Source organism: Amblyomma mixtum, chromosome 10, assembly GCF_055824585.1.
Source record: "Amblyomma mixtum isolate Tamu chromosome 10, ASM5582458v1, whole genome shotgun sequence".
NCBI classification, from domain to species: Eukaryota; Metazoa; Arthropoda; class Arachnida; order Ixodida; family Ixodidae; genus Amblyomma; species Amblyomma mixtum.
Genome location: NC_143021.1, coordinates 132,382,302 through 132,525,852, shown reverse-complemented (window position 1 = coordinate 132,525,852; position 143,551 = coordinate 132,382,302). Strand labels below are relative to the sequence as shown.

The following is a 143,551-nucleotide window of genomic DNA, read 5'->3' as shown; positions in this document are numbered from 1 at the left end:
CGTCGCTGCAGTGCGTGGTGAACATCCAAATCGTTTTGAAAGCAGGACGGAAAAATTTTTGTTTAGGTATCTCGCATTGATCACAATATGGTGATGCCTAAGCTGGTGGACATCAGGGAGGAGCTCCGGAAAAATGAACTCTTCCAAATATTGGGAAATCTTAGCTTAAGCTATGTGTTTGTGGGCAGGCCGATTTTCTTGTCTCGTCATTTGCAAACATTGGGAGAAAGTGGCCGAATTCCTTTTCTATTTCAATCGCCTTCTTGCCGATGCATCACTGCGACAGGTGGCTCCATTATACAAATCGCAAAGGCTTCGGGGGCAGTACTAGGCGACCGCTAAAGCGCTATCGACAGACATTGCTCCGGTCAGTTCACAGTCGACGACTAAATAGAGCAGTTTGTTAATTAATTAATTTATTTATTACGTATACATTCAAGACACGTAGGCACTACAGAATGGAGTGGTAAGTTTGTAACATTAGTTGCCGAACAACAACAGCAAAAGAACTTTAAGGCACCTTCAACCGCGACCTTGAAGTGAATGGCATCACAAATGGAGACTGGAGGCGAGAACGCGCTTCGACTCACTAGCTGTTCTTGGCCAAAATGCAGAATGGTTCGAATTAGCACGGCAAGCTGGCTCTCCAACTTTGTGTTGATGATCGATGCGAGATGAGGTGTAGCTGGGTGCGGGGAAAAGATTATCTTTCAGGAATAGAATAAAGTGGCACATTTTATAAAAAAGACAGGCGCAAGTTCTTGAGACACACATAAAGGTCAGGCAGAATAAGTGTATGTTTCGTGGAAGTGACACTGGAATGATTTCACTGGGTGTACTGGTTAAGCGATGCGGCACTGCCCTTCGGTGGCAGGTTTGGCAACGGTGGAATTTGAGAGACTTAGGCTGCTCTTCCCGAGCACCCCTCAGGAGCATTCATTAACTGAGCTGCCACCCGCCATGGTGGGCACTGCGTATAGGACAGTCCAAGCGTGCTTGACAGCATACAAAGTCCCACAAGGGGGCCAGTGGAGAAGCATTTCTGGCGATGCTGAGTGTCAGTCATGGTTCAGGGGGAGATCTGGCGGCTGTGTTCGGCATCTTGCGCGAGTTCAGAAATAGGAGTATATTTCGGAGACACCGGGTTGGTAAGGGAGAATGGTCGCTACAGTAGCAGGCAGATAAATGTCGTAAAGTAGCAAGCAACGAAGGCAGGTCAAGCACAGAAACATGCTGCGATGGCAGTGCCGCTCAAGCGCAGGTTCACCATCTTTTATCCCGCAAATCTGCGTATTCTTTTTACAATATATACCAGGTGTTTAGGGACTACTTAAAATTTTCTAAAAAAATTTTTTGGTGTAAACATACACCCTTTGTGGCATACTATTGCCAGTTTAACACCACTTGCTGGGTGTGCTGGAAAATCATGCTTACAACTACACGGCGCAAATTCAAACACGGACAAGTACGGAAACACCGGAAAGCGCTGACTTCACCAAAACTTTATTGCGGCGCGCAACGTATACGCATACCTTATCGCGCGCATGCGCAGAAACGAAAGGAAAAAAGGGAAGATGTCACGCTTTATCTGGCACCGGCATCGCATTGTAACAGGACCCACTCTCCAATTAACAAGCAAGCAAAATGCGGGCTAAAAAACTATCACGCACGAACCCAGGAGGGCCAGAATTATATCCCCACATTCGTGACTCACGGCAGGTTACATTCCTAACACAATTGGCGCTCTTCTTCGAAAGAACCCCCTATAGTTCACAAATACGTGAAAAAAGTGGCGAGTGAGATAGTGGGAGCTTCTGAAATTGCTGAGAGTGTGGACGATTGTGTCCGCACTCCGCATGTGTTCTTGAATGAGAAAGAGCGCCAATTTCGCTGCGCTTTCAAAACCATGCATGAAAAGCAACACCTCCAGTGCAGGTAAAAAAGCCAAATTTTCTCGAGCCGTAGCGACAAGGGTAACCGCGTTTTGGAAATTCTAAACTATGATAGGCCTAATACCAAAGACCGTCTAGAAAAAGACCGGCTACAGTTTCGACCAGGTGCCCAATTTTACTACTTGAAAAGTTTATTATTATTAATTAGTTAACCATCTCACTAGTTCAGATTATTGACCGGTTTTCTGGAGTCCGCCAACTCTCATCATACTATGCCTCAAAAGCCATATTTTCACCCAAAAAGAGTTATTTTGAAAATATATTAAGCTGTTCTCTGAAACACCCCCTATATGCACGCCTGGCGGGTGGCCCACAACTCGGAGGGAGGGTTGGCAGCCTGAGACCAAGAAGTTAGATACCCCGGCGCTGCTGCTCACTGGTTTTTTGTTATTTTTTATGTTTCTTATGTTATTGTTATGTGTTTTGTTATTTCACTAGCAGTACTATTAAAAGCACAGCGATCGAGAGACACGACGCCAGTTTTCAAGAAACATGCGCGGTTATTCAGCCATTCGGGCTCTGCATGCAAGAACCGGAAACGCAATTCTTTATTAGCCGCCATTCACATCCATTCTTTTATTGTTGCAGAGCCGGACAGGTAGGTTATTGATCACAATGTGATTGGGCTGGCGCTTTATGAGAACTGTAATCGGGACTGGTACATAGTAAGGTTGCTTCATGGTTAGGATGCGAAACTAAAAAAGGAAGCGTTATTTCTGAAAACATCCGCAGCACAATGTCACCAATATATCGTTCACATAATTTTATAAAGTCGCCTAAAATTTAGCCCCTATCACTTGCGTTCGCTATGAAGGATGTCATGAGACAGTTTTAGCTGACCGGTTTTACGGTCCCCTTCGATTACGCTGGCCCGCCCAACATAAGCATAGCGTGCGGCGAGCAAGTTTATAAAAGCAAATTGTTCCGCTGGTAAGGCTAAGCAGAGTGGTTTGGCTTGTGACGCCATCTAGCGGTGATAGACAAAATCGAAACTTGTGCTTCTAGTTCATATCCACGCCGTGGATTCCAAGAGAAGGCAAACGTAAAAACGAGAAGGCAAACGTAGAAAGTTAGGTGGGCGGATCAGATAAAGAGGTTTGCGGGGATACGGTGGCCGCAACTGGAAAAGGACAGGGTTAATTGGAGAGACATGGGAGAGGCCTATGCCCTGCAATAGGAGTAGTCAGAGTGGTGAAGATGATCAGTTCATATCTCTTTGTTTTTGTTTGCCTGGAACTTAACAAGTGTTCAGTGAACAAGCGTACTTAAAGGGCACCTGATCGGGCAGCTCAGTGAAAGAAAACGCGACTTGCATTGGTAGTTTGATCCACACCGACCAATGCCACACTTTTCATGCGAGGCGCCGCTGTGAACCGCTATATTAGTGTTTTTCCTTTTTTCTACGCTGCGCACAACAAGAATTCAGACTGCGGCAGTGCATGTTCCCTTTGGCGCTACTAAACTGGAGGTAAATAGACGATCACTTCATTTGGAAACGTTTTCAGTTTGTCGGGGTGAACACTTCTGGATATGACTGCACGAACGTCTACTCATTATCAAAATAAATTGAGACGTGCGTGAAGGGGGCGACTTTCCCATATTTGCTCTTCATTTTGCTGGTGTAGCCCGTACGGAGGTCCACGCCGTTTTTCGAGGCTCGCAACGTCCAATCGCGCTGGGTTCCGACTGCGGCATTTTCAGACACCCGCTTACACATGCGCTCACAGTCGCTCGAAAGGATTGACACTGACTACGCCGCAGTGCAAAGAGCGATCTTTGTCAATTTTGAAGCGCTTTAAACGAGTGTAGTGCAGAAAATGAGCCCTTGAGAAGTGAAACTGGGAAGCGCTTTAAGACACGACCGTCGAGGCAAAGGGAGACATCTTGAACTAACCGGAAAACTAGAGGCATTTCCATACGATACGACGCTGCACTAAGCCGGCGCGCCTGCAGAACGGAGGCGCCGCTCCGCTGACCCGCTAGCGGTTGAGCGTACTGCGCATGGGCACTTGACCGTCCGCCCCGCTCAGCTGGGTAGCGGGCCGCAAAACCTGTCAGCTCAGCTAAAGGTGTCCAATAAAGAATCTGAAGAGGGGTTTATTGGCAAGTTCGAAGGACTGGCAGCGAAACGATGGCACAGGCTGTTCGAGTAGCGGCGGCACCAGAACAGAACCAAGAGCGAGCTCGAGCTCTCCACGCGCGCGGCCGCCGGAATCGGAGGACGCACAAATCGCTTCGTCGTCGTTGGTGCAGGCGCTCTGCCTTCTTCACTGCAACTGCCCCGGCGAAAACAGGGAGCCATCCTGGCGACTCAGGGCGAGCAGATGACGACAGGGTCGTAGTACGGTTTTAGCCGGCTCACGTGAACAATTTCGCGGCCGCGACGGCGGTGGTCCGAGGAAGGCGTGACCGGTTCGACTATGTAGTTCACAGGTGAAGTGCGCTGCACGACACGGTAGGGACCGAGGTACTTAGCCGCAAACTTGGATGCAGCCGGCACAGACAGCCAGACGAGCGAGTCAGTTGGAAAGTCATGGGTGGGCTTGCCTTGGTCAGTCTCATATTTGCGGAGGCTTTGAGTGGCGGATGTCAACGAACGAGCCAGCTGGCGGCACTGCTCGGCATGTCGGGCAGCGTCGGAGAAAAAGGTGCATTCAGAACTGTCGGGGTTGTAAGGCAGGATAGTATCCAGGAGACAGGAAGGTTCACGGCCGTATAAAATAAAGTAAGGGGAAAATCCGGTGGTGGCCTGGGAAGCAGTATTGTATGCATAAGTTACGAATGGTAGGACTTGATCCCAATTAGTGGCGTCAGAGGAAATATACATGGCGAGCATGTCACCAAGAGTCCGGTTGAATCTTTCAGTGAGGCCGTTCGTTTGGGGATGATAGGCGGTGGTCGTGCGATGAACGGTGTGGCACGCATCCAGAACCTCGTGAACGACTTCGGATAAGAAAAAGCGGCCGCGATCGCTGAGTAGTTCCCGAGGGGCCCCGTGGTGTAGGACGAAGTGATGAAGGAAAAAGGATGCGACGTCGCGAGCAGTAGCCGAGGGCAGAGCGGCCGTCTCCGCGTATCTTGTGAGGTGGTCCACGGCTACGATAATCCAGCGATTCCCGGCAGGCGTGCACGGGAGCGGACCATACAGGTCGATGCCCACGCGATCGAAGGGACGAGCTGGGCAAGGCAATGGCTGTAACGGGTCGGCGGAAAGACGAGGTGGTGACTTCCGCTTCTGACAGGCAGTGCACGAGCGTATATAGCGGCGGACAAAAGTGTACATTCCGCGCCAGTAGTATCGCTGACGCAGACGCTCGTAGGTTTTCAGCAATCCAGCATGTGCACATTGTGGGTCGGCATGGTGATGCATACAAACATCAGAGCGAAGGTGGCGAGGGATGACCAAGAGCCATTTGCGGCCATCCGGGCGATAGTTGCGGCGATACAGTAGAGAGTCTCGAATTGTGAAATGGAAAGCTTGACGACGAAGTGACCGAGGGAACGATGCCGTAGACGGTGCGCTGAGGAGGTCTAGGAGCGAAGAAATCCATGGGTCTCGTCGTTGTTCGAAAGGGAGATCCGTGGCGGTGAGAGCGGCCAGCGTCGAGTCGGATATGGGCGAAACGGGCGCAGGAGATGGCAAAGGTGAGCGCGACAAGGCGTCAGCGTCGGAAAGTTTGCGTCCCGACCGATACACAACGTTAATGTCATATTCCTGCAGACGAAGGGCCCAGCGGCCGAGGCGTCCAGAAGGGTCTTTCAGTGTAGCAAACCAGCAGAGGGCATGGTGATCAGTAACAACGTCCAGGGGGCGGCCGTATAAGTAGGGACGAAATTTTGTTAACGCCCACACTATGGCGAGGCACTCCTTTTCTGTAACAGAGTAATTGGCTTCCGCTTTGGTGAGTGCACGGCTGGCGTAAGCAACAACGTATTCGGAAAAGCCCGGTTTACGCTGCACAAGGACTGCCCCGAGGCCGATGCCGCTGGCGTCGGTGTGGAGCTCAGTAGGCGCGCTGGGGTCGTAATGGCGAAGAATCGGTGGTGAAGTCAGAAGACGACGGAGCGTATTGAAAGCATCGTCGCAGGTTGAGTTCCAAGCAGATAGCTTGGTGCGGGACCATTCAAAAGCTTTGTAAGCGGCGCGATGATAGAGGCGAAGTTGCGCACAAAACGGCGGAAATGCGAGCACAGGCCCACGAAGCTTGGCAGCTCTAACAGAAGTCGGCTTGGGAAAATGCGTGGCAGCACGTAGCTTCTCTGGATCGGGCAGGACGCCATCCTTGGAGACAACGTGGCCGAGCATGATCAGCTGGCGGGCGCCAAATCGGCATTTCTTTAGGTTCAGTTGGAGACCGGCGCCGGTGAGACAGGTCAGTACCTTGTGCAACCGCGTGAGATGAGTCGGAAAATCGGGCGAAAAAACGACAACATCGTCTAGGTAGCATAGGCAAATATTCCACTTTAGTCCACGCAAGATATTGTCCATCATTCTCTCAAACGTAGCGGGAGCGTTGCAGAGTCCGAATGGCATGACGGTAAACTCATAAAGGCCGTCAGGTGTGACGAAACCGGTTTTAGGGCGGTCTGACTCAGCCATGGGCACTTGCCAATAGCCGGATCGGAGATCCAAGGAAGAGAAGAACTCGGCTCCTTGCAAACAGTCGAGGGCGTCGTCAATACGTGGTAGCGGGTAGACGTCCTTGCGCGTAATTTTGTTCAGGCGGCGGTAGTCAACGCAAAATCGAACCGAACAATCCTTCTTTTTGACCAGCACGACGGGAGACGACCACGGACTAGAAGAGGGCTGAATAACGCCGCGCTGCAGCATGTCGTCAACCTGCTCAGCGATGACGCGGCGCTCCGGAGGCGACACACGATAGGGCCGCTGGCGTAGAGGGGCATGAGTTCCGGTGTCGATGTGGTGGACGATAGTGGTCGCGCGGCCCAGGGAAGTTGTCTGGTGGTCGAATGATGAGCGGAACTTGTTAAGCAGGGCGAGGAGCTGCTCGCGGTGAGGTGGGTCGAGGTCGCTGGCAACTGAGCGGTGAAAAATCACCGAGGACAGCGGGTCGCAGGTAGCGTTAGGCAGCGTGAGGGCGGCGATTGGTGTACTTTCGGAAAGAGCATCATCGTCGAAGGGTGCGATCAGGTCAACGGGTTCAGCATGTCCAAGGCACTCTCCACGGAGCAACCTCAACCCAGAGGGAGAGGGATTCGAGACGACGATCTCGGCGGCACCTTGGCGCATGTCGACTACGGCAAACGGAAGAGGAAGGTGTCGGCGAGAAGCAAAGATAGGCGAAGGGGCGAAGAGTACAGGCTCGCAGGAACCAGAAATTGAGGAAAGGGGAACGAGCACGGCACTGCCGGGGGGAACATCGGTTTCGGCGGCGACAACGCATTTGGCACCAGAGCAAGGCGGCTGTTCGTCGACGGGCGCATCGCAGAGCATGGAAAAGGAGACGTGAACACGGGCACAGTCTATGACGGCATGGTGATGGGATAGAAAATCCCAGCCAAGGATGAGGTCATGGGAGCAAGAGCTGAGCAGTAAAAATTCGACGACATATAAAACGTCCGCGATGACGACACGTGCCGTGCAAGAGGCCGAAGGATGAATGGGCTCGGCGCTAGCGGTGCAAAGAGAGAGTCCAGAAGTAGAAGTGGTGACTTTACGAAGTGAACGGCAGAAGTTTCGGCTATCACGGAAACGGCAGCACCCGTTTCCACAAGCGCAAGTGCTCGAATGCCGTCAACTAACACGTCTAAAAAGTTCGGTGGTGAAAGGCGAGGTCTTGAGCAGGTCGAAGTGTGCGCAGTTCGTGCCCCCAGAACTGCGGCTCCTAGTTTTCCGGGTTGTCAGTCATGTTGCGACGCCGCATAGGTGACAAAGACCGACGACGAGGGGAAGGTGACCGATCAGAAGGGACGTGGGGCCGGCGTGGCAAGTGGTCAGCAAAAGCCTCCCCAGGTAGCCCTGAAGGTGTGCGAGCGGCGCGAGACGGGTAGTAGTTCGGCACAGCGGGCACAGGCGCAGCCAGAACCTAACGACAGTGGCGGGCGACGTGGCCTGGGAGACCGCACGTGTAACAAATCGGCCGGTTGTCAGCAGTGCGCCAAGAACTGTAGGAAGTAGGCGCCGGTCGGAGCCGGGGAGCACGAGGTGTAGGCGGCGTTGTCCGGACGTATGGAAAGGCCAGCGGTTGCGGTGGTAGGGCGACGGCTTCGGCATACGTGAGAGGCGCACGCATAGGGGCAGGCGGCGTAGCAATAGGAGTGCCGCATCTCAAAGGCGCAGCGACGGGGACGGTCTGCATCGAGAGGAGGTTGACTTCAGGAGCCAGTGGAGCCGGAGCCGGCTGCCGACGAACGGGAAGCGCATCGGCTACCTCCTGTGCTGTATCTGCCGTATCTGCCGTATCTCAGGGGTCAGGGTATGGGGCGTAGAGTGCGCGCCAGAGAGGAGCGAAAGCTGCCGGGCCACCTCATGACGCACGAAGTCTTTGATGTGATCCAAAAGGTCACTATTGATGGCCAGGCCGGAGATGGACTCAGCAGGTGCGGGCGGGCGACGAGCGTTAAGTCGCTGCTTGCGCAACTCGTCGAAGCTCTGACACAGATTGTACACGGAGGCGACGGTTGTGGGACTTTTGGCCACCAGCATATGGAAAGCGTCGTCGTCGATGACCTTCATAATATGGTTGATCTTGTCGGCCTCAAGCATAGACGGGTCGACACGCTTGCATAGATCGACCACATCTTCGATGTAGGCGGTGAAACTTTCACCCGCACACTGAGCACGAGCGCGAAAGCATTGCTCAGCGCGAAGTTTACGCACGGCGGGACGGCCAAAAACTTCGGCAAACGTTGTCTTGAAAGTAGCCCATGTTGGAATATCAGCCTCGTGATTGCGAAACCAGAGATTCGCGACGTCGCTCAGGTAAAATATTACGTTGTTTAGTTTCATGCGGTCATCCCAGTTGTTGTGACGGCTCACCCGCTCATACGAAGCCAGCCAGTCCTCGACATCCTGGTCGCAGTGTCCGTTGAAAACGACGGGGTCTCTCTGCCGGACGGCACCGGAGCAAATGGCGGGCTGCAAAGGGACTGCTGGCTGCTGGCTTTCGTTTGTCGTCGCCATCGGAATTGTGCGGCTGCGGAGCTCCACGTTGGTAGTGTACTAGGCGAACCCGCACGCTCCACCAAATGTAGAGCGGTTTAATGGCAAGTTCGAAGGACTGGCAGCGAAACGATGGCAGAGGCTGTTCGAGTAGCGGCGGCACCAGAACAGAACCAAGAGCGAGCTCGAGCTCTCCACGCGCGCGGCCGCCGGAATCGGAGGACGCACAAATCGCTTCGTCGTCGTTGGTGCTGGCGCTCTGCCTTCTTCATTGCAAATCAACTGGGAAGCATTAACGACGTGGGCCGTAGCTTTCAGAAAGTTTTCGGTCACGAACAGGCTGGAAAAATCGCTGAAGCGCCTTTGTGATAGCTCTTGCGGTTTTCGTTCTTTTTCTCGGCGGCAGCAACTTTACTGTATGCAGTTTCTTCGTGCAACGTTAATACACTTGCGCATTATGAAATAATCAAAATATTCTAATATATGACAAACATAGTCACCCTTTAAATCATCGCTGCCGCACGCGCTGCGGAAACCGGCCACCATATCGCTGTTTCAGGAAAGGCCACGTGAGGTCGGCAGAATCGCTGGAACGATCGCGCCGCGTTTCTCAGAGCACTAGCTGCCCGTCAAGATGTGGACGATGCGACTGAGTGGTGTTCCAGAGCAAGGCAACCAACGTGCCGTTTCCATCAACGGCAAGGTATACTCGTTCGGCTCTTTTCACAAGGACAGGCCTCACCCCTTAAGGAACCTCGTCGACGTGTCCATCTTCGACTTTGGAACGTCGCGGTGGGATATCGTGGAAACACATTCACCGTCCAATGGCCAGCCGAATAACATTTTCCGTCGCACCGTTGTCGCCTACGGTCACTGCGCATACCTTTGGGGCTTACGGAACGGCTGGGAGTCGGACAGCGTCCTTTACCGTTTCGACACCAACACCATGTCATGGAGCTGCCCTCAAGTGAACGGTGAAGCGCCGACACCGCATTACGGCGCCTCAGCTTGCATGGTCGGTCGTCGCATGTATATTTTTGGTGACCCACATGATTCCCAAGACGTCAGCGCGCTTGACCTGGATACCATGGAGTGGCATCGCGTCCCCACCAGTGGAGAGGTCCCTCCTCCGCGATCCTTCCACACGGCCTCTGCAATCGGGACCCGCATGTATGTGTGGGGTGGCGGCTTAGCTGCCACTTTTCTCGCAGGTCGCTTTGAGAACGTCAACTCATTGTTCCACCTAGAAACAACCACCTCGACTTGGGTGCGCCCACAAGTACAGGGCGTTCCCCCCGTGGGTCGACACGGGCATTCAGCCTTTGTATACAGAAGACAGCTGTACATCTTTGGAGGGTACAACGAACTTCGGGACACTTACTGTGCAGACATGCACAAGTACGACCCCGAGACATCGTGCTGGAGTGAGGTGAGGCCGCGGGGCTTAGGCCCGTCTGCCAGGTGGTTTCCAGGCTGCTGCATTACTGGCGAAAGAGTGTTTGTGTTTGGCGGTTATGGCCCGGTACAGGACCCGGAGGAAGGAGAGGAGGAGGAGGAAGCGGCTCTGACCGATCTTCACGTGTTGCACTTGGAACTGACACTAGAGAACTTGTGCCTGCTTGCGGTCATCGATGCACGACTGGATGTAAGCGAGATCCCACTCATTAGAAATCATATCAACGCTATCCTGTCACCATGGTGGAATTCACAGGCAGATGATGCACCTGAAGCAAATGGAGTGCCTGCGACGAAACTGTATCTCTAGTGGACGATAAATGAGTTTTGTGCATGTATAAACACTTCTATTTTAAGAGTACTTTTGGACTCAGCCTCATTTCTGTTACACACAGTAGTTTATAATGATATAGCAGTTAAGCAGTACTTTTTGTAAACAGGGCGAATATTTTTCCGAAGCAATATTTACTCCTGTATATCGATTTCACTCCATCCTGGCTGGTTCTTCTATTGATTCAGGATAATATTATCTCGCGCTTCAGTGTCGTGCTCGTCTCTAGCTGCATATAGAACATACAAGACATCTTTTTCAAGGCAGGCGGCAGCGTGACTTCCCCGATTAGACGGTAATCCTGCATTTGAGCTGGGCGCAAGGGTGGATTCGTCTACATCTGCAATGCATCGGAAAGCGACGCAGTTTTTGCCTGTTCCTGCATTGCTGTCCACAAGTTGATCCCATAGAATATAGTGGGTCGCAATGCTGACGACTATATATTTTTGGCTCGTATCTATGGATTCCTAATAGCATTTCTCAAAGCACCGACGGCTATGCATGTCTTAACGTTTCCCCGTAGTACTCGTGATAGTTTGTACATTAGATTGTACTGGAGGTAGCCAACAGCATGTTGGCCTGACCAAGAAATTTCCTTTGTGATCTAGGGCGCCGTATCTATACGGATGTGGCGATGGCACAGGCGCACATGGTATATCAGTTAGATTCGCAATGAACCATCACACTATCCCGATAAAATTGGCGCTGCACTTAACGAGTAACGTCATGTGGTTGTCTTCTAGGCCTTGCACACTTCAGGAAATGTAGACGGCAGAGAACCACGCTAGAGGACGCTGCGGACGGCATTGAACAGCGCCTTCTCTGAGCTACTCTACACATTTTATCGGGAAGGACGACTAACTTTCGTGCTAGTCGTAAAAATCTTGCTTTGTGTGCTCTACTTCTTTAGAGAAAGTGCACGTCGTGTTTGCGGCTTCCATAAAACTGCGCAAAAGCGTGCTATTTTTGCCATGCCCATTTTTTTTTGTCGAGAGGGAATTACCACGTGGTATGGGAAACAAAAACTTAAATTCAAAGCTGTTTTCAAACGAAACTGCAGCACAAATTTGCTTCAAGTTTTCTTCGTGCCTACGTATCGCATTCTCTCAGCACGCTTTGATGCTTTTTCTATTTTCCATTTCCGCGGCGTTTCAGTGGATTTAGGGTCAAGGTTCTGCCTCCAGAGTCGCGGGTCGAATCTTGCCCCATTTATATTGAGGGAAATTACGAAATCCGTTTCGCACTGTCAGAGTGCGCTAATGGATCGCAGGTGGATAAAAAATATGGGTTAGCACGGGCGTAGGGTTGGTGTTTTTAATACGATAACACAGCCTTGCATTGCCGTGCATACTCAGGCGCTACTCCAGTACAGTCATAGTTAACGCCGATATCGTATTTATTATGGCCAAGATATTTAATCACGCTTAACCGAGAGCTCTCCAATACCGTACTGTCCACACCCTACGTACAGCCTCGGGGTGCTAAACACGCAAAACCCTACCAGTCCAGAGCTTCAGTGCGCTTCAGTGGAGCACGTACCGCTATTGTGCAGCCGTGCCTGAGTCTAGAAAGTCCACGGTCTATAATGTGCTGATTGACTGCAAGTGCGTCAGTACGACGCAAGGCTCGTTCATACGTAGAATTGCGTCAGCCCTAGTCGACTTCACAGTTGTCATCATTATCATCATCAGCCTGGCTACGCACATTGCAGGGCAAAGACTTCTCCTATATTTCTCCAATCAAGACAACCCGGAGCCATGTCTCCGCAAAATTTTTAATCTTATCCGCCCATCTAATTTTATGGCGCCCACCGCTACGCCTACCTTGAACAAAACCGATTCGCAGTTGTGCTAGCTCGCAATTTACAGGTCCTAAGCTTAGTAAGCACAGGCATATTGAAGGCTCTCCGGGCGCTTTCTCTCCTGTTGTGGCAGGTTTTGAACCACTCCTATTAACTTTTATTCGATACCGCAGCGCTTTGCATTACTGCACTGACATTTCACCTGGTGTAAACGATTGCGGCCACCTGCGTAGATTCTGGTGATAACACAGATAAACTAAGCGCAAGTGTCATTTGTTGAACGCCCAAGAAGTCAGTCGCTTCGTCGTGTTTAGGGAGCCGTAGCGCCGAGTCAGTCATCACTAAACTGACCACCGTTTAAAATCACTGGCTCTTCATACAGCCGTATCTTCACGAATTCTCGCACCCGCGAAGACACGGACTCAAGATGCGCCAGCAGCATGCGAACATAGAAAGTGCGTGCAGCGAACGGACATGGTCAGTCATAGCGCCGCGGAGTCATCGTGCCCGATTGTAGCCTCAGAATGCTAGTCGAAGGAATGGCGACCGGCCGTGGCACAGCTATCAGTGTTTCTAGGCGCAATGAAATTCCTGCTCGAGTTCCTTAATGCGGAGGCCTGATATTAGTGTTATTTCTGCAAGCATCTACATTGGGTGGACGATTAGAATTTACTTTCTTCTCAGCCTTCTCGAATATCCTCAAGCAGTTATTTGCCTTCTTAAAAATTCCTGAGGCTGTTCTAAAGTTTTCTTCCTTGCGAATACAGGCACGAGTCTAATATAACAGCCGTGTGCTCTGAGAGCAAGTAAATGTAGACGGTACACATTAGTCAACGGCGAAGCGTGTATTTTTCTTGGCGCGCATAAGAAAATAAACCATACCTTGTGCAACACCGCAAGTTCGTCACCGTAACATCAGAAGGCCCAGAAGGAATACGTTGCAACTTCGGCACATCAAACTGCTCTTTTGCTTTGGCCTCGATGCACGTGCTTGTTAAGAATTTTCGAATCTTGCGTCTTGTGTGTAAGCAGAGAAGAAAAGGGAAATCAGGGGCGTGTTATGTAAAGCATTGCAACCGGGGGGGGGTAAAATGTCCTATATCCCCAAGCGGCCCGAATTACTGACGCTACACCAATCCCTCTTTCACTTGCGTTCATAGCCGTTGGAGGCTGATCTCTGGCCACAGACGCCCAAAACACGTGGGCGTGGGGGAGTTGCTGGCAAGGCATCTGCTTCAGGCACGGAGTAGTAAAAATCGGGCCTTCTATGGGAGGTCGGCGCATGTATAGTTGTCCGCTTGCTCTGGGCGAGGCCGTGCGCCGCGCTTTACATGCCTTTTTCTGCATCGTTTCTTTGCTGTTGTGGCATGGTAAAATTGGATGCACTGCTAGTCGAACTGCCAGGCTATTCTTCGAACTGCCTTCGAAGTGTCTTGGGTATTCTGGCGACACGAACGACGGTGAAAAACCGCCGCCCACTTCTGACACCATGTAACACGCAAGCATGTGGGAACAAGGAATGATTGTTTATTAAGAAGTGCTCCGGTATTTATACCGGCAGCTGCTCAGCTCAGACATGCGCAGTGCTCGTCTTGTGCGACGCGTGCCGATGACGATGCACTCTGCCATAGTAACCGGGGCTCTGGCCTAATGTACGAAGAGCATAGAACACATTCCTCCATTGTTTTATTGAAACATATATCCTTGTCGGTACAATCAGTCTGAAAGAGATATTTCTCAAAATACACTGCGTCTCGGTTACAGCACTCCACACAAGACAGATATTGCGTGTCGAAAGACCAGCTGTGTTAAGTTTATCGCAAACGGCGGACCTGACATTCTAAGGACATCAGCTTGGGCATCACTCATGCAGTAGATCTGCAGTCATTTCGCGCATACTGTTCACTCAATTGAGGAGGATCATTCTGTGCACAGTGAGTTCACGCAATTTAGTGCATGCTAGATGTACCTTTCAATCTTGGAAAATTGCAAAAAAAATTGTTTAGTACTTACGTAAACATGTGAAAGCAAAACCACTATTATGCTAAAGCCTTGAGTGTCCATGCTAATGTATGTGTCATTGTCACAAAATTCGGCGCATTTATGAAAAAAAAACCAACGCCGAGCGAAGGCGATCTCGACAGCCCGCGCAGCTAGAACAGCGGAGAAGAAAACCTCTGAGAACGCCTAGCCTTGTGTGTGTTGCTGCCCTCTACACCATCGCCCGCCAGCGCGACGCCATGGAATTTCGTCAGCGCATATCGTTGATTCTTTCTGATTGCCGGAGTAGTTTGTACTCAATGCTGACGGAGAGGGCGCAGCATTGAGTGTGCGAAACGATGTCCTATCTCGCTTCACTGGCGCCCCGATGGCGGCGGCACACAAGAATGATCCCGAAGCATGTCGAAGCCAGTTTTCGAGCCTGAACCTTAGGGACGCGCGCCCGGCGCGAGAGTGGATGGAAATTGTACAGATGATTCTGTGTGTATCTGCGCGCCTCACTTGGAGCGAAGAACGAACAGACGCGGAGCTTACCTATCTATGAAGGGCATTGATCGCTGTCAGCCAGCCCGGGCCACTGTTTAATAAATCTCATCTCCATGGACACATCCGCGGCGCACGAGCGCAGCGTCTACGCGCCCAGCGCCGCGCCGCGACAAGCGTAGGAAAACATAGGCAACTCGATGGCCTGGCACCTCCTGTCGCAGGTACTCGCACTCAGCTTAGCTAAGAAAGCGGTGCGAAGGGCCGTACCGGATGCCGAGAGAGAATGCGCTCTTTGATTGGTTACACCGAACGCAAACCAGCGAGCCACTTCCGGCGTCGGCGCGAGCGAGACGCAAATGTGTGACATGGACAGACATGTGCCAAGCGCCAGTGCCAGCTCGCGTCTGCGCCTGGCCCATGCGCAGACCAGCTACGGCTGTGCTCGCGCTCTTGCGCCTGTAATGGGCCCAAGGAAATGCGTCTTTAAAGCTTCAGAGAAGCGCGCCCGCTCGACTCCAGGGACAACACCACTCGCCCAGCCATGGTCCAACAAGGCAGCGCGCGGCAGTCTGCGGGACGCACCGTCGTGAACCTCTGTTCGTCGGACTGTCGCAGTGCTGGTGAACAAATTTTGTTTGTTTGTCTGCCTCTCTCTTATGCTCATGCACTCTAGGTGCAATAATTCAATTTTGTAATCTCTCTCGAGTGTAACTTTGCACGAGTGGCATTGTTTTGTCATTTACTTTGTATGTGCTCGTACGAGTCCTTGTGAAACCCTCTGTATCATCTCTTTGCTGTATAAATTATGTTTTGTTTGTCAACCTTTGGCTGCGACCCATTCTCTGTCTTGCGGCCGACGAAAGCTGGGCACCAAACGACCAAACCCCTCGTGATTTGGTAGCTGTTCTCTTGCTGAGACGTGGTGATCCGTTTTGGGACCGAGGCCTCTACCCCCACACGCTCTCAGGGTGTCTGGGAACGCACGCTAAAGTGCTCGAAGTGCTGACAGATGTGAGTAGAATTATATTTACATACAGGCGCATAAGCGGTTCCCACAAATTGCCAACCCTTCTGCGGAACAAGCACAATGATTGTTTCGTCAACAGTAGTAATAAGGTATAGCCGCTAGGTCCAATTACTTCTTGAGTTAAGATCACAGCGGCTGGAGGCAGACTTAATGCTTAAGCTAATGTTTGTCCAATTAGCCGAGGCGGAAGTTCCTCGCGCTTTCCTCCCCTGTATGAATTGTTTCAGGGTTAGGTTACGCGCAACCTATACGCATACATCTGAAAGTGAAATATTGCAAAAAGAAATTTGAGAGGCATGGGTTCGCATCCCAGCGCAAGCATAAGGTTCGTTGTCGTTTGCGTTCCAATCAATTACCTTTTGGTGATAGAATAATATTATATTTAATTCCTATTCATCAACACAATAGAATGTAAAGAATTTGAAAGGTCCACTATGTTTCGTCGTTTTCGGTAACTGTTTGCTTCCTTCAGGCATGTTCATAACGAGCCCCTCTTTTCCCTTCCCTTGTGGGCTGAATAGCTTAACGTAGGCCTCGGTTCTGGCAGTCTTGATGCCGTATGTACCATAAGGGCCTCTGTCGATGCAGAGGCAGCGTCTGTCGGGCAACATATTCCTTAAACTACTTTCGTTCCACGTCACCGCTGGCGGCAATAAATGCGGTCATGGAAGACAGTTGGGCTAGTTGGTGTGTATTCGTTAGTGACTGCGACATTGCAAATAGCGTGGAAAGCACAAGGACAGCTACAAAGGAACCGACGGGACAGCACGCTAGACTTCAACTGACGTTTTAATTCACACATAACAGATTTTTACCGTTGTATCCGGCGCATGCTCAGGAGACTGTACCCCCGCCCCCTTCTCTTTATCACGAAGCAGGTTGTCATAACAAACAGTAAACATTTAAACCAAATTGGCGCGCAAGTTTTTTGACAAATAAATTATCTCTTTTTTTGTGAGGGCTACTGAGGGTGTGCTCACGCACTTGTCCCCTGCCTTATCAATGCAAAATGCTTCAAATATCTCCCTATCACCCTGCCTATGAAGCGTGTGGCTAAAGAGTGGAACACATTTTTCTTCATTACCTCCTGTTGTTTTTACTTTGCATTTGCGGCAACGTGCGGCCAAATTTGCGGCACATTGCCGCAAATGCAAAGTAAAAACAACAGGCGGTAATGAAGAAAAACGCGTTCCACTCTTTAGCCACACGAGAGTGCTGAGGCGGCTTCATAGGCAGGGTGATAGGGAGATATTTGAAGCATTTTGCATTGATAAGGCAGGGGACAAGTGCGTGAGCATACCCTCAGTAGCCCTCACGAAAAAAGAAATAATCTATCTGTCAGAAAACTTGCGCGTCACTTTGGTTTAATGTTTACTCTTTGTTATGACAACCTGCTTCGTGATAAAGAGAAGGGGGCGGGGGTACAGTCTCCTGAGCATGCGCCGAATACTAGGGTAAAAATGAGTTATGTGTGAATTAAAACTTCAGTTGAAGTCTGGCGTGCTGTCCCGTCGGTTCCTTTGTCTCTGTCCTTGTGCTTTCCACGCTAGTTGCAATGTCGCAGTCACTAACAATAAGTGCGGGTACTAGTGTTACTCACGCTCACATGCAGGATGCCCTGCCATCAAGTCATTGCAGGATGCTTTGATGACAACCATTTCAAGGCGTTAGGCGCTATTCTTTTAAGCTAATTTGGCGGGGTACCCGTGAGGAGCCAGGCTCGGGCTAAGTGGACTGGAGGAGCATATGACTGCGTTTCAAGGCATTTTTGTGGTGTCTTTTTTGGACAGCAAGCCCCACTTGACAACCGCGAAGTTAGCCCGAGTCGTGGGACCGGCAACGCACGGGCTTCACTGAGGCACCAGCAAGGAAGGGATCCGGTAAATAGTTCACTAAGTAAAAATCATCAAAGCTAGTGCCCTTCTCACGCCATTATTCTCTACATGAACATCGCTGAAGGGTTGGGGCCTTTAATTTGCGAGCTTTCACTACGGCAATGCTTCTATAAGCATTAAAGTTTGGATTTTTAGTAAATTAAAGTTTTATGGTGTGTCTCAAAATAAATCTCAACCAAACGGTCCTTCCAGCATCTTTACTGCAGAATACTTATCCCCAAATTACCCGTTTTTTCGTTTCAGTCTCTATAAAGTATCAGCAGGGATGGATGCATAGTGTTCCAGAAGTGAACACAAGCCTGCATTGCAATGCAATTGCAATGTATCAGTGTCAGCATTGCAGTGACGTTGTGTCAGCAGTAGCAGCGATCCTCCTTCCCAGCTATCCTTTGAAGGTGCACACTTTGGATTGGCCGACACTGTGGACGTTGACATGTGTTTATTGCTTGAACGGCTGGTGGAATTTGAGGAATTTTTTGACGATTTGTCAACCGCGACGGAGGGGTTTTGAGGACGGGATTAGCCTGTAAGGCCGTAGGGTAGCTACTGTGTCCGCAGTATCTCAGGTTGGAATAGTGATTGTTAAACGTCAGAAGTTGACAGAGGGCGATTTTAAGCGCACTATCTCTTAATCATCACGTTTCGAGATTTCGTGGGGACTGCTACCAACCTGAGACTACAGCACCATCTGTGGCAGCAACTAGAAAACAGCACATCTCGCGTTGAGACTTGTGGCGCCGTCTACAATAGCATTGTAGAAATAACCAGCTGCCGCATGCCAATGATGACGTCACGGGCATACAAGATACCGTCGCCGTCGTATCCAAGTGTGTTTCCACGAAAGGAAGTTTGCCCGCGTTACTCGTGGCTGATCTGAATCGCAAAGTTTTACGCAAGGATGGAAGACTCATTTAGGCTGAAACCAGAATAAAACGGTAACGAACCGACCACCCAGAGGGGAACTGCGTTGGACTTCGTTTTCTCTGACTTCGTTGGAAGGGGGGCAGAATTCGTCGTGGACGTAATGTGTTCAGTAGCTAACTAGTTCTTAGATCATACGATTGTGTTTGTGCTAATTAAGAAGAGCCCAGAAGAAGAATGTGAATCCATGGGTGACTACGAAAGTGTTATGGAAGAAGTCAGTTCATCTAACCAGTTAAATGAAGAATTTGATGAAGGTGTCAGTGAAGACGTTAAGCAGTAATTGCTGTGATAGTTGGTTGGAATGTGTACAAGTGAAATGTTTTTGAGTGTGTTTATCACATAGGGAAATAAATGTACAAATTCATATTTGCATTGCTGTACCTCCCTTTAATCTCGTTCATATAAATTCTAGTAAAAAAGCAGCTAACACTTGTTACTTCAATATCTTCCAGATGGTGGCGGCCTTTTTTATGCCAGGTTCCTAGAAGTTTGCAAAGAGGTATCAAAAACGAACATCTTAGTCGACACCAATCTGACTGCCTTGTTAGCAAGCGATCTATTCAGGGTCACAATTTATCTCGAATCATAGACTATCTAAAAAACTTCAAGTTGTAGCTCAATGCGCTCTAATTATTCCCCTCAACTGTTGCGCAGGTTAAACAAAGCCAGTCAGAGCTAATGAAGGTTTTTATTAGAAAATTTCATTTCTGTAGAGATCAGTTTCGTTTTATTTCCTTAAAGGCCCTTTTTGGCCTTTTTTGCGTTTCTGGCTTTCTTCTGGCTTTTTATTTCCTTAAAGGCCCTTTCTGGCCTTTTCTGGCTTTTGTGGCTTTTTTCCCTTGACCCTATTCATGTGCACATGCGAAGTAAAGAAATTGAATTGTATTGAAAACTGAATTTCTTTGCGTACAATTTTTTCAAGGACCGAAGCTGCAGTTTAATTTCTTCACTTATCTTGATTCCAGACTAAATTCGGAATTGCAGTGACAGAAGTTGTATCCTTAAAAATACAAGCGAAAAGGGATGCAAATGACAGGTACGCCAGATTAAGTTCGGACAAAGAAGAATAATTCAGTTATAGTCCACAATTAAAATGCGCAAAGAGAGAATTGATGTAAGTACTAAGCAAAATTTATTTCGCAGAACAGAAAAGCTGGGAATAACAAATTTTTAAGGAAATAACCAGCAATTATGCTATGTCCGGAATTCTCTGCCTTTCAGTAAAACCGCATCTCATTAGCGAAATATCACTGTATTTCGTCATTCGTTAGAAATGTTGGAAGTGGCGAAATCAGACTGTCCTACTGACGAATACTGTGCACAGAAAAAAAAGCGGCTGCCGATTTAGCACCTACAAGCACGAAATACTGTACGGAAGCACTGTTTGTTGGAGAGAGACACCACCTACGCGTACCTGAAATCGCGATTGAGAACCACAGGACGAGGAAGCCAGCTATGCGCGTCTTAAACTTTTCATCGTCAGTGCCATTGTACAGGGGCGATCATCATCATCAGCATCATCAAAACGTTTATTTCCACCGAAATGAGACTCCTTTTTGGACCCCCCGGCACGCAGGCCTAAGGGAGCCCTACTTAGGAGCCTCGCAAACTAAGGTCTGGTGAAGACACATTGTCTCTTCACGGCCTCAGCCGCCAGGCGGATGGCTTGTTGCTGCTTAGCGGGGTCCTCGCTCCGCAGCAAGGTCTCCCAGGCTTCTCTATCTTCTATATATTGCTCAGCGCCCGGGCTTCCAGCACATTCCCATGTGACATGGTCGAGAGTGCCCCTCTTCCTGCACGTTATACAATATTGGTCTTTCTCCTCTTTGGAGATTGTTATGTATACCCAGAAGGGGCTTATATGCTTCCCCCCTTGCAATCTTCTCCACGCAATTGCCTCCTCTTTTGCGAGGGAACGGTCGGGCGGCGGATAGACCCTCCTGCTCAGCTTATAATGTTCCGTGATCTCGTGGTATGAAATTAGGCTATCTTTCATGTCTATGCGGGAGGGCTGCTCTGCGGCCGCCCGGTGATAGAGAGCTCGGGCAAGCTCGTGTGCAGCCTCATTTCCTGCAATAGACTCATGCGCTGGGATCCATATTATCTCTATGTTATGTTCTATCGGCCTCGCCTCGAGGACGTGTTTGGCCTCTTCCGAGATTCTTCCCTTCGCGAAGTTTCTTACTGCAGTTTTGCTGTCACTTAAAATCGTCGTGGCCTTGGTACCGACGCAAGCGAGCACTATCGCCAACTCTTCCGCCGCATTGGCATCTCTCGTGCGGCTCGAAGCCGCTACCGTTGGTACTCCTGCCCCGTCGACCACAGCGGATACAGCCGCCCCGTGCTGTCCGCACGCCCCGTCTACGTACGCCACCTGGTCTGCCGGTCGCTCCTTCATCTTCCTCTCGTAGGCCTTAGCCCTATGTTCTCGCCTTTCCTTGTTATACACGGGGTGCATGTTCCGCGGCATAGGTGGGACGCATATCTTGGCCCTGATTCCGGCCGGGATGTTTACCATCTTGTGCGTGCTACTTTCTGGCCGGATTCCTACCCATTCGAGTATTGTCTTGCCCGTTTCAGACTGGCCGAGCCGTTCTAATTGGGATATTCTCACCCCCTCTGCCAGCTCAACCCATCTGTTGTGTGCCCCCATTTTTTCAGGCCGCTCCGTCGACGTAGATATCGGAAGTCCCAGAGCTCGCTTGGCGCATTTCCTCAATATTCTCTCTACCTTCTCTATAAAGATTAGGACAATGACGTCACCGCAGCGAGCAAAATCTCGCCGTGCGGCTGGCACAACGCTGAACTTCGCGAACAAGCCTGGTACTTTTGTTATCGGCGTGTTCCTATTCGCAGCGCCGAGCGTTTGCATGTGCCGCTGCCTTGGCACGTCACAGTGCTCACCTTTTTTTTCGTCGCAACTATGGTCCACTACCGCGTCTCTGCAGCAGTGTTGTCGACGCCAACAAATATTAAGGCGAAAGCCTTTAATGCGTCATCATTGTCGACAGAAGGTTGCCAGCAGAAGGATGTCAGCAGAAGTGTCAGGCTTTTATAGTCAAACCAGGAAAAAAAATGACTTTTCTCTGAAGGGGTTGCCTCCGAAGAAAATCTCTGCCTCTCCCGTAACCGAGAGTAGAGTAAGCATGAAATGTTTACGGGCCTAATGTTATCTCGGTGGACACCCGAACCGCACGTCAAGGAAGGGAGGAACGCCACCACCCGTTCAGCGCGATGCCTTGCCATTTGAACGCAAGGTTTTTTGAGGAAAGGAAATGGCGCAGTAATTCTCTGCCATCTCGGTGGACACCCGAACTACACCGTAATGGAAGGGAGGAACGCCACCACCAGTTCGGCGCGATGCCTTGGCCTTTGAACGCAGCGCGTCTCCCCCGGGCCCGTGTGCGGCTTTGCTTCGATGCGCGAAGCCCCTAAGAGATCACGTATGACAACGAAGTGTATCGTGGCATTTATGTGCTTTTTGCACGGGTTATTAGAAATCGGAAGTTATAATTCCGTGCATTATCAAACGCACAGCTACTGATATCTTGCTGAACATTGAGAAGGCACTGGCAGCAGTTATTTTTTGTGACTCCTTTGGAGACCAACCGGCGCTTGCATGCCGGTCGCGTAGGAGGGCTTAGAGAGTCTCGTTAAATCTCGTTAAGTCTCGTGCGGTGCCCGGATGTTCTCGTTTCTGAGCCCGGATGACCGGAATTCAGTGCCCGGATGACTGGAATTCAGTGCCCGGATGACTGGAATTCAGTGCCCGGATGAGTGGATTTCAGTGCCCGGATGAGTGGATTTTAGTGCCCGGATAAGTGGATTTCAGTGCCCGGATGATGGCTCGCGGTCTCGGCGTGACGTCACCACACTGCCGACAACGGGGGCTAAAAGCATTTCATGCTTAACCCTTTGTGGGTTCACCTATAATTTCCGTAACATAGAGAAAAAAACTACACATTTTTCGGGTCTATGCATCTTCAGAAATGATATGGAAGAAATTTCAGAACAATAGCAGCAATAGTTTAATGAAAAAAAGTGGGACGCATGTGTCCCATTGGCACATGTTGTCCTTTTGAAAAAGTGGGACAACACTGTCCCATTGACTCACGCGAGCACCAAGCTGTGGTTAGTTCTGTCATTGTTGGTGGAAGGGGCCGAAGCAGGTTGCACACAGGGGTACATTACACACACCACACACAAACTTCGTGCGCGTTTCACTCCCGGAGGTGGAACACCACCTACATCTACGCCTGTTTGGCACTTTCCGTGGGTTGTGACCAGTACCTGCAAACCTTACTTCGTCTGCAATTCCGACCATTTTTTGGCCGCTCCTAGTGCCACCTTTGTTCTTGCGGAACGGCCCAACAGACCTGTAGTGTCGGAACGTTTGCCCGTTGATCAGCTGCCGTCCCAGAACGAGCCGAAACCACATGTAGCTCACGTCGCTGTTGCCACTATGCTGAATGAAGCTGTTTACAACTGCTGAGTCAAAAAGAAAATAAAATATGCGATACCACGACTTTTTCGATCGCCTGTCAGCCGCATAGGAGTTTCTTTTCTGGTCGAACTTGTCTACGGCTCCCATCCAACGGTTGTAGTCAGCGACCGCTTTGGGGCAGACCACACCCACTGATGAACCATTAGAAAGTTTTCTCTGGACTTCTTCAGTTTCGTTCGGGTCGTGAAAATTAGATAGGACATGAACGTTCTTTGAATCATGCCATTGGTATGCTGAGACATTGCCTTTGCTGCGCCACAGGTACTCTCCCTTCTGAAGCTTGTTGTTTTTCTTTAGATCGTCAGGAAGGTCCTTCCTGTTGACACGGACGGTACCCGCGGCCAAGATACCCTTCTGGGCAAGCGTTTGCATGAGCGGTGTAGACGTGAAATAGTTATCGAAGTAGAGCTGTGTGCCAGGCTCTACGCTTTCAGAAAGGGAAAGGACGACATACTCGCCTAAGCTTTGGCCTGAGGGCCGCTGCTCATTTCTTCCCTCGTATACCTGGAACTGGAGCAGGTAACCAGTCTGTGCGTCTGCCCTGCACCACACTTTGTACCCACGTTTGATCGGTTTCAACGGAAGGTACTGCTTCATGCTTGACCTTCCTTTGAAAGCGATCATGCTTTCATCAATTGATTGATGACAGGAAGGAGTGTATTCTTCTTGAAACTTTTGGTTCAGCTTTGTAATAAGAGGGCGCACCTTGGCCAGACGGTCATATCCCTCTTCTCCTCTCTTTTTTTCTTTCGTTGTGTCATTCACACGAAGCGAGTTCATAATTTGCTGAAATCGTTTGAAGGACATCAGCTTTGAAATTTCTTCACAATGAAAGAGAGGGTCACGGCTCCAATACTGATACAGGTGGTGCCTTGGGCACACGCTCATCAACAGCAGTACGCCAAAATACGCTCGTAACTCTTCCTTTGTCAAAATTTGCCACTTCCTTGGGTACTTCTTTGCACCGAAGAGGTTGGTCTGCTCAACTATGAATTCAATCATCTCATCATCAAAATAGAGCGCGAATGCATCAACTGCGCGTGCTGGCGCCTTTTGGGAGGTTTGAGAATCCCATGTCTTTGGGCTTTGAACTGTACTTAGCGGTTCATTTGTAGTCCATGCACTGCCGACCTCCTCCTCTTCTGGCGCACTCTCTCCACCTTGATCCAGCAGGAGCGCATTCCGTTTCCTCCTGAAACCTTTTTTTGAAGGAGTAGACCGCCGTTGGCGCTTGCTCTTTGATGGACCAGCTTCGATTTCGTCGTCTTCAAAGCTCAAATCCGACGGCGCTAGCTCAGGGACAAAGTCGTCCTCGCTGCTTTGGGCCTCGTCTTCACTAGTCTCAGACTCGTCAGGCAAACTGAAGTAGAGCGCCAGCGCTTCATCCCGCGTAAGCGAGCCCCCTGCAAATTCGTAAACGAAACTAAACTTAGAATTATCAACATCGACAGCTTACTTTGTTAGTCGTAGCATACTTTCAGCATACTGTGTGCAAAAATTATGCCCCCTGGAGCGCGCCCTTGACGTTCGCTTAGTGTTTTCGATCGCGTCAATCCGGCTCTGGCGCTCATAGAGACCTCTTTTTCGGGCACTCTGCGATTCTGACTACCTAATAAATCGTTTAGGGCATGCACCAAGTATTTCCCTTGAAGGACAGAAAAGGAAAAACTTACCATTCATCTCGAAATCTTTTTGGGCGCGAACAAGCGGGAGCAATTTTTCCGGCACGAATCTTCGCAAAGGAAAAAGTTCAGCTGTGAATGCTGGTGGTGCCATCTACAGGAAATCCTAAAACTTAGTCGCACAAGCATTGTCAAAGACTCAAGATAGATGGCGCGACAAGACTGTTGCCCAGAAATTCACCCGCTGCCGCGTACGGAGGTTTTTCGTGAGAGTAAAAAGCGGGACCCATGTGTCCCGTTATCCCATAAAGGGTTAAAAGAAACTGCCTCTCCCGTAACCGAGAGTAGAGTAAGCATGAAATGTTTACGGGCCTAATGTCATCTCGGTGGACACCCGAACCGCACCGTACAGGAAGGGAGGAACGCCACCACCCGTTCAGCGCGATGCATTGCCATTTGAACGCAAGGTTTTTTGAGGAAAGGAAATGGCGCAGTAATTCTCTGCCATCTCGATGGACACCCGAACCACACCGTAATGGAAGGGAGGAACGCCACCACCCGTTCGGCGCGATGCCTTGCCCTTTGAACGCAGCGCTTCTCCCCCGGGCCCCTGTGCGCCTGCGCGGCTTTGCTTCGATGCGCGAAACACCTAAGAGATCACGTATGACAACGAAGTGTATCGTGGCATTTATGTGCTTTTTGCACGCGTTATTAGAAATCGGAAATTATAATTCCGTGCATTATCAAACGCACAGCGACTGATATCTTGATAAACATTGAGAAGGCACTGGCAGCAGTTATTCTTTGTGACTCCTTTGGAGACCAACCAGCGCTTGCATGCCGGTCGCGTAGGAGGGCTTACAGAGTCTCGTTAAATCTCGCTAAGTCTCGTACGGTGCCCGGATGTTCTCGTTTCAGAACCCGGATGACTGGAATTCACTGCCCGGATGAGTGGAATTCAGTGCCCGGATGACTGGATTTCAGTGCCCGGATGACTGGATTTCAGTGCCCGGATGAGTGAATTTCAGTGCCCGGATGAGTGGATTTCAGTGCCCGGATGAGTGGATTTCAGTGCCCGGATGATGGCTCTCGGTCTCGGCGTGACGTCACCACACTGCCGACAACGGGGGCTAAAAGCATTTCATGCTTAAAATCTCTTCGTAAGATGGGATTCGAACCCCCACACATCCGTTCCGCAGACGGTTCAGACGGATGCCTCCCAAACGCCCTCCAGTGTCTCCAGCATTTAAAATTCACAAACAATTGTTTGCTTAATTAACATCTTAACCACACACCAGTGACATAAGCAGCAACACCGCGCTAAAAGCTTTCGCCTCACCGCACTTTAGGTCAACAAAATGCCCCCCGGAATTTTTGCTGAAGTGCCGGGTTTCTGCCACAGCGCTTCCCGCCAACGCATGCAGCGGACATCTGTCTGTCGCTACCACCACAGAACTCAAACCGTGATAACTAGTTTCATAGTAGTATTAGTTAATGACAAATCTTTGTGCAGCGTGAGTGTGTGATTCAGTTTAACCTCAGGCGAATTCTGTTGCGACGATAACGTGGTGCTCTCGCACAGTGACCAGCGAAGTTTATCTCTGGTCGCCGCCGCGGGTTCTAAACCCAGTCGTGGATATTTATTTCATTTCTTTTAGTGCGAAAGCAATATTTTGACTGGTTAATCCTGAGCATGACCTCGCGATGTTTTGGGTTTGCGCCAATTGAAACAGAGAGTAAAAAAATCTCTGCCTCTCCCGTAACCGAGAGTAGAGTAAGCATGAAATGTTTACGGGCCTAATGTCATCTCGGTGGACACCCGAACCGCACCGTACAGGAAGGGAGGAACGCCACCACCCGTTCAGCGCGATGCCTTGCCATTTGGTTTTTTGAGGAAAGGAAATGGCGCAGTAATTCTCTGCCATCTCGGTGGACACCCGAACCGCACCGTAAAGAAAGGGAGGAACGCCACCACCCGTTCGGCGCGATGCCTTGCCCTTTGAACGCAGCGCTTCTCCCCCGGGCCCCTGTGCACCTGCGCAGCTTTGCTTCGATGCGCGAAGCCCCTAAGAGATCACGTACGACAACGAAGTGTACGTGGCATTTATGTGCTTTTTGCAGGCGTTATTAGAAATCGGAAATTATAATTCCGTGCATTATCAAACGCACAGCGCGACTGATATCTTGATAAACATTGAGAAGGCACTGGCAGCAGTTATTTTTTGTGACTCGTTTGGAGACCAACCGTTGCTTGCATGCCGGTCGCGTAGGAGGGCTTAGAGAGTCTCGTTAAATCTCGTTAAGTCTCGTACGGTGCCCGGATGTTCTCGTTTCAGAGCCCGGATGACTGGAATTCAGTGCCCGGATGACTCGATTTCAGTGCCCGGATGACTCGATTTCAGTGCCCGGATGACTCGATTTCAGTGCCCGGATGACTCCATTTCAGTGCCCGGATGACTCGATTTCAGTGCCCGGATGACTCCATTTCAGTGCCCGGATGACTCGATTTCAGTGCCCGGATGAGTGGATTTCAGTGCCCGGATGAGTGGATTTCAATGCCCGGATGAGTGGATCTCGGTCTCGGCGTGACGTCACCACACTGCCGACAACGGGGGCTAAAAGCATTTCATGCTTAATAAAAATGGAGTATCCGTTAATAAGAATCGAACCCGCGACGGCATGATCAGATCTGCTTTGCTGGCCAACGCTTGAGAGCGCCAGGCTACCGCCGAAGCCGAACACGCCACTTGTCAATCTGCGTGAGACGCTCGTGCGGTGTATTGCACATGTTATTCTGCGTCAGCTAACAACTGTACCAAACTAATAAGCACGCTTTGAGGTATGTGGTGGCAGTCACCGTGAGGTATGTGCTGCATGTGTAGCAAGGGGCAACGATGCGTCAGAAACGTGTCGTTATTAAATAAAAGAATAGCGCATAAAACAACTGCACATACACAGAAGGAGACTGGACGAGCGCTAAACATTAGCTGAGGATTCACTGCGACAAACGGGTACATAAAAGCACTTCGGTGGCACATGCGCACACTGAGTCAGAACAAGCACAAACTGATAAAAATGTGGCAAACTGCTCCTGAAATACATTTCTTCCTTCTTGAACAGGGCAATTGATGTGGGCAAGGATGATGTGGGCAAGTGGGGAAGGAAGAAATGTATCTCAGAGCAGTTTACCCCATTTATTAGTTTGTGCTCCTTCTGATTCAGTGTGCGCATGTGCCACCGAAGTGCTTTTATGTACCCGTTTGCCGCAGTAAGTCCTCAGTTTAGCGCTCGTCTGCGTCTATGTCTGTGTCCTTGTTTTATGCGCTAGTTTTTTAATGAATGATGACACACCAACTAGCCCTGCTTTCCGCCTTGATTGCATTGAGAAACATGTCACAATGGCAAAACGCGTTCGCGTTGACAACATTGCTGGAGAAACGCGGCACTCGAGCATAGGCCGCCGTCGTAAATTAGGCACGGTGAAATTGAGGCTGAAAAAGTTGAAGACACGCATACTGTCTATCTGGGTCAGTGGATCACTCATTTGAGCTTTCAAGTACGTGGCGGTTGTGTACACCTGCCAAAATTGTGCTTCCGCAGAATTTTTCGTGCCTGGCAATGCTGAACCGCGCGCCATTTATTACTTATTTACTTATTTCACTTGGCACAAATGGAGAAACAGCGCGAACCCACACACAGCGAAAAAAATGGTGAGAGAGAGAAAAAAAGTGAAGGAGTTCGGGGTACTTCCGTTAGTCCCTGCACGACGGCACTCCACTCAAGTGTTTATGTTTTTAAGGTCCATAACACTGGCAGCCCGGCCGGTGGCGATAGTCTGCACGGACGGGTTCTCCGAGCGCAGTAGGGTCTCCCAGTCCTCCCAGGTCTTATATCGTAAGACGCCGTAGCATGCAAGACCTCAAGGCTTATACTTTGCAATAATGCTTTCGCAGTATATAATAGCTCCACCAAAAAAATTCCGTCCTCCTTCATTATTCGCGCACTTGGTGTGGCTCGCAAGTTAGCTTTCATAAGGAATTTTGTCCGTGCCTCTGACTCCACCACCAATATAAAATCGAAGAAATGATTTTGAATAAGCTGGCATAGAAGAATTTTTATTCGAATGTGTTTTTTAATGAATAAAATGCACTAATCAGATAATTGTGAACGGTGCCCTGTTTTGGCAGCAACAGGTGACATCATTAATAAGTAGATCCGCTTCAGAGAGAAAACCATTCTCAGAGATTTCTTTACAAATATCGTTAAAAAAGATTGTTCTACTAATTCTTCTGACAAAAGGGAGATGTTTGCTATCTAACACTTAAAAAGAATAAATAAAAAGTGATAAACACCCTTATTTTTCAGGTACAAAATTTTGACTGGTCGCGTCCGAAAAGAAGCTGCTCACTTTTTTTCTAATTTCAGTATATTTCTATTTTTAGAGTGCATAGCGTATGGACGCACACATGAATAAAAGCTTTCCTGATTTTGACCTACGACATGAGGGCCGGATTTCGATTGGGTTGAATGCGAAAAGTGCTGTGCGCTGAATGTTTGCGGTTCTTCGTGTACGCTATAGGGTCGAAGTCATTCAGGAGCTCGCTACCAAGGCATTCTTGAAGCACCTTAGTCCTTCTTTGAATTAAAATAACCAATTCTTCCGGTACTGGAGGTAGTGCGATAGGAGGCAACACCAGCGGAAGTGCACTGCACACATTTCCACATTCGCATTGTTTTTATTTTTGCGCACCTACAGTTTTTGTCAGTAAATTACCACACCGTCAGTCATGGAATAAATCAAGCCAATTACCATTTTGTAAGCGACGGCGGTACCATGCCACTGCAGAAACAGCAAAGCTAGATTGTTTTGTTTCTTACTGGTCGCCTAGCAACAAGTTCGTGCGGGGCAATACTTGGGCCAATGGCTTCCCTGTTGAACTCTCTCCTTTGCTGAGGTTTATTGCGCATATCCTGCCTCCCATGAAGTTCAACGGGTAACTCGCGTCTAGGCTCTGCTGTCGATGAAATCAGTTATACATTGGCGTAAATTGGCTGCGAGAGCAGAACTGATCTCTTTTTAAGGAGTGAACTGATTACGACCGAAGTCTCTGGTTCCAATGTTGTATATCTGCACTTGAATTCTCCGCCCAGTTTGCATCACTCCCGAGTGGACGTAATGCAGCTACAAACGTTTGGCCTTCCAGACGCGCGCGCAGGTCGCCACGTTGTCACAGCAAGACGTACTCCACGCGAGATACTTTTTCTACTATTTGATATAAGCTTAGTCTATAGTTTGACGTCTTGTATAAAATATATTGATGTGCACATAGCACGTGAGTTAGGTGCAGAATTCCTTTAAAGTGGTTGCTGTATACGCTAGGCATTCCTGCGGAAGGTTCGGAAAGACATGACTAATTATTGTCGGAAGAAAGTTCTGTGCATTTACGTATTTATTCCCCACTCCCTCCTGTTTGACTGCACCTCTTCTGAGCTATCCCCTCCCATGATTCATATCATAGAAGCTCCGCGTGGATTCCCGGTGAGACCAGTCCTCCTTTATTTCTCGTCAGACACAGAAAGGCTTTACCAAACAGCGAAGCAGCTTCCCGTTGCAGTTAAGTTTGTGAAAGCTACAACCTCACAGGTATATTTTGAATTTATAGATCAGTACGAAGGGATTCGTAGCAGGTGTGGTCATTTCTCAAAAACGCGTCCACTGCTTAGAATTCAGGAAAGGGTAATCTTTATACCGTTTTTCAGCAGTACACCAGATATGACTAAAAAAATCTCTGCCTCTCCCGTAAACGAGAGTAGAGTAAGCATGAAATGTTTACGGGCCTAATGTCATCTCGGTGGACACCCGAACCGCACCGTAGAGGAAGGGGGAACGCCACCACCCGTTCAGCGCGATGCCTTGCCATTTGAACGCAAGGTTTTTTGAGGAAAGGAAATGGCGCAGTAATTCTCTGCCATCTCGGTGGACACCCGAACCGCACCGTAAAGGAAGGGAGGAACGCCACCACCCGTTCGGCGCGATGCCTTGCCCTTTGAACGCAGCGCTTCTCCCCCGGATCACGTATGACAACGAAGTGTAACATGGCATTTATGTGCTTTTTGCACGCGTTATTAGAAATCGGAAATTATAATTCCGTGCATTATCAAACCCACAGCTCCACTGATATCTTGATAAACATTGAGAAGGCACTGGCAGCAGTTATTTTTTGTCTCGTTTGGAGACCAACCGGCGCTTGCATGCCGGTCGCGTAGGAGGGCTTAGAGAGTCTCGTTAAATCTCGTTAAGTCTCGTACGGTGCCCGGATGTTCTCGTTTTAGAGCCCGGATGACTGGAATTCAGTGCCCGGATGAGTGGATTTCAGTGCCCGGATGACTGGAATTCAGTGCCCGGATGAGTGGATTTCAGTGCCCGGATGAGTGGATTTCAGTGTCCGGATGATGGCTCTCGGTCTCGGCGTGACGTCACCACACTGCCGACAACGGGAGCTAAAAGCATTTCATGCTTAATAGACTTTTATGGCCTAATATTCACGGAGGTGAGACATCGGTGGGTGATCGACACTGACCTCAACAGTGAGCTATATGAATATTTAAATTCTCTCCTTTGCGAAGTTATCAGCGTTAGTGAAAGCGACATTAACGTTACTGAAGACCGCTGCCAACGGTGTAAGATTTACCGGAGAGTGAGTGCGTCGGAGGTCTTTTATCGCGATTCGGCAAGCATACCCAGGTTCCCAAGACGAGAGACGATCCGCGCTGTAAAGGCAATTTATGGCAAGGTGCATGGAGACAAGAAAATATCTGAAGCTTTGGCTTTGACTGAAGGATACGGAAGCCTGAACAATACCTTGCACATAGAGAAAATGGGGCTTTGGAGAGATTTCAAATACAAGGTTATTGATTTAGTCCTCCTTCCTACTGGTAGCAGCATTTTATCAAGTGGAGACGTTTACCCATACGCGCAATATTCCCCTGTTCCGCTGTGCTTCTTCAGCCGGCGTAGGGTAAGAAACAGAATCACCTTTATGGATACTTGGACATCATGCGCCTACTTATGCTTCGCTTTAGTTGGAGCCGCGTGTACAATAGGCGTCTTTTCATTTACCCGCTGTCACCTGCTTTTTGGACCGCAACGAACGTTCCACGCGGGAAGCTATTTGTTGCTGCTTTCATGCGCACTTCTGGGAAGGAGTCCTCCGATGTCTGCGGCTGACCGTTTAATACATCGACACCTGGCAGCTGCTTTCTGGGCCCAGGCATGCTCGTTCTCAACAATTACATACAGTCCAGCATTACATCCCCCCGAAGCATTCCGATTGTTTCAGGCAGTGTGAAATCCTTCCGGGATATTCAGTCTCGAATTGAGGCAGGCTACACTTGGCCTTGCTTGAGCATGGACTGGATTGGGTTCAATAAAGGGGAAATAGAAGATAATAATCTGAAGGATTTCTTTCAAGTCATTTCTAAGGCTATATATAGACCGGTGCATTAGCAGTTGCACCTATGAAACCGAGATGTCCGTGTGCTACAAAAAGGTATGGGAGAGTTCATGTGTTGCATTTTCGACGTGTAACGAGGAGGAAGTGCGTGCGGCTGCACAGTGGAATTTGGCTCCGGGCGATAATTTCACCACAGGGCATCAAGTACCAGCTATGCATGTTTTGAACCCATTGTGGTAAGTACTTCTCCTTGTCTAGTTGTGCCCTCATATCTGCTGCTCGAGCAAGCGGCAGGGTTTACTGTCAGTGGAGCATGTCAATCTATTTTTCCAAATTCATTTAGCACCCTACGAAGGGGCCGACGCCGCCATACAAAAGAAGTCACCTGTTTCTCCCTATGACTGGCAATTCCTAACGGGACGAGGGGCTTCACACTGCAGGCAATAAATTCGTAAAGTTCTGCCTAATTTAGAGGCAACAAATGAAGCCGTTCTGAATGCAGCATAGGAATTCAAACGCAAGAACTGTGTGAATCATTCGTGACCAGACTTTCTATTACTGCGAATTGAAATGGTTTCTCTATACTTTGCTCCTATCAATATTTATCGTCATTTTCCTTATAGGGAGCAACACCGCCACCTACTGCTTGCTATCGCTGAACATGGACTGGCTGTTCCTCATCGTATCACGTCCATGCCGAGGGAAGCAGGCAACAACGATGAGCATGAACTGTTTGTCTTCTACTTTGTATTGTACCTGCTCGGCTGCGCATTATCAGCTGCAGCTCTGGCTGGAGAACGCCTATCGAGATCTTCATGCCGAGAATCGTTGCATAGCCTCTACACCGAAACAGAGAAGTAAAGAATAATCAGTTTATTCTGCCCTCCCGTACTTAATTTGTTTTTTCACGGGAACCACGCGCCATATTTACGCACCATTGTTTATCAATTTGACATAAAAACATTTACCGTTCCCATATTAGAGAACCGTATTTCCTCTTAGGATACTGTCCATCACACATGTTGCGCAGCGCCTCCTTTTCAACTATTTTCCAGCTACGCCAAGCCTGCACTTGCTGTGACCCTGCGTTGAAAAGTGCACCGGAGTTCACGTCGTAGGTGTAGTAACCTGCAATTATGTCACGAACGCGTATTATACTGCTTGAAATAACCACACTGTACAGGAGATACCAGCTGCGTGTTGTGTCCTCCGTCATTGAGTTTCGATTTAGGTAAGAAACTGCTGCCACCTGAAAATTTTTTCTGAATTCCATCTTCTGGCTGTTCATGATAAAAATAATCAGCAATAAAAGCATCCCAAACAGAGGACCTTTGGCTTTTTTTCAAAAGAGTTTGTCCTGAAAATAAAGAAACTTTTGGAACTGTAAACTCCTACCCGTGCGTCTCAAGGGTGCGTCTAAAGGGGACCTGAGTATATTGCGAGATCAAAACTTTACACAGCCGCGCTCAAACTTTGCTTTATTTATTATCGTAATCGTGTTAAAAATGTTTAGTTTGCTTTACTTAATGCAGGCATTTACTTGAACAATCAGCTTTTCACTGTGCCAGCGCATGGTTTTTTTAAATTTTACAGGTGCAAACTAATTTTTAAACTAATAATCGTTCCTTTTCAAAGCTAGACCATACAAAGGGGGCACTATGACACAGGATAAAGAAAAAATACCTTGCAAACGTTGGCACGCAACTAAGGGCTTAAACTGAGGGTTTGAGTGCTCTCAATCTGCGACCAACAGCCTGCGACGCTGCAGTCTGCGACGATTCAAATATTTTTCAGTGACAGCTGGCAGTATTCGCATGAAAAAAAAAATTCGAGGCGCAGAAGTTTCCTCACTTTCGGCGGATGCCTCAGCGCAGGGTTTCGATAAATAAGCAGCAGCTAGGAAAAATAATGTGAGAGACAAGCGCTCTTGTTGCAGAGTAAGGCTCCTGCGACCACCTAGCTTTTATTACATCCTGGCAGTGGAATTTGCAAAAACATTGCAGCACAAGTTTATATGGATGGTCATAGTTGTTCGCTGCTGACCAAGTAGTAATGAAAATAATCATAGAATTAGACACGAAAAAGCGTAGAACTACGTGTTGTTATTAACGTTTAGAATCAACACACCTTGCCCTTTCTAAAGTATTTTAAGGTGCGTATGCGTCTGCGTTGTTAGTTTCAAATCATAAGTGGAATTCGCACGGCAGAGGAATTCGCTCCCGCTACTGTGCCTTTCGTAACACTCCACTCCCAGACGGCACCCAAAGCAAAACCACGTCCGATATCTGCAGGATCTACGCAAGTCACTTCTCGAACCTGTTCTCTACAGGCAGTTTGCTATATCTTCAAGATGGTTATGGTGGGCTTGTACAAAGGTTTTGTGAAACTTGCCACGAGTAGAAGAGCTGCATGAAAACCTTTGCGCACCAGCCACAAGCCAAGAGCTGCACGCCATCTTGCGGAGTATGAATGCACCTCTGCCCGCTGTCCAGACGGCATTCCAACAAGTTTTTATTCAACGTTTTTTTACCAGATCCAAGGAGCACTGCTGAAGATGGTCAACGGCTTTCTCGCGGATGGGTTACGTCCAAACTCTTTCCGCGAATGTCGCATCATACTCATTCCGAAAGCGGGCGGTGACACCTCCGACCCGCAAGAATGGCGGCCCATAAGCCTCTTAAACGCAGACTACAAAATCGTCGCATCTTTACTAAACAAAAGAATGCGGACGATTCTGCCTCACCTAATCCACCGGGCTCAAACCAGCAGCGTCCCTGACCGCTCTGTGCTTGATGCACTGACACTCACAAGAGACCTGTTCACATTTGCCAGCAGGACGGGCTTCAGCGGGTGCTTTGTTTCGCTTGATCAGGCGAAAGCATTCGATCGGGTGGAACACTCGTATTTGTTCGGAGTCCTCGAAGCCTTCGGATTCCCTCCGCAAATTGTTAGCAGGCTGCGCTTACTATACGCAGACCTGAATGCTCGTCTCTCCGTAAACGGCCACCAGAGCGCTCCCTTCTCAGTCACCCGGGGCATAAGGCAAGGATGCCCTCTCTCCCCAACGTTCTTCGTGTTATGCCTGGATCCACTCATCCGGCGCATTAACAACAGCCCTTCCATACGCGGCTTCCCTCTGCCTGGCCAGGGTCAAATCAAGGTTTCAGCCTACGCCGACGACGTGTCGCTTTTCCTCAAGGACGAGGATAGCTACACTGCTTTTTCGCGGCTGTTTCTCGAGTACAGCGAGATATCGGGGGCCCTATTGAACAGGTGAAATGCAAGGCACTAAGGTTTGGCACCTTCACACCGAACCTTGCGGGCGAGGTGGAGTGGGTGCAGGGAGTGAAAGTCCTGGGAGAAGTATTCCTCGCCAGCGCAGAAGTAGCCCGCGAAACCTGGACTAACCTCCGCACGAAGGCTGAGAAACGCCTCTCTGTGGCGTCAACTTTCCGCCTTTCAATGGCAGAGCGCTGCTATATAGTTAAGTCTACAATCCTAGCCGCATGTTTTTTTGTCGCCCGCGTCGCAAACCCACCGCGCACGTTTGCTCGCAGGCTTACCTCGGCCTGTGGCTCTTTCGTTTGGGCGGGCAAAACCGAACTTGTGTCACGAATGTTCATGCGCCTTCCATCGTACATGGGTGGGTTCGGTATACCTTGTATCCGCACCATGTGCAATGTGCTCGCCTTGCGAGGAGTACGAGATCTTGTACGCAACCCAGACTATCCCGGGAGAACACTCCTCACATATTTTCTGGGTACAGCGCGTAACGTGTTTTTTTACACAACACGTGGTTGGCCCTACAGCCGAGCAGCCGCCGGAATTTTCGTTAACGTGCGTCGCACACTGGCGTCGTTGACTGCCAGCGTGCCCGATCTGGATGTTGATGAAACCCCGCCCTCCAGGATGTGTGAAGCACTAACGGTCGCTGAGCTGACCCGCGAACAACTCCAGAAAACGAGACGGGCACGCTGGCGCCAACTGACCTCAGCTGCGCTTCCTGCGGATGTCAGGGACTTCGGCTGGCTGCGAGGCTGGCGGGTCCTGCCCACAAGAGACCGCCTTGCGGCGTGGGGCGTGGCGCCCTCCGCCCGATGCCCGCAATGCGGTCTTTTAGAAACGTTGCGGCACGCTATTTTCGACTGTGTAGTGGCGCGCACCTTTTGGGTACTAGTGTCACGGATGTTTTTAAGCCGCCTCGAAGCGCGCACTAGTTCACGCGAACTGTTTACAAATATGCTGTTGTGTGTCGGCATGTTAGTTTTGTGGCGGCAGCGTGGAGCGGCTTCCTTAAATGGGCGTCCGCAAAGAGCAATGTTTCCAATGTTGCAGCGCCTCCGCACGCGCCTCTTTGAGCAAGCATGCGTGGACGCACTGTCAATGAGTGAGGCTGAGTTCTTGCGCAAATCGTCGACATATTTCATCCTCCTGCGCGGCGGTCGAGTGTCGGCTTTCTTACTGCCTTACTGACGTGCTCAGTGCTGCGTCACTGCGCATGTGGTTGACTAATCAGAGCATTGAGTTCAGCAGTTTTGCTTTGTATTTTTGTTGGCATTAGAAAAAAAATAAACTTCTCTTTCTACGCAGCACATTCGACCGGCTGAAACCAGGCACTTTTACTACATTCGGCTGGCTCTTTCCATGCGCTCGCCTCTGCTGAGGGCGCCTCGAGGCGTTCCGAATTGCTTCGCATAGCGTTTGAATACCTTGTAAAATTCAGCCCAACAAAGGGATGAGTACAAAGGAAGAAGGCACAGACGAGCCGAACTCACCCAGCTCAGCACAATCGGGGAAAGCGGCAGCGCGAACCAACAAGAACGAAAGAGAGACAGAAGAACGCAGGACCACGGCTGAACTAGAAAAGAATCTTCATTTTCAAACGGGCCATATATACAATCCAATGCACCAAGAGCCCAGTGGCATGAACAACCATGAAAGTGCAAGCAGCGCCGACGCAACACTCAACTTTATCTGCAGCCAAACGCTGAAGGGAGTAACGAAGTTAATAAGTACAGAATGCGTCTTTAATTCACAACAAAATTAGAGTCAACACGGCGAAGCGAAAGCAGAGTCAAAGGAAAACGCTCAACGAGAACAAAACGAAATACAGGTAACAACAACAACCTGTGCCTGTGTCCAAAATGACATCAAATCCAGGAGGTCACGGGAAATCAGAAGGCGGATGCACAAGCGTTGTCGGCCGCTACAGTCGGTCCCTGCGCTTGCCTTGGCCCTCAGCAGCTGTAGTAGCAGGCTGAAGCCGACGACAAATCCAGAGGACCTGCCACAGGCTCTCATCGCATCTGCGCAATAGTTCCACAAGAATCAGCGAGAGGCGTTCCGCGTTATGGCGGCGGCATGAAGTCATGTTCGGGCTGGATGTGGACGATTGTGTACATTTCTGAATGTTTTTTTTTGAATTCCAGATCAACATGTTCTAAAGTGTCCCTAAAGAGTTCTTTAATAATTAATATTAAAATAATATAACTATTATATTCAACCGCAATGTATATTTTCTGAACATTATTAACATTATTTTATAGCTGAAAGGTTCTTGAGAAGGAAAAATCTAAATTATGTCGTACACTTGCCTTCTTCAATTTACGAGGTGAAAGAACTTCCAGCGCACGCATCCGCCGTAGAATTACATGTTGCATGGAATCACAGGTGGAGGTCTGCCATATCGCACAGGGCAAGACAGCCGTCGCGGTAGACGTTGTCAATGTTGTCGTTATTCACGCATACCAGCAACCGTGGATCGTATCCCAGCGCTGCGCGCAGAGCTGTCAGCAATCGCTGGCGAATGGTGACCCGCCGGTAGTCGGCGGCCAGCAAAGGCTGCCCCGGCCACAGAGCTACATACACTTCGCAGTACGTCTCTGTCGGGCAGTCTGGCTCTTTGGTCAGCAAGCAGGCGGTGAACACAGCACTGTGCACTGTCCAGTCGATAGCTGCTTCGCGTTCGTCAACTGCCATGGCAGCCGCAATGCGCCTCAGCAGAGCGGGACACTCATCAAAAGTAGGCGCAGTCCTAAGACGGAAGACCCGCCACACAACTAATCGCTGGCGCTGCGCCATCCAGCCGCGCAGGCATGCTATCCGCTGGAGACGTAATTCGTCGCTCTCAGCAGCTTCGACAGCTTCGCATAACGCACCGTGAACATCGGAGGGCGGCAGTTCCCGAAGTCGCGGCAACCACGGCCAGTTCTCTTCGTCCAAGCGCAACAGTTGCTCTGCACGGAATCCACGCAGCAGCAATTGCAGGTTTGACATCTGGATATCCGCCATTGAGGAGCCGAGTTGTGGTACTGATGCGGCGATGGTTAGCCGGCGTTCTTCGGCGTAAGGAAGTGCACACTCCTTTCGATAAGTTAACAAACGCAATCACTTCCCCGGCGCAGCTGTTTCCATTGCTCACAAGAAGATGTGCAGATTAAAATTGCACTTCTGAGTGCTGCTGCTGATACATCTCATTCTATTAAGGCCATATTTAGGGGTGGTTTCATCTAGTGACTGGCGTCAAGCCCTCTGACGGGCGCAATGTATGTACTCAAGGCGTCCCTCAGAGGCACTCTATCATTCTATGCTTTTTCATCCGGCATAGATTTTATGAATGATGCGGAAGTATTTATCTCAGAAGAAGCACGGTCAAGCGCTCCCAAAATGAAAAAAATATGCGTACAAAAATATATCAGATAATATGAAATCAGGTGCCGCATTTTTCAGAAGCATATGCGTTAAGGTCTTACCAGCGCCTCTATAACAAGTTACTGGCTGGTTGTCCTCATAACTCTTCGTTCTTTAATGCTCGCTGGCTAAGTACCCGCCCTTTCACGGGATTATTCTTTTGCCGGGGGGGGGGGGGGCGCAAAAATAATCTTATCGAGTGGTCCAGCTAAGAGGAACAAACGGCACATGTTCACGACGGCAGCTGGAGGACAATGCCATTCTTCAAAACGGGTGCCTTACTGGCTTTATCGATCGACTCACACGTCTCAGTCTCTTAAGCAAGTCATTCTGGTAGCTGTTTTCGGGGAAGGTGAGATAAAGGTATAGAGAATCCGCGTGGCACATGCGGCACTGCAGTTGTTTTATTTGGCGACTAATAACTGGCTATCTCAGCAGCTTGCTCGAGTACAAACGCGCGAGCACACTCTAAACGATTTGAAGCCCGCGTTCGGCAGATAGCATTTATTGCCTAGCTTCTCTCGGCGCAGCTCAGATACCTCACCGAGTGCAACTAAATCTGCTTGCTGCTCTCGCTGGCTGTTTCTTACGGCGCTGCAATCGACGCGTCTCACTTCAGCGCGGGTTCCCCAGGTATATACTGGTAGCGTGCATTTTATGGAAGCCCTTAGGCTCGAAACATGCAAGCTTGAGGGTGGAAGACAGAGCAATCTATGGCACGAGTGCAAAAGCGTGGTCATCAATATTGTGACGAAGAAGCAGAATGGCGGCCGTAGAGGTAGACGGAAACCTTTGAGCGGCCGAGTTCCTTCCCAGAAACCTAGCCCAGCCCAACCGCTTCTAATGCGACTGTGTCCTCTTAGACGTCGTCTTGAATCAGCGCCAAGGTAGAGCTGGTGAGGCGAATGGCGGTAGTCGCTCCTCCGTAGAACGAAAGCATCGTGTTGATGAGGAGCAAAGTATATACAAACAAAGAGAAAAGCAAAAAAACAACAAATGTCGACAGGAAAACCACGGAGGAAGGTTGAAAAATACCGTCGATAAGGACGGGAAACCCCACAAAAGTTAAGAATAGCATGCAGAGAACGAGAGCGCCGTTAATTATACGGAGTGAAGAGCACTGCAATCAGGAGAGAGCTGCGAATTTAAACCACCCGAAGGAACAATATCAGTTCGTAGTCGCCGACGGGTGCACTTCCATCAGGAACGACTTTATAATTCACGTTGCCGACGCGGCGGAAGACTTTATACGGTCCTTAATAGCGGAGAAACTGTATTTCGGACAACCACTTTTGGCTTGCAGGGGCCCACACCCACACGCCATCTCCTGTTTATAGGGCACTTCCCTAGGGCGGAGGTTTTAATTTCGGGAGCCCGTGTTTTCCTGTGTTTTGATACGCAAGCAAGCCAGCTGACGGGCTTAATGGCTTTTTCGGCGAAGCTGCCCGCTTGTGGTGTGATGTCACCAGTGCGCAGAAGCATCGGATAAAGCGGGCTGTAAAAGCGGGCGGATAAGTAAAAATACGGAACGGGATAAAGCGGGCTGTTCTCTGAATCACTTTGTTATAAGCAAAGGTAACGTAAGGCAGCATCTGGTGCAGCCATGCCCATGGCGAGAGATGCTGCAACTCGCTGGCAAAAATTTCAACGAGCACACTGCCACAACTGTCTTGTAGTTGGACGAGCTAGCGAGCGACGGCTACTCCCTTCTCGAGCAGCAGGGGTACGTTGGTGGCAGCGCTGCCCTCGTAGTCGTGGAAACAATCATTCCTCACGAGAACGAGCACACTGGACCGGGGTGGCACAATTGCATCGTCGTCAACAAGTCGCAGAGCATTATCATCAGCCTTACTACTCCCACTGTTGGGCACAGACCTCTCCCCAGACTCTCCAATTAAACCTGTCCTTCCCCAGCTGCGGCCACCGTATCCCCGCAAACTTCATCTCATCCGTCCACCTAATTTTCTGCCGCCCCCTGCTACGTTTGCCATTCTCTTGAAATCCACGCCGTTACTCTTAAGGACCAGCAGTTATCTTGCCTTCGCATTACATGCCCCGCCCAAGCCCATTTCTTCCTATTGATTTCAATTAGGATGTCATTAACCGGCGTTTGTTCCCTCACCAACTCCGCCCGCTTCCGATCTTTTAACGTTACACCTATCATTTTTCTTTCCACAGCTGGCTTCGTTGTACCTAACTTAAGCTGAACCCTCTTTGTTAGCCTCCATGTTTCTACCCCGTAGCTGAGTACCGGTAAGATACAGCTGTTGTATACTTTTCTCTTGAGGGATATTGGTAAACTGCAATTCATGAGCGGAGAGAACCTGTCCTATGGGTTCCACCCCAGTCTTATTCTTCTGATTACTTCCCTGTCATGCTCGCGACCAGCGGTCACTACCTGCCCTAAGTAGACACATTCTCTTACTACCACCAGCGCCTCCCTACCAAATGCGAACTGCTGTTCTCTTGCTAGACTGTTGAACATTACTTTGGTTTCCTGCATGTTAATTTTTAGCTGCACTGTTCTGCGCTGCCTGCCTAACTCATTTATCACGCTTTTCTATTCATGTCCTGGGTGACTTAGCAAGGCAATGCTATATACAGATCGCAAATTACTTAGGAGTTCTCCATTAACTCTTATCCGCAACTGTTCCCGTTTCTGGCCCCGAAATAACTGATGTAAAAAGGCGGTGAATAGCATTGGCGAGATCATGTCTCCCTACGCGATACCTTTCTTATTGGGATTTTATTGCTGACTTTATGGAGGACTACAGTTATAAACATCTGCAATCGTTTTTTTTTTCCAATATTTTGAGGTAACACTCTTCTACACCCTGATTCCGCAATGCCTTGATGACAACTGAGGTTTCCACTGAGTGAAACGCTTTTTGGTAATCAATAAAGGCTATATATAGGGGTTGGCTATATCCTGCACATTTCTCTATCGCCTGATTGATAGCGGGAATATTGTCTAATGTCGAGTATAATTTACGAAAGCCTGCCTGATAATTTTGTTGATTGGAGTCTAAGGTTGTCCTGACTCTATTAAGCCATTAGCTTAGTGAATACCTTGCAAGCAGCGGACAGTAAGCTGATCGGTCTGTAATTCTTGAAGTCTTTGACGTCTCCTTTGTTATGAATTAAGAAAATGTTGGCGTTTTTTCAAGCTCGTAGTACGCTTGAGGTCACAATGCATTGCGTATACAGCGGGCTAGTTTTTCTCGCACAATCCCTCCTCTGTCTTTCAACAAACCTGCTTTCACCTGATCCTCAGCAGCTGCTTTCCCCCTTTGCATTGCTCCTAAGGCTTTCTTTACTTCACCCTTCGTTACCGGCGTGATGTCCCATTGCTGTGCTTGGCTGCCTCTCTCAGTTACTTTCTGATTATATTCGCTACTGTATAGATTTTTGTATAGATCTGTGATAACTCTTCGACTACTTTAACCATCTCATCCATGCTGCAAATGACGTTGTCCATTGCCCTCTTTGTCTCTTAGCGGATACATATGGTTTTTATCTATGCCTATTTTTGTCTTCACTGCTTTTAAGCTACCTCCGTTCTTGAGAGCATGCTCGATTTTATACGCGTTAAACTTCCTTATGTCAGCAAGCAGTTCGCTTATTTATTAAATTATTGGGCTTTTTTAAACAGATCTTTAGTTTCCTGCGGTATCTTGCAGGTATCCTGTCGAATCATCCTACAACCTTCTTCTGCGGCGCACTCCGTAACGATACCACTGAAGCATGAACTATCTGTGTAAGTGAGCGCCACGGCCCGTTTCTTCGAGAGCATTATCCGCCTTTCGTGCAGGTCAATGACAGCGCAGTTCGTCTGCTGAAAGTCGCGACCGTGGATGCAGTCCCTGGAACATACACGGGGGACTACAAATTCGCCGGCGTACTAAAAAACAAGGATTTCGACACGAGTTGTGCACCTGCCGGCGGGGATTGTCAGGTGACCCCGAGCAGTGCGAATGCTAGGCCCCGACCACTGCGTCAAAAATTTCTTCAGTTCCAGGAAAAGGGCAAAGCACATGACGCAATAATCGGCACCTGTATCCATCAAAGCGGTCCCGTCGACTCCATCAATTGTAACACACAAATCGGAGGTAGCTCGTTGGATGCTCTCGCTACTCGCTGCCTGAGAAACATCGTCGCATGGTACTGGCGTAGGAGGATCTTCACAAGTCCTCGAATCCAGAGGCCGCTGGAATCAGTTTTCCTGGCATGGACTGGGAGAACGGCGTCCGGAGTAGCTTGCAGCTTGACAGGGACTAGGGGAGTTGTTGCACCTAAGCGACGGGGATCGAGCCCCTCGGTTGTCTGAAGTGATGTGGTTCTGGCGCGACGAGACATGAGATGCTATCTCATGTGGTCGTTCCCCGTCCTGTGGGCACTGGTCGTCCGGCGCGAAACTACGCAGGCCCAAGCGGCGGTATGGGCATGCCCTGTATAGGTGGCCCGCCTCGCCACAGTGATAGCAGTGGGGCCGACGATCCAGGGCGCACCACACATCACTCTCTCGCGGTTGCTGCTAGGCTAAGATATCATGGCCGCGAGAGAAGCTGGGTGGGAGCACTACTGGAGTCGCGGAAGTGGCGTCCTACCCTGAGGCCTCACGTAGCATGTACGCATACGTGGGTCTTATATCAAGCCGGCGACGAAGCTCAGAAATTTTAGGCTGTTGGGCTGCCAGGCGTAGTTCGTCCCGAATGACTCCAAACAGTGGTGTGAAAGATGGCGTATCGGACTGCATCCGGAAGGCCTGCATTCCCTCTCTGACGACAGATTGGACCGGCTCGCATAGAAAAGTCTCATGGCTACCGAGAGGCATAGAGAAGGGGTCATGCCGAAAGGTGCTAACGTTGCGATTGTATTGGCGGGCTCACTGTCCCAGCGCGTTCTCCATAGTTGCCTCTTCGGTGAGGAATTCTTCCACAGTGCGTGGTGGGCAGCACACGAGGCCTGCGAGAAGCCCTTGTTTGACACCCCGTATGAGGTGGTGAAGCTTCTTGTCTTCCGTCTAGTTATGATCGGCGCGATCAAAAATACGGGCCACCTCTTTGTAATACATGCGTAGACTCTCGTTGTGGCGCTGGTTGCGCGAGTGTAACGCAGTTTCTGCTCGCTCTCGACGGTCTGCATTCTGGTAAGTGACTGCCAGATTGCAACAGAAGGCCTCCCAGGATGTAAACGAAGCTTCATGGTTTTCGAACCATGTCCTAGTCGACTCCTCAAGCGCAAAATACACATTGTGGAGCTTACGGTCGTCCCTCCAGCCGTTGTAGCGGGCAACACGCTCGAATATCTCGAGGCAGTCCTCGGCGTCCTCGGCGACGTCGCTATGAAACGACGGGAGTGTTCGCGGCTGGTGACCGAGGAATTGCGCCGAAAGCCTGGTCTCAGTTGCCATGGCAGCTGCCGCCTCCGAAGACGGAGGTTGCGTCGCCCTTTTGTAGCCGGAAGGAGTTCAAATCCAGGGGATGCTCTAAGGTGGCGACGGCCGCGGTGCTTGTGGCCTAGGCTGAGTTCCGTATTGGTCGGTAGCATAAGCGTATCTGGAAGCGTACCCCGCAGTTGCGCCAGATTTGCCATGAATGTTGCGCCATAGAGAAACATAAGTATTTTTCAATATAATTACGGGCCACACAATCGGGGACAGAACTGCTCCAGGCTCTCGAGTGGCGCTAATGATGATGATGATGATGTCCTCAGGCTGAATGGCACATACCCACGGCGGGGGATTGGCCAAGGTTTATAGTCGATACAAACGCACCCATGTACAGGGAATAGAGTATATTTAATATTTTGGGACGCAGAGCTAGTATTTGTACAAAACAAAAAAATACGGAGAAGGAAAAGATGTGAATCCACATTCGAGCAGACGAATCTACCAGATGAAATTATATAATCGTGAATAGAATCGCACACTGGTTTCAGGGCATATCCCTTGTCGCTTGCCCCGAAAGATATAAATATTAATTACAGTAAACCCTTCTCCACTTTCAAAAATGAACGTAAAGGAGCTCTTCTCTGTAGCGATGTCAACTATAGGAATCGCAAAAACTTCTAATTGAAGCATGTTGTAGTTCTGTGCGATGTCAGTGCACGTTGAAGAACCCCAGGTGGTCGAAATTTCCGGAGCCCTCCACTACGGCGTCTCTCATAGCCTTAGTCGCTTTGGGACGTTAAACCCCATAAACCAAACCAAACCAAACCATTTTTTTTCCTTCACAGTTACTGATTCTGTGTTCGCATCTCTGCACTATTGTTCGTGCTTATATGTCCATAATGTCTTGTTTTTCAGTAGGCTAGAATAAGTCTTAAGTAGAACTTTGTTATTTTTTTTTTATTCGTGAAGTCTGCCGTGAGGCATAAGTTGAGAAAAGGGGGAGGAGAATGTAGGTTGCAGAAAGTTAAAAGAAGGAGTGTAGACCAGTTTCGGCGAGGTACTCGCATAGGCTGCTGGTGAAGTGATTGTCCATAGTCCACTTCACATAGTCCCCGTCGCGGTTCCACCACAGGCCGACCTCCCTGAGGAGCCGTTTTCTAATAGGGGCCGTCGCTGGGCAAGTCCACAACAGGTGCCGCACATCACAAATGTCCGGTGCAGCGTCGCAGTGAGGGCACCTGTCAGTTGCTGGCAGATATTTATCACCCCACCGATAACGGACAGATGGGGTCAGGGCCGCCCCTGCCCGAATCCGGCGCACTGATACCTCCTCCTGCCGAGTTAGACTACGGGGGAGAGGGTGCGAACACGGAGGAATTAGAGCGCGTGTTCGCTGGCGCAGAGCTTGTGAATCGGAGACATGGGACAGGAACGGATCTGGGGGAAGAGGGGAAGGTGGCGGGTCGTCTGATGTGTCAATGTGAGTCATAGCATCTGCTTGAATGTTATGTGGATCGTGAGCATGACCGCGAATCCAGTGTATGCGTACAGGACATGGGTATTTTGCGCAGAGTAGGTGAATTGATTGTGTAATCTGGAATGTGCGTCGAACAGCCTTGAGCTGTTTAAGGGCGGCGAGGGAGTCTGTATAAATATGAACTGCATTGAATGTGGGAACGAGCGGAAGGGAAGCAATGGCATTGTAAATGGCTTGAAGTTCCAATGCCAGTGGGGTACATGTATCTGCGGTGTACGTCGCACGAGAGTTGAGATGCGGATGGGAGGGGCTATATACAGCAGTAACTCCCCGCTCTGCAGTATGTGATGCATCGGTGTACAATATGCACCCTTCAGGCAGATGCGCGGCTGATACCGACGGGGAAACAGTGGGGCGATTGTCTGTGAGCTGACAATACGACCACGGAGGGAGCGTCTTTAAACGATGAAGTTGTAGAGACTGTTTGCGAGCTCTGTTTGCCACCCGCTGGTCGATGAGTTCACTGAGAGTATTAATTTGGGCGAACTCCTGAAGCACGGGTATGGGTGTCAAACGAGGCAAAAATGTTATTGCGCGCATAGCCTCACGATTGATAGCTTCAAGGGAGTCCCACTGTCTGCGGGTGAGACGTTGAAATTGTGCCTGATATATTATCCGTGGCTGAAGGATAGAGCGCACAAGCTGGCGGGCCGTATGAGCACGTGCGCCACCAGATCGCATAGCTATGCGACGAATCAGACCTATAGTAGCGTGAGCTGATTTACGTGTGGCTGTCAGCCAAGGGGTGCCAGTCCCAGAGGTATGAAGGAGGAGGCCAAGAATACGAACAGTTTCTACCTGAGGAATCGGAGAACTATCTACTGTAAAGTTTAACGGGACTGCTTTCCGTAAGCCGGCTTTGTTTCCAATGCGAATGAAACATGACTTAGTAGGCGAGAGGGTTAGACCCAGAGGTGGGAGGCGAGATGTCAAGACATCTAGCGCATGTTGGAGGGCCGACTGATGGATAGACGCATCTGGGTGACAGCACCACAAGGTTATGTCATCGGCGTACGCAAGCACACGGATAGAAGGGATGGTTTCTAGGGCTCTAACAAGAGGAATAAAAGCCACATTGAATAATGTGGGGGCGAGAACGGAGCCCTGGGGCACTCCTCTATTGGAAGTGAAGTTACCAAAGGGCTTTCCATGGACCCGTACACTGAAGGTTCGATTTGTTAAAAAGGCGTGAATGGATAGGAGAAACCGGTGAGGGAGACCAAGAGTTTGAAGGGAGGCAAGAATAGCAGAGTGAAGGATGTTATCATATGCCTTTGTTATGTATGTCGCGATCACCGTTCGAACGAGGTGACTCTGCGGAGAGTGGTGAAGCACGTCAGTAGCCAAAGTAGCAAGACCATCCTCCGTTCCAATCTGGGGACGGAAACCTATTTGGGATTCTGGGTAACAATCGTGCGATTCTAGCCACCACGACAAGCGTGCAGCGAGAATGCTTTCGTAAAGCTTGCAGATGGTAGGCGTGAGAGAAATTGGACGAAGGGCCGAAAGAGATACTGGAGGCTGACCTGACTTGGGTATTGTGACCACAATAGAATGCTTCCACTCTCCAGGGATGACACCAGAACGCCACACTTGGTTGAAAGTATCCAGTAGGGTTTGCAAAGCAGACCCATCCAAGTTAGGGAATAAAGAGTTTGGTATGCCGTCGTGCCCGGGAGAAGTGGTAGTCTTGAGGCGTTCAATGGAGGCTAGCAATTCTGCCATAGTTAGATCAGAAGTAACCTCATCGGAAGGCTCTGTAACCGATAAGACTGGAGGAGATATAGGGGTGCAGTCATGGTGTGGAAAAAACTGACGGGCCGCTTGTTGTGCAAATGAATCTTCGTCCACATTCAGCGCGAGGCGAATGCTTTCAGTGTAATCTGCAACCTGAGAAGGGCGCTCCATGGCGTGAAACACTCTCCAAAGATGTCGATTGCCCTGCGTAGAGGACAGGCGGGCACACCATGCAGCCCAGCTTTATTATTTGATGTAGTGTTTCATGTATGTCTTGGTCTTTGTTTATTATTTATTTACGCATTGTGCATTAATGATGCAAATTTTTTTCAAGCGCTTTTGTCTTTTTTTTGCTGAGTGTGTACGTATTTTCCTGTGTATGTATTTTCTTCTGTATGTATTTTTCTCTGTATAACACTTACGTTTGTGCCTACTTTTCTTTGATTTTTTTTTCTTCTTCCTTATCAACAATACTATTTTGTACCGCCCGCCGGACTTTTGTAATTTGTATCTTTGTTTGTCTTGTAGTAGGGGGCTGAGGCTCGGTCAGGCAACATTGTGCCTTCAGCCTCAGCCCCTTCTTAGGCAAAAGTCTAAGCAACAAATAAAAAGAAAGAAAGAAAGGAAGAAAGGAAGAAAGAGAGAAAGAAAGAAAGAAAGAGAGAAACAAAGAAAGAAAGAAAGAAAGAGAGAAAGAAAGAAAGGAAGAAAGAGAGAAAGAAAGAAAGAAAGAGAGAAAGAAAGAGAGAAAGAAAGAAAGGATGAAAGAAAGAGAGAGAAAGGAAGAAAGAAAGAAAGAAAGAAAGAAAGAAAGAAAGAAAGAAAGAAAGGAAGAAAGAAAGAAAGAATAAGAGAATTGGAATAGATAGAGGTAGCCCAAGCCGAGCGAGGATGATCTCCAATTAAATTCTACGGAGAGCAGCGAGCCGCCGGCAGGAGAGGAAAAAATGTTCTATAGACTCAATTTCGCCACAAGACTCACAAAGGTTGGATATCGAAAGCTCCGATGGGCATAAATAAAGATTTAGCCGCGGTATCCTGTAGCGCAAAAGGGTCATGGACGCCTCACATTGCCTCGAACTGCACATCCGCACACTCCAAGGAAATTCCAGGTGTTGAAAATTCGCTGCAGCGAGGAGAGGCTCATGGCTCAAGGTGTGGAAACGCTGGAATCGCTGAAAGCGTGCTAGAGTCAAGTAAACAGTATTTGGGACGAAAGGGATAATAGGTCCATCAAGGGCAGACTTTGCTAAAAAAATCAGCCCTCTCATTATAAACAATGCCAAAGTGCCCAGGAACCCAGTGAAAGCGTACTTCTGTAAAATGTGGAGGAACAAAAAATTGAAGGGAACGATTCATAGGAGTATCTCTCGAGGTTTCGAGCGCTGCGAAAACAGAAAGGTTGTCTGAGAGTACAATAACCCGAGTGATACTGCAGGGAATCCTTATTAAGGCCAACTCAATGGCCAGAATCTCAGCTACAAAAATAGGGGTCAGGGGCCCGAAATGAGTAGCTCCAATCAAGAGCCCTTGAGTAAATGCTAATAGCAGCCTTTTCATTTTGCTGGGAGGCATCTCTACACGTGGCAATATAGTAGTAGTATTAAAAGACTTTTAATCTTCCATAATTTACAGGCCGAGCATTTCGACCGCATGGGTGACCAGAAGCCGCTGTTGTTCTTCCCCTTCAGCGCCAAGCCAGTCGAGCCAGGTGGTGATGGATAGAGAGGGTGGGGGGAAGGAACCCGACTGCTGAGCAGCCTGGCAATAGAAGAGGCAATGGGCCAGGTCCGCATAGATACAGGGGCAGTTGGGACAGGAAGGGTCCGATCGATAGCGATAGAGGAAGAGGCGGGACGGGGTGATAACTGCATTCATCTGAATGTGCCGAAGAAGGCGAGACTCCGGCACCGTGAGTGATGGATGAGGGGGAGGGTAAAGGCATTTGTCGAGGCGGAGCTCAAGGTAGACCTCTTTTATGGTGCGGCGAAGGGTGAGTCTCCCACCGTCCTCCGAGGGCTTGGGCCAGGGGATCAACGGTGCCCGGAAAAGTGTGTCGCGGGCGAGCTGATGGGCCAGCTCATTGCCGTCAATCCCTGAATGCCCAGGGACCCAGCGGAGGAAAACGATGGAAGGCTGCAGTGCGGAGACCGCTCGTTCGACCTCCTGTTGGAGATAAGGGGTCAGGGTGCGTTTCTGTATGTGGTGTATAGCGGCTTGTGAGTCCGAATAGACTGTGTACTCTTGGAGAGAGGGAAGGAGGGAAAATGACTGGAGGGCATGCGCAATGGCGAGGACCTCGAGGGACAAAGCGTCTGGAGGGTGTAGATACGGCCCGCTGGTGTGGGTTTCAGGAGCAGGGAGGTGTGGATGGTACAGGGCGTAGCCGCAGGAACCTCGAGGAGCCACGAAGGAGGCATCCGTGTAAGCTACACCCTGGGTATCAAAGAGAGGGGAATGGGGCTGTGCGGCCGCATGACGACGTCCGGCGTGCAGGACGGGGGACATGTTGGTCGGAAGGGGAAGGATACGAAGATTGGGGACGGGGGTGGGAATAGGAGAGGTAAACGGGGAGATTGGAATGGGCGAGATACCCGCTTGAGTCAATAACCACATACCCTGACGGGTAAGGGAAAGCCGGGCAAGCTGCGAGTCACGATGGAGACTGAGAAGAGAACGAAGAGGATGGAAGAGGCCTGTGGCAAAGAGCTTAGTGGTAGAGGTAGTGACAGGGCGGTTGAGAGCTGCCTTGTAGAGGCCCACAAGGGCAGTCTCAAGAGCGTTAAGTTGAGTCTGAGTGAAGGAAGCGTAGGGTGCAAAGTACAAGACCTTGTTGAGGGCCAGTGCGTGGGCAACTCGGCACGCGTGAGCCTCGTGGAGGCCTGAGCGTCGAGTGACCACGCGCCGCAGGAGGTGAGTTACAGAGTGGCAGGTGGTGACAGCGCGGTGAAGGGATTGCACATTCTTAGCCGCATGCAAATGGAAGCCAAGAACTTTGCACTGTGTGATGACAGGATTGGGGAGCCAGAAAGGTGGAGAGAGACGAAGTGGTTGTGTGAGCGCCAAGGAGGATATATAAAACTTGCTGGAGTGGAAGCCGCCTATACGCGCCTATACGGGAGAGTGAAGCCTTGGCGGCCATCTTGCCAGTGGCAAAAAGCAGCAGTGCGCAACCGCGCTCGTGCTTCTTCGCGCTGCCTATGAAGTTGCTCGCGTTTACAAAACAATGAAAGCAAGCGGTTGGGGTTGTAAACGTTTATTTTTCATCCATCAGCAGCCAACTGGCATGTAGAAAGCAGTTAACCTGAACAAATATTAAGGAAAAAAAGCTTAATAATCAGACGCACAGTAAAAATAATGGTGAGAGGCAACCTATTGGGGATTGAAGATAATCACCCTTGACAGAACTGGTCTGACTTTATTCTTGATCAATTGCCGATTTCGTTCCTTTGTCATGTGGTGTATCCTCACTTTCACGTACTCTTCAGCGATTTTTTTGCACAAATTGTAGATATGATTGTCAAGCGGATCGAAGTCAAGGATGTGCTCCTCCAGTTTCTGGAACCACTTTTTCTCTGAGCACACACCCAGGACTTCCAAGATAAGGTGTTTTGCCCTTGCCAGCACCGTTGTAATGGCATCACATTCAGCCTGCAGCCGTCGCAGCCCCTTCTCAACTGCTTCACACAGGCCAATGACGTCTTGCGATGGCGAAACAAGTCCACCCCGGCTCTTCTGCTTAATTAAAGGCGCAAGCGCATCAGAGTGCAGGGCTGTGATGCACTGATCGCATGTTGTCGTTGCACTAACTTTTCGCACAATGAAGCCTGCTATATATGGCACCACGGCACCGACAAAAGCAGAAAGACTTTCGGGCCAGTCAATGCGATGTGTGTAGTCGTGGTCATCGGGCTGCAGGACTGATGACCTGCGCATGTCAGTGACCGTGCTTTTTGCATCTACCATGGCTACAGTAGTGGTTGAATTCAAGATGGAGACGATGTCTTGGGAGCAGTTTCCAGAATTGCAAGACGTCACTTCCGTCTGAACCAACAGACGCTTGTATGCAGCCATGAACTGCGCAGCTGTTGGATTGTTGTTATGTCCCCCTCGTCCACGTATGGACCCGAAGAAGTTCTCGGCGTGATCTTGACTGAGTTTGTGGGTCAGCAAGTATTTCAGCTGATCCTGGCCGACAAGCTCGTCGAACATTCTTTCGGTGCTTGCCATGCATATCAAAAAGCCAACAAATCCAGTTTTTTTTAGTCCTTCTGTAACTGGACGTCCTGCCGGATCTCTCAGCCCGTTTATGTACGCCCTGGTCTCCAAAAAGAATTGCTTCCAGCAGGATTCACTCTGCTTACGAAGAGGTGCCTTATAAGACCTTGCTAATGGGTTCCTGGAGTTCATGATGTCGAACAAGTGATCGAAAATTGTAATAAACTTTGATGTTGGGCTGGCACCCTTGAATTGTGGCAGCTTGAGCACTTGCTCGCAGAAGTCCAAGGCATCGGCAACTGAGGCACTGAGTGCTTGTACAGCATATCGGACCTTCATTTTTTGCTTTTCCCACTGAACGTGGACCTTAGTGAGCTTGTTGCCAAGACGCAAACCCTCTCCACGTTGCAAAGCCTCCAATGCTACTACATAAGCCCACTTCACATGCTTTCCTTCAGCGTCGATGAGGTGGCTTACGGTTGCCAATGAGTTGTGGATGAGCTTAATCATATGGCAGGCATCTAAAATAACGTGAACATTTTTAGTGCAATCAGCTGGGTTGACAAAGCTTGTAATAAACCCATCAGAGTCCGGTCGAAGCTGAGCACCTAAGCACTTAGCCATAGTGAAGTTCGATGAGGCACCGTCAAATGTAAGAGAGACAACTTCAGCCTGAACTGATGCAAGCTTCTCAATACATTGTTTGGTCAGCTCCGCCCTCTCCGCTCCAGTTAGTGTGTCAATTAAAAAGTATACGACTGGCATCTTGAGTCTGATGTTTATACCAACAATCATGAAGACACACACATTTCTGGCTTCGGGGAGACTATCATCATCTAACCCCGTTCCAAAGTCTACGTACCCGACAACTTTGTCTCCAACGAGTTCTACGTGTTTCCTTATGGCCATGTCATCTACGACCAGAGCGCAGTAGAACGGTTCACTTCGTGCTTGTGCAAACTTTTCGAGGAAACAAAATGCCTCACTCGTGAACCCAGGAGCTCCGTGGATTGATCGATACCAATCCCGAAGTGTTCGCTGTGACGGAAGGGCACCATTGAATTTGGATCGGACGTACTCGTATGCGGCTGGAGAATAAAAATGTAATGTCAGCGCGAACGCACGGAGCTCAGGTGGGTACTTGCCCTTTTGTTCGTTGCTTGCCCTGTACAGAAGTTGTTGAATGTCACTTGAAAAGGCAGATGCAAACACGTGCGAGCCTTCCTCGGACAGGAGTTTTCGTTCTCTGATTTCTTTTATGATTTCTTGTGCTGTCTCAATTCTCTTCGCAAGCCTTCGCTTCGTTTGCTGCAGCATCTTAATTTCCTTCTTCAACTGTGTTATCTCTTCTTCAGAGGCACTGACTTTGTCCTTGTACCATTGTTTGCTCGGCGAAAACGCAGTTGATGGCTCTCCAACTTCAGGCATTTCGCAGTCTTGATGCTTGCGCGCTGAACGCTTCCTTTTTACCTGAAATGGACACCACATATTTTTGTTCAGTTGTCACAAAATTCGGCGCATTTTAGGAACAAACAAAGAAAAAAACCGCCGCGCGCACGGCGTCTCGCCGCCGCGAGCCCGACGGGGGAGAGGGAAAGCCCCCGCCGAGCCAAGCGCGTGCCTCTCTCTCCACCGCCGCGGCGTGCGCCGAGGAAATGAGTCATCCCCGCCGATTATTCTCGAACATGCGAGTCGGTTCTACAGCTGACAGGGGGAAGAGGGGGAAGCCTTGCGTGCGCTAAGACACGTCCCCCTCGCCCGTCGGCTTCGGCGCCGCTCAAGAACACGCTCGAAACTTCGAGATGCGACCCCCGACCTCTGACCAATGGGGACGCGCGGCCGGTGAGAAGAGGAAAGGGAGACAGCACTGCCAATGCTGCGTGTATGTGCGCGCCTACTCGGGCGCGAACAAACAGACGGAAGAGCGAGCCTATAAAGAAGGACGTTGACCGCTATCAGTCAGTCCGGACCGCCGCTTAAGCTTCATCGAAGCGCGCCCGTTCGACTCCCGGGGAAACACCACTCGGCCAGCATCGGACCAACGAGGCAACGGTCGCCAGTCTGCGGGACGGCATCGTCATGGAACTCTGGTCGTCGGACTGCCGCAGTGCCCGGTGAACAAATTGTGTTTTGTTTGTTTACCTCTCTTTCGAGTGTTAGTGCACTTTAGGTGCAATATTGCCTCTGTATTGCATTCTCTCTCGAGTTCAACATTGCATGCGTTGCATTGTTTGGTTAATCACTCTGTATGTGTTTGTACTAGTGATTGTGAAACCCTCTGTATCGTCTCTTTTGTTGCATAAACCTTGTTTTGTTTTGTAAACCTTTGGCTCCGACCCATTCTCTGGCTTGCGACCAGCGAAAGCTGGGCACCGAACGCCCAAAAACCTCTTGTCACTTGGTAGCTGGTCTCCGCTGAGTTTGCCACGCTGAGTCGAGGGCATCTCCTTCGAGTCCGAGACCGCTACCCCCACACGCTCTAAGGGTGTCTGGGAGCTTCCCACTTAAAAGTGCGCGAAGTCTGGGTGACAATATATTCTGGCGTCCGCGACAGGACGTTTGGTGTTGCAAGCACAGAGAACGGAGAAAGAGTCAGAAGGAGTTTACGAATCGTAAGCGAGTGTTAGCAGCAGAGCGATATTGTGAGGTGCCGCGCCGAAGCGGTTAGTGATGTTCACCGTTTAGAGGTATCCATTGCCTTGAATGTAGAGTTCGGTCTCCAAAGATGAGCCTCAAGGAGCTAAAGGAGATAGTAGAGGTCGGTCTCCAGATGGGGATGACCGGAGCCGAACTTCGAGAATGGGTGGACCAGGAAAGAGAGAGGGCTCGAGAAGAGAGAGAGAAAGAAAGACAGCGCGCTAGAGAAGCCGCTGAGAAAGAGAGGCAAAGGAAACGCGAAGAAGAAGAGAGAGAAAGGAAAAGGCGCGAAGAAGCGGCCGAAAGAGCGTTTGAAATAGAAATGGCAATCATTCAGAGGAAGATTGCTGAAATTCGGCGTTTGAACGACGTCAGGAAGCCTGTGGAGCTTAACCCCGTAGAGGCCGGGTGGAAGACTAACGAGTATAATTTATTGACAACCACGGAAGAGGTTGCAACTGGCTCCACTAGTGAGAATGAGGTTGTGGAACAGCCTGTTCCTGCAACTGAAACCACCAAGATTGAAGAACCGACCGGAGTGTCGCTTCCTCAGGAAATTGATTGTGTAGCTACTACAGAGGTAGTTAGCACTGAGAAGGCCAAACTGATACTTCAGTCAGAGGGCACCATAGGGCAGTCGCCTGAAGATGAGGAAGAAAAGAGTTGGAGCTCCAGCGACAAATCACTGTGCTGCACGCCTGAGGGTTGCAGTAGGGACCATGAGGAAGAGCGGTCAAATGTCAAAGAGAATGAATGCTCCGACGCCATCATATCTCAGGAGAGCTCACTCAGTGATGACCCGGAAGCCGTTCCGAGTGAACCCTTGAGCAGCGAGGGGGGCTTTCACGATGTGGAAGGCGAGGAAATCGGTGCCTATGACGAAGGAGAGGAAATTAGTGCCTCGGAGGAAGGAGACAGTGCAGTACAAGGAATGGAGCAGCACTGCACTGAAACTAACGAGCTCAAGAAAGTATCAGAGAAAACTGTGGAAGCAACACTGAGCGAAAGTGAGGAGAATGAGTTATCAGCGGCTAATGAGCCATGCTCAGAATGCCCCTCACAAGGAAGGCTCCAAAAGAAGAAAAAGGATTTGGAAGAAGAAAGCTCAGCCCTCGAAGAACAAAAGAGAGCTGAACCAGTGGTTCCATCGCGAGAGGCCGTCTCGGATGATGCAAGTGCAAACGAACCGGGCGTGCTCCGTAGAAGAGATTGGAAGAAGGAAAAAAGAAAGAGGAATGAGACGGACACCACCAAAGCACGTGAAGCAGAAAAGCAGAAACCCTGGAGAAAATTCAGGAAGAAAATGGGAAGGGACAGAACCAAGCTGAAGACAGCCGCGCCGAATGCAAGCGAGCTGCCCGAACATCACAGCAAAGTCAGAAAGAAGCTCAGAGGAATGAGCCCAGCCTACAGCAAGGACTCAGTGTGGAGGCGCAGAACGGAAACAGAATAGCGCACACGGAAAAGAGAGCAAACACCTGAAGCGTAGCCGTCGTAAGCGAACTGGCGTTAAATTTGCTCGCAGCAGACGCGCTGGCCGCAGGAAGAGAAGAAGAGCTCGAGGTCTGGGCGCAGAACCAGACAGGAGTGCGAACAGGAAGCGGAGCCAAAACCGCGTTCGGAAGAGAAGCCTCAGAATGAGGCGGAAGAAGAGTCGAACTCGCGACAGAAAGAGAAGCCGCAGTCGCTTGCGAAAGAGAATTAAAAGCGCGACTGAAAGCTTCAGAGAAACAGTCCTGTTCCGAGCCCACGGTGTAGGCCGAATCTGGAAGTATAGGCGAAAGCATGCCTCATACTTGTGTGCTTCTTGTTTGCAATGTTGTGTTAATGTACTGCCCAATCGCGGCTTGTTTCGAAGTGCACGCTTGACATTGCACTGTGTTACGTATGTGGAAACATCATTGTATTGATGTATGTATTTTGGCATTCGCCACTGACTTTGTGAGCGCATGCATGTGCGCGCGAATTTTGTGTTTTGTGAATATTGTTACACAATATTCTTAAAGGAAGGGGCAGTGTCACAAAATTCGGCGCATTTTAGGAACAAACAAAGAAAAAACCGCCGCGCGCACGGCGTCTCGCCGCCGCGAGCCCGACGGGGGAGAGGGAAAGCCCCCGCCGAGCCAAGCGCGTGCCTCTCTCTCCACCGCCGCGGCGTGCGCCGAGGAAATGAGTCATCCCCGCCGATTATTCTCGAACATGCGAGTCGGCAGCTGACAGGGGGAAGAGGGGGAAGCCTTGCGTGCGCTAAGACACGTCCCCCTCGCCCGTCGGCTTCGGCGCCGCTCAAGAACACGCTCGAAACTTCGAGATGCGACACCCGACCTCTGACCAATGGGGACGCGCGGCCGGTGAGAAGAGGAAAGGGAGACAGCACTGCCAATGCTGCGTGTATGTGCGCGCCTACTCGGGCGCGAACAACAAACAGACGGGAGAGCGAGCCTATAAAGAAGGACGTTGACCGCTATCAGTCAGTCCGGACCGCCGCTTAAGCTTCATCGAAGCGCGCCCGTTCGACTCCCGGGGAAACACCACTCGGCCAGCATCGGACCAACGAGGCAACGGTCGCCAGTCTGCGGGACGGCATCGTCATGGAACTCTGGTCGTCGGACTGCCGCAGTGCCCGGTGAACAAATTGTGTTTTGTTTGTTTACCTCTCTTTCGAGTGTTAGTGCACTTTAGGTGCAATATTGCCTCTGTATTGCATTCTCTCTCGAGTTCAACATTGCATGCGTTGCATTGTTTGGTTAATCACTCTGTATGTGTTTGTACTAGTGATTGTGAAACCCTCTGTATCGTCTCTTTTGTTGCATAAACCTTGTTTTGTTTTGTAAACCTTTGGCTCCGACCCATTCTCTGGCTTGCGACCAGCGAAAGCTGGGCACCGAACGCCCAAAAACCTCTTGTCACTTGGTAGCTGGTCTCCGCTGAGTTTGCCACGCTGAGTCGAGGGCATCTCCTTCGAGTCTGAGACCGCTACCCCCACACGCTCTAAGGGTGTCTGGGAGCTTCCCACTTAAAAGTGCGCGAAGTCTGGGTGACATCAGTCTCAAGTAAGAGAAAAGTGTAGCTGCGAAAGCAAATGGGTTTCATTTCTTACCATGAACTTAGTGCTTCATAAGACGATTTTACAGAAGGGTGAAGGGCGCTTCCATATTACCACGCAATCACAATAACTGTTACCACGCAATCACAATAACTTCTTTTCAACAACGAAGCAAAAAAATAGCGCGCAAGGCACTCCTTTTTTCCACGAACACAATTTTTCAGCACGATACTAAAAAAAGAAACCACTAGCGACAAGAAGCTCAGACGTTTCCTTCCATTTGCTTCCATCCACTATCCGACAAGAACCTTCGTCGAATCTCGACTTCGGCAGCCGTATTAATGCCACGAACACTTCTCACTTGAGAAAGGCGAATAATTCTGCCTAGCGTGTCATGGTTTAACATTCTCCAGTAATACTCACGGGCTTCTGTAGGTGCTGCGGAAAAGCAGGAAACACAGAAGGCACACTTCCCGCGCGCAGCCGCGTCGTCTGTCCGGTGCGGTCAAAGCACTCGGGCGCGAAGTGTACGGAGCACAGGCGATCTCCATCTTTTGCATGCCATCTTTCACGGCGAACGGCCCGCTCCCACAGGCTCCGCAGCTCGGGATTTTTTGGAAACCTGCCAGTAATTTAGGCACTATTATTTGTTGCACACATCTACCACATCAGTTTGCGCCGCTCGACAACGCGCGCGTAGGGCTCAATTGAACACGTTTTCGTGTACTTACAGGTGGAATGTGAGGCCACAACCCTTCTTCAGCCTGTTTGCAAATCCGTAGGCAATGCAAGAGGCAACCATTATCAAACCGTTGGTGTTTGCATGCCCGTCGTGTCAGCTTGCACTCAAACAGCGCGCCAAAGCAACAGCGCGAGCCGGCGTCAAGCGCGCTTTCTGCCACTGGCAAGATGGCGGCGGCCGGCTTCACTTGACAAGCGGCCCCTCCACTCCAGCAAGTTTTATATATCCTCCTTGGTGAGCGCTGGTAGGAGGTATGGTTGAGAAGGAGAAGCTCGGATTTCTCAGGAGCAGGAGAGAGGCCAGCGGTGGTGAGAAAGGATTCGATGAGATCTAGGCCACGTTGCAGGGTGCCCTGTACGTGAGCGGGAGAGCCAGATGAACACCAGAGAGTGATGTGATGCAGGTCGGGAATTTCAGCTAGCTGGGAGGCGAGAGGGGCCATAGCGAGATTGAAAAGGGTAGGAGAGAGAACAGCACCTTGAGGAGTGCCACGGGTGAGGTGGTGTGGGTTAGACAAGTGGGTATCTACTCGAAAGCGAGCCACACGTTTAGAGAGGAATGAGCGGATATAGGAGTACATGCGGGAGCCACAATCCAAAGAGGCGAGTTGAGAAAGGATGTGATCGGGGCAAACACCGTCAAAGGCCTTGCGAACATCGACGGTCACAAGTGCGTAAATTTGAGTAGGTGTAGGGGACAGGAACGTTTGCTGGAGAATCAGAAACATGTCCTGTGCACAGACGCGGCGTCGGAAGCCAATGAGAGAATGGGGGAAGAACTCCCGTGCCTCAAGAAAATCAGAGAGGCGAGTCAGAGCCATTCGCTCAAGGGTCTTACCAACGCACGACGTATATATGGTTAGGAAAATTGTCTAGGTACTCCTCTATGAGTCCTTTTAACATATTGGCGGGGAGGTTCTTAGTATTCCTTGGGAGGGTGTTGTCAAAGAATTCTGCCGTGTCAGCCCGCCTGTGGTTGACTAGTACTAAAGATCTGATTGATACAGAAATATTTGACAGCAGGGAATTAGTGAGCACCACCTGAGGGAGCTTATACCGTGGCCAGGGAGTACCAACAAAGAGCGTTGGGTTCGTTGTAAATATAGGGTTAGCCAATCCAGGAACAGGCTCCAAAGTTCTTAAAAATGTCCGCACTGTGATAAGCTGAAACCGCGAATTGAGAGATCAGGTATCCGCGCCTCCAAGTACAATACAGCATTAGCTACTGATTTCGGCAGACCTAAGCAAAGGCGCAGACCGCGTCGCTCCATAACAAACAGGGGTTCACACTTGTACTTTGGGCACCCAGAAAAGAGAAACGAGCCGAATTCAAGGATTGGCCGTACATAGGTCTTATAAAGAAGAAGTAGAGTGTCTCGTCGCATACCGAATTTTTTGTTGCTGATCCTCACCAACCGGCCGAGGGCACGCTCACCCTTAAGCGCAATACTTCTAATGTGTGGCCGCCAGTGTAAATGCGGGTCATATATTATACCCAAGTATTTGGGTGAATAAAGTTGCGGGATGAGGATAGAGTGATACGAGAGAGATGTAAAGAGGGGTTGCCCAAGGGAAAACAAGGACGGCACACTTGTTGAAATTTAAAGTTAACTTTATGGTGTCTAGCCAAACTTCCAGAGCATTTAAATACTCTTGGAGTAATTGGTACAGGATATGAATGTCTTTGGCAGAAGCTAAAAAAGCAATATCATCCGCATACACAAAACTTTGACGACTGGGTGAATAGGGACATCACGCATTAGTATGTTAAACAATAACGATGAAAGAACGGAGCCTTGTGGGACACCTCTAGACTGGGCGTATGTTGTAGAAGTTAACGTACCCTTAGAACAAACGAACGCTCTCTTCCTCAAGAACTCACCTATCCACGCAAGGAGGTAGAAAGGAGTTTGTACATTAGCCAGTTTATGAAACAAAATGCTGTGCTCAACGCTGTCCTAAGCCTTTGCAATATCTAAGATGGCGATGCACTTCTGCTTCTTCCACTTCTGAGCCCTATGAATATTATGTCCAATCCCGTTAGCAGTATATTACAAGTAGTCTAATCGTTCAATTAAATTATTGTACAGCCGTTTTGCGTGTTGCCATCGGAGGTGAAGCGCACTAGCCGAGTGCCGCCGCAAGGCATCAATTACAGTAGTTCGCTTAAGCAGATCACCGCGACGTCGGTGTCCCCATCTGTACAGACCGCTACACGTTTAGAAGATGACGGGCTGTCCAGCATCAGACGTTGCATGTCTGAGCGAATTATGCGATATTCATCAAGAAGAATCTTTTCTCCTAAGAATTTGTGTCTTTTGTCCGGCTAAATCAAAGTACATCCTACGCTTTTTCCCTTCACTATAATCAAAAAGCAGGTTACCTTTTTGGCGTGTGCAAGCAAGCAGCTGCAGTTTAAACTTTCAATATTTCAGACGAACTAAAGAACGTGGCAGTTTGATATTACGACACACTTCTGTCTCTCCATCTGTTAGGGAATATTATTGCAGTGAAATCATTGTTACTAGTTTAAAAAGGCAGTTGATGTTATTGCAGGACCATACAGACGCCTAAAGGAAGGAAAAAAAAGGTCAGTGAGTGGCACTGGCAGTGATATAAGGTGCCCTTTCCACCTGTTTCCTAATAAAATTATTGAAGTCGTACAACCGCTAGCAGTGTTTTCAAGTTCATTATGAAAAATCCATGCGCTAACAAACAACGACACAGCAGGGACACAGCGTCTTTGAATGACAGCTTTTGCAGCATTTTCTGGCGACTGTCTTTGGTTTCAAAGAAAATTCTCTAATGACGATAAAGGGACGTGACATAAGGCAACGTGTTACATGATCGCCGTCGTTAAATTTTGCGCGAAGGAGAGTGTGTCCACCGATGTACAGGCAGGATAATTAGGCTAAAGTGGTATCCATCTTTCAGAGAGCCAGAAGCAGCTCATGCGCGCTCGGGTGCACCCATATCGCTATCAAGGCTTGCGCCGGCTCTGGCGGCCGCAGCAACCGGTTTCCAAACAGCTCCGACACGGCCATCCGGAGTGCCCCGTGCCGCGCAGACACTTTCTCCGCTGAGAGTGTCTGCTTCCTTTGCAGTGTTACTCGACGCTTCGGCTGTGCGGTGCCCTCGAAGTCGACTCCGTAACTTTCGTTGGCACTGCTATCTGGGATGGCTGGTGTGTACACGAAGAAGTCAACGGACGACGTGTTCGATACGTCCGAGGATGCCCTCACTGTTAGGCTCCAACAGATCGCCCAAGATCAGCTTGTAGAGACTCCAGAGCGGAGAAAGGAATCCCTCGCGGAACTTCTGCAGCTTTTATCAGGTGAGGTAGAAATTCGACTGCCTAAAAATGAGTGAACGAGAGTGCAGCCGGTTTACAGGCGGCTTTACAAAGTGCCAGAGGCGGGGTAATCTTATATTTCGTTTTTTTTAAACGTTATCTCACACAAGCAACTTAAGCTGTCACTAGAATAACTTCTGGCGGGAAGCTTGGCCACTTCACCGGTTATTTGTTGCCATTGTTAAAATTCACTGAGGTTTATATTCCGACTGAGATTTTAAGTCGAGAAATAATCAACCTCGGTCCACCGAAGGAAGACTGAAGTAAGTAGAACTTAGTACGTTCATTCACCTCTTCTTAGTTACGCAACGTTGCCGGACCCATTATTATAAAGAGCTTTCTTGGAAAGACGCTAAATTTTATAGCACTAACAGTTTAAGACCGACGGACTAAAGAGTTTTTACCCTTTGTGACGTCTGGTCACCAGCGACTCATGTCCAACTAGCGACCTTTTTTTGAAGAAGCTAAACGCAAACTGTTTCAGAACCTTCTCGCTGCAGATAAACGTGAATGCTAATAATTTTCTAGTCATCACACTGGTCTGCACGCAGTCTGTGTCTGTAAAAGCGGTCAAAAAGGCACATGGAGTGCCTAGGCGAAGAATCTTTCATAAAAAAAAATTACGGATTGTAGGGTTAGGATGGAAGAGCGGATGTTTTACTGAGAACACACCTGGAAAATTTTAAAATTTTAACCCGCTGTCTATTGCAGAGGAGGAGGATCTCAATTCCCTGAAGGATGCGCAATTTCTTCTGCGTTTCCTGCGCGTGCGAAAATACAACGTTGAAGCAGCCCTGCGCACAGTGAAACACTACTACAAGATCCGGGAAACCAGCGGTCCGGTTTTTCGGGACTTCCTGCCCTCCAAAGTGTCTCCGGCCACGCGAAAACTCATGATGGTCATGCAAGAAAAGGACGTACATGGACGCCGTATCTTCCTGTTAAAACCCGGTGGGTTATGTTTCCGAAGCACCCTGCCATCATATTGTAGTGAACTGTTCGAGCATAGATCAAGATCATTTTTATGTAGGTAGAAGGCTTCGTGGTTTCCACCTATTGAAAGCGTTGTTAACCCAGTGGCCAGCTATTATCGTGCCAAAATCCTGGAAAGAAACAAAAAGTGAGACGATGCCGTCTCATACTGCAACCCTAGAGTGCGCTAGCATTTGTAAGCAACAGTAAAAGAAATTCTGGAGTAAACAGAAAGCTTTAGACAAGATACGCCAATCTTGTGACGTATGCATGCAAAGTACATTTCCTGCATGACGCGGGTGTACACGTATACAGGTCCGCGGGCGCACTTGGCGAGAAGGTCTTCCGCAACAGTGCTATCTAATATGTTATTTAATGGTTAATCAAGGAGCACGCGAGTCTTTAGCTCCACGTGTCACGTCAGTTGCGTCTGCCACTCTGAAAACTCGTAGCAAAAAATATTCTTGCTGCGTAAGTACCCCAGGTATAATTATACTGTCACGACCAGAGGAGCCGTGAAGGTAGGCGTCGGGAAGAACCCAAGACTGGGAGCCTTCTTTTAATTGTAGAGCCAGGTTCCAGGACATTGAACAGAACAAGCGCGCCTCGAGAGCCTACCGCCGCTGCGTCGTCGCTTTCGCCTCAGTGCAGACGCAGCGCGGCGCGTTAGGCGCGTGGAACTATTCCCCCCTGCGAAAGGAAACAACGTCTCGATGTGAAATGGCATATGTGCGGCGAGAGAAGGAGGAGGAAAAAAGTAATAGGGGTGAGGTGAACTATACAATTCGCGCTCGTTGAGATGCGGGAAGAGCCAAGTTCGCACGTGGGGTAAGGGGATAAAGGTACGAAACACAGCGTGAACACAGCGCTCAGTCAAGCGAAAAGTACGGCTTTAAGCGCACTACATGCGCGATTTCAGGCTGTTGATGCTGAGTGCTGACGATCACAGTTGCATGGGGCCCAACTTCGTAGTGGACGCTGTTCAGGCGGCGCAGGATTCTGTACGGGCCAAAATACCTATTGATAAGCTTTTCGCACAGCCCCTTGCGCCGCACGGGTGTCCACACCCACACCTGGTCACTCGGCTCGTAGTGCACGTCCCGGTGTCGAAGGTTATAGTGTCGGGCGTCGGCGGATTCCTGGTCCTTGGTGTGCTAGCGGGCCAGCTGACGGGCCTGCTCTGCTTGTTCCACGAAGTGGCCTGCTTCAGGGGGGAGCTCTCCGTCGCCGTACGGGAGCATGGCGTCTAAAATCATGCGGACCTCCCTGCCATACACGAGACGGAACGGGGTAAGCTGGGCGCTTTCCTGCGTCGCGGTATTATAGTCGAAGGTGACGCACGGCCAGACCGCATCTCAGGGAGACATTAGGCTCGACAACCCGGAGTCCCCCATGTGGGTCGTCATAGGTAACTCTAGCGAGAATGCTGGAACGGGGTGGCACCGTAATGGTATCGTCCGCGACTCGCAGGGCGGACCGAGGACCCTGGTGCGCAGGTTCTTTTGTGGCCTTTGCGGTAGAAAACGTCACCAAGCGATTCGGGAGGTCTATGATAGCACCGTGCTCGCGAAGAAAATCGATGCCAAGGATGACATTGCGAGAATTAACATTCGCGAAGAACGACAAAAGTGCCAACGAATGTGCAGCCTCGAACCGTAACCCGGGCCGCACACATACCGAGTGGTGCAACAACATGTCCGCCGGCCGTACGTATGTCGGGACCGTCCCAGGGTGTCGTCACTTTTTTCAGGGCCGTCGCAAGCCGTCAGCTGAGGATAGAGTAATCTAGGCCCGTATCGACCAACGCGCTGACCTCCATTGTGTCGACGAGAACAGGGACATCCAAGGAGACCCTGTGGATGACTCAGTCGATGCGGCGGCGGAAGCTGGTCGGCGGCTGGGGTGGCGTCTTCGGGGCGATTCAAGCGGCACGTTGGGGGAAACTCTTCGACGATGCGGCGTTCGGCGTCGGGGCGATCAGGTCGGTGCGGCGGCGGAAGCTGGTCGGCGATTGGGGTTGCGGCGTCACGGCGATTCGAAAGGTGCGTCGGGGAAAACTGTTCAGCGATGCGGCGTGCGACGTTGGGGCGATTCGGTTGGTGCGGTGGCGGAAGCTTTCGTTCGGCGGCCTCGCCTCCAAAGGTCGCCGGACCTAGTTTTCCCGACGAGGTCTTGAGGAGCCAGGTTGTCCTGAGGTGAAACGGGACCCAGAGAGCGAAGACCGGCGTGGAGAAGGCGATAGCGACTCGCGGCGCGGAGGAGACGGTGAACTACGCTGGTGGGTGACAATATGTAGTGTTGTGCTGGCCTGGTGCTGGCTAGTGGTATGCTCCATGCCTACTAAAGAGAGTTTTGTAATATTACTCGATTCGGCGCAGCAAGTAATTATTTTACACGGCCGACAAACAGGCTGTTGACCAATTAAGGTGCCACACGGAAATATTCAGACACCTGAGGCGAAAGACTACTATTTCAGTCAGAGTCATCGCAACTGTGCTGAGAAGCTTATGCTGCCATGACGTCTAGAGAGCGGTCAGCTCTTTTTTCGCAACCTGAAATTCGTAGTTATTTTACAAAAAAAAACACTTTATAAGCTGAGTCATGTACTCGGGCAGTGGCTTCACTTCTGGCTCAAGCACATAATTAATCCCAAAATCACAAATACTTTTAAGGAAGTGCCGGTGATAGAGTAAAAATATCTGAATACAGAAGAAATATTTGGCACCTACGACTTGACGTGTAGACTTCATTTGAAACAGCCGCATTTTCTCTGTTTTCTCAGGTTCTTGGAATCTAGATGAATCTTCATACGCCGATGTTCACCGGGCCATCGTGTTGTGCATGGAACACTTGGCTAAGGATCCAACCACCCAAACGTTGGGCATGGTTATTCTTTTCGACTACGGAGGCTTCACACCCGACAAAGTGCTCGCCATTAATGTGGGCTTGATTAGTCGGGGCTTGGAATATTTACAGGTAATTAGAGGCGTCGAGATTCCGCGAAGAATTCAACTTTTTGTAGATAGAAGCAACCGAAGAGAGCACCCTTTTTGATTGCCCACAAATATTACATTGACATCATTTACCTCAGTGTTATAGGGGGATATATGCAAAATAATGAAAGGAGAACCAAGAAGAGACAGACGAGCCAAACTCGCCCAGCTCAGCACAATCGGGGAAAGCGTTAGCGCGAACCAACAGGAACGAAAGAGAGACAGAAGAACGGAGGACAAGGGCTGAACTACCAAATAAATTATCATTTTCAAACTGGCCAGACTCTATACAATCCAATACGCCAAGAGCCCAGTGGCTTGAGCAACCATGAAAGTGAAAGCAGCGCCCACGCAAACAAGCAACTTTATTAGTGATGGCCAGATACCAGCAAAATGTCACTGTCATGCAGCCAAACGCTGAAGGGAGTAACGAAGTTAAGAAGCACAGAATGCGTCTTTAATTCACAGCAAAATTAGAGTCAACAGGGCGAAGCGAAAGCAGAGTCAAGGGAAAACGCTCAACGAGAACAAAACAAAATACAGGCAACAACAACAACATGTGTCTGTGGCTAAAAAGAATTCCAAAATGCCATCAAATCCAGGAGGTCATGGGAAATCACAAGGCGGATGCACCAGCGTTGTCGGCCGCTACAGTCGGTCCCTGCGCTTGCCTCGGCCCCTGGCAGCTGTAGTAGCAGGCTGAAGACGACAACGAATCCAGAGGACCTGCCACCGGCTCTCATCGCATCTGCGCAATAGTTCCACAAGAATCAGCGAGAGGCGTTCCGCGTTATGGCGATGGCATGAGGTATTGTTCAGGCTGGATGTCGACGACTGTGTACATTTCTGAATGTTTTTAAAATTCCACATGTACTACAGTGTCCCTAAAGAGTTCTTTAATAATTAACATTAGTTTTAAAATAATGTAACTATTATATTAAACCATAATGTATATTTTCTAAACATTATTAACATTATTTCATAGCTGAAAGGTTCTTGGGAAGAAAAGAATCTAAATTATGTCGTACACTTGCCTTCAATTGCCTTCAACTTCGAGCGCACGCATCCGCCGTAGAATTACATGTTGCGTGGAATCACAGGTGGTTAGCCAGGCACATCACACAGGGCAAAATAGCCGTCGCGGTAGACGTTGCCAATGTTGTCGTGGTTCACGCATACCAGCAACCGTAGATCGTATCCCAGCGCTGCGCGCAGAGCTGTCAGCAATCGCTGCTGAATGGTGACCGGCAGGTAGTCGGCGGCCAGCAAAGGCTGCCCCGGCCACAGAGCTACATACACTTCGCAGTACGTCTCTATCGGGCAGTCTGGCTCTTTGATCAACAAGCAGGCAGTGCACACAGACCTGTGCACTGTCCAGCCGATAGTTGCATCGCATCCGCCAACTGCCAAGGCAGCCGCAATGCGCCTCAGAAGAGCGGGACACTCATCAAAAGTAGGCGCAGCCGTAAGACGGAAGACCCGCCACGAAACTAAGCGCTGGCGCTGCGCCATCCAGCCGCGCAGGCATGCTATCCGCTGGAGACGTAATTCGTCGCTCTCAGCAGCTTCGACAGCTTCGCATAACGCACCGTGAACATCGGAGGGCGGCAGTTCCCGAAGTCGCGGCAACCACGGGCAGTTCTCTTCGTCCAAGCGCAACAGTTGCTCTGCACGGAATCCACGGAGCAGCAATTGCAGGTTTGACATCTGGATATCCGCCATTGAGGAGCCGAGTTGTGGTACTGATGCGGCGATGGTTAGCCGGCGTTCTTCGGCGTAAGGAAGTGCACACCCCTTTCGATAAGTTAACAAACGCAATCACTTCCCCGGCGCAGCTGTTTCCATTGCTCACAAGAAGATGTGCAGATTAAAATTGCACTTCTGAGTGTTGCTGCTGATACATCTCGTTCTATTCAGGCTGTATTTATGGGTGGCTTGCTCTAATTACTGGCGTTAAGCCCTCTGCCGGGCGCAATGTACTCAAGGCGTCACTCAGAGGCACTCTATCATTCTATGCTTTGTCATCCGGCATAGATTTTATGAATGATGCGGAAGTATTTATCTCAGAAGAAGCACTGTCAAGCGCTCCCAAAATGAAAAAAAATGCGTACAAAAATATATAAGATAATATGAAACCAGGTGCCGCATTTTTCAGAATCATATGCGTTCAGCGCCTCTATAACAAGTTACTGGCTGGCTGTCTTCATAACTCTTCGTTCTTTAACGCTCGCTGGCTAAGTACCCGCCCTTTCACGGGATTATTCTTTAGTCGGGGGGGGGGGGGGGGGGGAGCGCAAAAATAATCTTATCGAGTGGTCTAGCTGAGCGAAATAAACAGCTCGTGTTCACGACAGCAGCTGGAGGACAATGCCATTCTTCAAAACGGGTGCCTTACTGGCTTTATCGATCGACGAACACGTCTCAGTCTCTTAAGCAAGTCATTCTGGTAGGTGTTCTCTGGGAGGGTGAAATAAAGGTATAGAGAATCCGCGTGGCACATGCGGCACTGGAGTTGTTCTATTTGGCGACTAAAAACTGGCGATCTCAGCCGCTTGCTCGGCATCGGCTACAAACGCTCGAGCACACTCTAAACGATTTGAGGCCCGCGTTCGGCAGATAGCATTTATTGCCTAGCTGCTCTCGCTGGCTGATTTGTTTTTTTACGGCGCTGCAATCGACGCGTCTAACTTCAGCGCGGGCTTCCCAGGTATATACTGGTAGCGTGCGTTTTATAGAAGCCCATATGTTCGAAACGTGCAAGTTTGGGGGTGGAAGACAGCAATCTATGGCACGAATGCAAAAGCGTGGTCATCGATATTGTGACGAAGCAGGAGAATGGCAGCCGCAGACGTAGACGGAAACCTTTGAGCGGCCGAATTCCTTCCCAAAAACCTAGCCCCGCCCAACCGCTGGTTAGGCGAATGGCAGTAGTCGCTGCTCCGTAAAAGGAAAGCATCGTGTTGATGAGGAGCAAAGTACTTACAAACAAAGAGAAGGGCAAAAAAAACAAATGTCGACAGGAAAACCACAGAGGAAAGTTGAAAAATACCGTCGATAAGGACGGGGAACAAAAGTTAAGAATAGCATGCAGAGAACGAGAGCGCAGTTTAATATACGGAGTGAAGAGCACTGCAGTCACGCGAGAGCTGCGATTTTAAACCACCCCAAGGAATAAAATATCAGTTCGTAGTCGACGACGGGCGCACTTCCATCAGGAACGACTTTATAATTCACGTTGCCGAGGTGGCGGAAGACTTTATACGGTTCCTAATAGCGGAGAAACTGTAATTCGGACAACCATTTTTGGCTTACAGGAGCCCACACCCACAAGGCCTCACCTGTTTATAGGGCACTTACATAGGGCGGAGGTTGTAATTTCGGGAGGCCGTGTTTTCCTTCGTCTTGGTGCGCAAGCAAGCGAGCTGACGGGTTTAATGACTTTTTCGGCGAAGCTGCCCGCATGTAGTGTGTGTTCGTCACCTGTGCGCAGAAGCACCGGATAAAGCGGGCTGTTAAAGCAGGCGGATAAATAAAAATACGGAACGGGATAAAGGGGGCTGTTCTCTGAATCACTTTTTTATAAGCAAAGGTAACGTAGGGCACCATCTGGTGCAGCCATGCCCATGGCGAGAGATGTTGCAACTCGCTGGCAAAATTTTCAACGAGCCCACTGCCACAACTGTCTTGTAGTTGGACGAGCTAGCGAGCGACGGCTACTCCCTTCTCGAGCAGCAGGGGTACGTTGGTGGCAGCGCTGCCCTCGTAGTCGTGGAAACAATCATTCCTCACGTGAACGAGCATACTGGACCGGGGTGGCACAATTGCATCGTCGTCAACAAGTCGCAGAGCATTATCATCAGCCTTACTACGCCCACTGTTGGGCACAGACCTCTCCCCAGACTCTTCAATTAAACCTGTCCTTCCCCAGTTGCGGTCATCGTATCCCCGCAAACTTCATCTCATCCGTCCACCTAACATTCTGCCGCCCCCTGCTACGTTTGCGTTCTCTTGAAATCCACTCCGTTACCCTTGAGGACCAGCGGTTACCTTGCCTTCGGATTACATGCCCTGCCCAAGCCCATTTTTTCCTATTGATTTCAATTAGGATGTCATTAACCCGCGTTTGTTCCCTCACCCACTCCGCCCGCTTCTGATCTATTAAAGTTACACCTATCATTTTTCTTTCCACAGCTGGTTTCGTTGTCCTTAACTTAAGCTGAATCCTCTTTGTTAGCCTCCATGTTTTTGCCCCGTAGTTGAGTACCGGTAAAGTACAGCTGTTGTATACTTTTCTCTTGAGAGATATGGGTAAACTGCCATTCATGAGCTGAGAGAACCTGTCCTATGGGCTCCACCCCAATCTTATTCTTCTGATCACTTCCCTCTCATGCTCGCGATCAGCGGTGTCTACCTGCCCTAAGTTTAACACATTCTCTTGCTACTTCCAGCGCCTCCCTACCAAATGCGAACTGCTATTCTCTTGCTGGACTATTGAACATTACTTTGGTTTCCTGCATGTTAATTTTAGCTGCATTGTTCTGCTCTGGCTGTCTAACTCATTTATCATCCGTTTCTGCTCATGTCCTGGGTGACTTAGCAAGGCAGTGCCATATACAGATCGCAAATTACTAAGGAATGGTTCATTAACTCTTATCCCCAACTTTTTCCGTTTCAGGCCCCGAAATACCTGCTGTAAAAAGGCGGTGAATAGCATTGGCGAGAACGTGTCTCCCTACGCGATACCTTTCTTATTAGAATTTTATTGCTAACTTTATGGAGGACTACAGTTATAAGTATCTGCAATCGTTATATTTTTCAATATTTTCGGATAACACTCTTCTACTCCCTGATTCCGCAATGCCTGCATGACAGCTGAGGTTTCCACTCAGTCAAACACTTTTTGGCAATTAATGAAGGCCATATTTAGGGGTTGGATATATTTTGCGCATATCTCTATCGCCTGATTGATAGTGTGAATATGGTCTAATGTCGAGTATCCTTTACGAAAGCCTGCCTGATAATTTTCTTGATTGGAGTCTAAGGTTGTCCTGATTCTATTAAGCGATTAGCTTGGTAAATACCTTGCAAGCTACGGACAGTAAGCTGATCGGGCTGTAATTCTTGAAGTCTTTGACGTCTCCTTTGTTATGAATTAAGATAATGTTAGCGTTTTTCCAAGCTCGTGGTATGCTCGAGGTCACAAGGCATTGCGTATACAAAGGGCTAGTTTTTCTCGCATAATCGCTCCTCCGTCTTTCAACAAATCTGCTGTCACCTGATCCTCACCAGCTGCTTTTCCCCTTTGCATTGCTCCTAATGCTATCTTTACTTCACCGTTCGTTACCGGCGGGATGTCCTATTGCTGTGCTTGACTGTCTCTCTCAGTTACGTTGTTATTATATCCGTTATTGTATAGATTTTCGTAGAACTCTTCGGCTACTTTAACTATCTTATTCATGTTGCAAATGAAATTCTCCATTGCCCTCTTTGTCTCTTAGCGCATACATCTGGTTTTTACCTATGCCCATTTTTGTCTTGCCTGCTTTTAAGCTACCTCCGTTCTTGAGAGCATGCTCGATTTTATACATGTTAAATTTCCTTATGTCAGCAAGCATGCGCTTATTTATTAAGTTATTGGGCTTTTTTTAATGAGATCTTTAGTTTCCTGCGGTAGCATCCCGGTATCCTGTCGAAACATCCTACAACCTTATTATGCGGCGCACTCCGTAACGATACCACTGAAACGTGGTCAGTGCGCGCCACGGCCCATTTCTTTGAGGACATGATCCGCCCTTCGTGCTGGACAATGACAGCGCCGTTTGTCTGCTGAAAGTCGCGACCGCGGATGAAGTCCCTGGAGCATACACGGGGGACTACAAATTCGCCGACGTACTCAAAACCACGGATATCGACACGATTTGTGCAAGTGCCGGCGGGGATTGTCAGGTCACCCCGAGCAGTGCGAATGCTAGGCCCCGACCACTGCGTCAAAATTTCTTCAGTTACAGGGCAAGGGCGAAGCACATGACGCGATAATCGGCACCTGTATCCATCAAAGCGGTCCCGTCGACTCCATCAATTGTAACACACAAATCGGAGGTAGCTCGTTGGATGCTGTCGCTGCTGGCTGCCTGAGAAACATCGTCGCATGGTAGTCGCATAGGAGGATCTTCACAAGTCCTCGCATCGAGAGGCCGCTGGAATCAGTTTTCCTGGCATGGACTGGGAGAACGGCATCCGGAGTAGCTTGCAGCTTGACGGGGGCATGGGGGAGTGGTTGCACCTCAGCGACGGGGATCGAGCCCCTCGCTTGCCTGAAGTAATGTGGTTATGGCGTAACGAGAGATGAGATGCTATCCCATGTGGTCGTTCCCCGTCCTGTGGGCACTGGTCCTACGGCGCGAAAGCATGCAGGCCCACGCGGCGGTATGGGCATGCCCTGTATACGTGACCCGCCTCACCACAGTGATAGCAGTGGGGCCGACCATCCAGGGCGCACCACACATCACTCTCTCGCGGTTGCTGGTAGGCTGGCATATCGTGGCCGCGAAAGAAGCTGGGTGGGAGCACTACTGGAATCGCGGCGGTGGCATCGTACCCAAAGGCCTCACGTAGCATGGACGCATACGTGGGTCTTGCAACAAGCCGGCGACGAACTTCAGATATTTTGTGCTGTTGTGCTGCCAGGCGTAGTTCGTCCCGAATGACTCCACACAGTGGCGGGAAAGATGGCGTATCGGACGGCATCCGGAAGGCCTGCATTCCCTCTCTGACGACAGATTGGACCGGCTCGCATAGAAAAGTCTCATGGCTACCGAGAGGCATAGAGAAGTGGTCATGCCCAAAGGTGCTGACGTCGCGATTGTATTGGCGGGCTCGCTGTTCCAGCACCTTCTCCTTAGTTTCCTCCTCGGTGAGGAATTCTTCCACAGTGCGTGGTGGCCAGCACACGAGTCCTGCGAGAAGCCCTTGTTTGAAACCCCGTATGAGGTGGCGAAGCTCCTTGTCTTCCGTCTAGTTGGGATCCGCGCGTTCAAAAAGGCGGGCCACCTCCTCGAAATAGATGCGTACGCTCTCGTTGTGGCGCTGGTTGCGCGAGTGTAACGCAGCTTCTGCTCACTCTCGACGGTCTGCATTCGGGTAAGTGGCTGTCAGATTGCGGCAGAAGGTCTCCCAGGATGTAAACGAAGCTTCATGGTTTTCGAACCATGTCCGAACCGACTCCTCAAGCGCAAAATAGATATTGTGGAGCTTACGGTCGTCCCTCCAGCCGTTGTAACGGGCAACACGCTCGAATATCTCGAGGCAGTCCTCGGCGTCCTCGACTACGTCGCCATGAAACGAAGGGAGTGTTCGCGGCTGGTGACAGAAAAATTGCGCCGAAAGCCTGGTCTCAGTTGCCATGGCAGCTGCCGCCTCCGAAGACCGAGGTTGCGTCGCCCTTTTGCAGCCGGAAGGAGTTCAACTTCAGGGGATGCTCTACGGTGGCGACGGCCGCGGCGCTTGTGACCTGGGGTGAGTTCCGTATTGGTCGGTAGCATAAGCGTATTAGGAAGCGTACCCCGCAGTTGCGCCAGATTTGCCATGAATGTTGCGCCATAGAGAAACATAAGTATTTTTCACTATGATTACGGGCCACACAATCGGGGACTGAACTGCTCCAGGCTCTCGAGCGGCGGTTGTTGTTGTTGTTGTTGTCCTCTAGATAATGGCGCGTACCCAATGCGGGGGATTGGCCAAGACACAGGCGGCAACTGATAGGTGCACAAAATGTTAAACAAGAAAAGAATAGTGGGGGAAAAATAAAATAAGTATGAGCGGCGGTAAGCAAGATGGCGATGCACTTCTACTTCTTCCACTTCTGAGCCTTATGAATATTATGTCCAATCCCGTCAGCAGTATATTACAAATAGTCTAATCATTCAATTAAATTAATGTACAGCCGGTTTCCGCGATGCCATCGGAGGTGAAGCGCACTAGCCGAGGGCCGCCGCAAGGCATCAATTACATTAGTTCTTTTAAGCAGATCACCACGATGTTGGACGAAAAATGAGTGCAAGAGACCGAAGGCCCCCCCAAACTCACTCCACGTTCATAAGGCATTATGACTTCACAGCGCAAGCGCTGCCTTCCAGCGGCTTAGGACGCGCAGCCGACACGTCTACGCGAGCGACGCGGTTAGCAAAAGCGCAACCTGCAAAGTTGCAGTGCGTAGTTCATTATGCCGAACAGCCACTGCAATTGCATTCATAGAGTGCGTGACTTTCCTTAACTTTTGCATAGAATTAGCAAAATAAAAATCAATATGTACGGTGGAGGCAATAATTCCAATAACCCGTGTTCGATATATTCGGGTTCTACTGTCAACATGCATGCCCTGAAAGATCGTGTCCATATAATGCACTGACCCTTTCTTGCATCTCATTCTGACCATATAAGGGATATGAGCGCCGAAACATCAATAGGTTTTCTTTTCTTCAAGCTTTGGCTAGCGCACATTTCTAGCCAATCGCCAACTAACGAGGAGTGCTCAACATCAACCTACTTTTCAGATAGATTTCCTTATGTATGCTGTATTCCTCAGCGCCTCTTGTGTTCTGCTTTTTCGAAAACATAAAGAACCCACAGGCCCAGCTATTTTGTCAAAATGCGCGAAAGGGTGTCGCAACCCGCGGCTGTGACGCGATTCACCATGACATTTGTGTGTTTCTCCTCGCACAGGGTTGCGCGGTGGAGGCGCGAGCACGCTAAAAACTCCGCCAGTTTAACCGCTGAGCCAGTGCAGGATGGGCGGCTGTGTGCGGCGGAGCAGTGAAACGAGTGTTTTTGCCATTTTTTTTGGCCTCTGGTATGTCTCTCTTTAGACTACGCACGGCAAGCAGCAGGCTACACTGCATTCTGACGCTCAGCACGGTGTTTGCCTCTTCCAGTCGGAACTGCAGAGGCTGATTTTCTTCCTAGTCATTTCTAGCCAGCACTTTCAACGCTTCGGTTAATGAACTGTTCCTGGCTTTGTTTCTGCTTTTTCGGCGCTCATTATGCACTCAAAAATTCACTGTATGATGCCGCCGGAATGCAGCTCCGGCCCGAAAAAGCGCTGGCTGAGAACAGCGAGCATGCTGTCACATGCCGCCGGCTGCCGAAACGTTGGACACGTTTGCGAGAAGATTTAGCAGAATAAATACAGTGCGGCGGTCGACGTGTCAGCCATAGCGCGAAAACTGACTGGAGTCGGAGTGAAAAACAAGAATTGAAAAAAAGATTAAAATACAAGAGTTTTGACATGCAACAGAGATAAAAAACTGGATCGTTCAGCGTTGTGGGTGAAATGGGAGAAAAGATTGAGGGGAGGGGGTGGGGGAACGGTATTAAATGAGTGTCACGAGTGTCACTCCGGTTATTCCCCGTCAGTGTCCTCCACTACACAGAGAGCGCTAAACGTTTCGAAGAAGACGCGCTGTCAAGCATCAGATGGTGCATGTCTGAGCGAATAATGCGATATTCATCAAGAAGAATCATTTCTCCTAAGAATTTGTGTGTTTTGTCCGGCTAAATCTAAGCACATCCTACGCTTTTTCTCTTCCCCGTAATTAAAAAGTAGGTTAGCTTTTTGTCTTGTGGAAGCAAGCAGTTGCAGTTTAAACTTTCCATATTTCAGACGCACTAAAGAACGTGGCAGTTTGATATTACGACATACTTCTGTCTCTTCACCTGTTAGGGAATATTATTGCAGTGATATTAGTGTTACTAGTTTAAAAAGGCAGTTGGTGTTATTGCAGGACCGTATTGCAGGACCTGAATGAAAGAAAAAAGATCAGTGAGTGGCCCTGGCAAAAAATTCCCCTTTCACCTGTTTCCTAATAAAATTATTGAAGTCGTAAAGCCGCTAGCAGGGTTTTGAAGTTGATTATGAAAAATCCAGGCGCTAAAAAACAACGACACAGCAGGGACAAAGCGTTTTTAAATGACACCTATTCCAGCATTTTCTGGCGACTGTCTTTGGTTTGAAAGAAAATTCTCTAATGACGATGAAGAGATGTGACATAAGGCAACGCGTTACTTGATCCCCGTCGTTAACCGTTGTGCCAAGGGCTGTGTGTCCACCGATGTACAGGCAGCACAGTTAGGTTAAAGCGGTGTCCATCTTTCACGGAGCCAGAAACAGCTCATGCGCGCTCGTGTGCGCCTGCATCGCTTCCAAGTCTGGCGCCGGCTTTGACGGACGCAGCAAACGGTTTTCAAACAGCTCTGACACGGCCATCAGGAGTGCTCCGAGCCGCGCAGACACTTTCTCCGCTGAGGGTGTCTGCTTCCTTTGCAGTGTTGCTTGGCGTTTCGGCTGTGCAGTGCCCTTGAAGTCTACTCTGCTACTTCCGTTGCCAATGCTATCCGAGATGGCTGGTGTGTACACGAAGAAGTCAACGGACGACGTGTTCGATACATCTGAGGATGCCCTCCCTGTTCGGCTCCAACAGATCGCCGAAGATCAGCTTGGAGAGACTCCAGCGCGGAGAAAGGAATCCCTCCCGAAACTTTTGCTGCTTTTATCAGGTGAGGTAGAAATTCGACTGCATAAAAATGAGTGAACGAGAGTGACGCCGTTTTATAGGCTGTTTTACAAAGTACTAGAGGGTGAATAGACAAGTGTAGAATAATCTTATATTTCTTTTTTTCTTTTTTAAGCATTATCTCACAGAAGGAACTTAAGCTCTCACTAGAAAAACTTATGGCGGGAAGCTTGGCCGCTTCACCGGTTATTTGCGGCCAACAGCAGTCAAGCTGCCATTGTTTATGTGGTTTATATGAGGTTTATGTTCCGCCTGAGATTTTAAGTCGAGAAATAATCAACCTCGGTCCACCGAGAGAATACTGAAGTGAGTAAGTACTACTCAATACGTTCATTCCCCTCTTCTAAGCTGCGCAACGTGGCCGGGTCCATTATTATAAAGACCTTTCTTAGAAACACATTAAATTTTTTAGCACTAACCGTTCAAGACCGACTGGCTAAAGAGTTTCAATCTATTGTGACGTCTGGCCACAAGCGACTCATGTCCAAGTAGCGACTTTTTTTTTTAAGCTGCCAAACACGCACTGTTTCAGAACATTCTCGCTGCAGTTAAACGTGAATGCTAAAAACTTTCTGGTCAGCACATTGTTCTGTACGCAGTTCGTGTCTGTAAAAGCGGTCAGAAAGCCGCATGGAGTGCCCAGGCGAGGATACTTTCAGAAAAAAAAAAAAACAGAACGTAGGGTTAGGATGGAAGAGTGGAAGTTTTACTCAGAACACCCCTGGAAAATTTTTCACCCGTTGTCTATTGCAGAGCAGGAGGATCTCAACTCCCGGAAGGAAGCGCAATTTCTTCTGCGCTTTCTACGCGTGCAGAAATACAACGTTCAAGCAGCCCTGCGCACCGTGAAAAACTACTACAAGGTCCGGAAGACCAGCGATCGGGTCTTTCGGGACTTTCTGCCCTTGTTATAAGTCGTGTAGCGGCATGCCACCGCTGGCAACCAGTTGTCATATCACGGGTAGCGTGACCAGTTGTTGCGTCTCCCTGGGGGCTCGTCCGGGATGAGGAAACGGTCTGAAGCTTCGAAGGTTGGGGATACGAAAACAAATAATGGCAGTTTTTTTTTAAGAAACTTATTTACATAATGAAAGACAGAAAAGCAAAGAAACAAAAATTAAGAGTTCAAAGCGTCGAGCGACTGGATGAGCCTGTTACCCAAGGCCCAGAGCGTTCGTTCTCACTTAGGGCGCTGGTTAAGTAGCCTAAGGCTCCGCCCCTTAACCAGGCAGTAATTCATCGCGACACAAAGATCGGCCCAACACAACACAGCAAACGGAGGCACCTGTTGCAGAGTGCACACGTGGGCACTGGCGAGGAGGAAACGTAAGTATGCACCTCTTTCGCACTGCGGAGCTACATTCCTGCAAGCAGCACTTCTCCATCGAACACAGGTGTGGCGTAGACATGCTGGCGCCGCGGTAGCATCTGCGCCGGCTTCCTCCGATTCGTTCCGGGTCATCTCAGACGGGGTGAATCCTTTCTTCCCTTGTCGTCGGTCCATCGTCGGTCGCTTCTAGAAGGGATGGTCGGTCGCACCGAGCCGAGCGTGGGAAGAGCTCCATCGACCACTTCCCAGCTAGTTATTTTTTTTTGGTGGGGTCATCTTGGGGTCAAACGACCTTTCGAAATTTCCGCTGCTGAATCAGCCACCGTTTTCATTGCGGGTCTCAAGTTGGGTCGTAACACCTTCCAAAGTGTCTCCGGCCACGCGCAAACTCATGATGGTCATGCAAGACAAGGACGCCCATGGACGCCGCATCTTCCTCTTCAAACCGGTGGGTAGTTTCCGAAGCAACCTGCCATCATATTGCAGAGAATTGTTCGAGCATATATCCAGATTATTTTTATGTAGGTAGAAGGCTTAGCGGTTTCCGCCTAGTAAAAGCTTTGGCAACCCAGTGGCCAGCTGATATCGAGCCAAAATCCCGGAAACAAAAAAAAAGTTAGACCTTGCCGTCTCATACTGCGACCTTCAAGTGCGCTAGTATTTTTACGTAAAAGTGAAAGAAATTCTGGAGTAAACAGAAAGTTTTAGACAAGATACGCCTATCTTGTGACATGTGCAGCCAAAGTACATTTCGTGCATGGCGCAGGTGTATGCGTATACAGGTCCGCTGGCGCACCTGGCGAGAAGGTTTTCATGCAAACGGGCTATCTAATATGTCATTTAATGATTAATCAAACAGCACGCGACTCTTTAGCTCTACGAATCACCTGAGTTGTGGCAGCCACTCTGAAGACTACGGTGCGTAGCAAAAAATATTCTTGCTGCGTAAATACCAGAGGTATAATTATATGTAGTGCTGTGCTGGCCTCCAGAAGGTTTCCAAAAAGAACGCTCATGGCGAGTTTGAAAAGAATGGCGAGAAAGCCTGCTAAAAGAAGCATCTTTTTTGCATGCCGCCTCTGGCGTCTCCGTTAAAAACTGGGCTGCGTTTAGGATTCGAGCTGTTTTAGTTATTGCGCTCGGTGCTTGATGTAGCATTCATAGAGAAATTGTTCTAGTCTAAAGCGGATTCGCCATGCCTACTAAAGAGAGGTTTGTGATATTACTCGAGCCGGTACAGAAAGTAGGCATTTCATACGGCCGAAAAACAGGCCGTTGACCCATTCAGGTGCGGAAATATTCAGACTCCTGTGGCGAAAGACTACCATTTCAGTCAGAGTCATCGCAACTGTGCAGGAGAAGCTTATGCTGGCATCATGTCTGGAGAGCGGTCGGCTCTTTTTTCGCAACCTCCAATTCGTAGTTTTTGGTCAAAATAAAACTTTATAAGCTGAGTCATGTATTCGAGCAGTGGGTCCAGCTCTGCCTCGAGCGCATAATGAATCCTAAAATCACGAATAATTTTAAGGAACTGCCGCTGATAGAATAAAAATATCTGAACACAAAAAAATATTTGACATCTAAGAATTCACGTGTAGACTTCATTCGAAACAGTCGCATTTTCTCCGTTTTCTCAGGTGTTTGGGATCTCGATGAATCTTCATACGTCGATGTTCACCGGGCCATCATGCTCTGCATGGAACACTTTGATAACGATCCAACTACCCAAACGTTGGGCATGGTTATCCTGTTTGACTACGGAGGCTTCACACCCGACAAAGTTCTCGCCATTAATATGGGCTTGATCAGGCACGGCTTCGAATTTTTACAGGTAAGTAGTGTGTCGAGATCCCGCGAAGAATTCAACTTTTAGTAGATAGAAACAACCGTTTTCCTCAATGTTGTAGAGGGATATATGCAAAATAATGGAAGGAAAAGCAATTCTTCCATGCGTCGCGGCCGGCATTCCACGATCTGGCGAGAGCGCTTCATACGACTGAAAGGTCTCGCTGGCGACGCAGCAGTGATTTACGATATCGCGTGCCAGGCCGAGATATTGACTGCAGTCTATGGCCGCGAATCTCTGCTATTCTATTTGTTCATGAATGCTTTTTGGGGGGTTCTGTTTATTTAGTAGTTATTTTCTCTTCGCCACACTGAGGAAGTATAGCGCACTATAGACTGACCCAAAATACGTGGGTTCGATCCCAGCCGTGGCGGTCAAATTTTGATCGACGCGGAATTCTTGAGGCCCGCGTACTCTGCAATGTCAGTGTTCGTTAAAGGACCACAGGTGGTCGAAACTTCCGGAGTCCTTCACTGTGGCGTTCCTTATAGCCTGAGTCGCTTTGGGATGTAAACTCCTATAAACCATATCCCACTATAGCTTCCAGTCGACAAGACTGTACTATATTTCGTAACCAATACAGTCGCGTCAAGCTGGGAAAGGTGTTCTAATTGGCATTCTGGTATAAGCGAAGTCAAAAAGTTTGAGCGCGGGTAGTGAAATGAACAGCGGCAAGTAAAAAACCCGAAGCAACAATTTCCGGAACAGTGAGGGAAAGAATCAATGTTCAAAATCTCAAGAAACCTAATAGATTCCGCCTTAGATTGATATAGCGAGCGGTGCAATATGCTCATTGAATGAGCGTGTTTTAGATGATGAAAACGAACCTTTTTCAAACAGCGTAGTTAAAAACTGTATCTAAATGCAAAAGAAAGCCTACGTGCTCCACAGAGGGAGGAACATATTGTTCCGTTTCTGAGCAATAACTTGCATATTATGGGGCTAATATCATGATAGCCCAAGAGCACAAGAAACGTATCGCATTCCGTTTAACGCACACAATTCCTTCCAATAGATTAGGTAACCCATTGCTAACTATAAACTATTCACAGAGAGCAATGTTTCCAAGAGGAAGTGAACCTGTAAACGCTTGCGGATCAGGTCCTTCCATGCTAGCAGTGCGCGCGCACTGACAGTCATGCTTTTTATTGACACCTAATTCATTATGTAGCAGCTGAACCCTTATAAAAATCTCAGTGCTTCTCTCCTGTTTGGAATCGCTCCCTCGGTCGGATGCAAATCTTAATATGTGGTAGGAGAAGTTAACCATACAACTTTATCGAATTTTATTGTTTTTCATTAGACTACGGCAAAGGCGAGTGGCAGTAAGATTTCCGTCAGAAAAGAAAGCTCTCTCTTCGCTACGCTACCATTTTGTACAGTGGCAGTTATTAACGAAAGTAATTTAATTCACATTGGAAAACTTTAGAATTCTGCTCCTGGCGCGTTTTTTTTTTCATGCTTGACTCTTGTGTCGACGTTTTTATGAGAGCCATCTCACAGTTTAATTAACAATCATTTTTGGCCTTGTAAGAAAATTTATTGACCCTTGCAATTGTGTAGGTTTTGATTTACATCCAATCCTGAATGCGCTTAGAACACAATCGTAGCGTTCAACCATTCGTTAATAAACCAATGCAGGTCTCCTAAACCGGAATAAATTGCGAGAAGCTGACAAGGAATATTTTAGCTCTTTGTGAGTGCCACAAATTTCCACTCAATTCTCTCGAAGGCTCTTATAGTATGCCGTATTGATGTGACCGTCTGCGCTCTTGGTTAGGCGTTCGCCATATTGTTTAACGTTTAAATGCCTTCCCGAACCATATCGGTGTAGCGTCAAAACTTGCGCAGCCAGCCGTGCTTTGTTTCCTTCAAGGACTGCTTGCCAATGCGGCTGAAGGCCATGCACCGCGTGAGCCAGAGCGTAGGCTTCGACATGTTTTTCACACTCGTCCGGCCTTTCCTCAAGACGAAGCTGGCGGAGAGGGTGAGCTGCTCATAATCAGGTTATGCGAAATATGCTTAAGCTTCTCTTCTAAACTGATATTCATTGTGAAACAAAATTAAACAGATCCAGGCTTTGATGAATGAGAGAGTAACAAATTTCACTTTATCCCCTGATTAGTCATGCGGTATTGTACACGAGCTTTGTCCTGAAAAACAGCCGACTAGATTTATTCTATCTGAAACCCGTCACTCGGATTGCAGCACACTTGACCCTCTACATGCTCTGCTCCACTACGCATGCCGGAGTTGTCATTCACGGTACGGTTTGGCCGAAGGATGAAGCAAGGCGATGCATCACTGCCTGAAACTGGCAATGCTTCCTCAAATAAAAACTTCGCACGCTTTCAAAAACAATCCTGTAAAGCATCGCAATCAGCGGATATTTTAATAAGTAGTTTGTGGCGCTGAGAGTGTTAAGGGTTTTCTGGAACTAAGGCAACACCCGGATAAGCTGCAACAAACGGAATGCGTCTGTAGATTTTGCTTTCCCTGACGTTATCATTTGGGAGCGTGTGCTGTGGTTTTGCCACCACAGAAAGCTGTTCTGTTGCGTCCGTTCACACAATACCCCCTTAATCACAACTGTATCGGTAGTTTCGGATGACATACCCAACTTCCTTAATGCACCAGGAAATGCTCTGAATAACCTGAGGCGGAGACACTACCTTAATCTGAGGCGAGCGTTTGGAACAAGCATCGATGTACCGACGCACCCAGCCTTCTACGCAATGAGCCAAGTGTTGATACAAAAAAAAGCATTCCTGCAGAAACTCCGTCACTAGAGCGTAAGAAGTTTAGGGCAAAAACAATTTATATCGGAAGAAGCTCTTGATATATCTAGGTTCGAAGACTAATTGTTGACTAGATGTACGAAAATTCGCATCCTGGTTGCTGTGTGCCCTTTCACTGCACTTTCACAAGAGTCTTCATTCATTTTGCGAGAACTGTGTCGGTGCACCCTTAACGTTAAAGAAGTGTCTCAGTTTTGAGTGAAGAGTTTGAAACTGTCGTCTTGGCCTATGTGGACGTCAGCCCACAGGCCAGCTTGGATGAAATTGGCGATGCATTGGAATGCAGTTTCTCTGCTGTTTGGAGAGTGCTTAAAAAGGACGACATGTATTCGTACAAGGTACGCCTGCACCAAGCGCTGGGAGGATCTGATTTTCAGCGCCGGCGGGATTTCTGTAACTGGTGCCTAATAAAATGCGAAGAGAACCCTGAATTTTTAGACAGCGTGATGCGGACCGATGAATCGCACTTCGTCAGATTCCACGGTAAATCTGCACAACGCCCATTATTGGTCAGCCGCCGACCGATATTGGGTACGAGGAAAAGGATGTCAGGTTCAGTGGTCTGGAAATGTGTGGTGAAGGATATTTCAAGGACGCATGGTACGTAGGCCCCTACTTTATCGACGGGAACCTCACCGGCAGGACACACCGAGTGTCATGTCTGGCATCCAAGAACTGGGCGGCGTAGACGTAGCATCGAAGGAACGTTTATTCCTGCTACTTGGCAGGAAGCCAACAGGTTACATACTGAGCGCGGTGGGCCCGTGCGAGCGGTCTTTTAAAGCCAGCACGGGCTACCCGATAAGAGATAGCCGGGCAGTGAGCATGCGCAGACAGTACGCGATAACACGAGTGCTTGGTTTCGCGCGCACACAACATCTCCTTCCTCCTAATGAGCACAAAGTACTTTTGCTACATTATACAATGCAACTAATGCTATGGCTGATATCTGTCAGGAGGTCGCCGGTCCCTCTGTGGATAGCGTCGCTCCCCTGGAGGGTCGGTCGTTGCCGCAGGGGCCGCAGCTGGAAGTGGCTCGTTGGCGCTCTCAGGATCCCCGAAATCTGGAATAAAATCTTCCATGATGCTCTGCTTTGAGCTGTCGATGCTGAGCAGTAGCTGGTCTTGGTGACGACGCCAAATGAGCACCCCACGATTCGTCCTAACTCGAACCTTGAATGAAACGGGGCCAGACTGCTGAATGATGGTGCCAGGGACCCATTTCTCAGGACCTCTGTAATTCCTCACGAGGACCTCATCGTTGATGTTGAAAAGTCGCTCACGTGCCTTGCGTCGCACCATATCGGAGAGCTGTTGCTGAGCCACTCTTCCCCCGACAGAAGGCTTGACTGCGTCGAGTCTCGTGCGCAGTCGTCTACCTATGAAAAGGTTTGCTGGAGTTTCTCTTGTAGTCGCATGCGGCGTGTTGCGGTACGTCATCAGGAACGTCTGTAAGGTTGCCTGCAAGGAGTCTTGGGGTCGTCCTTTCCGCAACGCAGATTTCATTGTCTGTACAAATCTCTCCGCAAGGCCATTCGTGCTTGGATGGTACGCTGCACTCACGATATGACGACCACCGAAGCCTTTGACGAAGCTCTTGAATTCTTCGGAAACGAACAGTGGTCCGTTGTCGGTCACGATGGTCTCGGGTACGCCAAAACGCGAGAACAGGTCTTGGAGACACTGAATTGTGTGGTACGCCGTAGTCTTCTGCATGACATAAACTTCTGGCCATTTTGAGTGTGCGTCCACAGCAACAAGGAACATTTTGTCTTTCATGGGTCCAGCAAAGTCCAAGTGAACTCTTTGCCACGGCGAAGTCGGCCATGACCATGGATGAAGCGGAGCCGGTGCTGGTTCGTTCCGTTGCTGTTGACACTCTTCACATTTCTTCACGTGTTGCTCTAGGTCCGCGTCGATACCAGGCCACCAGACGTAGCTCCTCGCGAGTTCTTTGCATCTTACGATACCGGGATGACCCTGATGAAGTTCCTCAAGCAAGAAGGCTCGGTGTTTTGGAGGCACGACTACTCTCATGCCGTACATTAAACACCCTTGATGAACTGTGAGCTCCAAACGCTTGTCGAAGAAAAGTTTCAACTCCTTCTCAGCGACATGCGACGGCCAGCCAGCACTTGTGAAGTTCAGTACCTTGCTTAGTAAAGGATCACGCCTCGTTTCACGAGCGATGTCTTGGCCTGTGACAGGCAGCGTTTCCAAACGAAGCGAATAAAAAGTTTCGCTTTCTTCTGCCGATTGCTTTTCGCTGCTGTCGAGCGGCAAGCGCGATAAACAGTCTGCTTCCGCATTATCGGTAGATTTCTTGAATTCAAGAGCATAGTTGTAGGCTGACAGCGTCAGCGCCCAACGCTGCATGCGGGCAGCTGCCATCGCGGGAATGCCTGTTTTCGGGCCGAAAATTGTTTGCAGTGGTTTATGGTCAGTCACAAGCGTGAAGAACCTTCCGTAGACGTAGAAGTGAAACTTCTTTACGCCGAATACGAGGGCAAGGGCTTCTTTCTCGATCTGACTGTAGTTCTTTTCGGCACTTGACAATGTGCGGGATGCGTAGGCAACCGGTCGAACTGATCCATTGATCATTTTCTGCGAAAGAACTGCGCCTATGCCGTACTGAGATGCGTCGCAGGCAAGTTGAAGCGGTCGCTTCGGATCATAATGGGCAAGAACTGGAGGGGAAGCCATAGCTGCTTTTATCTCCGTGAAAGCAAGCTGGCATGACGCATCCCACGTCCACTCTGTTGTTTGCTTTAGCAGCCTGTACAACGGCTGTGCCAAAGTCGACAGACGCTGAACAAACTTGCCGTAATAATTGACCATCCCAAGGAATGACTGCAGTTGCTGCTTGTCCTTTGGAGCAGGCGCATTTAGCAGTGCCAATACCTTTTCAGGCGATGCGCAAACACCCTCGGCGTTGATGACGTGGCCCAGATAACGGAGCTCTCGTTGAAAGAACGAGCACTTATCGCGCCGGATGCGCACACCGCGTTCCTGCAATCTTGACAAGACGGCTTCCAAGTTATGGAAATGCTCTTGCTTGGTCTTGCCTGTGACCAGGATGTCGTCAAGGTAGCAACTGACTCCTTCCAAACCTTTCAGCATGTTGTCCATAATTCTTTGAAATATGCTTGGGGCGGACGAAATGCCGAAAGCCAGACGGTTCATAGTATACAATCCCTTATGCGTGTTTATCGTCAGTAGTTTCCGGGAGCTTTCCGCCATAACTACCTGCTGGTAGGCCCTACTCAGGTCGATCTTTGAAAATTCCTCTCCTCCTGCAAGCGCTGCTAGAAGGTCATCTATCCGAGGTAGCGGGTACCGGTCTACTTCCAGACAGGGATTGACGGTGGTTTTATAATCGCCACACAGCCGGAGGCTTCCATCCCTCTTCACTACCGGTACCAAGGGCGTTGCGTATTCGCTTGCAGCAACAGGCGTTATGATGCCCAGCTTCTCCATTTTCACAAGTTCCGCTTCTATTGCACCTTGCAGAGCAAAGGGAACGCTTCTTGCCTTTACAAACTTCGGCTGTGACCCTTCGCGAAGGACAAGCTCGGCCTGCTCTTCCGTGATGGTACCTAGCTCATCCTTGAAAAGTTCGGAATGGCTGTCTAGCATGGCTTCCAGCTTTTCTTGCCAGTGCTTTGACATTTCTCGAGAGAGACCAAGGTGATTAAAAAAAACTAGGTTCTTCCAATCCAGACGAATATCTTGCAACCATTCTCTGCCGAGGAGTGCCGGTCCTGTAGTGTCCACGACGTACAGGGGAAGCTCCACGCTCTGGTCGTTGTGGTGCACGACGACTTTCGCCAGACCCTTCGGTTTTACCATAGCCCCAGTATACGTGCGCAGCTTTAACGATGCTGGCTGAAGTCGCTTACGTGGAAACAGCCTCTGGTATTCGCGCCATGATATGACGGATACGGCTGCGCCGGTGTCAAGCTCCATCGTCAGTAGGACACCGTCAACGTTCACGGGTACAGTAAATGGGTCTGCGTTGACTGATTTAAGTGGGACAGACGACTCGTTTCGGACGGACGTGAGCATCTTCACACGTTTCCGGGGCTTTGCCTCCCTAGCTTTCTTTCCTTTCCTGCAGGCGCGTTGAATATGCCCTTTTCGGTTACAATTATAACATGTATCGCCGATATGAGGGCATGCTTCGCTAGAATGATTGGGTGACCCGCAACAGAAGCAGCTTGGCGACATCACAGACTGCTTTTCGCCTCGAACCTTATTCACTTATCGCGCCGGATGCGCACACCGCGTTCCTGCAATCTTGACAAGACGGCTTCCAAGTTATGGAAATGCTCTTGCTTGGTCTTGCCTGTGACCAGGATGTCGTCAAGGTAGCAACTGACTCCTTCCAAACCTTTCAGCATGTTGTCCATAATTCTTTGAAATATGCTTGGGGCGGACGAAATGCCGAAAGCCAGACGGTTCATAGTATACAATCCCTTATGCGTGTTTATCGTCAGTAGTTTCCGGGAGCTTTCCGCCATAACTACCTGCTGGTAGGCCCTACTCAGGTCGATCTTTGAAAATTCCTCTCCTCCTGCAAGCGCTGCTAGAAGGTCATCCCATCCTCGTCGCCAATATGTCATGTCTGGCATCCAAGAACTGGGCGGCGTAGACGTAGCATCGAAGGAACGTTTATTCCTGCTACTTGGCAGGAAGCCAACAGGTTACATACTGAGCGCGGTGGGCCCGTGCGAGCGGTCTTTTAAAGCCAGCACGGGCTACCCGATAAGAGATAGCCGGGCAGTGAGCATGCGCAGACAGTACGCGATAACACGAGTGCTTGGTTTCGCGCGCACACAACACCGAGTGCATACTAAATGACGAACTTCGCCTCAGAACTCCCGCTTAACGGGATGTGGTTTCAGCATGACAGGGCTCCGCCACCCTCATTCTCTCGTGCTATGGACGATTTTGCTGCTGCTTGGCCTCCGACCGACTGCTTGACCTCGTAGGTCACCAGACTTACCTCCCCTTTCTTATCTCCCCTTGAATTCTTTCGTGGGGGTACGTGCAGAATAAGGTTTATACGTTGCAACCCTCCAGCCTTGGTGACCTGAAGCATAGAACTACTGTGGCCTTAACAAGCATTCCGCAGGACATCATTGAGCGCTCTGTCCGTGCGAAGAAAGATCGTTTTTTTGCTGTACATTGCCATGGAAGGACAGCTTTTCGAGCAGCTGATGTAATCCTCTTGTATTGTACAGATGAGAGAAGCCAACAGCCACAGAAACCAAGAGACACAGGGGATTTTAAATTTATTTTGTGCTGTTTTTCGACTTAGAATATTACTAAATATCTTATCACTTAAAGCTAATTGATTACAAAAGCAGAAGAAAGAACAACCACTTGCCGCCGGTGGGATCCGAACCCACGACCTCCGAATTACGCGTCCGGTGCTCTACCGCTGAGCTACGGCGACGGCTGTCATGTCTGCTTTACGGGAGTATTTATGTTTACAAATAACCTAACCTTTAGAGTGTTCATCAGCGCCATCCATGTTCTTAAGCGGCTGACGTAGCACGTCCTGAGCTACCGCTGATGTGACGTATAACGTCGTCGAACGGCGAGGGTGGAAGCTGTGACCCGCTCAAAGAGCACGTGATGCTCACTTCGAATTGGGGTTCATTCGCGGATGAAGTACATAAGTGCATGCATTTGGTTGTATCGGCCGCATCGAAAAAACATGCCGATTCAGATCACATGGTTACAGAATTCAGCACCATACAGGACTCTGCTAGTAAATATGGATTGGCTCAAGCAGGCAGAGTATGCATATATTCTTGCTTGGAAGGCGATATTTGCGAGAAAGTCGAGCTTGTTACTAGAGTGATTTCATGCCAACCAGGGCATGTCATGGCGCCAGTCCTTGCTGTGACGAAATGGTTGAAAGAGACCGAAATATCAGGCTGCACTGAGCAGTGCTTCATTCTAGAGGAAGACACTGATATGCTGCCACAATCAGTTATCATGAATATTCTTGCCGAACAGAATGGCTTTATTCAGGCTCACGGGAAGGCTGGAGCGAGTCCTCTCTCCTGTGAATTCGGTTCATCTGTTGAAAAGGCGATAGGGCAGGGGTATTGTTCTGAATCTCGCGAGGGTTCAGGGATTGAAATGGAAAAAACGGCAAAAAGTATCGAGCCCTCGGTTCACTACAATATAGAAGAGATATCTGTGCAAAAACCATTGTGCCATATTTTTCCGCCATGTGTTATGAAAACCAGCGCGTTGTTCTGTCGGATCTTTCGAGTGCCCATTGGTGGTTTGTCCCTCACATTTCATAGGTGCGTTTTTAGGCTAGTGTGGGATGGAATCACCTGATGTGGAGTCCAGTGTCCGATAGAGTCTTCTCGGATTTTACCTTAATGGCAAACTTTTTTTTTGGTTTCTGTTGTGTGTTTTTTCGGTCGTTTCGGCGGACAGTGTGCCATGTGAACAGCATTTTTGTGTGTTTTTTTTTTCAGTAGTATTCTTGTCCTTTCTGTCTTTAGGCGGTGTACTCTGTGTATAACCTTGCCGTCTAGAAAGAACTCTGTCGCTGTGACGTTCTTTTGACTGGTCGGGTAACCAATCTTTGTGTGTGAACTTCCTTTGGAGGTGTCTGTGCAGTTATGTTTTGTTGTGTGTTTTGTGTGTGTGAAGCACTGTCGACAGCTATTGAACGGTGGTGCGCGTGTGAAAGTGTTCAATGTGGTGTGGTGCAGTGCGCCGACTAGTGCTTGGTGCAAAAGTTTTTTTTTGGCAAAAAAAAAAAAAACTTCTCAAAGGGGGGACATATTTGTGATGCGCCACCAGTGCCCTTGAGCACTAGCGGCGGCCTGACGCTCTTAGGAAAGAGAAGGAAGAAGAAAAAAAAGAAGAGAGACGCGGGGCGTGGCGCAAGCGGCGCGAGGAGACGAGCTTGGGCAATGGAGCAGGCGAGGTCACGGCTGAACGGCTTCTTGAACCCGGGTGGCCAGGCCTGGGGAAGCTGTCCTTGCCCAGTTCAGGGCAACCAGGAGCCCGCTGTCTCCTGTCTCCTGCCTGCCTCTCGCTCCCTCGAAGAGCGGGCGCCGTACCGGGCACAGGCAGGTGCTGCCTGCCCGGGGACCCTACCGGCCTTGCTGTCGGATCGCGCCTGCCGTCCCGGGGCTGGGACCCCCTGCGGTGAAAGGGTACCTTCCTGGCCGTGCCCGGGTGTCCAGACCTTGGCGGCCGTCTCCCCTCTGGTACGTCGTCAGCGCCACTGGTGCTGGTGCTCCGCGCCCGACTTCCGGCCGCAGGGAGAACAGCCCTGCGGAGGTACTTGGCCGCGGCGCCTTTCTGGCGACGGGCACCGCAATCTCACACCGGAGCCACTCCTCAACCCCCGGCCGCACAGCTCCATACCTATCAGGGACTGCTCTCCTGTATTATGTAAAACCATTTTTGTTACATCTACGGACGTGCTTGGTCTGGGACGATTTTTCTGGATCCTCCGGGGCCCCACCTCGGAGGACGCTCGGACCTGCTGGGGGCCTTTTCCCCTCACACACATACAGCGTAATTTCTGACTGGGGCACACACATTTTTTTGCTTCCATACGCGAAAACTTCCTGCCGCGTAATAAATAATTTTTATAACTAAAATTTTATTCCTCATGGTTGCACTGTCGAATACGTCGGACACTGTTTTTAAAGGCTCAAGGTTTTTTTAGTCCGCTTGAGCGCCATTACTGTCAGCGTAAATGTCACTAACATATGTTACTTCAGCCATGCAAAGGTTACCTGCGTAGGTTGGAAAAAGAATCCATGAACTCATATCGGCGTACTGTTAGGTCCTGTGTTTTCTTTTCTTTTTATTTTACAAACAATCGCTTGGAAAAGACATCAGCACAGAACACTTTACACGTGTCGTTTGGTGACTCACGTTTTGTTGAATACGAACGAGTGACGGCCTTGTTAATTTTAGCGTAAAACCAATTACCCCTTCTCATGCCCTTACATGCTCATCCTATGGTTGTGAACGCTATAGTTATTGAGCAACAATGGCGGAGGTTTTAAAAAATTTCAAAGCCTGTGAAAAACTATTAAAAAATACAAAGATAAATGGGAAATAATAGCGAAAGCAACGAAGGGCAGGTGGGGCAATAAAAACCTTTCGAGCAAAAAGTATTATCAAACCATCAATTTTCGACCCGAAAGAAACGGAGTGTCGTGGGAAATGGAAGAAATATGCAGATAATTTACTGTGTTTAAAGTGACAGCGCAAGGAAAACTAACGTTGAGCTCGCATTTCTTGCCGCAAAATTACTTGAACGGCAAAAATGAAAAAAAAGAACAGTACGCGCGTTACTTCATTTTATAAATGCCGAAAAGAAAAGAACTTCACCTACCGGAGCTCTCCTAGAAAAAGGTCGGTGATGTCAGTTCATGCTCTCGGTATGTAGGAATGGGCAGGATAAAACTGATACACAGATAAACAAAACTCCCAAGATGCAAACAGCTGAGCACTGCAACTAGTCCAAGCCGCAAGCCGTGCATTCAGACCATTCAGGCCAAGAAACTGGTTTGCCAAGTTCGGAAGCCAGTGACTCAGCTTCGCTTAGAAAGCAACACAGCAGGAGATGGGCGGGACACAGTAAGCCACGCGGCTACCTCTTGAGTGACGCGAGCATGTGGGTGTGGCTGTAGGCCCGCATCGGCCACGCGGTTTCGATTGCACGCGCCCCGAAGACCCTGAATATCTTGCCGCGTAGCAACGAGCGGATTCGAAATTTCGAAATACTAAAAATGGATATGGTTATGACTAATCGTCGACTACAAAACACTGAATGCATGTGACCGCCCATCGACAATAGTTAAAAGGTTAACTACCAGACTTGAAGGAATCATATTCTTAGGGGTAAGAAACAGACACAACACCAAGACACACACACACAGGACCTGGCGGGTGTCCTGTGTGCGGGTGTCCTGTGTGTGTGTGTCTTGGTATTGTCTGTTTCTTACCGCTAAGAATATGATTCCTTCAAGCCGTTACTAACTAGCCCATCTTAATGTTTTACCGATAACTACCACAATTTAATTAAAACTTTACTAATTAACATGACTCGCCAGTTTTTTTGACGTCCGTCAGCACTGCAATTACTATGGCGCAAATAGCTTCCCTTTACCTCAAACCCTTACCTTTGAAAATTACTGATCGCCTTCCCTGAAACACCTGGTATATTGCGCATAGCTGTTCAAGTTAGAACACGAGCCATATAAGTTCTTTCATGGCTTAACAAAGAAGAGCTCAGGAGTGTACTTGCATAAGACTTTTGAATTTGTTCTTATACAGAGTTGCAGGAGAAGCGGAAGTCCTCTGTTCGATCCTGAATGATGATATACCCTTTAATACACACATTTCTATGTCCTACAAATGCTGACAAGTTAGCCAGGTCCTGAAGTATCGGTAAAAGGAAAATAACAAACTTTGTTCCAAGGAAGCTGTAGCAGTTGTGGCTTTTCAAATTGTTTGTCCTCGGTTTCGCCTCTTCGGGGAAAAGTACGAGGATCTGCACAAGGAGATTCCGGCAAAAATACTTCCAAAAGAATACGGAGGCCACGCACCAACCGTCGACTTTGATGGCTTCTGGAGTAACCTGGAGGCCTACGACGATGAGTGCAGAGAAAACGCGAGCTACGGCTATGTCAGGACTAACTATGGAGACTTCGCCACCGATGCCGAAATCGAAAAGGAGCTCAGTTTTCTGTACATATGAAAAAAACTATAGCCTTTCCTTTAGTCTTACAAAAGAAGTAACCAAAATTTTCTAAATCGTATGAGCTGTATTTACACTGGTGACAAGGTTCCGTGTTTGCGCAATGCCATTTTCACATTCGGCATAGCTTGAATTTCAGGACAGTCCTTTGTCCCGCGGTCTCTTCCTTTTGAAGGCAGCAGCGGTCTTATTCTGAAATGCCCGCTCGCAACACAGGGAGCCACCACTCGGTCATGACCATTGTCAGCACGACGTAGAAGCCAACGAAATGGGACGCGATTAGAGCAAATAAAGCCCCCCAATCTTCGTAAAGTAGTGGAGCGCTGCTCCAGCGCAAATGTACTCTCCCAGCGCATCTTGTCGTTGACTGGCTGTGGTTTTGGTTGCCGCAGTGTTTAAAGACTGCATGATTAATTAAAAAAACCCTTCTCTTTAAGATCAAATGTTTTCATTTTATGCTTAATCAACGCTTTAAGAACAACAGTCTTAAGAACTAGGCAACCAGCGCGCGACCAGAAGTTATTCTTAGTTGGTAGTGTTCGGTGTCTAAGATTCGGAGGTAATTATATATGACCATAGAGGCGAACATAATGAGTAGCACAGTGAAATCGTCGAGAAAAACTGCACCTGGATGCAAAGCAGCGTTTTTAGTGACCATCGAAAGCCTATTCAAACCGGTCTAGCCCGACTGACGCTGCTGAACACTGTGGACTATTTGAACTGCGGAGCAGAAGGCAGTCTATAAACTCATACACTTTGTAATAATATCATTGGCCTGACAATTATCTGCCTAATGTGTCGTCGACACTTCCGCCCAAAATGAGCGTGCGTTGTAACAGGCATTTGAAATGTGTATTCACCTTACTATTAGTGCCGTGCAGCGGAAAATGTTTTCTGCAACACCGAGGAGCATCACACTCTAAGCACGAATACGCCTATATGGGTATATAGGCGCAAGCGTCGCAAGAATTATGACCGCTTCCAAATATGCTGGCTGCTGCTGCTGGGTTCCAACACGTAGCGTAACTGGTAGCAGTAAAGTCATATAACTCGTACAGAGGAGGCACGATCGCTGGCTGGCGTCCGTTGAGGCTCATTCTCTGGTTAGTGGCCGCGCATGGGTACATATTTGCCGAATTTCACACGCCCGGCACGCAATAGTGACCCACCGCTGCCGCGGTATTCACTTGGGGAAGTGAGACAGCGGCTGCTTGTAGTCCCCCTGATATCCGAAGGTACACGAAAGGTGCTTAATCTAACTTTGCTCCGCACATGACAGCGCGCGGCGTATCGAGCTTTCTAGACGCCGATAAGCTAAGGCGATACGAGCAGGTTCCAGTAAAGGGGGGCGTGCTTCACGACAGAGGGTGCATGTATTGGTGCTGCGTCGGCGCCTCGCAGAGGAAAAGGCGAATCATTCAATGACAACTACAGTAAATTAACCCGAAACTCCGGCAGTGCGTAGTGTTTCGAGCACATTTGGTTGCCAGCAAGACGCAGATGAGTCCAAGGCGCAACAAAAGCTTCAAACACGTGGGTTATTCGCGGCGTAAACGCGCCTCCAGCTATCTCATCGAGACGAAGCAGCTTAATGGCACAGCCGTCCCCGCGGACTCTGCCTTATGAAGGCAGCAGCGGTGTGTCTATTCTGAAATGCCCGCTCGCAACAAAGGGAGCCACCAGCCGGTCATGACCATTGTTAGCACGACGTAGAAGCCAACCGAATGCGACGCGATTAGAGCAAGTAAAGCCGCCCAATCTTCGTAGAGTAATGCCAACCTTTGAAGAATGCCGACTCGCAGTCCCCCTTACGTCTTCTAACCTCTCCCACCATGGGCGCGGGCGTTGTGCGCCTAAACGTGCGCCTAACCAGGCATGCGAGGCACGCCATTTTTGATGCATGAATAGACGTTTCTGCTTCAAAACGAGAGGAGGAAGTGGAGGAGGGGAGGCGATATGTCTCTTCTTTACGAAGCTTGAGGGGCTTTAAGAGCAATGAGAGGGTTGCGCCCGTCGGGGCGTGCACATGCGCGTGGCGATATTGAGCATTCGCGTGGCTCGGCTAGGCGGCGCTGAGAGCAAGTTCAATCTAAAGCCCTTTGATATTTTTATTTCAATCTAAGGCCCCTGTATTTTTCAAAGGTAGCGCAAACTCCTCCTCTCCTCACCGTTTCTTCCTCGCCCGGCCGCCATTAGTGAGCGAAGTGCGCGGCCGCTACCGCCCGCTTTATTTCGTATCGCATGCGGCGCGTTGAAGCGCTTGCTTGAAACGCTACTGTTCTGGGCGCATTTTCACTAGGCTGTTCGTACGTAGACAAGATTCAAAAATGCAGAAAGCCTACGTCACGCTCAGCCCACATGTGTCGCGGTGCTCCTACGCTCACTATTGGCGTCGTTTTCTCCTTACCTATTAGAACAGTGCTTTGCGCTACCTTTGGAACATACAGGGGCCTTAGTTCAATCTTGTGCGGCGCGCTCTGTTTACTTCTGTCAGCACCTGTTGTCACCCAGACTTCACGCACTTTTACGTGGGAAGCTCCCAGACACCCTTAGAGCGTGTGGGGGTAGCGGTCTCGGACTCGAAGGAGATGCCCTCGACTCAGCGTGGCAAGCTCAGCGGAGACCAGCTACCAAGTGACAAGAGGTTTTTGGGCGTTCGGTGCCCAGCTTTCGCTGGTCGCAAGCCAGAGGATGGGTCGGAGCCAAAGGTTTACAAAACAAAACAAGGTTTATACAGCAAATAGACGATACAGAGGATTTCACAATCACTTGTACGAACACATACAAAGTGATTAACAGAACAATGCAACTCGTGCAAAGTTAAACTCGAGAGAGAATGTAGTACAAACGCAATATGCATCTGAAGTGCACTAACGCAAGAGAGAGAGGTAAACACAATTGGTTCACCGGGCACTGCGACAGTCCGACGACCAGAGGTCCACGACGATGCCGTCCCGCAGACTGGCGAACGTTGCCTCGTTGGTCCGATGCTGGCCGAGTGGTGTTTTCCCGGGAGTCGGACGGGCGCGCTTCGATGAAGCTTAAACGGCGGTCCAGACTGACTTGACAGCGGTAAACGTCCTTCTTTTATAGGCTCGCTCTCACGTCTGTTTGTTCTACGCGCCAAAGTAGACGCGCACATACACGCAGCAACTCCAGTGTAGTTTCTCTTCCTTTCTCTAGCCGGCCGCGCATCCTCATTGGTTAAAGTCAGGGGACGTTTCGCGAAGGTTCTGGCTAGTTCTCTCGTGGCGCCGCCGCCGACGGGCGAGGGGGACGTGTCTTAGTGCACGCAAGGCTACGCCCTTTTCCCCCGCTCAGCAGTAGAACCGACTCGCATGTTCGAGAGAAATCTTCGGCGTGGATAACTCATTTCCTCGGCGCACGCCGCGTCGGTGAGCGGTGGTGGAGGGGAGAGGGAGCCACGCGCTTAGCGGGGGTTTTCCTTCTCGCCCGTTCGGCTCGCGCCGGCGAGACGCCGTGTGCGCGGCGTTTTTCTTTGTTTGATTAAAAAATGCGCCGAATTTTGTGACACTGCCCCTTCCTTTAAGAATATTGTGTAACAATATTCACAAATCACAAAATTCGCGCGCCCATGCATGCGCTCACAAAGTCAAGGGTGAATGCCGAAGTACATACATCAATACCTTGATGCTTTCACATACATAACACAGTGCAAAGTTCACAATGCACATAAAAACACGCTACGATTGGGCAGGTCATTATCACAACATTGCAAACATGGAGAACACAGATACAAGGCATACTTTCGCCGGTACTTCCACATTTGGCCTACACAGCGGGCTCGGAACAGGATTGTTTCGCTCAAGGTTTGAGTCGCGCTGTTAGTTCTCTTACGCACGCGACTCTGACTTTTCTTTCTGTCGCGAGCTCTGCTCTTCTTTCGCCTTGTTTTGAGGCTTCTCTTCCGAACCCGGTTTTGGCTCCGCTTCCTACTCGTACTCCTGTCTGGTTTTGTGCCCAGACTTCGAGCCCCTCTGCCTTTCCTGCGGCTAGCGCGTCTGTTGCGAACAAATTTAACGCCAGTTCGCTCATGACGGCTCCGCTCCTCGTGTTCTCCTCGGCGCGCGCTCTTCTGTTTTCTTTTGTGCCTCCAGACGGTGTCGTTGCTGAACGCTGGGCTTGCTCGTCTCTTTTTCACTTTGCTGCGATGTTCGCGCACCTTATTTTGACTCGACTCAGCTGTCTTCAGCTTGGTTCTGTTTCTTCCCGTTTTCTTCCTGAATTTTCTCCAGGGCTTCTGCTTTTCGGCGTCACCTGCTTTGGTGGTGTCCGGCTCATTCCTCTTTCTGTTTTCCTTCTTCCAATCTCTTCTACAGAGCACTCCCTGTTCGTTTTCACTTGCATCATCCGAGCTGTTCTCTCGCGATGAAGCCCCTGGTTCAGCTCTCTTTTGTTCTTCCAGGACTGCACTTTCTTCTTCCAAGTCCTTTTTCCTTTTCTTCTTTTTCCTCTGTCTGACCTTTCCTCGAGCACAGTGCTCGGAGCACGGCTCAGGACTGATTGCAGAATCTTCAGAATTCTTCCCCTTCTGATTGATTCTTAAGTTTGTCAGTTGGTCACTTACAGTGCAGTCGTAAGCAGTCTTCTCCCCTGTCTGTTCCTTTCCTTCAGCTGCACCTACTCCTTCCTCAGAGACAAAAAATTCCTCGCCTTCCTCGCAGGCAGAAATTTCCTCGCCTTCCTCATCGGGATAGCCCTCCTCGCTTCTCGAGGGTTCACTCGGAACGGTTTCCGTGTTTTCGCTGAGTGCGCTCTCCTGAGCTATTACTACGTCTGAGCTTTCGTCCTCAGTGCCGCTTAACCACTCTTTCTCGTGGTCTGCACTGCAAGACACAGACGCGTTGCACTCGGAATCCTCCATAGAGATCCGAACTGCTTCTTCGTCCTCAGGCGGCTGCCCTAGGGTTCCCTCTGACTGAAGCGTCAGGTTCGCCTTTACTTCAGTGCCTACTACCTCAGCAGTAGCTACACTTTCAACTTCCTGAGGAAGCGACACTCCGGTCTGTTCTTCACTCTCGGTGGTTTCATTTGTAGGAAAAAGCTGTTCCACAACCAAGGTTTGATCTGTGGAGCTAGTCACCACCTCTTTTGTGGTTGCTAACGAATCAGTCTCGTTAATACTGCACATGTTTTCGCTAGAGGCTAACAAATGACACTCCGTTTTCTCAACCTCAGCTTGTACCTGCACCGCCGTCTCTACTATAGACCTATCGCCGGCCGACCTTTCTTCCGTATGGGGAGCGACGGTGTCGTCAGCCACATCGGTGGCCCAAATTTCTGGGTCGTTCGGCGATCTCGCGCCCTTGATGTTAACCAGGATGAGGTCATACAGCAGGCGCTCCATGCACAGCGCTGTCACTTCTCCGGTGAAGTACGGAGTGTTCACGTGCACTCTGGCTTCATGTAGCAGCCGAGCGGAACCATCCAAGAAATATACAGGGCTCATTTCTCCTGTAAGTTCTTCATCGGTGACAAGTTCTCTTTTGATGAAAACTCCGGTGCTTCCTGTGCTTCTCAGAACGGAAACCGACTTTCCTCGAATTTTACCGGGAAGAACCGGCATTCTCTCAGTTAGAGACCCTGGTCTGAGGCACGTAACTGTGCATAAGACTGGAGGTTTCTCCCAGTAAGCCTGTTCTACGCAGTCGGCCCTAAAGTCTTCCTCCTCGCCGTCGGACGAAGAGCCACAGGGTTGCGATACCTGTTGGACTGGCTTTTCGAGACTTGGGCACGCCGCTGCTTTGTGCCCCTTATCGCCACACTTGAAACAAACAGGCATTCTCTTGGTCACTAAGTTACTACGGCAATCCGAAGCATAGTGGCCTATCTTCTTGCACCGGTAGCATTTAGGCGAGGGCTCTGGCCTTCTGCCACTCTTGCCCCTTCTTTTGCTTAGAGCTGTGGGCTGAAGCTCGCTCTTATTCCTCACTTCATCCCTCATGAGAATCTCGTTCTCTAGATGAACTTCTCCTTCTCTTTTCAATTCGAATTTCTCCGCCTCTCTTCGGGCATTTTTGCTTTCTCTCTGCACTTCTTTTCGCGCTTTCTCAGTGGCTTTTCGAGCCATTTCTCTTTCTCTCTCGGCGGCTTCTCCAGCCATCTCTCTTTGCCTCTTCTCGTTCTCTTTTCGTTCTCTCTCTCTTCCTTCTATTTCTTGGTTCACCCAATCCGCAATCTCGGATTCTTCCAGGCCCAGCTGACGACCCAGCTTCACGATATCTCTTAGATCCATTTTGGAATCTCAGCTGTTCAAGCCTCGAGCATGGCTCAACTCGGGGAACCGTATCCAACCGCCTCTACGCGGCACCTCACAATATCGCTCTTCTGCTAACACTCGTTTACGACCTCTTAATAAACACCTTCCGACTCTTTCTCCGTTCTCTGTGCTTACAAACACCAAATGTCCTGTCGCGGACGCCAGAATATATTGTCACCCAGACTTCGCGCACTTTTACGTGGGAAGCTCCCAGACACCCTTAGAGCGTGCGGGGGTAGCGGTCTCGGACTCGAAGTAGATGCCCTCGACTCAGCGTGGCAAGCTCAGCGGAGAACAGCTACCAAGTGACAAGAGGTTTTTGGGAGTTCGGTGCCCAGCTTTCGCTGGTCGCAAGCCAGAGAATGGGTCGGAGCCAAAGGTTTACACAAGAAAACAAGGTTTATACAGCAAAGAGACGATACAGAGGATTTTACAATCACTTGTGCAAACACATAAAAAGTGATTAGCAGAACAATGCAACTCGTGCAAAGTTAAACTCGAGAGAGAATGTAATACAAACGCAATATGCACCTGAAGTGCACTAACACAAGAGAGAGAGGTAAACACAATTTGTTCACCGGGCACTGCGGCAGTCCGACGACCAGAGGTCCACGACGACGCCGTCCCGCAGACTGGCGAACGTTGCCTCGTTGGTCCGATGCTGGCCGAGTGGTGTTTTCCCGGGAGTCGAACGGGCGCGCTTCGATGAAGCTTAAACGGCGGTCCGGACTGACTTGACAACGGTCAGCGTCCTTCTTTTATAGGCTTGCTCTCACGTCTGTTTGTTCTACGCGCCAAAGTAGGCGCGCACATACACGCAGCTTCTCCCGTGTAGTTTCCCTTCCTTTCTCTCGCCGGCCGCGCGTCCTCATTGGTTAAAGTCAGGAGACGTTTCTCGAAGGTTCTGGCTAGTTCTGTCGTGGCGCCGCCGCCGACGGGCGAAGGGGACGTGTCTTAGTGCACGCAAGGCTACGCCCTTTTCCCCCGTTCAGCAGTAGAACCGACTCGCATGTTCGAGAGAAATCTTCGGCGTGGATGACTCATTCCCTTGGCGCACGCCGCGTCGGTGAGGGGTGGTGGAGGGGAGAGGGTGCCACGCGCTTAGCGGGGGTTTCCCTTCTTCCCCGTTCGGCTCGCGCCGGCGAGACGCCGTGCGCGCGGCGGTGTTTTTCTTTGTTTGATTCAAAAATGCGCCGAATCTTATTCGAGGTGCCGATGCTGGTACAATTTGCTGGGGCCGGTGCTGGTGCCGATAGTGGGTCCAGGAAACACTACTCGTGCAGTATACAGGTTTAAACATAACGGTGCAGGAGATGTTAGAATTTGTGTAATAATTGTGGCTACTTGTTGTGGCATTCTAATTCGAATTAAAATAGAACGAGTTGTCCGCATCCAAACCGATCAGTCTCAAGCATCCTAGTGGTAATCTGGACATTCTGTGGTGCTCCCGCACTGCACCAGCATAATGCTAGAGAAAAACAGAAAAAACCACAAAAATAAAGTGATTTGAATGAAGTTGAATTGACCCGACTCTGCACAACCTCAAAAAAGAAAAAAACTACTTATCCCCTCCTACCTTGAACCACAGCGGAACCGGAACTGAATGCCAATAAGGATGGCAATTTCTTGCTGCGGTTCCAGCGAGTTCGTAAATACGACGTGGACGCGATGCTGGAAACCATCCCATGAAACCTTCCCGCTACCAGTTCGTACCTTATAATTCTTCTAATTCCGCTGCTGTTGATGTGACGTCAGGAGTCCCTCAAGGTTCCGTCCTTGGACCGCTACTCTTTTTAATATATGTAAATGACTTGCCACATAACATTTCTTCTAACATTCGTCTTTACGCTGATGAGTGTGTTTTATACGAAGTAATTAATGGCCCTAATGATCATCGTCATCTGCAAAAGTCATTTAATAGGTTTTGTAGTTGGTGTAGCACCTGGCAAATGAGAATTAATTTTGATAAAACCGTCTTCATGTCTTTTTGTAACAAGTCTTCCATTTCCCTTAATAATTACTCGTTCAATGGCCGTGTGGTAGATAGGGTTTCTGAGTATAAATATCTTGGTATCATATTATTACGGGGGGTTAGCCCAGCGGCAGACGGGACAGGCCACAGTCAGAAGGCACACCGAGCTAAATTACTCCAGCACAAACTGCCACGTCCTCGTCGTCGTTCACTGCCGAACGTCCCAAAACAACGTCGTCTTCGCCTAGCAACTATGCACCGTAACACTACCCCCCCCCCCCCCCCCCTCCTCCGCCGGGCTGAAGGAAGCACAGTCCCTGGGCGTCCTAAGGTGGTGGGTTTGGATGGTAGGGCTTAAGACCGGCGACGTGTACGAGCTGTGTGGAGGGGGCCGCACGAGAAGTGTGGTGTTGCAGGGGCGCGATCTCGTAGGTCACACTGCTCAGTTGCCGCAAGACGCGGTAAGGACCCACGTAACGAGGCAGCAACTTCTCACACAGGCCCACACGACGCGCAGGGAGCCAGAGGAGTACGAGGGAGTCGGGAGGGTAATGGGCGTCACGGTGATGAAGGTCGTACCGTCGTTTTTGAGCGAGTTGTGAACCGTCGAGGCGATCTCGAGCGATTTGGCGGGCGGCGTCAGCTCGGGCAATGGCGTCACAAGCGTAACTGCTGGTACAAGGGTCGTGAGGCAGGAGGCTGTCGAAGGGTAGCAACGGGTCGCGGCCAAAGAGCAGGTAGAAGGGGGAGTAGCCGGTGGTATCGTGGCGTGTGGAATTGTAGGCGAACGTCACGAAAGGTAAACTGACGTCCCAGTCTCGATGGTGGTCTGAGACATACATAGACAGCATGTCCGTCAGGGTGCGGTTAAGACGCTCAGTAAGGCCGTTGGTCTGAGGATGGTAGGCCGTCGTGAACTTGTGGCGGGTAGAGCAGGAGCGCAGAAGGTCGTGGACCACTTTAGAAAGAAAGCAGCGGCCGCGATCCGTAAGCAGTTGACGAGGAGCGCCATGAAGTAGGACGACGTCATGGAGAAGAAAGTCGGCGACATCGGAGGCACAGCTGGTAGGGATAGCGCGCGTGATAGCGTACCGGGTAGTGTAATCGGTTGCAACGGCAATCCACTTGTTCCCGGATGTTGATGGGGGCAAAGGACCAAGCAGGTCGAGACCAACACGGAAAAATGGGTCAGTCGGGATGTCGATGGGCTGAAGATGGCCACAGGGTGGAAGTGGGGGCGTTTTCCGGCGCTGGCATTGATCACAAGCAGCAACATAACCGCGGACAGAGCGGTAAAGGCCAGGCCAGAAGAACCGCCTGCGCACGCTGTCGTACGTGCGTGATACGCCTAGGTGCCCTGCAGTAGGAGCGTCATGAAGTTGGGCTAGTACTGTGGAGCGGAGATAGGTCGGGACGACGAGCAAGAGGTCGACGCCATCTGGGTGCATATTGCGCTGGTACAAAATATCGTGATGCAGCACGAACATTCGTAGAGCAGGATCGGAAGGGTCGCTGCGGAGGCGGTCGACTATGAGGCGCAGAGATGGATCATGGCGCTGCTCGTCAGCAATGTTTAGAAAGTCTGATACGGACAGTACACAGTCGTCGGTATCACGGGTGTGGTAATCAGGGGGATCGACAGGATGGCGGGACAGACAGTCAGCGTATTGGTGCAGCTGTCCGGACTTATAGACAACATTAAATGTGTATTCTTGCAAACGCAAGGCCCAGCGACCCAGACGGCCTGTAGGGTCTTTAAGAGAGGACAGCCAACACAAAGCATGGTGATCCGTAACTACGCAGAAGGGCCTTCCAAACAAATAAGGGCGGAATTTTGTTAACGCCCAAACAAGAGCAAGGCACTCCCGCTCCGTAATGGAGTAGTTACGTTCGGAAGGAGAGAGCAGGCGGCTGGCGTACGCAATCACACGAAAGTGCTCGTGTTGGCGCTGCGCAAGAATGGCGCCAATACCATGGTCACTGGCGTCTGTGCGAAGTTCCGTAGGCGCAGATGGGTCGAAATGGGCCAGCACAGGTGGAGCCGTGAGGGCCGCGACAAGTGCCGTGAAGGAGCGAGCTTGGTCAAGGCCCCATGAGAAAGGGACATCCTTCTTCAGGAGGGTGGTAAGGGGACGGGCCGTGTCGGCGAAGTTCGGGATAAACCGGCGAAAATACGAGCAGAGCCCGAGGAAACTGCGCACATCGCTCGAGGAACGGGGAGTGGGGAACTCACGAACGGCACGAACTTTGTCAGGGTCGGGCTTTACACCAGTCGCATCAACCAAGTGGCCGAGGACCTTAATTTGGCGCTGGCCAAAGGTGCACTTCTTGGAGTTCAGTTGGAGACCAGCGCGACGGAAGACCGCAAGGATAGTAGCAAGACGGCGTATGTGGTTTTCGAACGTTGAGGAGAAAACGACAACGTCATCTATGTAGCACAAGCACGTTGTCCATTTGAAGCCACGCAGAAGCGAGTCCATCATGCGCTCGAAGGTGGCAGGAGCGTTGCAGAGGCCGAAAGGCATAAGTTTGAATTGGTACAGGCCATCGGGGGTGATAAAAGCAGTCTTCTCACGATCCCGTTCGTCAACAGCGATTTGCCAGTAGCCTGAACGGAGATCAATAGAATTCACGCATAACATGTCATGGTCTAATCACATTGATTACGTATGTAATAACACTAAAAAAACTAGGTTATCTACGACGTACGTTACCAAATTCACCAAAAGACACGAAGTTACTGCTGTATAAAACTTTAATCCACCCCGTTCTTGATTACGCAGCTGTAGTGTGAAACCCGTACAAGCAGTTTGAAATTAACATGTTAGAAGCAGTCCAGAAAAAAGCGGTGCGTTTTATATGTCATCGTTATGATCGCGATTTCTCTTCTACACTTCTCTAATTGAATTTAACCACGCTCTCCGCCCGTCGCCACACTGAATCACTAAAATTCTTACATTGTATCGTCAATTCTTCGGTAAGGCTCTCAGTTAACCACTACATTAACTTTGCACCATTATCATCTACAAGAAGTCATCACGAGCTAAATTTAATACCGTATTTTGCACGTATTAATTTGTTCAAATTCAGTTTTTTTCCCCGTTCAATAGAAGCCTGTAATTCTCTACCTGGATCCATTCGTTCATCTCCAGTTCAAAGTTTTATAACTGCCATGGAAGACACATAATACCTGAATATTCCTACCATGCCATTAACAGTTCCTTTTTTGCTTGTTACTTTTTGTGTGTTTTGAAATTTATTGTGCTCACTTTGTACATTTTGTTGTATTTTGTTACCTTTAGTATTTTGCTTTTAGTTTTTCCAACTCCTGCCATAGCGCATATAATTGCGCTGCAGTATGTATAAATAAATAAATAAATAAATAAATAAATAAATAAATAAATAAATAAATAAATAAATAAATAAATAAATAAATAAATAAATAAATAAATAAATAAATTCGCAACTACTTCTACAAGAACCGACCAGCCATCTACCACGGCTTCCTCCTGCGGAAGGCACCCGGCTGGTGGCAGGTTGGTGACGGTCATGCACGAGAAAGATGGCGCCCCATCATCCATGTCTGGCGGACCACTTCAACACCCTGTGCCCATAGCCAGTCTCTATTGTTAACATTGTAATCACCAAGTGGGCTGCGTGGTCTCAGCAAGACGGCACCGAGCGCATAGAAATGCTTCTAAAGAAAACCCCTAAATTAAGGCATGGCGTGGCATGCTGCTCGCCAGAGCAGTAGCAGCCGCAGCAGTTATGACAAAGCCGCCGGAGGCGACGCTTCACATCAATCTCGTTGTAAGAGGGTCACGAATGCAGCTGATGTGTAGCGTTGTAGTCTGAACGCTGGACGTAAGTGGAAGGTCACATCCACAGAGTTGCAGCTGGCCCAACTGAGGGGGAACACTTTCGGGAAGCTGCCCGTAAGCACCCTGCGCTATAAGATGCTCAAGTCAGTACCAACTCTTTTCTCACAACATATATAAGCACTCACTGAATATGCCCAGAGCAGAATTGGAAAAGCACAAATTGCACCATATAGCGCGGATGAAACAAATTATCAGAGGTCTAATCGCTATTTGATTTCATTTTCCCTCTTTTTCTAAATTTAGATGTCTGGATGCCCGACGAGCTGCCTTACTTTCACCTCCAGTCTACATGGATAATCTGCATGGAAGACATAGGAGCAGACCCAGCCGCGAGGGTTCTAGGAGTGGTGCTGTGGGTGCACTACGCCGAATTCACAGCTGACAAGATTCGGTCGCTCAGCATCGGGCTCATCCGATGAGCACTGGAATGCATTCAGGTGAGGATCTGGATTTCAGTTATCTCGCTTGGACAGTTTACCAGACAGACAGTGACAGAACAAGGTTGTGTAAAATTAGAAAAAAAAACGCAGCCTATAGCGTAATGTACAGGCGCGGACAAAAATAAACGGAGCACGCAACTGTCTTCGAATATTTTTGACGCGTCACCTAATTGAAATTTCCATCAGTGGTGCACTCATGCTGGTTGAGGAGGTTTGTGGGCTTTCTTGTAGACAAACAACGCTTCTTCATTGCCAATGGAGAAAGCGTGATTGCACTTCGAACGCAATAGCGTGCTTCGCTTACTTATGGCCGCGCCTGTACGTCTTATGACATGGCTCAATTGACGACCACGCAATAATTTTGAAATATTGGGCGCTATTCCCGAGATGCCGCTCTCTCCGTGCCGATATCTGTGCTAATCTTACGGGAAAGCATGGAGGCCTTATGGTCGCAAATATTACAACAAAATTTTAACGGCTACGAGACGTTTGCGTGCAGCCGCGCCTAATGTGGCTGTACCGACTACGATAGCCTGGCGGCGCCGATGAGATATTCAGCGCGACGAGAATAGAGAAATAGTGACCACGTACGGATAAAGTGATCAGTTAGCTGCTCAATCCGGAAAATGTTTTTGAGTTAACAATGCATCAGCTGTGAGCAATAAACCAGAAAGCTGCGTAGGTGTCTTCTATTCGGAATCATGGGCACAGTTTTTTTTATTTCGCAATTTTCTCTAAGCATTCTTATGCTCCATACTGAACAATTAAAGAGAAGTATCTAAAGTAAAAACTCCTGCGATAACCTGCACATATAAAATTCGCCTCGCGCGTGATAAGTAAAAAGACCTGCAGCTAACATCTCGCTGTTAGCTTCCCCGGCGAACAAGAAAATGTGTGCATGCAACCAGTCGTGCTTGTAGAATAACGTAATTTGTATTGTGAATGTTAATCATTTTTGAAGCGCGAAAATAAAAGCTTTTGCAGCTAAGAAACTTGGTGCCTAAACTAGCTTGTCATGAATGGCCGAGTACACTGTAAAAAGTTTTGCGCCCTTAAGGGTGCCTTTCCGTGTCTATAACTCACACCCTTGCACCCTCCAAAAAAGGTGCAAAGTATGCTCGTCGCACCCATAGCAAGGGTGGGATCGTTACAGTTGCACCCTTATGTTTTGGCTGCCTAAAAGGGTGCAAAGTATGCTTGTCGCATCCTTTTTCCGACTGCTTAAGAGTTTCATAGGTTTTTATTGCTTTAAAAGGCGCTGATCAATTTCTTTTTTGTGGTGAAGCCCTGAATGGGAGCTAAACATTTCCTACGAAAAGCTGCCGACGACCTGTCTAACTTTGCAGTAACGTTACGGCACCTCCAACTATAGTTATAATACCAAGATGTGTGTCTCCCGGTGTTTGTGAACCTTTTGCTGTGGAGTCGCATTTGTTGCGACTGAAAGAAGGATGAAAAGGAAAGTGCTCGCGCCTACCGACTGGCTCAAGCCGAGCCACCACCGCTGCCACGTGCAGATAGAAGAGTTACACAAAAAAAAAGAGGTGAGAAGAAAGAGTGAAAGAACAGACGCGCATCGCAACAACCGTGTCCGCCGAAGCGATGACGCCGGCTGAAGCAACAGATACCCTTCCACGCATACTTTCTCTAAGTTTATATATGCCATTTAAGCGACCCCCTATTTGCAGTTAGTAACGCTTAATACTTCAGCTAAAATAATTCAGTTAATTATCACATCCTGGGCACGCAGATCCCAGTCATAGCTGCTCGCAACAAGGTTGCAGCTGTCTTTTAATCGAAAACTTGAATAGCTCACATCATATTAAAAGCACGCTTGATTGAACAATTGGAATGTTGTTCGACAAGTCAAAGAATACCGTACACCCTTACGCACCCTTACAGCCGAAGGAGCTACAACACCCTTGCACCCGTGCAGCTTTGAAGGGTTCATGGGTGCATTAAAGGTGCTAACGTGCTCAGCGCACCCTTTTCCAAAAAAAAAGAAAAAATGAGGATGTGGAATGGGTGCAGCCATGAGCGCTACAGCTTTAAGGGTGTAAATTTTTTTACTGTGTATACGGCACCAACATTAGGCAGTAAAGACACGTTCCAGTGCAATTTTGCTATTCGCTAGACTGCTGCTATTGTCGAGAAAAAGCACCTGCGCTCCCTAAGAAAGTATTTTCTCTATTTCAGGACTGCATGCCGATAACGATGAAGGCTGTGCAGATTGTCGGGCAACCATATGCTTTCGACCTCTTCTTCGCACTCATAAAGCCATTCATAAAGGCTAAGTTAGCCGAAAGGGTAAGCCTAGAGTCCTTCTGGTTAAATTTGGGTTTCACATAGCTTTATCTATTCGCCTGAGCTGCATTAAAGAAGAAAAAGCCGATCGAGATGGCAGCATTCACACGTGTCGCATGAAATTTTCTGGATTTCAGGTGTCTGTAAACAAGATTTCGTAGCTCTCAATTCGTGTCGCATCTGCTATTTTTACGAGAAATTTATGAATTGCAACACATACCTCGAAATGTGCTTAAAAAAAGCAACTGCAACTGCAGTGATTGCTGAGAATTTATGCTGCTTTTTGACGACGAGAGAACGCTGCACGGACAGTTCGTACTGCTAGTACACTTGAATGGAGTGAGCCGCTAAACATAAGACGAAGGGAAGAAATGTCCTCATTGTTTTCTTTCCTAGGGCTTGAACTCTTAATGTTCACTTGTACAGCCCAGTTTCCAAACAAAGTTCCAAATGGGAGCGCACATGCAAACTCAAAGCTAGTTTTCTTCTAAGAACATCCGAGTAAGAGTTCTCTCGCAAAGAAATTAAGTTTAAAGTGCTAGTAGGACGTGCTGTGGGACGACTACTAGGCGAATTTTCCGATTTCGGACATGCGTACGTAGTGCACCCCCGTCAAAGTATACCGCCCATCGGGTTTGCTAATCAGGCCTATTGTATGCCTCGTTTGTATTCTAAGCCTCCATGACGTCTCAAAAGAGGAATGGCTTCGTGTCCTCAATCCTCTCATGCTTTGGACAGCTAGATGTGCTAAGGAGCCCCGCTAAAGAGCTTAGAAGAGAACCTCTTGGACTGTACACTTTTGAGGGAGGCTGTACGTCCCTCAAGCCTGCTTTGCGAGAGGAGGCCCACCGGTTTGGATGCAACCTGTACACCTTGCAGGCCTTCCCCTGGGTGAAGGCCTTGATGATAAATGCTTCCTAGTGAAGTACTTTAGGGTAGTTGTCTTTAGCAGGTAAGGACTTCAAGTGCCCACCGTAACTAGCGCACGGTATTCAGCGCTTAGCCATGCTCAACACTAGCTAAATTCTACTTCGGAGAAAAACGTGCAATGTCTTTGTTAGGAAGTTTCCTTTAAAGAATTCAGTCTCTCATTTGTAGGTATTGAGTGGTGAATCTTTTGTGCGAGTTTTTCAAAATTTCCTGCTTTGCCTTATAGAACACGAACTTTAAAATAATTCATGGCGAGCACGGGTGTTGTCAAGGTTATGGCGAGGCGCTCGCGTTCGCTGAGCTGTTTTTGTTAAACATATACAATAAATAAAAATAGCACGCTTTAACAGCTATTATAACAAATAGATCGATGCGAAAAGGAGAAAAACATAATGAATGAGAGGAATGTTTCCATCTACTTATGCAGAGACCTACATACAATCTGTCACCTTGGAAAACGGAATGAATTCTAAAAAAAGCAAATGCAGCAGAGATCAAGGTGCGCAGATGAGCTCGGGAAGCTTGAAAGCACGAGGTGGCCGCAAATGGCTCAGGATAGAGTTAATTGGAGGTCAATGGCTGAAGCCTTTGTCCCGCAGATGACGTAATTCGGCTACTGACACTGATGACCATGGACAACTGCCAACTGCTCCAGTTGGCCGTTGCCCCGAACAGCCTGCCATAGATTGAAAAGGAGTTACTGAGAAGCTAAGCCTAGCCTTGTTGCTTTTGTCTGACTTTCTCAGTTTCGTTTCCACGGAGGCACATTTTAAGCAGCTCCAAGAGGAAATATCACCCATAACACTGCCAGAGGAATACGGAGCCCAGGGTCCACCCATCGACCACTATGCCTTCTGGAGACACGGAAGAAGAGGCCGAAGCTAATCGGTTCGGGTACCCAATGAAGTACCAGGACGATCTTCCTGCTGACACCGAACAGCCGCAGAAGCTGACAGCACTGTGATAAAGAAAAGTTGTCGATATAAACATAACGAACATTTCTATGCCGGAAACAGTACTATATTCCGGGCGATGTAGCTTTCAGAGAAATAGTAACCTGGGATAACTACGTGCACCAACAAAACACACAAGAAAAAAACATTAAGAAGAACAGAAAGCTGGGTGATCTGTGATAATAAATTTTCAGTTGAAAGTCAGCGCTCGTGTTGTTGTGTGTGTAAACGTCGTCGTCTTTTTCGCGCTGTTAATAAATGGATAAAAAAAGAAAAAAAACGCGAGAACTAATAGAGTAGGATTTAATGCGTAAGAAAGCTGAGCATTCCTTTCTTTTGAGGGAGCAAAAAAAGTACCCGAGTTGTGAACGTGCCTTGCTTCTTACTTGAAAATTCGAGCGCATTAGTTGCATCGCTTGATTACATATGCAGCTTTATTAAGGGAATATTTGCTCTTGCTTTGTGCGCTGTTAACGGAAAGGGCAACTTTAAAAAATAATGCTCACTAACTCTGCTATTGAAGAAAAGAATGGCAACACATGGCCTTATTGCGCATTGTGGGAAACGAACTCTCACTATTGGGTCCTTCATTGTTGCCATCTCTCTCGTAATTTGCAAGTGTACTCAAAAAGCAATTTGCTATATATCCAGGTAATTTTTCAGGAGCTTTGAGGAGGTAAAATCTGATGCCGCGCCTGGACAGCATCCTCACCGAGCATGTGTTTTGTACAAGCGGGTTAGTTGACAAGTCCATAAGATGAATATTTCGCCTCTTCTGCGCTTCAGAGAAAACGTGGTACACTTATTGCATGTTCGCCTCGATAGCATTGTTCCACGAAAATCAGCTCGGAAAGTACGAAGCAACGCTGAATGAGAGCTCCTCGTTTATAAGTATTTATATCACTGAGATATAAAAAAGTTCTAAAAGATTTAAAAAAGTTCTCTATACACGGTTGTCTGATTTTATTGATAAACATGACCTTTTGTCACCTAATCAATTTGGGTTTTGTAAAAATAAATCTGCCGAGTTAGCACTACTCGAACAAAAGGAATATATACTAACACAGTTTGAAAATAAGGCCTTTGTTATTGGTGTCTTCGTGGACTTCTCGAAGGCATTCGATTTAGTAAACCACAGTGTACTCCTGAAAAACTTGGAGCGTTGTGGTATTCGTGGACTGGCTCAAATGATCCTGAAATCATATCTTTCGCATAGAAAACAGGCTGTAAGCATAGACAATGTGACATCTGAACTAAAACTTGTTACTTCTGGTGTTCCCCAGGGTAGTATATTGGGACCATTACTTTTTAATATGTACCTAAATGATATCTCCAACATTAACTCCGCCGCAAAATTTATTATCTACGCTGACGACACTAGCATCTTTTTTACTGGAAATGATCTTGATCTCCTTGTTCGGGAATGCAATGACACCTTGAGTGAATTACAAAAGTGGTCCGAATCCAGATACATGCGTATAAATGAGAAGAAAACAAAAGCTGTCATATTTCGTCCTAAAAACAAAGTACTTCCTTCCCCCATCGAGATTAAACTAAACTCACGACGTATAGACATAGTTGAACAATTTAAATGCCTTGGAGTAGTTTTTTCTTCCAGCATGTCTTGGGAACACCACACGGACCATATTGTCACGAAACTGGCTCAAATAACCGGAGTCATAAGTCGGCTCAGATACGTCATTCCAAGAACAGTAAAGTTACTCCTCTACAATTCACTTTTCTACTCCTATTTAAACTACTGCCATCTAGTGTGGGGCACAGCTACGGTTAGCTGTCTTCAGCGTATCTACATTTTTCAGAAAAAGTTCCTTCGTCATGTTTACAATGTCCCCTGGGACTCGCCAAGCAAAGATCTCTTTCTACAAAGTGGTGTGCTAAAAATACACAACTTGTATAAATATCGCTTGAGTGTCCGGTTTAAACTCGAAACACGTAGAAACGTAAACCACATACGTAAACTAGCTGAACTGCATACCCGAGATGCAAGCTACACAACAAGGCATGCGGAGACGTGGATAGTCCCGACCCCACGGTTAAACTCGGGTAGAGAACGCCTGCAGTTCACTCTTCCGTCCCTGCTAAACGCGTATATATATAATAATTTTGACCTTTTCAGTTCGTCAAACAGGTCTTTGCGTGCTTTGTATGCTAGCATGTAGGATTTTTGTTTTGTGTTTTTTTTTTCTCTCCTTTGCTTTCATTACCTGTGTCTACCCAATGTGAATATTGTGTCAATATTGTATAATGTTCTTTCGTTTTCTCTTGTATTGTATACTTGTTATCACCTTCTGTATTAAAAGTCTTGCTGTCAAGCTGCTGCCAAGCGAAAGGGGGCTGCGGCTTAGTCAAGCTGTTTCTCAGCTTTTTCTGCGCCTCCGCTGTCTGTATGTTTACAAGGCAGAAATAAAGAATTTGAATTTGAATTTGAGATATGCCGGCTGCAGGACTTATGGCAGCCTAATGCCAAGGAGACCACATGCGTCGTTTCTTGAATTTGAATTCCAAATACTAAAGTAAGTTGCGGACACATCCTTAACAGCTGCAGTCTTCTTTACCAGCTTTCACTTTCAGTTGGTAGAGCCCATGCGTCCCTTATAATATTCATTATTCGTCTGATCAGGGTGAACATGGACGGGGCCGACCCTTGTTTTAAGTTAAGACTCAAAACAAGACTTGTTTTAAGTTAAGACTCAATCAGGCACTTCGCGCCTTCCAGCGAGTAATCGCCCGGTGTGAACGTCACGCCTGGTAATCGCGTTCACTGCATTGGCTTAGCGACCAGAATCACGGTCAGGAAATTATTTTTGTCTCTTTTTCTCGGCGCCAGCCGCAAGTATAAGATTTCTTCGTCAACAGTGTTATACTTGGCGTTACGCGCTTAGATGTATGCCTAAGACTTTTTTTTCAATCGTCATGTGCGATGTTCGACAGCCACAGAAACACAACAAATTTAAAATATATTTGTGTTATAAAAGCACATGCTCCAAGTGTGCATTCAAATGAAAAGCGTTTTGAGCAAGCAGACGTATTCGTAATTGCTGTATTTAAGCGAAGAAAAACACGTTCAAGCTCTTGCGGTCAGAACGTTTCTTCAAGAAATATGGAAAGAAATGTACTGAAATTTTCTTCTTTCAAGAACATGCTGATGTTAAAAAATACGGTGCGAAAGCAAAAATCTTTTTCGGGCGCAGGTTGCGTAACGCATAAAACTCATATTATGATGGAATAATGCCACCGAAGATGTTTTTTTATTCACTCAACTCAAGCCATGAAAATATTTGTTTCAGTAATTTCAACCTGAAACGCCCGAGGTCTATGCATAAAGCCCCACCTCGATGGACACTTCCGAGGCGTACAAGCGAAGCGCCTGCGCGCAGAGCACGCGCCGCGACGGGCGTCGAAAAGTGGCATGTACCTCATATTTTAGGGGAATCCCCCTAGGTGGAGTATATTTGTAATAAGGGAGTAATTACTCATTGACGTCCACCCGAGCGCAGCCATACGGCCACAAAGGAAAGCTATACAGCTTTCACAGAAACTTCGTAGTTAAAGAAAAATTCGTCCTGGTCCGGGGTTCGAACCCGGGACCACCGCTTCACCGGAGCAGTCGCTCTACCAATTGAGCTAACCGGGACGGCAAGCTTATGGTAGGACGAGAGCGAATTGATCTATAACTCGAAGTGGGAACAGTGTTGGTCAAATATTTCAGGGGAATCCCCCAAGGTGGAGTATATTTGTAATAAGGGAGTAATTACTCATTGACGTCCACCCGAGCACCTGAGCATGTACCTCCATGCTCCTGGTGCTGGCTCGCTCCCCCTTGCGAGCCGACTGAAAAAATGTCAAGCCGTGAACAGAAGATGGTTGGGGAGCGCCAAGGATTACATGAAAACTGGGGGGGGGGGGGGGGGGGGGGGGGGGATCGGAAAGAGCTTCAAGCAGTGAAGAAAAGAGTCCCCGAGAGCCCCGCGGTCCTCCTATTGTTGTAAACCGGACCCCGCTTCTGACGCGCGCGCGCGCGAGCGCCCGTGCGCAGGTGCCGATATCTGACATGCACAGATATCTGCGCCCCGCTCGCGCCTGCTCGCGCGTCGCGCCTTGTGAGTGCGCAGACAGGCTCCAGCGTACGCCCGTGCGCGTAGGCGCTTCGCGTGTACGCCTGGGAAGTGTCCATCGAGGTAGGGCTTAAGGCATGTGCAGTTTGCATCACTGTTGCGTAAAGCGCTGAAGCAATGTGCACCACGCATTAAAAATTCAAATTGGAACGCAGCCCACAGTTTACGGCTAAGTTCTCGTACCCATGTTGTTTGCAGGTTTATGTGGTTGTACTGCCTCTACGCTAGAAGCGGAGACGAGGTGTAATTTTCACACAGGTTGGTGTAGCGCTTGATAGCTCTGCACAAGGCTATCGCACAGCGTACTAGGCACTATTAACCGTGTGCTGAGAGTAATTTTTAAAATTTCGAATCGAATTCGACAAAAGTTACGTGCTGCTCAAGCGGCTTTAACTAATGGTGTTGAATATCTTGCAGGCATCAGTAAAAGGCAACCAGATTCATTAAAAGCTGCACAGTACGTTACTGTTTAAAGCAATATTTCGGAAATCAACTGACCTAAAGAAGCGCTTTAGAAGGCATTCAGAAAGCTGGACAACGTGAACATGGATGCTTTTTTGACTGTTGGACCTGTTTTATTAAAGCAGCAACAAAGCCTCATGCAATAGTTTAAAGCCTTTATGTAGATAATTTGTTAAGGGGACCACTTCGCCCTGAAAAGTAAGCGTCATGAGGGAGCGGGACAGAGAACAATAAACAGGACTCATAAAATAGAGAAAATTTGAACCGGAAGAAAGGGCCTATTACAGAAGTTCCGAAGTATAGCATAACACTGTTGTGAGTAGTCCTAAACTTTACAGTATGCATAATGAAATCGGACATTTTTTGTACAGAAATTGGATTCTATACTTTCAGTTGATTGTAGCATTATTCAGAGCAATAAGTGAAAGGTGCGAGTGTTTTCTCCAGGCTAATGCTTACGTGTCATCGTGGAATACTGCCGTGAGTCGGAAAATTAGCACCATTTAAACGCATCACAACGTTGTATTCTTTCCTGCCGTTCAACTGAGACTTTTATTAATACTCGATGAAGGAATGGCATCCGAACCTTATCAGTGTTGTTTTTGTACAATTAAGAGCAATGCTTTTCTATTTTTTTGCTGTTTCATATGACATAACTTTATGAGCCGTGAGCTTAGGGTTTTTATGCATCTGCCTGCTCGCATAACACGAATCTGTAAGCATTCCTGATACAGAATGACCAGACTCAAGTACGTGACAGGGAATTTTTCATGAAAACTGATTGAAATTCGTTTCATGACACCGAAAGTGGAGCGGATCACGTAAATATTTATTAGTTCCACACCACTACGAACTGAGGAGACTGTCAAATGGATGTCAATATGCTCTTTGGAAAAAGAATCACAACTCAACAAAAACAGCGCTCATTGATTTGCGAAGGTTTTCCAGGTGCTCGCACGAGCAAATGAAATATGCAATTTCGGCACCATGAAAGTGGCCCTCATTTTGTCTGCTCTTTTACTTTTTCTAGCTAGCCTAGAATGTCTCAAACATGGGTTCTACACGAAGTATTCGGAGGTAATACTTTAAATATTATTAAATGAGTACTCAGTAAAACCAACCATTCATTTTCATAGCTGGTCGCATCGACCCAACACACAGATGAAACAGTTACTTTCAATGGGCACTTCTCACTCGCTCTAACAATGCGCTCTAACGAATGCGCACTCTGGGGAGAAAACAGGCAAATAACTGCTATTGAGAGAAACCAACGCAGAAAAAAATGCTTCGATGCCGTAGTTCAACCCATATGCCTTTAAAACATTAGTGGCCCCACGCTCAATCTGAAGCCATTCGAGCTAAGAAACAGTTTGTCACAATACGGATTTGCGAACACCTGGTTTCTTGTTCAGAGGCCGCGATCAGAAATAAACAACAACAACAACAACAACAACAGATAGTTGCAGTAAGCAGAAAAGGGAGAAAGAAATCAAGATATAAACGCCAGTCAGAAGAGTAGTTGAAGTAATACACCTGGCTTTGCCTGGAATGTTTTTTAACAAGAGAGCAGAGGTGAAATATTTGAGTTGGCATAGCAGATAAAATTTACAGACAAACGCAGCCGCAAAAAATGGAGCCGGTCAGGACTGCTACTCAGAACTGCCAATCATAGCTGCGAAGCTTATTACGCTTGATAAATTGTGCCCCAGAGCCTGGCAGGCCGTGTGCGCCGCGATCCGGCGTTTGTTTTAGTTTCCAAGGTATTTACGTCAAGCAAAAAAAGAAGAATAAACAGAAATTAATTGTTTTTGCATTCTTCTTAAAATAGGTTGCTATATGATGAAAAAAATTGAGTGGGGAAGGGGGGAGGGGTGGCACTCAAGTTTTCTTCGATGTACGTACAAACTTGGTCAGGCCATAACATGTTTAACGAAAACGTTTAACAATCGCCGCGTACGATGCCGCGTCTACGCCGGCCCGTGCAGAAAAAAAAAATTGAAAATTGGTTTTCAGGGAAAGAAACGGCGCAGTAACGGTCTCGTGTATCTCGGTAGACACCCAAAACACGCCATTCATAAGGAAGGGATAAAGGAGAAAGCGAAAGAGGTGCTGTAGTGGAGGACTCCGAAATAAATACAACCACCTTTCGGCTCCACTGAAACGGGCCGCCGCGGTGAGGTTCGAACCCGGGTACTCTGGCTCATTAGCCGAACGCCCCCAACCACTGTGTCACCACTGCGGGTTCCAGTGCAGTAGCATGGCAACTTTTACGACAGATATGACCTTGTCCTGATCGCTAAATTCGGTAAATTCATCGAGAAGAGCGCAACCATTCCCAGTGTTCGGAAATAGCTGCCCATTTCACTCCTTAACAACTGCCTTTAAACGACATTCCACCTATAAACCAATTGAGACAGCTTTCCTTCTAACTATTAGCGCGAGCGGTGTGCTTAAACTAAGTGGGAAGCATCACCAGCCCGGACAAGTGATACTGCGATCTTCCGAGTTTTCCGCATTAGGCTATGCAGTGTGACGGACGGACGGACGGACGGACGGACGGATGGACGGATGGATGGATGGATGGATGGATGGATGGATGGATGGATGGATGGATGGATGGATGGATGGATGGATGGATGGATGGATGGATGGATTGATGGATGGATGGATGGATGGATGGATGGATGGATGGATGGAGGGAGGGAGGGAGGGAGGGAGGGAGGGAGGGATGGATGGATAGATGGATGGATGGATGGATGGATGGATGGATGGATGGATGGATGGATGGATGGATGGATGGATGGATGGATGGATGGATGGATGGATGGATGGATGGATAGACGGACGGACGGACGGACGGACGGATGGACGGATGGATGGATGGGATGGATGGATGGATGGATGGATGGATGGATGGATGGATGGATGGATGGATGGATGGATGGATGGATGGATGGGTGGACGGACGGACGGACGGACGGACGGACGGACGGACGGACGGACGGACGGGCGGACGGACGGACGGACGGATGGACGGATGGACGGATGGATGGATGGATGGATGGATGGATGGATGGATGGATGGATGGATGGATGGATGGATGGATGGATGGATGGATGGATGGATGGATGGATGGATGGATGGGTGGGTGGGTGGGTGGATGGATGGATGGATGGTTGGATGGATGGATGGATGGATGGATGGATGGATGGATGGATGGATGGATGGATGGATGGATGGATGGATGGATGGATGGATGGATGGATGGATGGATGGATGGATGGATGGATGGATGGATGGATGGATGGATGGATGGATGGATGGATGGATGGATGGATGGATGGATGGATGGATGGATGGATGGATGGATGGATGGATGGATGGATGGATGGATGGATGGATGGATGGATGGATGGATGGATGGATGGATGGATGGATGGATGGATGGATGGATGGATGGATGGATGGATGGATGGATGGATGGATGGATGGATGGATGGATGGATGGATGGATGGATGGTGTCACCCAGACTTCGCCGCACATTTACGTGGGAAGCTCCCAGACACCCTTAGAGCGTGTGGGGGTAGCGGTCTCGGACTCAAAGGAGATGCCCTCGACTCAGCGTGGCAAACTCAGCGGAGACCAGCTACCAAGTGACAAGAGGTTTTTGGGCGTTCGGTGCCCAGCTTTCGCTGGTCGCAAGCCAGAGAATGGGTCGGAGCCAAAGGTTCACAAACAGTAACAAAGTTTATACAGCAATTCAGACGACACACAGGGTTTCACAATCACTAGTACAGACACATACAAAGTGATTAATTGAACAATGCAACACGTGCAAAGTTAAACTCGAGAGAGAATGCAATACAAAGGCAATATTGCACCTGAAGTGCACTAACACCCGAGAGAGAGGTAAACAAACAAAACACAATTTGTTCACCGGGCACTGCGGCAGTCCGACGACCAGAGTTCCACGACGATGCCCTCCCACAGACTGGCGAACGTTGCCTCGTTGGTCCGATGCTGGCCAAGTGGTGTTTTCCCGGGAGTCGAACGGGCGCGCTTCGATGAAGCTTAAATGGCGGTCCGGACTGACTGGTAGCGGCCAACGCCCTTTTTATAGCCGCGCTTGCACGTCTGTGTGTTCTAAGCGCCAGAGTAGGCGCGCACATACACGCAGCATCTACCGTGCAGGTTCGCTTCCTTTCTCTCGCCGGCCGCGCGTCCTCATTGGTTAAAGTCAGGAGTCGTTTCGCGAAGGTTCCAGCGTGTTCTAGCGTGGCGCCGTCGTGGCGGCGTAGCCGACGTCCGAGTGCAGATGAGGGGGACATGTCTTAGCGCTCGCAAGGCTTCCCCCTCTTCCCCCGGTTAACAGTAGAAACGACTCGCACGTTGTAGAGAAATCGGCGTAGATGACTCATTCCTTCGGCGCACTCCATGGCGGTGAGCGGTGGTGGAGGGGAGAGAGAGCCACGCGCCCAGCGGTGGTTTTCCTTCTCTCCCGTTCGGCGCGCGCCGTCGAGACGCCGTGCGCGCGGCGGTTTTTCTTTGTTTGTTTCTAAAATGCGCCGAAGTTTGTGGCAGATGGATGGATGGATGGATGGAGAGGGGGAAGGCAGGGATGTTAAAAGGATGGATGAATAGTCCAGAAAGCGACAGCCTTTTCTCCCACAGTACCATTTTACTAGCTACTTCCTTTTCCATGCTGATAATTTTAAGTGCTTTCGCTGAGGAGCGCCCCATTTGAGACGGGGTGGTGGCAATTGCCATCATGCTCAGCTTTTCTTTCTTTATTTTTGTTCAACTTTGTTGTTAATTACCATTATTATTTGCCATCTTCTTTCACTACGGTTATCTACACTTCTAACCTTATGTCACATCTGTGCTTTTCAGCCACCAATCCTCCAGTCGCTTATTGCTAACTTCTACTGCAGATTTATTTACATGACCATTGTTATCTTTAAACCCTAGGGCCTGAGGAAGAGTGACAGTGCCTGCATCGACATCCGGATGGATACCATCACATTTGAGTATGAGGTGTTTAATTTTTCCTACAGATTTATTACATCCTGCACATGTGTGATCATCTTCTTTCAATTTTTTTTTGTAGCTGAGCGTTCTAAGACACGCTGACCTAGCTTCAAAGCTTCTTTTCCGCCGCTGTGAGTCAACGCTGATACTGCATAAGTATTTAAATGCCTTAGCTGCCCACCTGTTATCCTCCACTTTCCTCAGGCGTTCTTCATAGACTATTTTACTCTTAGCTTCCCGTGCTTCGAAAGATGCCAGCCCATATTCCCATATTCCCTGGTTTGTGGTTTTGCCGCCGTGGGGGGCACCTAGCGCTAATCTTCCAACAGCTCTCGGACTTACGTCTAATCTCGACTGAACTTCTGTCCTTTAAATGAGCGCCATCTCACGGATGAAAAAATAATCAGTGTTCCTTCGACCATATTCTTCTTACAATTATATTACATGTCGTTGTTGTTGTTGTTAGCCTTTGAAAAGATGGCGCATACCCACACGGGGGATCGGCCAAGAATCGGGAGGCGGAGGTTGCTATTCACACGGGAGAGCAACACCGGTGGATTCTACCACAAGGGGGGGCAGGGACTTATCTCTTATCTCCGAATTTTGTTATACTCAGCACATCAAATTTATGTACTGCGTATACTTGTCTTTTTATTGGTGTTATATGAGTCCATTTTTCCAACCGCGCTGGAATAAAGTCCCATGGGAGATTCTAGATATCTGCACGAGTGAATAAATAAAGATAAAGATAGCACCGTCCAGCCCAGGCAGCCCGTAGGTGCCCAGCGAAGAGGAAGAAGAAGAAAGACACCAGGATGACTGCAGCGTCGGCCGCTCCGCTCACCGCTGCGACCGACTTCGGCGCTGACCCTCAACGCGGGCCTACTGCGGTGGGCACCTTCGTGCCTCCAGGGCAAGTCGCTCCCGCCAAGGTATACGAAGACGACGAGGACGAGGTAGAGGATCTCTTCCGACCCCAGGCCGCCCGACAGGTTAGTCTTGTTCGCTTCCTTTCGGGCTGGGGCACCGCTTAAGAGCTGGCATCTGCCTCGCGTGCCACATTAAAAAGAATGTGTGCCAACTGGAGCTTGAATACGCCGTATTTTGTAACGTTTCATCGAGTTTTCATTTTGATTCATTCCCTGCAGTTTGTTCGATACTCCCGCTGGCGCAGGCCCTGAGCGATGACGTCACACTGGTCATGGCAGAAACCCGTCAATGATGCCCCTTATATCACCTACGCTCGCTACATAAGTCTCGCGAATAAAGTTCGCCGTGTTAGTGGGACGCATTCAAGGACCATAGTCCCTGCCGCATGGTTGGACTGGATGTGGCGGCGGCAGGGTATATAGCAGCGTCAGCGCGTCCCTATCCAGCTGTGCCTGTGATGGCTTGTTGGTTTGGCCACCTCCTGTTGCTATAGTCTCGGATCACGTCACGACCAAAGAAAAGTTTACAGAAAACTAAGGCAGGTTGCGTTTATTCATGCTTTATCCACTTCATAAGAATTCAAAGGAAGTTAAAACGTATCGCCACTAACACGCCACCCCAACAAACCGAACGAAAACTAAAGGCTGTATAACATATGCTTATACCGCGAAGGTTACCAGCTATTAGTGGGCAGCGTTTGGCCACTCAATGTGCATTTCGCTGCCTGCGTATACCCTCTTCAGTTTCAAAGCTAATCGCAAATAATCAGCTTCTGATTCAGTCTAACCACGATTCGGGGATCATAACCGGTGTTCTGCGCTGCGTTCCTCGCAGTCACCGCTTAACTTTATCTGCCCCATCACTGCCACAATCAACACCAGCTGCTGTGTTTATGTTCAATAGAGGAAACCAGGACAGCCTGGGTTTACCCATACGTGTGTCCTTCACATCAGGATGTCACGAAAATGCGTTGGTGCACACGTCGGTAGTGATGTTATAGTGTGTTTGAAACATGTTCTGCCTGCCCGTGCGTACCGCAGCTGCTGCGTAGATTGCGCGGTTGCATTGTCCCGCTGCATCACTATCGGATGTGTGTGCGTACTACGGCAAAAATAAACATGGATGGGTTTCTTGCATATAAATTCCGCTAGTGGCAATGGGCCGTGGCAGTTAAGCCCTAAATTTACGCCTGGACGCTGGCTGCGACTAATTGCATGCGGCAAATACTTCTTATTGGGGCAGATGTTACTCTCATTTGCGATGCACCAGCATAGTTTGCTTAAAGCAGTTAAAAATGGCTTTGACTTGGTGCATAATCATCGCTCGTGGTGGTTTCCGTGTGCACCGGCGCACCAGCTTCCTCACTGCGACTGAAGAATGCGTTCTTCTGTGCCTAGCATGGCATCTTTAACGTGTGTGGAGGTCCAGTGGAGTAAATTTTACATTTATTTGGCCCTATTTCTTACACTTGTAATTGCTGCGGGTAAAGGAAGGTCAGAAAAATTTATAATTTTTTCATGATGTCTTTGCTAGGTTGGAGTAGGGTACTCTGAAGTGTGTGAGAAGCAACGCAAGCAAGTTTAGCTATTTTGATTGATTTGTTTTATAAAGCGCTGCTTTTACCGCGAATTCGTTTGCAAAGAGACAGCTGAGCGTTGGCATTGCCTAAGTTGCAGCAAACTTTTGTTGTCATTTTTTGCCATTGCACGACAGAGGCGGACAAGGAATGCAATACAGCACGCGGAAACATGTGCCAGCGCGTCTAGCTGCATCAACGAGGCGTCGTTTGCTGGGAAGTTGCGCATTTAAAACATCTTCGCTAAGCAGCAGCCGACTTCCTAAGAGGGCAAACTGTCGGTCATAACAGTAGACATAGATGTGACAGATAAAGGTGATTATGTGCAGTGCTAGCTGGCCACGCATTGTGCGGCAGATTTTTCAAGAGACGGCGAGCACACATCTGCACGCCCGAGACGTTGCCAGCAATTCTAACTATTAACCCGCAGGTACGGCTGACTAGCGCAAAGTGTGGAATAGTTTTTATTTTATTTAGTGGCCAGTGCAGAAATAAATGGCAGAAACGCTTTCTGTTCACCACTAATCACTTGAAAAAATATATAGCGCCGATATTGCAGGAGGAATACGCGATGCTTTGTGAGCTCAAGCCCATGTACTTCGTATGAAATGACCCATTTTGTTGCAAGGTCCAACTTGCCTTGTAATTTGAAGAAAACTAAGTGCACTCTTACAAGCGTCGTAAATCCTGTAGGACCGCATGAAAAGAAAGCTTGTGAAAAAAATTGCAAATCGATGTTTTGTGGAAATAAAATGGCGCGATAATTTTCTCACATCTAGGTGGGTACCCGAACCGCGCCGCAAAAAAACAAACAAACAGAGGAAGGTGGTAGTGAAATAAGAGCTTTGTGAGAGAGACTTAGACCTCACACGCTATAGCATTTGGGCTTTTAATCTTTCAAGTACTACGCGTATTCGAGAATTTGTGGTTAGTAGTAGTGCAGCTCTTACTTCATGCACAAGGTGCCATTCTCCGTGGGATTATCTGTCATCTCACTGAAAAACACTCGTAAAGTAGCAGGCTTATGCGCGAACGTAAGATATTGCTAGGCAATGACTGCTGCCAAAACACATTATGCAGTTTCTAGGGATGCAACAATCTCCTTTTAAAGAATTTTCTTCAGGGAGCATGCAAAGACGAAACTTCATGTAATACAAGATGTGTGAACATTAAACCTACATTTGTCGATACATAAAGGATTTGTGGCATGTTGGCAACAGTAGCCAAAGACTGGACTATCAACTTTCCTGGCTCAGCAGTTATTTATTTGTCTCAAAGGCGCGCCAAGAGGTGGGCTGATATATATGCATTAGTTCATCGACAGATGCTTTGAAGCGGTCAGGGGTAGTACAGCATGCAGTGTATTTTCCCTTAGCAAAATATTCCACTCTCTGGCTGTCTGGCTGATTGATGATTTTGAGATGGGCAGAGGTGGAGGCTCGAAGAGGATGCACGGCTTTCCGGTGGCTAATACAGCGTGAATTACTGTGGGCTGGAGTAACGGCGGAAATGCTCAGGGGTGAATAGTAGAATTTATGATAACAGCAAAGTCAAATTATTTTCCGGTGCAATTCAAGGCACCGAAGGTTATCTCGAGGTTTTATTAATGTACCGCTGGGGTGGGAAGATTAATCTGAATATATGAATCGCACCGCGCGATTCTGCACGGATTCCAGGGCTTTGGTAAGGTTTACTTGAGGGGGGTCCCAGATGGCAGATCTATATTGAAATTTCTGCCTAACTAAAGTTAAATGGCCGGTGATTTTGACTGAGGGCGGAGTAAGCCGAGTGTTTTAGGTAGCCAAGGACATGGTTAGACGCATTAGTTATATGGGAAGAAGTCAGGATAGTGTGTGTGTTACCGCACCACCACATATGCTGTGATTTGATGGAGGATACGACTGATGACGATAGAATAAGACATTGACCAGTTAGAACACAAATTTTCACTGATTGCTAAATCATTTTGCAGATGAAAAAGGCACGCTGCCGCGAAGACTAAGATCTTATTATTCTAAGATCCAGTCCCGACATGCCACTTTTATCGACTTATGCAAGATGAATATCTCGGGATGGTTATACGCAGGGTCGTGCAGTGCCATACCCACTGCTGATCCTGACCTTCGTATTCCTGGCCCTCCTTGGAACTACGGCGGTGATCTTCTACAAGTTCAACAGAACGCTAGAATACACGACAGCACCGCCGAAACTGACCCCCGGGAACGCTCAAGGACCTAAGGGAGCACCAACAACACCACCTCCGGAGGATTCGGAGGCTCCAGAAATTCCGGATCCTGCACCGCCTCCGGAGCCCCCGGCACCTCCGGCTACTCCGGCGCCTCCAGCGCCTCCGGAGCCTCCAGCACCTCCGGGTCCTCCTGCACCTCCGGGTCCTCCGGCGCCTCCGGTGCCTCCCGCGCCTCCGGCGCCTCCAGTGCCGCCGGGACCTCAACCTCCATCACCTCCAGATCCTACAGTTCACGGCAACATCAGCAGAGCACTTGTGACGGACGCTGCAGACGAATATGTCGCCTCTGACGTCGACAGTGCAGAAAATGACAAGAAGAGCATTATAGCACCATCCGCAGGACCTGATGACGACGAATATCAGAGCCGCTGAAACTATCACTGGCCTATACTGTGACTACTTGTGGTGTCTCGTTCTGAAATTTCCATCTCCAAGCGAACCCCGATCATTTCATTTAGTGTTACTATAATACAGCACCATGGATGCCGTAGAAGTGGAAGAGGTTTCGTTACATTCAATTCGTAATTCTGTCTCTCGCGATTTCATTTGCAGCAATAGTTAGAACGCGTCAGTATTAAGTACTCGGTTCAGCGAAGATCCCAGCGCCGGCGCCGGCATGCGAGAAAATTGCGGATTTATCGAAAAGGTAAGGACGTCGAAACTTCAGGGTAAGATTTTTAATCGTGATTAAAACATTGCATGGATACAAGATGGCAACATTTCTGAAACGAACTTATGAGATGTAGAATGTGAAGTAAATTAATGTCACTGAAAAGAAAATTCAGGTGACGTGGAAACTGAAGTCGTGCTCCTTATATCTCTAGTCAGAAGCACTACCCGTGCGCCAAACAGGCACTATCGTTCGACTTAGCTAAATGGAGGCCACAAGTGTCTTGTCCGACATCACAAGGAAGCAACTTTTTTTATCAGCTAACTAGGGTGGAATCGCATGCATTCTTCATAAAATTACCCATGCGCCAAACAGGCACTATCGTTCGACTTAGCTAAATGGAGGCCATAAGTGTCTTGGTTGACATCACATGGAAGCGTTTTTATCAGCTAACCAGGGTGGAATCGGATGCAGTCTTTGTAAAATTACGTAAAAACGATTTGTCTTCTTTGCTCAAGTTCTCTATATCACAGTGGGATGAATGTGGTTATCAGCTCTTTTATAGGTGCTTCTCACGTTGGTTTGCCTTTTTTCATAACTACGAACCTAATTATAAAAACGAGAGTGGGAAGATATTCGCCACCGCCGGGAGCCAACTCCACGAAGTTTTTTCCATGTCTGGTCAATAATGTTGGAGAGCAATGATGAAGTTGCCATCGGCTTTACATTTCCCATTCGTGAGCTGCCATTAACGTTGCTGCCAACGACGGCCCGATCTCGGATGGCAGCATCGACGGCAGCGCATTATGAATGCCTCATTAAAAGTTTCATGGCACCATCAGAATTCTTCACTGATGTATAATCTACCAGGACCAAGAACAAATTTTGCATATAATTTGAGTGAACTAGTAAACGACGACTGGTGCTTAAGATAGCAGTTAGCAGCACCGCATTAAACAGGCTCTCCAGGCTAACTTTAGAGAAGGGTTAAAAGATAAAATATTTGAGATGGGCATGGGAAACCAATTACATACACCTACTAACTGGCTTGCGCATCATAGGCAATTTTTTGTTTCGCAATTAATTCATTAGCAATTATGATAATTTCTCTAAACGCGAAATATTGACTTTAGAGAGCAGATGACAATAGCAAAGGTGGAGGCCACCTGCAGAAACCTCGATTCTATTTATTTGCGTTAAAGAAAGCCTTACGAGTATCTTTTTTTCGATCTCCAAAGAAGGCCCACGAAACACAAAAAAATCACGTGACTAGCGCATTCGCGCGCTACGATTGTGCTGCTCTCAACCATGGCTTGAGTGAACGACACCAGCTGCTGGCAAGGGGCGACGACCCCACTGCTCCGGCAGGCCGATATGTCCACAGTGGTTGCGACGCTCAAGCGAGCCAGTCTGCAAGCTTGATGTGCAACTTGCACCGTCGCCCTTGCAGACTGCCTCGCGCGGAATAAATACGTACATCCACAGAAATTTCCTCCGACTATAATTAGCCATGTCTTTCCGAACCTTCCGCGGGAATGCCTTGTGTATAAGCAGTCAGTTTAAAGGAATTCTGCACTTAACTCACGTGCTAGGGGCACATCAGTGTATTTTATACAAGACATAAAATATAGATGAAACTTAGGTCAAAGAATAGAAAAAGTGTCTCCAACTGACTGCATCATGCTGTGACGAGATTGTGATTTGCGTGCGCGTCGAGTAGAGAAAAAATTTGTGGTTGCCCTGCGCACACTCGCGAGTGATGCACACTCGGGTGAGCAGTCAAATGCAGATATGCAGCATTGGAAGGAGAACCTTCGGTGGTCATCAATTGACTTTTTTTAAATATAGAGCAGTTCTGCTCACACAGTTGGCGGCACAGTTGGCGGCATAGTTGGCGGCAGTTGGCGGCACGTCCAGAGCCGGCCCTAAAGATTTGTTCTGTTACTGCAGGTGCGCAACTACGTCCCAACAGTTTCAAGTGGTCCACCGGACGTCGGACGCTCTTTTGCACGGATGGTTCGTCGGTGTGACAGCTCTGCTGAAAAAAGTGGAACTTTTCCCGTTCTTCTTGACTTCGGTTTGCGACGCAAGGTGGTGCTCTGATCAACAAGCGCCGTCATCGCCCCCATGAAAGCGCATCGCTTGCAAGCAGCAAGCGCAGTTGGCGGCACGTCCAGAGCCGGCCCTGAAGATTTGTTCTGGTACTGCAGGTGAGCTGGTTTTGCTGTAGCGACTCTTCTGTGCATTCCATGTCGCCAACTGCAAAACTGCCATTTGCTTGATCTACCGCGTGTGTTCTCTTGTACGCATGTGTGATGGAGGGAAACAAATGTTTTTATTTATTTATTTATTTATACAGAATACCCCTAAAGGCCCTCGAGAGGGTATTACATAGGGGGGGGGGGGGGGGGCACAGGCAATTGAACAGAATAAAAGAAAAACCACAAATATAAAACAAACAACAAAAGCACAAGTAAGACACACTGGATGAAATAAGTAAGCAAAAGAATCAATCAAAAGCACAAATAAGACACTTTGCATGACATATAAGTAAGCAAAAGAATCAAAAGAATGCCAGCGCGGCAAAGAACGAAGATTACTGCATTATTAAAATTATACAAACAGAACACTAATACAATGAATCTTTTTAGTCACAAACCCTGCAAAAAAGGAAGAAATGAACAAATAAAATAACAATGTATGCGAAGAGTTAAGCAGTAGTTATTGAAGATATAAGTTTAAAATATTTATCAGGATCAGTGGTGGTTGCGATATGTGAAGGCAGAGTGTTCCGGTCAGATATTGTGCGTGGTAAGAATGAATGCGCATAGATAAATGTTCTGCACGTGAAACGTCTAACTTTAAAGGGATGATCGCGGCGGTCAAAAATCGAAGTAGGCAAAGAAAAAAAGTCGTTATGAAGTGATGGATGATCATAAAGTTTATGAAAAAGTGACAGTCGTGCAATTTTACGGCGGAGACATAAATCCTGGAGACCTGCGCGTTTCTTTAAGGCTGTGACGCTGGTGTTATGTGAATAATCGGAGCAAATAAAACAAACGGCGCGGTTCTGCAATGATTCAATGTTATTTATTAGGTAAGATTGGTAAGGGTCCCAAATAGCCGAGGCATATTCAATTTTAGGTCGAATTAGAGTGGTATAGGCATGAGCACGGAGGTGAGGAGGAGCATGCTTTAGGTTATGTTTTAAGAGACCTAATGACCGATTAGCAGATGCAAGCATAAGGTTAATATGGTGGTTCCATGCTAAGTCTGAATGAAGGTGAAGTCCTAAGTACTTATACGTGGTGACTAGCTCGAGTGAGGTATTATTTAAGGAGTATGCTGTTTGAATTCGAGACATTCGGTTAGTAAAAGACATCAATTTAGTTTTTGAATGATTTTGAATGTGCTCAATGTGGAGATGATTTTGCTGACGAGGACCGGTGCGTTGAATGCTCCAACTGTGCATCGTTGTATCACCTCGGTCAGGAGTGCTCAGGCGTGGCTGAAGGCACATTCTCGTCAAAGGGCCCAAAAAATAGATAAAAGTGGCGATGCAAAACATTGAGATCAGCGGATACTTCCCAAGGCAGTTCTAGCCAGTTAACAGCTATTGCTGAAAAGCTATCGTTGCTGGATTCCATTCGCGAGAAAGTTGAGTCTCTTTCCCTGGTTCCATCCAAAATAGACGAGCTGTTGTGCCTGAAGTCCGAGATCGAAGCAGTGAAAACAATAATGCAGAAAATAAACGACTCGGTTGACTTTCTTTCAAATGAGTATGATTCCTTGCTGAAACAATCAGCAACGCCGAGAGAAAGAGGTCACTGCATTGTCTTCTAGAGTGATGGTGCTCGAGGATCAGGTCGCTTCTCAGGCAGCTGTCATTCAAAATCTTAGAGGCGAAATAAATGCCTCTGAACAGTATAGTAGGTCCCCAAACCTCGAAATTCATGGCCTACCCCAATTTCCTTGTGAAAACTAGACTACTACTGTTACTGAACTGGCCGCACAACTGGGCATTGATTCATTCCTGTCAGGCCATGTAGTAGCTGTGCACCGGTTGCCCAGGAAGAGCAAACCAGCGCCAGTTCTAGTGCGCTTCCTTTCGGCAGGCATACGTGACAGCTGGCTGGCAAAGCGAAAGAAACTGGAATCTCTGGCGAAGGAATATGAGCCCTCGGTTTTCTTTGTCGAAAACTTGATGAAATACAACAGAGAATTGTTCTGGGAGACAAAGACTAAGGCCAAGGAGGCCGATTTCAAGTTCTTATCGGTGAAACATGGCAAAATTTATGCCCGAAAGAAGGAGGGTGACCCAATTGTGCGCATAATGAGCCCTTGTGACTTGTCTCGGCTAGTCTGACCTCTTCTATTCTCCGCTTTGTCTGTTGTAATCTTTTTCCTTGATTTATGACTTTGTGCGAACAGTTTCGAGACTTTCCTTCTCTTTCTGTTTTTTTAAAACCAGGCGAAGGCACTTTCACTGTTTTTCATGTAAACGTGCGCAGTATTCGCAAGCACTGGAATGAATTTTGTGTTCTCTCTGGTGCAGTACGTGATTTAGCTGATGTTTTTGCCTTAACTGAAATTAATATTGGGCAAGAACATACTGGTCTGTTTCAACTCGAAGGTTATCACATTCATTTTTTGACGCGCAAAGACGGCCGTGGTGGTGGAATTGCCATTTTTCTTAAAAATGGTTGGATTTCAAGTCCTCTGAACATAATCTTCACAAGTGCTGAATCGCTAGCCCTTCGTATTCACACACAATCTTTTGCCATCATATTGCTCTCTATTTATAGGCCGCCAAATCAAAGTGTCAGAAAGTTTGTAGATGAATTACGTCTACTTGCTTTTCCATCTGGTCACGTGTGCATGATAGGTGATGTTAACATTGACGTGCTGAAGAAAGAGCGGCACATTGTAGCTGATTACTTGAACACGCTTGCTGACGTTGGAATAGAATCCATTATCAACACGTGTCGAAATTTTGGGTGCATCACTTGTGTCTTCATGCATAGATCACGTCAACGTTCGCACTGAGAACGATCAGGTATTTCGGTTTATTATTGAGCAAACGCTATCCGATCACTTCTTTTTTGGGTGTAGCTTTCTATCGTCTCAGTATGCTGCGGCTAACAACCCGGCATCACAGATAGAGGTTGTTGATGAAAGAAAGCTGGACTTGTTGTTGCAACGCTATGATTGGAAATCTTTCCTTGCGAAGGTTCCTGCCAGTCACCTCTATGAATCTTTTATTACCGTTTATACGCAGACAGTGCACTCTTGCAAAAACGTAGTCTTCTTAAAGCAACGAAAGCCGGGATGCCCGTGGATAAATGGAAATGTTCTAACCACGATAGCTGAAGAAGAACTGGCCTGGGCGCGTTGTCGTCGCTACCCTAATAATCAGCCTCTTCGTGAAGCTTATAAGATGGCTTGCAATAAAGTCACTACTGTGCTTAGAGGTGCCAGGCGAAAGCACTTCCAAGGTAAATTTTCTGAGTTTAGAAATAACCCGTCCAAGGCTTGGTCTGTGGTTAACGAATTAAGGGGTCGTCCCCGGAAAGGCGCATACCAAACTATTGCTAAGAATTTCGGTCCACCATCTGTGACGTTAGCAGACCAATTTAATTCCTTTTTCTCGTCTACTGCAACAAGTTTGTCCGGTAATACGGCTAGTTATTGTATGTCACAATCGGTGGTTGAGTCTGCCTTCCTGTTTGAGTGTACTGAAGATGATTTTCGTCATATCTTATTCAAATTTAAACAGCGGAAGTCGGTTGGATTAGATGGTGTCTGTGGACGTCCTTCGCAGAAATTTCGAGGCCCTGAAGAATGTTCTTTTAGCAATTATAAATAACATTATAGCCACACAAGTAATACCGCCTGGCCTCAAGGAAGCGCTTGTAGTTTCTCTTTTCAAAAGCGGACAGGTTAATGTTGTCACAAACTACAGACCCATTTCGATACTTTCGTGCATTGCTCTGATACTTGAAAAACATATTTCTCACGTTATGCAGAGCTTCATTGATGCGCACAACATACTGTCGCCTAATCAATACGGATTTACTTGCGGGCGTGGCACTAGGTTAGCATTAGATGAATTAACCGATTTCCTTAATAGTACTCTCGAAAGTAGTGCATTCGCTTTTGCAATATTTCTAGATGTATCAAAAGCTTTTGACTCCGTAGACCATGACTCCGTAAACTTCATAGCTATGGCTTCCGAGGGCCCTTCCTATTTTTCCTTGAGAATTATTTGCACGTTCGAATCCAAGTAGTAGTTTTCGCAAATATTAAAAGAAAACCTAGACAGTTGACCGCTGGAGTTCCCCAGGGGTCGATTTTAGCTCTCCTTTTATTCAAACTGTACGTTAATGATCTCAGTCAAGCAATTTTTCACTGTCGGGTGTTTCAATACGCAGATGACACGCTTTTAGTATCGCGTCATAGTAATTACCATCAAGCCGCGGCTGAATTACAAACTGACACTGTAAATGTTATCAGTTGGTACCGTAACAACTTAGTTTCTATTAACCAAAATAAAACTAAATTAGTCTGTTTTCACGATCCGCTGAAATCTGTTTCTGTCATCACCCCAGTGTTTCTTCATTCTCCTCTGTGTAACAATTGCTCTTGCTCTCCTATTCCATACCTCTCAAGTGTCAATTATCTGGGTGTCCATTTCGATTCTAACATGTCCTGGAACACTCATTTGGCTAACGTTTGTGAAAGGCTGCGCAAAATAGCCTGCCTGCTATATTCTATTAAAGCACTATTTCCAATATACATAAGGAAAACAATAGCACAGGCATTGGCGTACAGGGTGCGGCGATATGGAATTTGTTCTTTTTATTTTTGTTCAGTGTTTTTGCGCAACAAAGTGAATTCTTTACTAAAATTTTTAATTCGGGCGGTGGTGTATGGTGTGCACATTACTAATATATCCAATCTTTTTTCCTGCTCGCACATGCCTTCGTTCAGGCTATTATTCAAAGAAACTGTGATCCTTATGTATATATGGAACAATGAGTTCTGCCTCCCGTATGTCCTCGCCAGAGCATTACGTCCACGCGACCGCTTTACCTTGCCCAGAGTACGGACAAGATATGGAAAACGTGTCCGTGCCTTTTATGTACCTGATGTGTTGAACGACCTGCCAGATAATGTTTTATCTTTCAGCACTCGGAAAGAAGTGAAATCTGCTCTTTGATTTGTATGTGTAAGTTTTTTATTTTCTTTTTGTTCCTCCCCCCCCCCCCCCGTCGTTTCTCACTGCCTTTCCTTAGTTTCATTCTAAATTTGTGCAGTATTGATTAACTGTGCCGTTCTCTGGCTTGCTCCATTCTGCCGAGCACTGCCCCACAAGCTCATTGTTGGCTTGGGCAGGCTCTATTTGTATTGTGTAATTTTTCAAATAAATAATTTATTATTATTATTAACCGATTCATGCCAACGTATAATTGATTTAATCGATAACCGAGCTCAGGCGCGAGTTACGTGTTTAATTCCGTGGGAGGCAGCCTATGCGCGATAAGTCACAGCTTATAACAAAGTTTAACAGAAAAGTAATTCGCTAAGTTTGTACGCCGCAAGAACTTGTTGCTAGGTGACCAGGAAGGAAACAAATATTTTAGTTTGCCTCTTCCTGCAGTGGCATGGTACCGCGGTCGGTTAGAAAATTGGAATCGACTTGAATTGCTTAATGATCGGAGGTGTAATAACTGAATCACAAAAAACGTAGGTGGGTAAAAAATAAAGACAATGTGAATGCCCATTTGCGTACAGTGCACTTCCGCCGGTGCTGCCTGCGATCATACCACCTCCAATTCTAGAAGAATTTTTTTTTCCTTGGAAGACGGAATAAGGGGTTTCAAGTATGCCTTCGTAGCCGACTCCTGATTGACTTGAACCCTAGAGCGTACAAGAGGAAACGTAAAGATTCCAGTGCACGCCACTTTTCGCATTCAAACCGATTGAAATCCGGCTCTCATGTCGAAGGTCAAAATCAGGCACACTTTTATTTATGTGCGTCTGCATACGCTATTTACTGTTTAAATGTACTCAAATCTGAAAAAAATGAACTGTTTCTTTGCGGACGCGCCCATTAAAGTTTTGGTACCTGAAGAAAGTCTGTTTATCACATTTTATTTTTTTGTTTTTGGAGCCTTCGGGAGCAATTTTCGCAGTGTAAGGTGAATTAAGAGATTTAAGAGGTGCTGTTTCTGAATGTTATTTATAAAGGAATCTTTGAGAATGTTCTGCTTGGTCTACATAGCTAAATGGTCCAGATATGTAAAAAACAGATGTATGCCTTAAGAGGCTAAGAGGGCCATGTATTCAGCAAAATGGACAAAACAGTCAAGATACTCGGAGAGTTGTACACAAATCTATACAGAAGCCAATGCAATCAGGGCGTTAGTCAGAGATGCAGTAGCGCACAGCCGTGCGTCATACCGCCAGTTACGAAAGAGCAAGTAAAGAAAGTCTTAGGAGCAATGGAAAGAGGGAGAGGAAGGGCGTCAGGCAGGGAGATATGATCTCGCCAGTGCTCTTCACCGCTTGTCTGCAGAAGGTATACCGAGGCCTGAATTTTGAACAGTTGGGGATGAGAGGTAGTAGAGAATACCTAAGTACTCTGCGATTCGCTGAAAAAATTGCCTAGCTAAGTCGCTCACGACATGAACTGCAAAAAATGACCAATGATCTAGACAGGGAGAGCAGAACGATGGGTCTAAATATTAACATGCAGAAAACCAAAGTATGTTCAACAGTCTAGCAAAGGAACAGCAGTTCTCATTTGGTAGCGAGAAGATGGAAGTAGTAAGGGAATATGTCTGCTAAGGTCTGCTAAATGACTAGAAGTATAACAATAGAGTAGAGCGCGTATGACAGGTTTTCTTAGGTCATGAATGACACTTTAACATTATCCCTCAGGATAAAAGTATAAAAGAGCTGTATCCTACCGTTACTAACCAATGGGGCAGAAACGTGGAGGTTCTCAAGGAGGGTTCAGCTTGATTTAATTACAGTGCAGCGAGCTATGAAAAGAAAAATGTTTGGTGTAACGTTAAGCAATCGGAAGCAGGTGGAGATTCATACTGGTGAACAGCGCAAAAAAGGCGGGACAACGACAAGACAAGCGGTGAACTATCAACTGGGTTTATTGAAGGACGGAAGGGTATATATACGAAAACATAACACAAAAAGTAAGATGATAGTGTGAAAGGGCCGTGAACATCAAAACCTATGTCACATGTGAAGTGATGTATGCTAATTCCTTGTTGCTAAGTGTCACGGAAGGATTGCTGATGCATTCGTCACCTTTCCTGTGGATGTGATGCGCTTCCATTATTTCGCATGTTAGCTTATCTTTATGGCGGAACAGAACTTCGGTTTTCTTGTACTCAGGTGCGCACTTGCACTTTTTGCAGCGGAACTTTGTGCGCGGAAGCCCGCCGTCTTGTTCCGATTTCCTTCCTTGCTCCCTTTCATGATGGCATTTGCACTTTTCACAATGAGCGGCAACGTGGCTAAGAGGGTCACTTTTCCTTGTGTTTTCATGCTCCATGAGCCTTTTGTTTAAGCATATGCCGGTCTGCCCGACTTAAACAGCACCGCAAGAGAAGGGCTTGTCTTGTCGTTGTCCCGCCTTTTTTGCGCTGTTCAGCAGTATGAATGCATACCAACTCGCCCAGATCTCAGCCTTACTAAGTAGGTGGAGAGGTTAAAGGAAAAGAACGCCGGTTAATAACATCCTAGTCGAAATCAAGAGGAAGAAACGGGCTAAAGCAGGGCATGTAATGCAAAGGGAATACAAACGCTGGTCCTTAAGGGTAACCGAGCGTAATCCACGTGCAGGCAAGCGTAGCAGGGGGTGGAAGAGAGTTCGGTGGGGGGATGAGATTAAAAAGTTTGCGAGGATACGGTGGCCGCAACTGACAGAGGACAGGGTTCATTGGGGCGACAAGGGAGAGGCGTTTGCCCTGCAGTCGGTGTAGTCAGGCTAATGATGATGATTCTTTTTAAGCAGATCTGGCCATTAATGATGTCTGCAGTTGCTGCCAACCTAGGGCACCATATACAAGGACCTTTTTAGTGCATTCTATCAACTTAAAACGCGTTTGAATTATAATTTTGTTAGGTCATCTTATTGAAAATGGTTTGATCGAATTTATATTGGTGGCGGAATTCAGGCACAGAACCGTAATTTTTTTTTATGCAAGCACACATGCGAGCCACACCATATACGCGAATAATGGTGGATGACGGAATTTTTGACAGAGGTATTGGTGCGAAAGCATCATTCCAAGGACAAACCCCGAGCAAGGTCTTGCGATGTAAGACCTGGGAGGACTGGGAGACAGTATACGGCGCTCGGAGGAAACGGCCGGGCAGACCATCGCAACCGGCCGGGCTGCCAGTGTAATGTACCTTAGGAACGAACACATCAGCGCAGTGCGGTCGTATTGGACCCAAGGGCGTGCTCCGAATTATTCGGCTTTTCTTTTCCACAGGTGTGGGCTCACGATGTTTGAGGATTTGGGCCAAGTTAAATCAATCGAAAAATAATAAATGGCTGGTCATTTAGCAATGCTACTCTCAGAATATTGTGCCCAGCATTTTTTCGGCAGGTGGATACTATACCGTCACATACTTGAAAGCACAATTCATTGATCTACTTACTCAGAGAGAAAGTATGCACGTCTTCCACATTTTCATCGCCAATTCCACTAGACCTAGTTTACGCCTGCGGCTTATGCTCCAGCGCCGCGTTTGTCCTGAAGTTTTGTCAACACCAACGCGTATTGCGCTAGAGCCTTGTTTAGGCTGCAGCGCTGTCCATGCCAACACATGGAGAGCACATCTTCCGTTCTCTTGCGCCACATAGCTCAAAGCACGATTATTAGTTTGACGCTAGTTGAATAATAATAAGATGTGCAATGCACAGCGCGAGAGCCTGATGCAGTTTAACAAGTGGCATGTTCGGTTACTGCGATAGCCTAGTGCTCTTGCGCGGTGGCCAGATAAGCTGATCTGTTCATGCCGTAGCGGGTCGGAATCGCACTCGCAGATATTTGACGAATTTTTACTCTTTTCTTTAACTTGACACCAATCCACAAACATCGTAAGGTCTTGTTCGGGTTTTACCTACCGGAAAAATGTTTTCGCACTAAAACAAATGAAATAAATGCCCACTACTGATTTAGAACCCATGGAGGCGCCAACAGATAAGCTTCGTTGGCAATGATGCGCAAGAGCAATAGGCTATCGTCGCAGCCGAACACGCAGCTGGATGAAGTGAAGCACGCTTTCGCTCTGCGCACTCGACATCACCTTTGTCATCCACTAACTACTAGCAAATTAATGCTGACGCTTTAAGTTACGTGGCGGCAGTGACAAACATGTGCGCTGCATGCGTTGGCGTCAAAAACGCAGTGGCTGAAACACGGCACTTGAGTAACACGCATTGTCAACACTGCTGCAGAAACACGGCACTGGAGCATAGGACGCTGGCGTACAGTCGCGACGAAAAAAGATTAACACTGTGACATGGCACCCGAGTGGCATATTAAGAACATGCCTATAACAGGCTGCGATTAAGAACATGCATATAATGAAAGTTCCTGGCGTGTTCACGAAGCTCAGCGCGACGCCAGCCTCACGGTAGAATTTTCCTCTCTCAGGTGACGTCATTGGGTTAATCTTTATCGCCACTGCACTTTGGCACTGATGATGAAAAAGAAGACGCGCATTACAGGCTCTCTCGTTATGTTGTATTATAATCGCGCTTTTAGGCTCGCAGTAGTGGCGGCACCCTGCAAAAAGAATGCTTCCGCACAACATTTCGTGGTTATCAACACGCAACTGGCAGCCATTTCTCTTTATTGCACAATATTCGTCAGTAGTAGAGTCTGCGTTCGCCTCGTGCAGCTTTCGTTCAAATGTCGTAATTAGAGATTTGAAGGCCTGAAAAAAACACTGCAGTTTTGGAAAAAAAACTGTTTTTTTCGTTTTCTTCAGACAAGAAAAATGGAAAAAAAGATAGAAAATTTCACAATCTCATTTCAGGGTTTTATGATTGCTTGCTTTTAGTTTAGGTTTTTGTTTCTTACTTGAAAAACCATTACAGCGTGCATCGTTGAACGAATGGAGAGCAGTCGTCATCGCCGGTGCCAAGTAGTGCTTTTAAAACGTTCGTGCTGCGAGTACGTGGATTGAAGGCCGGGTCACATATAAGACCCAGGCTTCGCTTAAAAACACACTAATACTTGAACTCACGGCTGCAGTAGAACAAAATGGCTGCGAATTCTACAGCGCTACACACACGACATAAATAACATAGGCCGCTGTGCACGTAAGCGGTTTTAACGAATACAAATCCTAGCTGCTTGATTTCCAACGTAGCAGAGCACAAGTCATCCGCAGGAATTTGGTCCAGGACAGGGGCATTCAGCTTAGCAAGTGACCCTATCTACCTGGTGGCAAGGCCTTTGCACCAACCAGGCGCTAACTCGTCTGGCTTGCCGACTGCTGCAGATACCACTATCATTCGCCAAATACGAACGAAACTGGTCATGTTTCCGAAACATCCATACAAGGATTCGCAACAGGCTTTCAGGGGAACGCGTTCGAAAGATTGTGTATGTGCAGACGGACCTAGCTGTGGACACAACATCAATCTATTCCGCTGCGCGTAGTGCCACATCCAGCGACAGTCACTCTGAGTCCGATATGGAGTGACGTATAGATCAGTTTTCATCTTCCCTTTCTCGATGCAATAGAACAAGAAGTTCATTCCACAAATATGATATTTATATCTCCATATTCGCCTGAATTGCAAATCATTATTTATCTTGTCGGTGCAATAGAACAAGAAGTTCGTTTCGCAATATGACATCTATAACTGCATAGTCGACTGAACATCGGAGCATTTTTATTGATTCTTGTGCTGTCGTAAATAAATCTGTTTTTGTCACGTCTTGCAAAATTTCCATTTTTTCATGAAAAAAACCCTGAAAGAAACGTTTTTTTTTTCATGCCATTCAAAATTGCTTCAGGCCATTCAAAATAGAGTTATATTTATCTCCTGGGATGAGGTTTTAGTAATAGGTTCAGAATGCAGGAGATAGTATAACTGCAGCTGCTATGTTTGCCCGTTTCAAGGGCCTTCGCGGAATTTATGTTAACGTTTGCGCTTTATCTTTTGAAATACGTCCTTTTTCTATTCTGTGCAGTTCAGCTTGCTTAGCATCAATGTTCATTCTCTGTTCATAGATGTTCTTAAGCACTCTATCTTAATTGTTTTTTTCTAACTGGATTTGCAGTGCCGGTCATTTGCATGCATTTTCACTTGCATATTTGGGAATACAACTTTTCACACTGCAATTTCATTTCTTTGTCGGAATAAGATAAATGAGGAATTAAATAGAATATTTTCTGACTTCTCGTTTCTTAACATGCCTTAGTTGACAGAATCATGGCTTACGAAGCGACTCTTTTAGCTTTCGAACACTGTTATGGTGTCGTAAGTTGAGGCATCTTTATCTCTATTTTACTATTTCAGTGGTCCTCTTCCGCCAAAAGAGCCGTAGTCTGCGTCGTTGTGTGTTTGCACATTGGCGGAGAAACTTCCAGCGGGCGGTTGGAGGGCAACCCATTGGTAAAAATCTCCCTCTCTTACGAATATTCGCACAAGCAGCGAGTATATGTAAGTCAACTGCTAACGCTGAAAAAATTCGCGTTACACACTCGTAATTTTTCTGCGATTTTTCAGCTTAAATTTTCGGTAGCAAAGCGCGGTATTGTGCGAGAGGTGCTGCAGTATGTGCAATTAAGAAAATGGGAACAATTGATATTCGACTCTGTTTTCAAAATGTACCATTCCCACATCCCTGCTTTTCAATCCACAGGCACGGCTCATGTCCGTTTGTATGGCAGTGACAGTGGCAGAGGCGCATTTCCGAAAATCATTCCCAAAAGAACGCACCTTCCAAAAACTAAGGCGCGTACAATACAGGAAAGAAGTTCCAACATTTCCGTATATGAATCAATAAGCAAAAACTACGTTTTGTGTAGCTGTTTCTCAGTCCCAAAGCATATCCAACAGTCAGTCTTATGGCTGAAACACCATTAGTTTAAGCACCTTTCCTGAAAGCATCCACAACTATATACAGGTGCCGTCAGAAGTAAATGGAAGGCAATATTAACGAAAAAATTTAATCCTTGCCCTCTTCCCCGTTTCATGCATCCTTGGATACATATGTCCAGCCAAACTGTGGTTTGGAGATTTGCACTGTGCACCAACAAACACGGACTATTATGCTTTACACTTAAAGAAATTAATTTTTTTTTGACAAAGTCGCCTTCCATGTACTTTTGACAGCAAGTATACTATTCCTAAAGCAACCGTTCGGAGCCACAACTCTGAACAACGCGGTGATTGCTACCGCTCACTTTGATAGGTTTGGCAGCCATTGTTCTTACAAACTTGGGTGTCGTTTTATGGACGACAGCACTGTCCTCAAAGCTCCATATTATAAAATGTAGAGAACTAAGAACGAAACGGAAGTAACGTACAACACAAGTAATTAGGAACATCAAACTCTAATCCATCATGCGAATTAGGAAACACTTGGTTTAAGATCGCTGTCTTGCGAATTTTTTACACAGGTAATGATTCAAGTACTAGTGGACGTATCACCTCCCCCCAAAAAACAGCGTCTATGCCATGCAAAGTAGGTACGTCTCGTTTCCTCTAACGCTTCCTCCCACATCAGTAATTGCAACTACTCTGCGTCTACACTCCGGGATTTCGGGGTACACCCTTCCATCGTTTGACCTGCTTTTACAATGGCTGGAACACTATGTTTAGCATGCGCCGCGAAGCACTTCTTAAGCCTTCCACGGTTTATTCAGCTGTAACCTGAGCGAAGGATGGGTAAACTTCGACTAGCCACCCGGCTCATCTGTTCATCCAAGCGTCAATAGAGATCGGAGTCGTTCAGAGGTTACAGACGATTCTATGAGCCCGAAGCACAGGTGAATAAACGCTGGGCAAAGTTGTTAGTGACCAGAGAGATTCCAATAATTACTTCCAATTTGGGCATACAGAATGGCCTCTGGTTACAAGGGTCAGGGGGTTGCAGAGAGCGGGAAGGAAGGAGGCTGAAGGGGAAGGTTTATGGCATTCCGAAATGGCGGAAAAGCATACAGGCTTCTTCGCCTAACGAGATAATGCAGTACTTGTCGCGTTCGTTAAAAATAGACAACTTCGTTCAGCGAGTACAAACGACATCCGTTTATTTCAGGTTACATGACACGACTGGCGCCCTAAGGGGCGCTCCTTTGTTTCCCTTTCCCAGCTTGCTTGGCTTGTCTTGCCTTCCGACTTGGGACGGTCTTGTTTCGGTTTCGGTTTCGCAACACATTCCCCCCCCGAAAATGACCTCAGTCATTTTTGCCTTTTACGTTAACTCAAGAGGATACACGAGTTGGATTGGTCTCTTGAGGGTTGATCCTCCAGGTAGTCTCAGAAGGCACGATCGCACCTTCCCGTCTCTTCCAGGAAACAGTTAGTCAATCCTTGCGGTTTTCCACTGCTGCCGTGGTTGAAGACTGTCTCGAAGAAGAATCAAGTCACCTTCCTTGATCGCTTTTCCCTGACGTTCGTTCTGACTCTGCACATTTCGCAGTACCTCAAGATACTCTCTGGTCCACCTACGCCAGAAAGCTTCTGTGGTCTGTTGGCGTCGGGTCCACAGTCTCTGAAGGGATATGTTGATTTGGTCATCTTCGTTTTTCCCCACGCTAGGCAGCGACGTGAGGCGTCTTCCTGTCAAGAAGAAGGAAGGGCAAAGAGGTTCCGGTTCTTCCGGTCCTTCGTATACATGAGTTAGAGGTCTTGAGTTCAAGACAGCTTTAATTTCGGCCAAGGTCGTTGCTAGCTCGTCGAAGGACAGAAACTTGGCAGCGATAACTTTCTTGAGCGCAAGTTTGGTTGATCCGACGAGTCGCTCATAAAAGCCACCCCACCATGGGGCGCGCTCTACTATTGACTTCCATTCGATTCGTGTCTTTGCAAAGTAGTCAAGAACCTCCGGTTTCCGGATAGAGTTCCAGAGGTATAAACGATCTCTGTTGGCTTTCTTGAAGGAAAGCGCGTTGTCACTGTAGATGACTCTGGGTACACCTCTTCTTGAGATGAAACGTCTGAAGGTCATCAAGAACGACTCCGCTGTCATGTCCCTCGCAAGCTCTAAGTGAACTGCCCGTGTCACGGCACAGGTGAACAGCGTGATATAGGACTTGTACAGCGAGTTTTCTTCTTTTACTAGAAGTGGCCCTGCAAAGTCCACCCCTGTGACCTCAAAGGGTTGAGCCTGGGTCACTCGATCATGTGGAAACGGTGCAGTCACTTCCGATGCTGGACGTGCATTGTAGCGGTGACAGGTTATGCACCCTTTGATGATTCTTTTTACCAGCTGGCGGGCTCGTACAACATGGTACTTCTCTCTCAACTGTACCAAAGTATCCCGTGCTCCCCCGTGAAGTACTTGGAGATGAGCTTGACGCACGAGCAATTCGGCTAGGTGATGTCGCCTCGACAGTACAATTGGATGGCGTTCGTTATACGGCTTGCCACTCTGTTGAAGTCTGCCGCTTATACGTAGAATACCGTCGTTGTCAACAAACACTGGAGTGTCCCTCAAGGGCGAGTCCGCTGGAAAGCGATCTCCTTTTTTCGCGCACTCAATTTCCCTCTTCAGGTCTTCTCGTTGAGCTTGTCGTATCCAGTATTTCTCGGCATCATCCATTTCAACTGCCGTCAGTGATCCTTTGTTAGTGCTCAGATGTCGCAGCTTGTTGACATATCGTAATATCCAAGCTGTCACTCGGAAGAGTTTTGTTGCACTGCTGTATCGATCTGGGTCTAACAGCTTTGGAACTTCAATGGAGCTTGTTGTATGAAGGACTTCCACAATTCGCTTTTCTTCGTCCACTGTGGGAATGTTCGTTGGTTGAGAGAAGCGTGGCCAATTGTTTCTAGTCGCCTTCATCCAGGGCGTTCCTTCCCACCAGGTGGAACTCTCAACAAGCTGATCTGCTGTCACTCCCCTGGTCATGAGATCCGCCGGATTCTCGGATCCGGGACAATGTCTCCATGCTGAGGTGTCGGTAAGACGCTGAATTTCTGTTACGCGATTCCTCACGAACTGTTTCCATTGCGAGGGCTCTCCCGTGATCCAATGCAATGCGATTGCCGAGTCGGTCCAGAAAGGTGTCACTTTTGGTGGTTCCTTTAGGCTTTTCAGGATGTATCGACTCAGTCTGGCCGCTAAGAGACACGCCATCAATTCGAGTCTCGGAAGAGTCAGTTGCTTGATCGGGGCGACCCTCGACTTGCTAATGAGGATGCTCGAAGTTGCGATGCCATCTGCATCTGTTACGCAGATGCAGGCCACCGCCCCGTATGCCACTGGGCTGGCGTCAGCAAATACGTGGAGGACTGTTTTGATGGCAGGTTCGACTGTGCCTTCTTTGTAGCAGCGTTGCACTTGAACTCTTTTCAATTCGGTTAGTTCCTCGCACCACCGCATCCATTTTGCGTCCAGATCCTCTGGTAGGATGTCATCCCATTCCACGTTTCTTTGCCACAGCTCTTGGAATAAAGCCTTTGCCCGGACTGTGAATGGAGCTAGCCATCCAAGTGGGTCATACAGTCTTGCTGTTGTCTTCAGAACAGACCTTTTAGTACTTGTTCCTGGCTCAGGTAGCTCGATAGACTGTGGGGTGAAGGTGAGGTTATCTGTGCTGGGATTCCACGTCAGTCCTAACACCTTAAGGACCCCTGGGAGGTATCCTAAGTGTCTTGCTTGACAATCATCCGTCGCAAACCGTTCGTTCAATGTGTGGTTGTTGGGCGCCCACTTGTGGAGTGTCATAGAGGCCGCGCTGAAGATGGTCCTAGCTTCTTCATAGATCTTCAGGGCTCCCTCTTCGTTTTCTGCTCCCGTTAAGAAGTCATCCACATATAAGGAATGCGCCAGCAGCGATGCTGTGTCCGGATACTCTTCTTCCATATTCTTCAAGTGATGCTGAAGAGTTGCTGTCAACAAGAAAGGACTCGCTGTGGTTCCGAAAGGAGCTCGCTTCATTCGCAAAGTCTGCACCTCGCCTGCTGGTCCACTCGTACCTGGCTTCGTATAGTACCACAGAAAGCGCAATGCATCTCTGTCGTTCTCTCTTATCTCTATTTGTAAGAATGCCTTTTCGATATCCGCGACCAAGGCTATTCTGTTGCTCCTGAAATTCAGTAGCAGTGCGACAAGGTCGGCTGTCAAATTCGGACCACTTTCGAGGTTTTGATTCAATGACTTTAACTTCTGTCCATGCGAAGAAGCATCGAAAACCACTCGCAGTCTTGTGGTATTGCTCGTTTCTCGGAACACCGGCTGATGAGGCATGTAGTAGATCAGTTTTCCTTGTTCTTCTTTTTCTACTACTGGCTCAGCTATGTCTTCCATGCAATACTGTCTGTTGACTGCGTCGTAGGCTTCCAGTAATTCGGGATTTCTTCGAAGGCGGTTTGTCAGTTGGGACAGGCGTTTTTCCGCAGTCCCCTTGTTGTCACTTAGATCTATGTTTTGCTTCCAGGGAAGGGCTACCTCGTATCGAGATCCACTACGCCTGATATTGTCTTCGAAAGATTCGAGTAGCTGTTGCCCAACACAGTCGTCGTTATCCGTGACTCCGATAGACTCCAGGGTCCAGAAACGTTCCAAGCAGTTCATAGTCTCACTCTCGGCCAGTGATATGCGGAGGGCGATGGTTTGCATGCTCTGTGAATCAACCATGTTTGCTCCTACAGGTCCTTGAATGCACCACCCAAAGGCAGTCTCGACTGCTCGGAGTTTTGCGTCTAGCTGCTTGCTTCTTCCAGTTACAAATTCCCAGTAATGCTCTACTCCGATGAGGAGGTCGATGTCACCTCTTTCGTTATCGCAGGTCCTGTCGGCCGCAGCCAAAGGTCCAAGTAGTTTCTTGATCCTGTGTTCAGGTATCGGGATTCGTTGTTCGCATATGATGTCCGTCTCAAGAACTTCGATCGGTGGAATCTTCTTGTTTTGTGCGGTTAGCGACACCAGCACTCTGTTAAAGTCTCGTTCCGACTGGTGTCCACCGAACACGCCAACTTTCAACGTTTCTGTTCCGAGAACTCGACACCCGAGTTTTTCTGAGGCTCGCTTCGTGATGAATGAACGTTGGCTTCCGCCGTCAAAGAGCGCTCGTAGGTATACCGCTTTCGTTTCACCGGCACACAACGCCGTTGCCGTTTGTAGCAGTACTTCTCGTTTGCGAGTTTCCTTCACGGTAGATTGCAAATTCACTGGGACTATTGTCACATCGGTTGCATTTGCCTTGACTTTCGGATGAGTAAATTCTGGGTCGCACATTGTTGTCGCATGCCGCCCTGCACAGTTACCGCATTTAATGCTGCTTCTGCACTCGTTAGAACGGTGATTTGGTTTCATGCAGCGGAAGCAGCGTCTTCCCAAACGTAGCATTTTCTTCTTTTCTTCTAGCGAAATGCCAGCACG

General features: G+C 48.4%; 2 protein-coding genes and 1 pseudogene across 2 annotated transcripts; 2 read left to right on the top strand and 1 right to left on the bottom strand.

The window, feature by feature from the left end:
- Positions 1 to 20,528: 20,528 nt before the first annotated feature.
- Positions 20,529 to 21,867, bottom strand: LOC149326984 (uncharacterized). The gene has a single exon (XM_089564747.1). It carries the CDS (start codon positions 21,865 to 21,867, stop codon positions 20,605 to 20,607), a length of 1,263 nt encoding a protein of 420 aa, XP_089420873.1. The 3' UTR covers positions 20,529 to 20,604.
- Positions 21,868 to 61,750: 39,883 nt separating this feature from the next.
- LOC149326983 (alpha-tocopherol transfer protein-like) lies at positions 61,751 to 92,192 on the top strand. The gene is made up of 5 exons (XM_089564746.1): positions 61,751 to 61,907; positions 62,637 to 62,876; positions 65,680 to 65,873; positions 81,511 to 81,617; positions 91,952 to 92,192. The coding sequence occupies exons 1-5, from the start codon at positions 61,751 to 61,753 to the stop codon at positions 92,190 to 92,192; spliced, it is 939 nt and encodes a 312-aa protein (XP_089420872.1).
- Positions 92,193 to 93,131: 939 nt separating this feature from the next.
- Positions 93,132 to 108,963, top strand: LOC149326982 (clavesin-2-like; annotated as a pseudogene).
- The last annotated feature ends 34,588 nt before the right edge of the window (positions 108,964 to 143,551 follow it).

What these genes read in the sequence shown, in the direction of transcription:
- LOC149326984 (XM_089564747.1), bottom strand. Translation starts at nt 21,867, where the DNA reads ATGCAAACGCTCGGCGCTGCGAATAGGAACACGCCGATAACAAAAGTA.
- LOC149326983 (XM_089564746.1), top strand. Translation starts at nt 61,751, where the DNA reads ATGGCTGGTGTGTACACGAAGAAGTCAACGGACGACGTGTTCGATACG. An exon ending in TATCTTCCTGTTAAAACCCG is followed by an intron (nt 62,877 to 65,679) that starts GTGGGTTATGTT and finishes CTGTTTTCTCAG; the next exon opens with GTTCTTGGAATCTAGATGAA. An exon ending in CTCAAGACGAAGCTGGCGGA is followed by an intron (nt 81,618 to 91,951) that starts GAGGGTGAGCTG and finishes AATTGTTTGTCC; the next exon opens with TCGGTTTCGCCTCTTCGGGG.